This window comes from Lissotriton helveticus, chromosome 7 (genome assembly GCF_964261635.1).
Source record: "Lissotriton helveticus chromosome 7, aLisHel1.1, whole genome shotgun sequence".
Lineage (NCBI taxonomy): Eukaryota > Metazoa > Chordata > Amphibia > Caudata > Salamandridae > Lissotriton > Lissotriton helveticus.
The window spans coordinates 338,994,501-339,138,679 of record NC_136068.1 but is presented as its reverse complement, the minus strand read 5'-3'; the positions used below and the strand labels follow the sequence as shown (position 1 = coordinate 339,138,679).

General features: G+C 44.4%; 1 non-coding gene across 1 annotated transcript; it reads left to right on the top strand.

The window, feature by feature from the left end:
- Nucleotides 1–90,895: 90,895 nt before the first annotated feature.
- TRNAT-CGU (transfer RNA threonine (anticodon CGU)) lies at nucleotides 90,896–90,967 on the top strand. Its single transcript has one exon. It is a non-coding gene; the product is annotated as a tRNA-Thr (tRNA).
- Nucleotides 90,968–144,179: the final 53,212 nt, after the last annotated feature.

Below are 144,179 nucleotides of genomic sequence, written 5' to 3'. Positions count from 1 at the left end.
ATAATTGCTACTGCAAAGTGCTTAAATCATAATAGGTATGTATATTGACAGTTCAGGATACATTTTAAAGGTGACTATAGACAACAAGCAGTTCTGTTATTCAATGATAGAGACTGTCTCATGTGGATGTTCAGCAGATATGATTTTTAAACTGAATGAGTCTAAGTAACATGGAGTGAGCAGGGCCTTGTTTTGCAGTAGTCCTGTTTATTTCAGTTTTTTATAGAACCGTGCTTCTTCTCCCTGAGCCGCAGCCAGGTGAGGCGAGGTTTGTTCCTCCAGCTGGAAGGGTAAGTAGGAGTAATGGTTCATTATTGAATAATGCGGCATACCATAGTGAAATTCACTAGTGCCAGAATAGATAAACACTAAGGGGCAGATTTATGATAACTAGCGCATCCCCAGGGATGCGCCAGTTATTTTGCGCCGCTGCTCCGCCACCCATGGTGCGCCGCATTTACAATGCGGCGCACCATGGGGCAAAAACGGCACAGATGCGTGACGCATCTGTGCCGTAAAGGCGGCACATTGCTGGAGTTGCGTCGCAAGCGCAACGCAGCTCCAGCCAGGCTCGGGGGTGCCCCATCTATACAATGCTGCGTCAAGACCTACGCCTGCTTTAAGCAGGCTCAGGTTTTTGACGCAGCATTGGCCTGAAAGTGACTGAGTGGAATCTTATAGATTTCACTCAGCCACTTTTGCGAGGCGCACCTGCCCCGGAACGCCCACCCTGCGCCGGAACGCCCACAAGTGGCGCAGGGCTTTACAACGTGACACATCTGCCTAGATGTGTCACGTTGTAAATGGGTCGTAGGGATGCACCACGTTTACGCCGCAGTTGCGTGACGAAAACGTGGCGCATTCCCCTCATAAATCTGCCCCTAAGTTGTGACAGGATGTTGACTACTTTAAGCATCTATACATATTTACCTCACTGACAAGGGAAACCGGTTGAATGACATAATGTTTTATGTTACAGTGGTCAGTTGTACAACGACACCCGCAGAGGATTTGATGTACACCTAGGATCCCAGGTGGCATGGTTGTATTTGTTCCAACCAGTATTATTTACTGAATTCTATTATGATTTAAGCACGTTGCAGTAGCAATTATTAGAGGGCCTGAGGAAGGCAGAGGATCACATTTCTTCCTCATATGCTGAAACATGTCAACCCCTTTTACCACCATGACAGTTATTTGTTGAAAGCTGTCTTTTTTGCACTGTGTTTAATCTTGAGCACTGAGCGATACTAATAAATATTTTCTCTCTCATTGCCCAATTTTATTGCACTTTTTGAAATTTGACGTGCACTGCTAAATTTGTTTTTTCCCCCCATCACATTGAATAATCTCTCGCATCTGTGTATCACTCAGTTACTCGCAAGTCGGTTCAGGGCATTATCAACAGGTCCTAATTCTACCACTTACGAGTGACTATAGAAAAACTATAGAGGAGACCCAGATGATGATAAAGGATGGCACCTTTGGTGACTGATGGGAATCCACACCTTTAATGAGGGCCCCTGTTTATACTTAGGATATAGACAAGTTTCCACTTGTCAGTGAGGTAGATTCTAGATTTGATTAGACCCATGGATAGTCTTGAGTAGTATATGTAGTCTTTTAATCAGCATGTGGTGGTATACAGTGTCTAAGGCTGGGAAGGTATCGAGGAGGATCGGAGCTACGGTTTCTCTTTGGTCGAGGATGGTTTGGATGTCGTCATGGGTTGCAATCAGGGCGGTCTTCGTGCTGTGACTGCTGCAGAAGATGGATTTGAAGTTGTTGAGTTGCTGGTTTTTCTCCAGGTGTTTCATGACTTGTTTGATGATGAACTTTTCCAGCATCTTCACTGGGAATGGATGCAGGGAAATTGGCCAGAATTGTTTGAGTTTTCTTGACTCGGCAGAGGGTTTTTTGAGTAATTGTCTGACTTGGCATGTTTCCATGCATCGGGAAATGTTGTGGTGGTGATAGAGGTGTTGAGCAGGGTAGTGAGCTCCTGCCCGATCCTTTGGTTTCTGAGGTAGAAGATGTGGTGTGGGGGCGTGGGTCTGTGGGAGCTCCCAAGTGGATGGATTTCAAGGTCGAGGTGGTGTCCTGGGTGGAGTTAGGTTCCAAGTGGTCAATCATTGGTTCGTGTCCATTGTGGTGGTGGTGCATCTGTCGATGAAGGCCACAGGTGTGGGTAGGGGTTTGAAGTTTCTGTATATGGTTGTAATCTTGTTGTAGAAGAAGTTAGCGAGGTTGTTGCACAACTCCTGTGAAGGTGTGATGTAGTTTTTGCTGGCAGCCAGGTTGGCGAATTCCTTAACAATGTTGAAAAGTTCCTTGGAGTTGTTGGTGCTGGTTTTGATGCATGCAGCTAGGGCTGTCTTCTTTGTTGCCCTCAGCAGGTAGTGATAGAGGTTGAAGGAGGTTCTGAAGGCTGCCTTGTCGGAGGTGTCATTGCTGGTGCACCATCTCCTCTCCAGCCGTTTGCTGTCTTGTTTAGATGTTCTGAGTTCTTGGGTGTACCATCAGGCTTTTTTGAGGATTTTCTCTGGATGGTGCTCTTGATGGGGACACTCTGGTGTGTGCGCTGGTCATCTTGGGGGTGGCTGTGTGAGGGCTGGAGATACTGAAGTGGATGATGGAGTTATCAGTTCATGTGAGTTCAGTGACGTGGCTGTGTTTGAAGCGGTTGCTGGAGGTGAACATGGGTTCCAAAGTGTCCTGCAGTGTGCGTAGGGTTGTGAATGATCTGGGTCAATCCGAGGCTGCTCATACTGTCAAGGAGGTATGCAGTGTTGTTGTTATTGGGTCAGTCGGAGTGCAAATTTAGGTCACCTAGGAAGATGTAGTCCTTGGAGTCTAAGACTAGGGACTCAATGAGGTTTGCGATGTTGTTGCAAAAGTTAGAGTCCGGACCTGGAGGTTGGTATGCGAGGATGCCTCTGATGGTTGTCTTGTCATCCTTGTGGAGCTTGCAATTGAGATGTTCCATGGGGGTTGTGGTGTTGTCAGTGATGGTGGTCACTGTGTGTTCCCTTTGTGGATGATGGCTGTTCTTCATCCCAGCTTATTGGTGTGGCGCTGGTGAGTGATTTTATATCTATCGGACATTGCTGTGGCAATGTTTTGGGTGGATGTGTGGTTGAGCCAGGTATTGGCGAGGAAGACAATGCCGGGTGCGAAGGTGGTCATGAGGTCCATAACTTGGTGGAGTGCTTGCACATAGAGTGCTTGTTGAAGAGTAGGTAGTGAAGTTGGTGTGTTACCTTTGGAGTGGAGTGACGAGAGGTCAGCATGGTGCTTTGTGGTGCGACAGTGGTCATCCTGGTGTAGTAGAAGGTGCATCTGGTGCATGAGAATGGTCCTGGGAGGAGGGAGGGGTGCTGTGAAGTGGTGTGAGGCGCTAGGCAGGAGGCAGAAAAAACAATGCAGCAGGTGGGAGCGGGCAGCCAAGGACAGCGGCAAATGAGGAAAATGAGGGAAGAAAGGAGAAAAAGCACAAAGAAAACAAGAGAACAAGGAGAGAAAGCACAAATAAAACAAGGGAACAAGGAAAAAAGCAATGAGAAAACGGGGGAACAAGGGGCCTGATTCACAGAACTAAATTAAGACAAAATTGTAAACTTACTACCATTTGCTCATTTTGGTATTCACAGAAGGCACTTACTCATTAATGAGTTAATGCCTTCTGTGAATACCAAAATGAGTAGGTGCCTTCTGTGAATACCAAAATGGTAGTAAGTTTAGGATTTTGTCTTAAGTTAGTTCTGTGAATCAGGCCCAAGGAGAGAAAGCAATAAGAAATGTGAGAGAACCAAGGAGAAAGCATAAGCAGGAGCGATGCAGCAGCACAGGGAGAGCTTTGCCTGGCACCTGCTCAATAGGTTGCACTAGAGCTTCCATTAAGTAGGTCCTGTGAGGAGGGAGGGGCGCTGGGAGGTGGCGGGTGGGGCCAGGCAGGAGGTGGGAAAAAAGCGCAGACGAGAGCGGAAGGCCAAGGAGAGTAGCAGATGAGGAAAGTGAGGTAAATAAGGAGAAAAAGCACTAAGAAAATGAGGGAACAAAGAGAAGAAGCACTAAGAAAACAAGTCAGTAGGAGGAGGCGCTAGAGGGCGCACAGCAGCATGGCCGCACTGCCGTGAGGCTCCTGCAGCCCGGAGCTCTCATCCGGTCATTTATCCTTCCCAACGTCACTATTCGACACTCTGACCCTGGATTATTGGCTGGTGGGCTGTGGACTGCACTCGGTCCGCTTCCCGAACTGATCGGAGGTTCCTGTCCGTTTTTACAGGGTCCGGAAGATTCACCGCTGAGCGTCCTGGAAGTCTGGTGCTCTGCTGCCCGGCGTCTCGGTCCACTATAGACCGCTGCCTCACACGTGGGGTGGAGGCCTCATCCCATCCCCCCTCGGGGTCTCTTCGATGCTCTCCGCCTGGACTTGGCTGTCGGCCTTGTGTGTGGCTCTAACCCGGTGACGGGGACTGTGCAGCGTCGTCGTGGAGTTCGCCCTGAGCTGCAGTGGAGGAACTGCGGCGGGGGCGCCGATCCGCCTACGGCCTCAAGGCACAGCAATTACACGGTAGGGAGTGGCGGGGCATGCATGCCTGCTCGTGCCCCCGCCTGTGCTGACCTCCTGACCGACTGGCCCCTGCAGGATACGAGCGGGGATTGACTGTAGCTGGGGAGGCAGCTTGTGGAGGCACTGGCTGATCGCGCTGCTGGGGGGCCGCTTTCTCTACCGTCTGACGCCGTTATCCTTCAACAGTTACTGATCACTGGAGCTCGCCATGTTGGACTTGGCGGGGCCCGACTGGCTGCGCTGACTACTGGTGCCCCCCTACTGTGTTTATGTGTGCCACGCTGCTATGGACTGTACTGCTCTGCTCCTTGGGGGAAGGCATAGTAGCTGATACCTGCCTGTTGACTCGATAGCGCCTTGTGCGTGGCGCTCCATTCATTGATCTGTGGTGTGCTGTGGTGTGCCTCTGCTGTGCCCTTTCGGACTCCCCTTGCCTGCTGCCGCTGTGACTGCCCCCTACTTTCCCGGTGGAGGCTGCATGCTGTGATTCTTGTAGGGTGCTGGTGCTACTGCGTGGGTATAGTGCTACTGCGCCCTAATTCTGGATTTTGCTCTGCTGGGGGGCTACATTGGACGCATAACATCAGCTGGGGTCAGTGGACTTATACCCGGAGATCTCCCTACATCTCCTTGCGACTGGTAACTGCTACTGGCTCTGTGTGCTTGACCATGGGGAAGCCGGACAATAAGCAACCTAAACTTTCATTTGACTCTGCGGCTTCTAGGAGGGGCGCTCGCCTGATGCAGGAGGCTGGGAGCTCCCGCTCCCCCCCCCTGCCTGTCGCTGAAGCTAGTCCGCAGCCTACTGCCCCGGATTTCCAGCAGATGATGCAAGAAATGCGGCAGGGATTTGCTACCATTGTGGATAAAGTGGACAAACTATCCTCACGCATGGACGCGGTGGTGCAAAAACTTGATGTTCATGAGGAACGCCTGACCGCGGTGGAGCAACGCATCTCGGATCACGACGACACTGCGGCCACTCATACCACGCAGCTGGCAAGGATGGACAATATTCTGAGGTTAATAGCCGCTAAGAATGAGGAGTTGGAGGCGCGCAGTCGGCGAAACAACATACGCGTTGTAGGTGTGCCGGAGACGACAAATGTAGGGAAAATGGAGACGTATGTGGAGAGACTACTGGTTGGTGCGGTTGGAGCGGAAGCTTTCTCCACACAGTTCATTGTGGAGCGAGCACACAGATCCCTTGGGCCACGTCCGGCCACGGGTGCGGCGCCGCGCCCTATCATTGCGCGCCTCCTGAATTATCGGGATCGTGATGCGGCTCTGCGGGCGGCTCGCACTAATCGCTCCCTTTCCTTTGAGGGGGTCAATTTCACTGTGTATCCGGACTTCACCCCGATGGTGCAGGAGCAGCGACGCAAATTTTTGGCGGTCAAGAAAAAGCTTAGGGACCTACAGGTGGACTACGCCCTGCTCTACCCTGCGAAGCTGAGGGTGACTCATCAGGCGAGGCAGACTTTCTTCACGAATCCACAACAGGCGGAAGACTTTGTGAAGCGTCTCAGAAGGGAGCGTGCTGCTGCGGACCGGCAAGACGGGGCGGAACAGGATGGCCACCGCTCGGCAGGAGAGGAGGAGGACGCTTGATCAGGTTTCTAGCGGCGCACAGACTGGGCTACATATTTTGCAATGATGTCTCAGCGGCTGCCCTTGCCATCTGGAGCTTCGCATGCATACTATGGCTGCCCTTGGGGGCTAGGGTTTCACAGGCATGACTTATGGGAGCGGTTATGTGGATCGCCGGTACATTCTGGGATTCCACGTGTTGGATCTGTTGTTGAGACGATGGTCGTTATTAATACTCTTCTCCGGGCACCCTCTCTCGCACTGTGCCTGTGTCGTATCTTCAGCTTGTGGCTGGGGGGTCGGTGTGGTGCGAGAGGGTGGTTATGTGCACCTCTGGTGGGCACTCCAACGGGAATACCCCACCACTGTTAAGTTTTTTCCCACTATTGTTTTTTGGGATGGCTAATTGGATGCCTGGAGTCTGGGGAGGGGGGGTGGCAGGGGGTCCTGACGGGTTGGGGTTGGTCAGGTGGGTGGAGGGAGGAATGCCCTGGTAGGTTCTCTTTTGCCTGGCGTACGTACTTGGTGCGCGCGGTTCTTTGGTTGTGATGCGTGCTTGTTGCACAGCTGTTTATCTCTGTGTTGGGGAGGGAGGGGTTTGTTGCGATGTATGGAAGACGGCATGGTTGGATGTGGTGTGCGGCGCGCGAGATGTGTGATGTATGTAGCGGTGCAGGCTTGCTGCGTGGGATGGGAGCTGCGCCTAGTGCAGTGTTTTGGCGGTCATTGTCGTGCATTCTTTGGGGGTGATGTCTGATGTGCTGTTGGATAAGATATCGATTTTGTCTTGGAATGTACGTGGACTGAATGATGCCAGGAAATGTCGTAATGTGCTGCAATATCTTGATCGGCATTCCATACAGATAGCATTGCTGCAGGAGACTCATCTGCGCCAGGCACCTGCACATACGTTCGGTGGGAGGTGGGCATCAGTGAGGAAATTTTCATCGTACTCCTCTTACGCACGTGGGGTTGTTATACTGATCAGGAAATCACTTACGTTCCAGGAGCTGGGGTCACGAACGGACGCAGATGGGAGATATGTGATGTTGTGGGGGAGGATTGGACAAGTTACTGTGCTGTTTGTGAATTGTTATGCACCAAATGTTGATTCTCCTGCTTTTTTCCTTACACTGTGGGGCCACATTCTTGAGGTAGATGCCTCACATATTGTGTGGGGGGGGATTTTAATTTGGCATTGCGAGCTGTCGAGGACAGGTCAGAAGGCAGCTCTCAGTACAATATCCAGGCCAGGGATGTCTTACGGGGCATTGTTGAGGAGGCAGGCTTGCTTGATAGTTGGCGATATATACACCCCACGGGGAAGGAGGGCACGCATTTCACAGCACAGGCCCGTACCTGGGCGAGACTGGACTATGTCTTCCTCTCCAGGGGCCTTGTGGCGGGACTACGAGGTGCGGCGCACCTCCCCAGGACGTACTCAGACCACTGTCCAGTTAGGGTTGTGTTATCGGTGCCTGGCCTGCACAGGCCGCGACCCCTTGGAGACTATTTCCGTCTGCCCTGTTGGATCCCGTCTTTAAGGCGGAGCTTGGCGAGGAAGTGGAGGCCTTCTTCCCGAGGAATAGGGGGTCTGTGGACAGTGTGGAAGTGATATGGGAGGCATTTAAAGTTACCATCCGTGGGGTCACGATCTCCAAGAGCTGTGGGGTACTCAGGACTATTGTTCGTACACTTGCTAGCTTAGAGGATGATTTACGGCAATTGGAGCGTGAAATGCTGGATGGCCCTGCTCCTGACCTCATGCATCAGTTTCGGGGTAAACTCTCAGAATACGAGGAGGAGGCAGCACGGGAGGCGAAACATAGGGGGAAATACTGGACAGCGAGGAGGTACTGTGAAGGTGAGAGACCAGGGAAAGTGCTTGCCGCGCTCACGAGGCATCAGAGGCATAGTTCGGATGTGTTGGAATTGGTTTTACCTGATGGCACCCGCTGTAGTGACACGAACGACATACAAGAAGCGTTTGTACATCATTACACACACTTATACACCACGCAGCAATCAGGAGATGTGAGGTATGGTGGGTTTCTGGACGATTTGGCGCTCTGCTGGTTATCCGACGATCATAGAGCATTTCTGGGTAGGCCCCTTGAGGTGGATGAAATCAGAAGGGTCATTATGTCCCTTAATAATGGTAAGGCCACAGGACTGGATGGGCTACCCGCCGAATTTTATAAATGTTACGTGGATATTATGGCTCCGGTGCTACGGGAGGTCTTCGAGGAATCCCTTGAGGTGGGGAGATTACCAGGGTCTATGAGGGAGGTTGCCATCATGTCGTTGCTCAAGCCTGGGAAAGACCCCCTGGATGTAGGGTCCTATAGGCCTCTATCGTTGCTCAACTGCGATGTCAAAATATTGGCCAAGGTGTTGGCGACTCGGCTTTCTGAGCTCATGCCCGTTATAGTTTTACCTGACCAATCGGGTTTTGTGCCTGTGTGGTAAATAAATAATTAATTACCGGTTCTATTTTTGACAAGATATACAAATAACAGATAGCTCAATAAATAAGAGTCAGGATTCGAGGTATCGAGAGTCTTACAGGTTTTAATAAGGCATAAAGGACAGGAACAGGACAGCCTGCATGGGAATAGACGGATGGCAGCTGCCGGGGGCAGGAATGGCATGGACGCTGTAATGGGGTACATCACATTAACAGTACATAGTATATATATCAAAGCAATTGCATTACATTCAATACAGTAGGCGTAGCAGTAGGCGTAATTTGTAGCAGTCGCGAAAGATAAGGCATAAAGTAGGTGTAACAAGAGGCGTGTACAGGGCGTATACATAGACATGTGATATGAACGTCACAGAAATGTCATGAATGGGGCGGAAACATGGAGGGGGCTACCTGAGCAGCTGGGACCTCTAACCTAGTGGTGCGCGCAAACGGGCAATGACGTGTTACCAGGGAGAACTGGGGGCTATGACTTCTGCGCTAGAAGAGGAGACTACAGTCTACAGTGTCAGGACGACATGTACCTAAGGCATATCTGGTATCTGGTGTTTGGAGAACATGTTGATATAATCCAAAAGTTATCGGGGTAAAGGCTACTTGACACTAAGACTGGTGCATGCATTATTCTACATGTATTGCGTGTGCGAGGAATATTCTATGAATATTAATACAGTATTTCTCTTACATGGAGACAGGAAGGCTGGACCATGGCTGAAACTATTGATGCGATTCAGTAGCTTAGGAATGCAAAGAAGGAGGGCTGGACTGATAACTAGAAGCATAATATACTCTTGGCAGACTGGCAGGCAGAGCCAGGCCGGGCCGGGCACTGTTAGGCAGGAAGTAAGTGAAGGGTCAGGGATGCAGGTGGGGGCTGTATCGCTCCTCAGAGAGGTTTCAGGAGACAGGAGCTTGAATCTGGTGTCCGGGCCCTTTCGAGGCCTAGAAACGGGGACATTTTACTGAATTAACGTGCACACTGTAAAACGTGGCAACATAGGTTTACATAGGCCTAATACTCGTTACATTCACGAGAACTGGAAACTGGCATACTAGAGTTGGACACAACTATAATTGCGTCTTTAATTGACCATAAGGGGATACATATGCATATTGATCATGCACATATAGCATAGGATGAGGAACACGTAGGCACATATAACATGGCAAAATTTACTTTTCCACACCTGGCCGGGCAACATCTCATAATCTTCGGACGTTGTTCTCCCTGATTCCGACGATAGCGCCTGAGCTCCCGGTAGCTGCTGTTTTTCTGGACGCTACTAAGGCGTTTGACTCAGTTGAATGGGGTTACTTGGTAGAGGTTCTGTGCAGAATGGGCTTTCCTCGGATTTTTATCTCCTGGGTCAAGTTGCTGTATACCGATCCGGTGGCCAGGGTGGTTGTGAATGGTGTACTGTCCTCCACTTTTCCTATCACGAGAGGGACCCGGCAGGGCTGTCCCCTTTCTCCCCTCCTGTTTGCCATCGCAGTGGAGCCTCTTGCATGTAGGGTCCGCCAATTCCATCAGCGGAGTGCGTTTAATTGTGTCCAGCGTCAAATTGGGATATCTCTGTATGCGGACGATGTTACCCTTTATGTAAAAGATCCGCAGTTGAACCTTAACTCGATCCTGCGTGAGTTTGTTGCCTTTGGCGGTATCTCTGGGGTGCATATCAACTGGCAGAAATCCCAACTCTTTCCGCTCACTGCAGCGGTTCGCCGCTTCCCGCTTGACTACCCCCTGGAATGGTGTGACTCGGAGTTGCGATATCTTGGTATTGTTGTTGCATTGAACAAGGAAGAAACGATCAGGCTGAATTATGGTGTCGCTATAACTAAACTGGCAGATAGCATTACCAGATGGATGTCGTTGCCTCTTTCCATGGCGGGTAGAGCGTCCCTGATAAAAATGGTTGTGTTACCCCGCTTCCTTTACTTGTTTCAAAACATTCCGTACTACCCTGGGGCGTTTTTTTTCAAGCGTCTCCGTTCGGAGCTGATCCGATTGTTCTGGGGGGGCAAACAGGCACGAGTGGCATGGTCTACGTTGACGCGGCCGTATGTCGATGGGGGCTTTGACGTCCCAGAGTTTGAACTTTATTATGTTAGCGCTCAGGCGCACTATGCGTATCACTGGATGCGTCCCACGCCGTTTATGCCTCAGGTAGCTGCTGAACAATGGGTTGCTCATCCCCTTCCTTTGGAGGGCATGGTGCTGGGGCGTGTTGAGGAGGTGGACACCCACCAGACGACGGTGACGTGTACGGTGGATGCCTGGAGGCGAGTTGCGAAGACGCTGGTTCTTACATTTCTTTACTCCCCTGCACTGCCCTTGGTGCACCACCCTGACTTGTCCTTGTTACGAGAGACGGGATTCCAACGAATGTGCAAGCGTCTTGCGATCCTTACTTGGGGGGACCTTTTCAGTGGAGGTACTTTTCGTACCCCTGAGCAATTTTTTGGGGGAGGAGAATACTCCCCGCTGGAAATGTTCTATTATGTCCGACTGCGACAGGGCCTGCGGGCGCTGCTGCCTGAGTACCCCAGGGAGCCGGGCGTGGCGTTACCACTCCATGTGTTGTTGCTCTCGGATGGGCGGCATCTGGTGTCTAAGTTGTACGGAGCCATTAGGAAACAAAGGGTGGCGTTGCCCAGTCGGGCACGAGAGCAGTGGAATGTTGAGCTCGGAATCGTTATTTCTGGCGACCAGTGGGCATACTGTTGTGGTGTGACTGCCAATATCTCCTCTAGCTGCCGTTTAAAAATCATACACTATAAGTTCATACACCGATTCTATTACACTCCAGCTAGGAAACTCAGGTTCCGACTAGCGGAGGACGATAGGTGCGCTCGTTGTCATACAGCGGGGGCCGACTTCCTACATTTGGCGTGGGAGTGTGGGCCCATCTCAGAGTACTGGGTGCAGGTCCATGACGCCCTTCGGGTCATGACAGAGGATGGGGTGCTGTTCGATCCTGTGGTCCTATTGCTAGGTTATACCAAGGAGGTGCCGGCGACCTATCGCAGGTTTGTGGATGTGGCACTACTGTTAGCGAAACGGCGAGTAGCCTGCTGTTGGGGGCGGGGCAGGATACCGCGATTCGAAGACTGGCTGAAGGATATTGTCTATTGTCAGGACCAATTTAATGTTTACGCAGAAATGATGCCTGTGCGTTGTAGGCCTAGGGACTTTTGGAGCCCACTGCAGGTGTACCTACTTACCAGGGCTGTGCAAGATTCTGATTCGGACAGTGAGGATCGGGTTGGGGTGGGCTGATGGGGTCTCGTTTGATATGATCATCCCTTGGTATACGACACTCCATATGACACAGTGACCGGGAGGGGTTCTGTGTACTGATGCTCCGGACCGTGCATGGCTTACACTGTATTGTCATGGTGTGGGGGGAAGGGCCGCATTGCCTGCTCTTCTGTGACGGTGCTTGTGATGCCTCAGCTCAGGACCTAATGAACTCTGGATATGCACCCACTCGCCTGGTACTGTTCTTTCTGTAGGGATGTACGATTGCTATCCTCGTTATTAATGTACTTCTATGATCTGTATTGCTATGCTCCACCTCGTGTATTTACTGATATTGTGCTATCGCTCCTGCCCACACTGTTCCCCAGCTGGACTTGGCACCTGTACTTTCCATGTACAATACTGCACTGCACTGGTCTCTGAATCATAATATGCTTTGTATGTGCTGCACTACTGTCTCTTGCTTGTCTTCCAATAATAAAAAAAAAAAAAGGTTTAAAAAAAAAATAAAAAAAAAAATAAAACAAGTCAGTAAGGACAAAAAGCACTAAGAAAACAAGAGAACAAGGAGAAAAAGCAATGATAAAACAGGGGAACAAGGAGAGAAAGCGTTAGGAAAAATTAAGGAGCTAAGGAGAAAGCAGAGGCAGGAGCGATACAGCAGCACGGAGAGAGCTGGGCTTGGGACCTGCTGAATCTGTGTATCTGTGAGCAATATGGTACGTACATATCTCTGTACAGGAGCCAGGATTTACTAACATTTTCGTTGTGGTTTTACCACTTTTTTGGCACAGGCTTGACACAAAAAGCTAGTCGAGATTTATAAAGCCACACAAGTGCCAATTTGCATCGCCTTGCGTGTCTTAAAAAAAAAAAATTACTCAACATAGCGCCTTGCTCTGCATTGTGAGACACCGGTGACTACTGGCGTCCTTGCCTGAGGTAAAATCACCTACGAATGGAACAGCGACAGTTGTCACCAAAGCCATTCCATGTGTTCTACTTACAGTGCCACAGGCCTGCTTGGTAGGGAGCTGTTCGGAGAGTTAAAGAAAATGACACTTTCCAAATTTCCCTTAAGTTCCCTTTGAACACCATTTGGCCATGCAGTCACGGCTGGCATGGCTCATGGGTGGGGGGTGGACACGAGGGGTCACAGGGGGTGGGGGACACGGGGTAGGTCATGCGGGGAGGGGAGTCACGGGGTGGGTCACGCGGGGGTGAGGTAATTAAAAAAAATTATATCAATTTAAACTTACCTTGAGGCCAAGTCCTGCATCTTCTCAGCTCCTGCTATCTTGCAATCAATAGGAACAAGAAGCGGGTAGCCAGGCTCCCTCCCCTAAGCCAATCAACTTCCTGCACATAAACGATCATCCCGTTGAGGCAGGCATCCTTGCACCATGGTGCAAGGGTGCCTGTGTCAAAGCATTGCAGCTATTTGTGCTCCAGCGGATAGGAGAGCAAAATGTTCCGTCATATCCTTGTAGATATGATGCATCCCTGTACTTTGAAAGTGCTGTAGCATGGCACAGCCAAAGGGCTTGCAGTGCCATGCTGCGGCACTTTCTTGTAAATTAGTCCCAAGGTTCTTTCCGAGCAAAGAAAAACATTTTTTGGGCATCAGTGATACAGATACAAAGTCCTAAAATTACATTTATATGTTTACCAAACAAAGGAGTGCATTTATTTGAAGAGTTATTTGACTCCTAAAGGAAGGGTTATAAATAAACTATGTACTGACTGATGAATTTTGATAACATGCTTCCATGAGGTAACTTGGTTGACTATAAATGAAACTATAATAGAGGCAGTTATGACAAAACATCAAGGTCTTTAATATCTACTTACATTAACATTGTGTCCAACTACATTTTCTACCAAACATTTTTATGATAAGCACACACACAAACATGCGCATGTGCACCCACACACACATACACACACACACACACACACACACACACACAGCCACACACATAAACACACACGCAACATACACACAGATGCATGCTATATTGACCTTAAAATGCATCACATGCTATAGAGTAACTGTATACTATAAAGTATATAGCAAGGATTAGGGACATCCAGGGGCAAGTGTGACAGGCCCCTTATCTCTTTTGTGGTTCTATTTTCGAGGATAAAATTGCATCCAGACAAGCTGAGTTAATTAAGAATGCTAAGGTTTCATGGATTGAGCCCAATTTGAGTGAAACTGAGAAGTTGGAGTTTGTGTGCGACTGTAGAACATTGAAGATGAGCATGACTATTGGAGACGGATCTGACACTAATCAGGGCATTTTAGGCTGAGGATAGTCTTTTGTTTGGAGTTTGTTCATAGAACATTTGTCAAGGTTCAAGTGTGAGGTGCCCTGGTCTTTAACTGAAACCTGATTGAAAGTCTCTTGTTTTGGAGGGAATGTGTGAAATATTCATCTGGATGTTGCATCTGGAGGTACAGAAAGTGTGAAATTTGGGCTCAGTGGCAGCTCTAATTCTGACGTCCTTTACTGTCCTACGTCAAAGATCTGAATCACTTGCTGATGGAGTAAGTCCTGTTGTGCAAGAGTGAAAGCCTCAGTTCATGAGTGTGAGCAGGTCAGATCTGTGGTGTAGGTGAGTGCTCCTGTGGCTGTCTCTCTTGGAGAAGGCAATTTATGGAGACTTGCCATGGTAGGTCAATTGCTGCCATAACTGGAGATGAAGCCAGTTGTTGCCCTGATGTCTATTTATTTTTTGTCACAGCTTTTAATTGCACAAGCACAGACCTGCAAACTCACACAGTGCTACAGTGTGTCACACAATATCATCTCCCTTTTCGCAATCACCTGATGAGGAGCCGATATCAAACAGTGGCAGGGAAAGTCAGTTGGGAACCACTGCAGAAATGTATTTCCTGTTTATTTTTGGAGGCTTTGAACAGCTTATGTTCATTAAGTGGTGTCCTCATAATATTTGCACCTGCAACAGGAAGCTTTTTTTTTCTTTTTGAGGAGCAGGTTTGATCAGAGAGTTGAGGGGACAAAAATGCCTCTTATGTACCTCTCGGCATGAGGGCCCGCAACTTTCAAGGCCTCATCTCCTTCTCAAATGGTGAATTTTTTTTCAGCTGGCAGGTCTGCAAGCATGAACAGCCAGTGAATCTTACACTCTGCAAAATGTCCTCTGGATGTTCTTGCCCAAGAGCTGTTCCAACCAAAATGACAGCATATGATTTGTTGTACAACCAACTTTCTAAATGTAGTTACCATGCAAACATAGGTTTTACTTGTGAAATATTGAACTATTTCAGAGTTTTAGCCCACTACCCAATATCCTTGTTTATCTGCATCAGCAGCAAACCATTCCAGTGCTTTTAAGAAAATTGTGTGGTGATGAAAGTGTTACACAGACTGATAGTGAGACCTGCACTGCCCACCCCCCAGATAATGCCTGTTCTGCTTCCTCTTCATGCTTTGGCATGCACTGCTTTCATTTGGCAAGACAACCTGTGTGGTGACCTGTGCTGTTTCTTTCAAATGATGAGGTATGTACTGTTCTTTTTTCTTGCAGAGGTCAGTGATGTTTCCTCCTGATTTACAAGCCCTAATTAAAGCACTGCTATAGAATAACATAGAGCACATCCACTTCCTGTTACCTGGCAGACAAACTCAAGCTATCAAGTGACCCCAGACCCTCCCGAAATGCCAAAGCAATGCACCGTGAACCCCCTGTCCTTTAAAGGGGATAGACTGATGGCACAATCCTTCTCAGGAAGCACAAACACAATCTGGAATTGACTGCCTCTTATTCTATGTAAAACTACCTCACTGAAAACTTTCAAAACGTACTGGAAAGCCCTCCTCTTCCAATGGTATTTTAGCTAAAACACCCTAATCAAGTCTTAGCAAAGACCTCTACACTATCTCATCCTTTTTTATAATTGGATACTACCTCAACCTTTTTACGGCCATATCCACCTTTTGTACAGTCTTTATACTACCCCAACCTCTTTAAAGCTTTTGTACATACTGTTTTATATAATGATCTACCTTGTTGTACTTTCATTCTTTCTAATTACTTATAGCTATATTGTCTATCTTAACCCATCTGGAACTGCCATGTAACAAAATAATTCTCCTATGAAGTGCTCTAGTACCTTTGGGTAATGTCTGCGATATATACATATCAAACAACAACAAAAACCACAGGTTACAGGGATGTTATAGTTAGGCTCAGATTTCACTTGTATAAAACCAGTGCAATTCAGTAGTTATAGTTACCTGAGCTAACTATAACTTATGTCCCTGCAATGCACTGCTTATGATCTCACATATTACATCACTCATGACATGGTAAGTGAGATCACTGATGACATCACTGATGACATCTCACATTACATCACTGATGACATCATCAAGTGAGTGTAAGTGTTATTAAGTGTTGGTGAGTGAGATATGTTGTGAGTGGCTCTATTGGTGAGTGAGTAGGTGTGCCAGTGGCTGCATGGGTGAGTGAGTGAGTGGCAGTATGAGGCTCTATGGGTGATTAACTGGGTGTGTAGTGACTGTATGGGTGAATGAGTGGGTGTCTGAATGGATGTATGAGCGAGTGACTCGGTGTGTAAGTGGCTGTCTGGGTGAGTGACTGGTTGTTTGAGTGGGTGTTTGGTTAAGTGAGTTGGTGTGTGTGATTATTGGAGAGTAAGTGTGTGAATGGGTGTATGGGTGAGTAAGCAGATGTATGAGTGCATGTATGGATTTGTGAATGGGTATGTAAGTGGTTGTGTGGGTGTATGAGTGCTTGTATGGGTGAGTGAGTAACTGTTTTGAGAAGCTGTATGGGTGAGTGATTAGCTATGTGAGTGACTGTGTAGGTAAATAAGTGGGTGTGTGAGGAGCTGTGTGGGTGTGTATGCGGTTATGTGAGTGGCTGTATGGGTGAGTGATGGTATGAGTCTTTATGGATGAGTGAGTGGGTGTGAGTACTGGTATGGGTATGTGAGCAGTTGCATGGTAGTGGGTATATAAGAGGTTGTATGGTGGTGTGAGTGTGTGTGAGTGGTGCTGTGGATTATGTCATCACTGATGTCATTTGAGATGCCATCAGTGATGTCACTGATCATGTCATGAGTGATGTAAAATGTGTGGTCATAAACACTGCATTGCAGGGGCGTAAGTTATAGTTGGATCAGGTAACTACAACTGCTGATTTTCACTGGTTTTGTACGAGTGAAATCTCAGCCTAACTGGAACATCCTTGTAACGATTGTTTCTTTCAGTGACTTTCTAAGGTTTTTTAATTCTATTTCCTAACTTTAACGTCCCTGTAACCTTTGGTTTTTAAAGTGGAATTCTATGTTATTTATAACTAGAAGTCGCATTTGCAGACTGGTGGAGAAAGAGGCAGGGCCTCCGACCAGCTCTCAGGAACACTGCTGTGTTGGACTTACTGGAAGTAACAGTAGGACTTCTGGACCCCCAAGAACACTCAGCATTCAAAAGGACTTCATCCCCCAACAGCAGTGCACCAAGAGGCATGTTTCCAGAGTGTTGGATAAAGGGGGCATAGCCTCTGAAGTCATCTCAGCAATCCTGCTGTGTGGGACTTTCTGGAAGTTACAGGAGGGCTTGTTGGCCCCCAAGGACCCTCCGGAGCCAAAGGCACTTCATCCCCCAAGTAGCTGTGTGCCAGGAAGTGTGTTTCCAGAGTGGTACTCAAGGGGTGGTGCCTCCGGTTACTTGCCAATCCAGCTTTTTTTTGTTATTACGAGAGGGGAGCGCATTACTCCCTTCCCTGGGCCACTTTCGTCCCCAGGGACCCCTTGCCCTGAAACCAGGCCTTTTTTGAATGTGGGAGGGAGGCCGCATGGCCCCCCTCTCCAGGTTGATTTCTGTCCCAACCTCCAGGGCCAGGCATTTAAAAAAAGTCTTAAAAAATTAAAGGGAGAGGGCTAATCTTCCCCCCTCCCGGGTCGAATTCATCCCCAGGGACGCCATCCACCCGGTTCTGGTGTCTATTCTGTGTACCCTAACCCCACCCAGGGCACCCATTTACTTTTTTGGGGATGCAGGGGATACCTCAATGCCTCTGCAGTCCCTACTGGCGCCCTGCCTCCTGCGGGTGCCGGCATTACTTTCACAGAGAGAGAGAGCTGCTAATCATGCAACTGCCTCTCTGTGGAAGCAGTTCTGCTCCGCTTTCAGCAAGCGAAAGTTTGCTGTAGCTTGGCGGAAGTGGTAAAGCTCCTGCCAAGCCATAGCAAACAGCTTGTCCTGGGGTTGGTAACCAGGTACATAGGAGAAGCCGGCTCTGGGGGGTGTTGGACCCCAGGGTGCTGTGTGGCCCCTCTGCTTTCAAATTTGTCAGGCCTGCCCCAGGGAGGTGGCAGTCCTTGGGGTCTAGAACAGCCCAGGAGGGGGAGTCTGCGCAGCTCCTCTCCCATTGTTTTTGAAGTATTTGGTCATAGAGCTGGTGGACCCCGGGGCATGGGGGTCCAAGAGGCCCACCCGATTACTTTCTTGAATGTGGCGCCAGGGAGGTGGTGGTTCCCAGGGCCTGCGGGTGTCTGAGAGGCCCCCCATTGGAAAAACAATAAGCACCAGGGAGGTGGTGGGCCCCGGGGAAATAATCAGCCCCAGGAGGGGCACATGTGCCCTCCCTTAGAACAAAAATGCCCAAGGGCCTGGTCCACCTGGAGGCCGATAAATAAGGAAGCACATTTTAATTTTAAGTTTCAGGGACCCGTGGATCCCACTGAAAATTGTAATATATATATGTGCCCCGAAAAACGTAAGGTGAAGAAACTTATCGGAATGCAAACGCCGGTTTTCAAAATAAAGGCTGCGGAAGAGTCGTCTGTTTTGCCGAGTGCATCCTCAAGCTCAGGGTAATAACTTTGGTAACACAAAGTCACGGCAGTCCGGTCGTGGAGTGATTGCACCACCTCGGAACTGTTTGTGGGGCCGCAGGGACTTGGAATCATGCTGAGTTCAAAAGCGGGGCAGCAGATTTACAATTGGAAAACCGATTTGCATACTGAGACCCACTGGAGGGTTATGGACATTGAATTTTAATGATTTGGAGGTCACAGCACCCACTGGAGGGAATAATTAATATTATGACACAATACAAAGACCAGCATGCAGCAGAGCATTGTACTCACCTCGGAGGCCCACCGGAGGGGATTTATTTAAACTCTGCAGACGTGAAAGTTGTGTCAGTAGCGCTGTGCACCTTTAAGAACAACCTATGAATAAGGTGCCCCAAAAAGCGTAAGGTGAAGAACATTATCGGAATACAAATGTCGGCTTTCAAAATAATGGCTGCTGAAGAGTCGTCTGTTTTGCCGAGTGCATCCTCAAGCTCAGGGTAATAACTTTCGTTATATATATATAAATAAATAAATATATATATATATATTTTTTTTTCACTGAAAAAAACCATAGGTTTCAGGCCTTATATAGTTAGGAATTAGCATTTAAAAAAACCTTTGAAATTCACTGAAAAAACCATAGGTTTCAGGAGTTATATAGTTAGGAATTAGTTTTTAAAAAACCTTTGAAATTCACTCAAAAAACTATAAGTTTTAGTGGTGTTATAGTTAGCTGGACATTTTACTCATACAAAACCAATGAAATTGCTCCTATATAGTTAGTTGTACTAACTATATTTTGCGCACCCGCAATCCACTGCTGATGATGTCACATATTAGATCATTCATGACATGGTCAGTGACATCACTGATGACATCTCAAATGACATCACTGATGACATCATCCAGTGAATGTTGTTTGCTTCATTATTTAAATATGCATTATATATGTAGCAATTTACATTGAAGAATGAGTGGATATATATAAATAAATATTTGGATGGAGGATTTAGTAGCAGTGTAATTGACTGTTTACTTGACCAATTTATAATGTCTCACTAAATATAGTGTATAGTGACTAAACTGTGTGAATATCTGTATCACTTTGTCAGTTGTTGTGTAAACTGATTCTACAGTTGGTTACTAGCTATGTGAAAATCTATATTAGTTATTGATTAGTTAACTGAGTATTTGTATGGGAGTGTGAAAGTGTGTGTGGTTCGGTGGGGGGTGTGTGACTGTCCAAAGATGTGTGAATAGTTGATTCAGTAGATATATGAAGTTAAAACTACATGTTCTAACAGTTTGGGTGAGGGAATCTCTTTATGGGTGTGGTGATGAGCAAATATATTTCTCAAAGGTACAGGTCCAGCAAACTAGAAAAATAAAAGGCAGTGTATGTGTCAGTTGTTGTATATAAATAAGTATACATAAGACACAATGATTGTGTGAGTGACTGTATGGATAACTGTATACTTGTAATAATGATTTTATAGTTCACTAAGTATGACTTACTATCTAAATGAATAGAAGAAGTGGTGTTTGTATATGTTTTTTGGTAAGTAAATATGTAAGTATGATCCATTGTTTGCATAAGTGAGTAGGATGACTTCATATGTGAATAGGATGCGTGCTGTTGTTTAATGTCGATATAGATGTATAAGTATTTTTGATAGTGTTCTATTGTTCATTGACAGCATGCATGAGTGAATCCATAGGTAAGTGATTAGATGTGTGTATACATCTATGAATCCCTGAGTGGATTTTTAGATACTTGTATTGCTGTGACAATGGATTTAAATATGATACTCTGTATTTTACAAACAGTGATGAAAAATTGTAATAGTGTATGAAAAGGTGTATGTGATTGTCACGTGGATGATGTTATCAGTGATGTCATCAGTGATGTCATTTGAGATGTCATCAGTGATGTCACTGACCATGTCATGAATGATCTAATATGTGACATCATCAGCAGTGGATTGCGGGTGCGCAAAATATAGTTAGTACAACTAACTATATAGGAGCAATTTCATTGGTTTTGTATGAGTAAAATGTCCAGCTAACTATAACACCACTAAAACTTATAGTTTTTTGAGTGAATTTCAAAGGTTTTTTAAAAACGAATTCCTAACTATATAACTCCTGAAACATATGGTTTTTTCAGTGAATTTGAAAGGTTTTTTTAAATGCTAATTCCTAACTATATACGGCCTGAAACCTATGGTTTTTTCAGTGAATTTCAAAGGTTTTTTAAATGCTAATTCCTAACTATATAAGGCCTGAAACCTATGTTTTTTTCAGTGTTTTTAAAAAAAAAAATTGATTGGTTAACTGGCTTATTAAGTGTATCTTAGTGAATACATATATTAGCGAGTAATGTTTAAATATTTAAATATATGCATGAGTGATGTAATATGTGACGTCATCAGCAGTGCATTGCAGACGTGCAAGTTATAGTGAGTCCAACTAACTATAACGTGGGAATTTCAATGTTTTTATGCGAGTAAAATTTCCAGCTAACTATAACTGGTGTGAAACCTATGGTTTTTTCAGTGAATTTCAAAGGTTTTTTAAATGCTAATTCCTAACTATAACTGGTGTGTAACCTATGTTTTTTTCAGTGAATATATATATATATATACAATTTCTATGGCAAAATGAAACCCCTCATTTTGTTCCTTTTCAAATTAAATGTACTAAGTGTTAGCACTTTATTCCAATCAAGATGACTTCAGGTGTGCCATACTTTTGTCATAAGTAAGACTGTTAGCGTTCTAGTTGTTCTTTAGAACACTCTGGGACATTCTGTCATTGGGCTATAGTTGGGCTACATCTGGCTGATATTTGGGCTACATTTGGGCTCTTTTGTCTCTGGTGGCCATCTTGGGAGACTGCATATCAGAATTTTTTTAATGAAATATAAGAGGATTTGAAAAGTCACTCAAAATGTGCCCTAATTTTTCTTTCTTCAGCACTAATCATAATTTCTATAGCAAAATGAACCCCCTCATTTTGTTCCTTTGCAAATTAAATGTTTTAAGTGTTAACACTTTATTCCAATCAAGATGACTTTAGGTGTGCCATACTTTTGTCATAAGTAAGACTGTTAGCGCTCTAGTTGTTCTTTAGAACACTCTGGGACATTCTGTCATTGGGCTATAGTTGGGCTACATCTGGCTGATATTTGGGCTACATTTGTTTTCTTTTTTGTCTCTGGTGGCCATCTTTGGGCTACATTGGGCTACATTGGGCTACATTGGGCTACATTTGGGCTCTAACATATATATAGCCCAATGTAACCCAATATATATTTTTTCAAAGTTAATTTTCGTAAAAACCACTGGAGCATATATCTTGAGACATAGCAAAGGCACATCGGGGTACCAGTCCCTACAATTTTGCCAAGTTTGGTGGAAATCCATTCAGCCGTTCGGGCTAAAAGTGAGTCCAACCGCCCTATGGAAATTAACATGGGGAAAACACGTTTTGGGACCCCCCTTTTATCTCGGCCCCCGCTTGACGGATCCCGAAACCTTCAGGGAAGGAGCGCAGCGAGGCAAAGTTAAGGAAAATTACAGGCAGATCCCTCATTCAGCGCCAAAGTTATTCCCAATAGAATGTTGCGGATTTCCTATGGAAAACGATCCTAACTATAACTACCTACTGGCGACCGCCATTAGGTAATATATATATATATATATATATATATATATATATATATATATATATATATAGAGAGAGAGAGAGAGAGAGAGAGAGAGAGAGAGAGAGAGAGAGAGAGTGAGATACCTAGATTACCTACTGGCAGTCCCAGTAGGTAGTTATAGTAGGTCCATATTTCCATAGGAAAAGTGTTTTTGACTTGTCTATAACTTTTGCACCATTTGAGGAATCTTCACAACATTCCCACACTTGATGAACTAGAGAATTTACATGAGTTGCCAAGGAACGGTACTAGTACAGTTTTATGCTGGTGTTTCCCACTTGGACTTCTTGGATAGTTCTTACTTAATACATTGCCCTGAAGAAGCCCTTTCTAGGGAAAATGGGTTGGCTGTGCCTACTTGTCAAAGAGTTTTAAGAAATAAAGAATCTTTCTACGTACACAGGAACTCGCTGAAAGAACTATTATTGAACATTGAAGCATTCCATCTAATTTGTATTGCGTCTCATCGTTCTGTCTAAACTGTATTTCATTCCTGACCATGTGGCATCTGGTCGTTTGAGGTGGGCAATACGTGTGCTGTAATACAGGACTGACTAGACTGGGTGGTGAAGTGTCATTCTCTGCCATGAACAGAGATACACAGTTACACAGGCACTCACATAATCTATGTTTTAAAATGGAATCACTCATTAGTAGTACACAAAGTAAACTAGTTTAACTTTGTGATACCTTAGTGTATATGTTTAACACTCAGAAACGTTTAGAAAACACTCACAATCACCGGATGATGTTTTCAGTGATGTCATCAGTCATCAGTTATGTGATTTGAGGTGCCATCAGTAATGTCACTGACCATGTCATGAGTGATGTAATATGTGAGGTTATAAGCAGTTCATTGCAATGGCGTAAATGTCCGTGTGAGCTTTGGTTTCTTCAGTGAATATACATGTATCAATTTTGATAGATAGATATTTACATATATATAGATAGATAGATATAGATAGATGATAGATAGATAGATAGATAGATAGATAGAAAGATAGATAGCTAGATAGATAGATAGGTAGATAGATAGATAGATAGATAGATAGATAGATAGATAGATAGATAGATAGATAGATAGATAGATAGATAGATAGATAGATAGATAGATAGATAGATAGATAGATATGCTTGAATAAATAAATGCATGAATGCATTTGTAGTTTCTTGAACTAATTGGTTGAGTTCACTTGTTTCAGGGGACATAGCACTGCTAGCATAATGGGTTAAACATTAACTCATTAGGTATTTCTCCCATCGCACCATGACACATGCTGTACTTCAAGCTTCTCTACAGACTATTCTCAACAGCGAAATGACCTTCTTTTCCAAGTGAGTGAGAAGATGCGATCAGGATAAAGCCCCTATACTCAAAACAGAGAACAACCATTTTATAGGAATTGTAAAAACTGTTACAGTTGTTACCATTACAAGCATAACACTTTTTTTTCTCAGCCCCAACAAAGTTGTGAAAAGATAACTGTTATTTTGGCTGTCAAAGTCAGCATGATGAGCCTGCTAAAGTGCAGTGTTAACGTTGTCATTTGGCCAGTAGGTGTCTTCCTTCTACTTATCTACTTAAATGAATGCGGCTGATGCGGCTTAAGTTTTCTTTCTGAAAAACACAATACTTTTACTGGAGTTTTTACATGAAAGTAATGTGTGCACAACTCTAGTTATTGTTCTGTTTTGCTTATGTGTCTGACCCCTAGTGCATTTTTTGTGGGTCTTGGGTAACTTTGGTTATATACATAATTTTATCAAGTTTCACTTGATAGGTGGATATGATGGTGAGCCCCAAGATTCACAATGCCTAGAGTTATTTTATGAAGCTATTTTGTTTTGAAATGTTCATTAAGAAGAATTTTAGATTTTAAAATATTGTCCCTTCAAGTACTCTCAAATTGAGGGTAGGGGGCCTTATCTGACGATTATTGAAATGTTCCTGACATTGGTATTATTGAACATTCTGTTAGGAGTCTAGTTTTGTCTCTTTTTAGTCCTTTTATTCCTGGGCCTTATCCCAGACTGAAGGAATTTAGGACCAGATGTACAAAGAATCAATTCCCAAAAAGTGGTTGCAAGTTGTGCAATGACTTTTGTGAATATTTTCAAATTTTGCTAACTGGTTTATATGCTACTAGGAGGATCCCAAAATCACTATTCAGAGTGGGTTGCTATTTGACCTACAGCCTTACTATTCATGAGGTAGATCCCGAATTGCGACACACTCTGAATGGTAGCCATCACAGGGATGGTGTCATGCTGGGTCAGCAGACCACCATGCCAGGGATCTCATTTGAATAAAGTATTTAATTTTTAAATGAAGCCCATTTTCCTTAAAGGTAAAGGAATGGCATTAAAATAAATAAAAATATTTTTGAAACAAGTTGTTTAAGATTTGGCAGATGTCCCCTGCACCACATCCCACTTCCAAACAATTTTTATTTGCATTCACAAAAGGAAATGGATCTCAAGGAATGCCTCTCCCCTTTGTGAATGAGTGACCACCTCCTTTGAGGAGTTGGTATCTATCACTGGTTTGAGACCGAAAGTCGCAGTCACAAACCCTTGAGACATAGCATGCTGAATCACAATTTGGAAAGGACCCCCTGAGCACTCCCTTTCCAAACTACAATTCAATATGTATTGCTAAACCGGTCTTGTAATTCAGTAAGCACTTACAGAATCTCAAATTCGGTTAACTAGATAGTAAAAAGCCATTAAAGGTTGTAAAGCCTGTGATTTAACGAATTGCAGAGCTTGCAACTGCTAAACGTATGCCACCTATTTCTACCTTAAAGGCAAAGAGAAAAATCTTAAGCATGAACTGTTAATGTTTACTATCCATGTAGTACCTTTGGGTCATACATAGCTTTAATCCAGCATCCTTCCTCATGTGATTGACTGTTGAGTGTAAGTCTGTGGGCATGTGCACGGAGCACAAAGAAAAAATGAAGGTATTACAAGTAGTTTTTGCTTAGAGCATTCACCCTCAAATAAAAAGCTTTATTCTAAAAAGACCATTGGGTATATTTATAAGGGGATAGCGACACCAGACCATCGCCTTTATTGACGTTCTGGTGGCGATATGCCCTTCTCCATATTTACAAAGCTTCATTAAGCCACTTTCGTTGGCTTAACGCTGCCTTGTAAATATGGCCCCTTTACTTGCATCACTTAGTGTGAAAGGGGAGTCCAATGTGTGTTGCTGTGGACGTTCCACCGCAACACCCATCGCTTTTGACTCTGCCCCAGATTTACAAGGATGTGTAAATCTGAGGAAGCGCAAAAAGCAAACGCCATGGAAGAGCCGGCGTTAGAATGGCGAAACGAGGAGAAATACTTTTATTTTTCCCCATTTTTGGTTATTTTTTATGTGGTGCGTTCTGTCATTAATGATTGTTTATGTGCAGGAAGGTGTCCTTTCCTGCACTTAAACAATAATTAAATAATGAGTGGAAGGGCGAGATTTTGATCGATACCTTATCACTATTGATCTAAACCCCGATCTGGTCGACTGAACCTTTGTTGCCTGTCATTGAAGGAAGAAAGTGCCTCTCCTATCAAGTTAGTTCACCCAATAAAGGACCCCGCTCCAAAAGATCACAAACAACTTCTAGCTTTCAAAAGTTTATTGTAAAGATATGATAAGCTGCAAATACAGGCATCTCAGAATGAGATTCACGAGATACACAGGTCCAACTACATACATGTGCTCTCTGAAAGCCCTCAGACGAGCAACGGAAATTACTAACACAAGTTCTAAGAATAATAAAGCTATCAGCATTGACGCATATCTCTCCTTCATTTAAGTTGGAGGAAAACACACAGGTTAGGCTGTCCCTACCCTGCTCTAGATGGTATCCCTACTTAACCAAATCCCAACCTAACAAAGGTGTCAGCAGTAAATGACCCCCAAGGGAAGTCACTCACTCTAAGTCTCTTGGTGAAAACCTATAGTTCTCCAGTCATGACCCCTCTCTGCCTACCCATCCGCTCTCTAAAGGGTCCTCAGGTATCTGCTCTAACTCCACCCAGGGGTGCTGTCCCTAATACAAAACAGTCAACAACATTTGAGACGCCCCTCGTGAGACGCCCCTCACGTGGTGTAGCTTCTGGCTTTTTCCATGCTGCTTTGTATTGGGCCTCATACGTTGGAGTTGACCTTGCTTCTCAGACTCTTCTCCGGCCCGCTGATACCCCTTAAACATTCCAGAACCCTCCTCCATGTCTGGGCCGTCTACTGAACAGACCTCTATTCATTCATTTATAATTGGATTCCCCCTTTTCTCTTGCAGACAGACATCTGCAGCCAAGAACCCAACTCTCATAGACTTCCAAAAAGGTTTGCAACATTTCTCGGCCCAGACATGTACGTGTAAATCAATGTTAAAGCATTTCAGGCCTACAGCATTTCTCATAATGATTATAGCATTCAACTTCTTCATTAATTAAAGCATGTTAATACTCTTATTCTATTATTCAGTAAACACATCTATAAATCATGGCCCATTAATGCAATGGCCAAAACATTAGTTCATCTATGTCGTGAAAAGAAACACCTTCCCCTTCCCTTCTAGCTCTGGCCCTGAGGCCTACCACATTCTGCGTTTAACCACATGCCATCTTACATTTTAGCAGCTACACGACATGGATTCAGGAATAATCACATCTAATAAAATCATATAGTGTCACACATTTCTGTATTAGTTCCACTTCTACTTAATCTCTACATTAGCTATACATTCAGAATATAATTGCAGATACTACTAGCACTCATGGCATTTCTCCTCATGATTTGTGCTTACTACAGGTAAGTGTGATGTACTCATACATTTAGGTCAGTTTGCGCTCTCTCAGTTCCCCCCTTTGATGACCTCTCGGGGTCATCACTAACATTTAAACTGCAGTTATTGCTAGCATAACTTGTCTCTGCGCTTCCAGAGCCCTCAGACTCCTGTACTGATTATCTTGTATGGCAGCCAATCTCTGCAGCTGCTCTCTTTGGGCTCTTTCTGACCTTCTTGCTCTGTACCATTTGAATACCCTCACCAATCCCCACAATATGATCCCACAGATCAATATTATGATGATAGGTTTTAGTATATACCACACAAAGCTTTTGCCTAGGGTGGAGATCCACCCTCCAACTTCACTCATTCCGTGGCCCACCTTTTCCCAGACATTTTCTCTACTCAAGTCTTCGATCTCCTTGTGAATATCAGTTATGTTCCTAATAACTTTCTCAAGGGGCTTCGAATTGTCTGGAATGTAAGTACAACATTCCTGGACCTTCAAAGCCTTACAGACTCCGCCCTCTTTTGCTAGTAGGACGTCTAACGCAAGACGGTTCTGAAGAACCATAGCCCTTATCGATTGCATCTCTCCTTCTACCAGCATTAAGGACTGAGCAGTGCTGGCAGACAACCTGTCGACAACTGTTGCCAGTCGTCTAATTTTAACATCATTAAGGATTACTCCCAAAAGAGGGAACATAGCTCCAAAGACATCTCCAACCATTTCTGCATCTCCTACATCTCTCTTTCCCCTTGATGATGTCTTACCCTCGATGATCACTAAGTCTTGTGCATGATATATTTTGGGGAAGACAATTGCTAGGTAACATGATCCATACCAGTTGTCAGGTAGTCTCACGTAGGCATTTCTTCCACATACAAAATACACATTTGGAATCACTTGCATTCCCTTCAGGAAATCTTTAGTATAGTACTCTATATTGAAAGCATGTTCACAGTCGACTTCTCCCACGTATACATTTTCATAATACGTTTTGGCTCGGTGAAGACATAGCTTTCCTCTCTGCGTCTTATCTAAAGCTATTGGACCACTACTACCCTTTCTCTTGTGTGCCTTCTCTTCCTCGGTCCAATCTGTTTTCCATTGTCCTGATTTTTTCAAAATCTTTTGTCTCCTGTAACGATCATCCACCTGCCCTATGAACTTCTTCTCGACTTCTGACACCTTGCATGTCAGGTTATTTCTACGGGCATGTGAAGTATCTAAGGTAATCCAAGGAATGAAGAACTTAGCCAATCTGTCTTCACTCTTCCAGTAGTCCCATTTGTTCATCTGCTTATAATTTGGGACTTCTGGCAACACTGAATCATAGTTGGAAAAATAGTATTCAAAACTATCTCTCTCATAAAATATACTAAGCAATAAGCTACATGTAATGCCATATGTCAGCGGGAGGTGATGATATCTAATGCCTTCATCTACAGACGCCGGCAACTGCATGCAGACGTAACAGTCCTTAACCTCCATGGCATCCACGTATTCATATAAGAGTTTAGCATAAGCATTTGACCTAAAGTCTCCTTGGGACTCATCTACGTGTAACCTGCGGGCTTCTGCAGCTAATAACGCTTTCTCTTGAGTGTTTTCCCTTTTCTCACCAGCAACAGTGGGTGTAAGCGTTTCTACAGATTTCACATCAGTTACCTTCGCCTCTTCCTCATGTCCCTTTACATAAGAAATTGTTACCACTAAAGCTATTAATATTATCACTCCTACTATTAGTGTACCTATTATACATTTAGCTCTGCGGTTCTGGGTGCCGGCTTCCATTTCGTCAGACAATATGGCTCTCTCTTATCTTGGCACAAAGTTCTTTTCTTCTCGTTCCTTTACAGTCTCTTTTTACTCCTTTTGTCTTTAGAATCCACACAACTGGAAGCTGACAACCTTCTTCGCAAAAGTCCTTTAACAGTTCAATAAAGACAACCCTAGCCCTTCTCCATCAACTCAAGGGAAGTTCCCTAATACTCTCTGCTTCCTGGGCGCTAGGTAATCTTCTTTTTCTCTGCTCGCTTTATTTACAAAGTCCTTTAAGCATCTACTATCAAGTTTGTACCTGCAGCTTCGATAGCAAAGTTCAGTATTTCCAAACGAAGATTGTGCTCTTCATGGGCTGTTATCGTTGTACCAAAGTCGGGGAATTGCAATTCTGAGAGAAACATATGTTTTAACTTGCTGAGGCGGGGAGGTCTGGGAAGCATGAATGTTAGTGACCCTTCTTGTTCGACTCCGGGTACCAACAGTCGTATTTCCACGGTGACGATGGGCTCAGAACTGGACACCACCACCGCTCGAATCCTCCCTGTCTCCTGTTTCAAAGACATTTGTCGCCAGATATGTCCACTCAGGGGTGGAGTATCTTCTGTTAGGCACACGCACTCTTCTTGACCTTCTTCGGTCCGGTGCTTCAGCGCCCTGAGCACCTTCTTCCGGGTCTGAGTCTTCTGATATCGGAGGAAGGGTTACCTCTGGAGTTGACCTCAGGCTAGAGCTCCTTCTTTGCGGCCAATTAGCTTCTCCACGTGCCCTTCTACTCCTTCTCCTTCTTGTCTGTTCTCGCTCTCTGTCAGACCTGTCAGTGTCTGACTCGTACTCCCAGCTACTTTCTCCTTCTGTAGCGTCGTCTGTTTCGCTGTTGTACTGACCGTCCTCAGCTTGGTCAGACTCGTTCCCTGCTTCCGCTGGCACCTCTTCAGCTTGGCTAGCCCCCTCTATGGCTTCTCGGTCCTCTGCTGGACGTCTATCCGAGAGAGGAGCTGTTTCTTCCCGAGGTGCTGGAACCCTTCGCGTATGTGACGCGTGGATCCAATTGGGCAGGCCTCCCACCTTCACAGCCGTATTCGCAATCAAGATGATCTGGAAGGGCCCACGCCAACGAACATCCAAGCAGCTTCTTCTCACATGTTTTTTCACCAGGACCCAGTCCCCAGGGTACAGGTCATGGCACGGGCCCTGGCACGATGGAACCTCGGCAGCCTGCACCTGAAGGGACACAGAATGAATGGCGTCAGACAGCCCCTTACAGTAGTCCAGGATCATATCATCTGTGATATTTAACAGTGCAGTCGTTGGGACAGATGGCAGCCTCATTGCTCTCCCCATTAACACCTCATGTGGTGACAACCCCGTTCTTCTGTCTGGAGTACTACGAAGGCTCATGAGGACCAATGGCAGGGCGTCAGGCCAACTCAGGGTCGTTGAGGAGCACACCTTTGCAATTCGGGCTTTGATCGTGCCATTGATCTGCTCCACAATTCCTGAGGCTTCTGGTCGGTAACTACAATGCAACTTCTGATCGATATTCAGAGCTGCACAAATCATCTTCACAAGCTCGCTGTTGAAATGCGTTCCCCTATCTGATTCCAAAGAGGCCGGCACCCCGAAGCGCGGAATGAGTTCCCTAAGCAGTAACTTAGCCACTGTGAGGGTGTCGCACCTACGTGTAGGGTATGCCTCAACCCATCTGGAGAATACACAAACAACCACCAGGACATAGCGGAGGCGGTTGCACCTCGGCATTTCAATGAAATCTATCTGCATTCGATTGAATGGACCTCCAGACCTTCCTATGTGACTCAGTGCAACTGGTGTTCTTTTCCCTACGTTCAGCTGCTGACAGGTCACACAACGCTGGCACACTGCTTCTGCTGCTATTCTAAACTTAGGATTGTACCAAGTCTGTCTAAACACTCTCAGCATAGCGTCTCTCCCTAGGTGTACGGGACCATGTATGTGTCTGGCCATTGGGCTCACCATCTCATTGGGCAACACTGCTCTGCCATCTGCTGAGACCCAAAAATGGGACTCACCCACTACACATCCTGCCTTTTCCCATGTTTCTTTTTCAAAATCAGGAGCATTTTCTTGCATGTTTGACAGGTCATCCCAAGTATCAACAGTTTCCAATATCATGGCTAATTCAGTCCTTACATTTATTCCACCCACTTCCACCTCTGTGAAAGAGTACCCTTGTTCTGCGCAATACCGCGCGACTTCATCAGCATATCTATTGCCTTTCGAAACGAAGTCCTCATTTCTGGTATGTGCGGTGCACTTTACAACTGCGATACCTGCTGGGCATTGCAACGCCTCTAACAACAGGCGCACAAACTCTCCATTGCGAATGGGAGAGCCTGAAGAGGTCATGAACCCTCTTTGAGACCATAACTGCCCGTAATCATGAACCACCCCATAACCATATTGGCTGTCGGTGTATATGGTGACTCGAATTTGATTGCTTGCCAAGCAAGCACGTGTCAAGGCAATAATCTCGGCTACCTGAGCGGAGTGTACTCCTTCCAGGCACCCAGCTTCCACAACTCCAGTAATTGTACAAACAGCATAAGCTGCTCTCAACTGCCCAACTTCGTCTCTTACACATGAGCCATCGACAAAGAAAATTTCATCTGGGTCTGTCAGTGGCTCATCTACGATGTCGGGTCTGGGTTTGGTGCATAGTTCAGTCACATCGAGGCAGTCATGGTCTGTACATTCATCATCATCCTCGATATCATTTGGGAGTGGCATCAAGGTGGCAGGGTTCAAAACAGAGCATCTCTTGAGGGTCACATTCTCTGCAGCAAGAATAACTTGCTCATAGCGCGTGAGCCTGCTGTTGGTCAGATGCTGTGTTTTGGTCCTGGTCATCAACAGTTCAACAGAATGGGGCACGCACACCTCTAACGGGTGCCCCATGACGATATTTTCACATCTCTCAATGCTGACACCCGTTGCAGCAACGGATTTGAGACATCCGGGCAACGCTGCGGCTACTGGGTCTAAAGTAGCCGAGAAATAAGCAACTGGTCTACGGGCATTCCCATGGATTTGGACTAACACAGACAACGCGCAACCTTCTCTCTCACAACAGTAAAGCAAAAATGGTTTATTGTAATCAGGCATTCCCAATGCCGGAGCACGACACAGGTCCTCTCGCAGCTGTAGGAATGCCATCAAACAGTCTTTGTCCCATGGTACCGGATCGCTCACCTCCTTATGCGTCAGTTTTTGCAAGGGCTTTGCTTTCAGTGAAAAGTTCGCGATCCACTGTCGGCAATAACCCACCATCCCTAGGAACATCCTGACCTCTCTCTGTGTCTTAGGCGCATTCATTTTCATGATCGCCTCTATCCTGTCTGGTGACACCTTTCGTTTGCCTTTCTCTATTCTGTGTCCCAAGTACTGCACTTCTGTCAGGCAGTACTGCAATTTTCCCGGGGACACCTTGTGCCCATTGGCAGCTAGGTGATTTAACAAAGCAATGGAGTCCTCCCTGCAAGCTTCTTCTGTTTCTGACGCCACGAGGAGGTCGTCTATGTACTGGACCAGAACTGACTTCTGGGGCAGCACTAGACTTTCAAGATTTTTCTTCAAAAGCTGGTTAAAGATCGATGGGCTCTCTGTATACCCCTGAGGAATACGACACCATGTTAGGACGCGACCTTCCAGCTTAAATGCGAAAAGAAAATGGCTTTCTTCGTCCAGAGGGATCGAAAAGAAAGCCTGACAAAGATCAATCACAGTGAACCACTCAGCTTGGAATGGAATCTGAAACAGTATCACTGATGGATTCGGTACCACTGGACAACACGAAACGACTATGTTATTAATCTTTCGAAGGTCCTGTACTATCCGAAATTTCCCATTTGGTTTCTGCAGACCCATAATCGGGGAGTTGCATGGACTACCCACGATTTCTTTCAGTATTCCCTGTTTAATCATGGACTCGATCACGGGTTTTATGCCTGCAATCGTTTCTGGAGTCAATTTATATTGGGGTGTTCTTGGGAACTCAGCATGCGGTTTCACTACAATTTTCACTGGGTCCACCCCTTTGACCAATCCTATCTCTTCCCCAGTGAAATCCCATACTTCTGGTGCCACTGTCTCTCTCAAGTCCCAGGGGAGCTCATCTACTGTCAAAGTAGGGTACAGCTCCACGCATATTCTTGAGTTTGCAACTTTGAAGTCTGCGTCATCATCATTGGTCAATACCTCCACTCCCTGAGGTGTACAGTATATTGTACAATTCAATTTACACAACAGGTCTCTCCCTAGCAGACACACAGGACTTGAATCGCAAACCACAAACTGGTGCTCATCGCTGTACTTCCCTATTTTCACCTGTACTGGTTCTGTCAATTGGCTGGTTATTCTCCTGTTTGCGACCCCCACCACTTGTATGGTCTCTCCAGACATGGGCAGGTCTGGAACTGCAGCTGATCTGATCGTGGATCTAGTGGCTCCTGTGTCCACCAGAAATGTCGTGGGGCACCCTGCTACTTCCGCTTCGACATAGGGTCCCCTCTGGTCCACCTCCAAGGCTGCCCCGAGGGTGCAGTCTTCTCTTTCCACTCTCTGTCCGGTTAATGGGTCCACATAATAGCACTCTTCTCCTTCTACAAACAGGGGCATCTGTCTATAGGTCTTACCCATAGTCCCTACTCGAGGAGGTTGCGGGAACTGGGCTCGGGGAGGAGCCCCCCCCCCTTTGAGCACCTTTCCCTGGTATGGTGTCACCCCTCTTGTAGGCGCGCTCTGGACCTCTTCCTCCTCTATCTCTTGTTCTCCTATCTCTACATTGTAGGGACACTCGCGTTTCCAATGCCCCACCTCGTTACACTGGTGGCACCTAGTCGTTTTCTTCAAGGCAGCTATGTCTAATCTGGGTCTAAAGGTGGAACTCTCCTCATTGCCCTTGTTCTGACTGTACTGCTTCTTTCCTCCTGTACCTATTCCTTGCTGCTGTTGCTGCTGTCCCCCCTTTCCTGCTGCCTGCATCTGTACCACCATCAACTTTTCTTTTAGTTTCTTAGCCTTGGAGTCTATCTCATCACAGCAGTACCTGGCATACCTCAGTATTTCGTCTAGGGGTTTACTTTGCCAACAAATCGAGTGTTGCTGAATCATTAAACTAATATCCGGTCTCAGTCCCAGGACGAACTTGGACACGAATTGCCCTATGTCTTTTGGATCCATTACATCCAGGCCGCTATACTGTTTAAACGCCTTCAGCAATCTCTCGTAATATTCGTGGACGGTCTCTTTGGGTTCCTGTCTGGTTCGGTCTATTCTGACCCAATCTATGTCTTGCATTGGCACTTTCTCTTTCAGCCAAGTCATCACTCTCTCGAATTTTGCCATCACAATCTCGGACGGCCCATTAGTCTTAGCATCTCTCTCCGGCTCCGTTGTGGGCCACTCAGCGCTAACCTTGCATGCTGTCCACAGATCTCCTGGTACTACAATGTCGAACAGCGTGTTCAGATCTATCCATAGGACCTTTGAGATTTTTACAAATCTCTCGACTTGCTTGTACCACTCCACTGGGTTTTCCCGCAATTTGGGGAAGGAGGTGGTAAAAGCAGCTAAATCTCCCCTACTCCAAGGGACATGCACATAGTTCCCATTGGCGACTTCACGCAAAGGGTATGCTTCTATTCCCTGCAGCCTTCCTGGTGTCGTCCCAAGCGTGCTTCTCCTGACGGTCCCTTTCTTGGACCACCTCTCTTCCCACTTATCTAGTGCCCTCCATGTCCTTATTCCAGTGATCAGTTCCCTTATGTGCGTTTTCAGCCCAATCGTTCTCCTCTCATCTAGGTCTCGATCTGTGTAATGTAGCCTGTGGTTACCCTGTAATGCTTTGGTTCTTGACAGGTCCACCATATATTTGCCTGCTAGTTCGACTAACTTCTCATGGATTGCTCTCGCTTTTCGAGTGATGTCCTTTGCCATATACAGTATTTCATCCTGCTCATACATTTCCATTCTTTCTAAAGGCAGGGTACCGTCTACCATGTCATCCAGGTCTGACCTTAAGCTGGCGACATCGAGTCTCTTAGCTTTTATCTCAGCTCGCAATATGTCTTTCGAAGGGGGCTCACTGGTCTCCCTACCATCCCAACTCCGAGCTCTACGTTTGGGCTCGGGAGAGTTAATGAGTGCTCTCCCTTGCTCCCATCTCTCCAGGTCCCATGCTCGGCCATCCGATCTTGGAAGGTGATGGAACACGGGCCTGTTACCCCCACTCTTGCTCTGCCCACTCTCTTCTTCTTCTCTCCTTTCACCGTACGCCTCTCTGTTATTTTCCCTCTGGTCGCTACTCTCCCTTTGCCTAGTATCGCTCAGTATCCGATACGATCCTTCCTGGTTCCCCATATTCCCTGGGCTGCGCTCATTTCCGTCATCACAGGGACTATGGTGCGACCTCTCACAACTCCCATTCTGTTCTCTGGTGCCGGGCACACAGTGTGGACACTTAAAGCTGTTTCTGTACTCTTGCGCTCTCCTCTCCCCTTCACTGAGTATTGGGCACGCCACCCCTCCACTCCCGGGGCCCCCGTTTTCCAGGTCTGTTCTATCTCCACTCCGGGCCCAATGGGTGACTCCCCTACTATCTCTCTCTCTACAGTCCCACTCCGGGCTGCTCTCCCCAGCCCCGCAGTGAGTCCGAGCTCTGCTGTCCTGACTTTCCCTTTCAGCTTCTGCAGCTATGATGCTCTTGTGAGCCTCCACTGCCTCATCCCACTTCTTCATGTACTCATTTAGCTCTTGAAAGGATTTTCGTCCAGATCCCCTCAGATCCACTGGCCATCTAGGGCCCCCAGAGTCCCCTCCTGGATCCCCTGCTGTGTGCATCGGGGTGCTCCACTCTCTTGGTATCGGCATCTGACTTGGGGAATTAATCGTATCGTTCCTCCTTGCCGTCCCTGCTCTTTCTCCGTCCTTCCGTACCCGTTCTTCCCCTCTTGCTCTCTCTGGGTCATATATCGATACTATAGGACCTATGGTAACAGGTACCTGTAGTGCAGCTGGTAATCCGTAGGATGTGGCGCACTCCGTTTCCGGCGCTCTTTGTACCACAAACCTCCCGACTACCTGTTGCACCTGACTAGGCTGGGACAGCTCTTTCTTTGCCTCAGGATCCCACTCTGAACTGGGAAGCGGTCCATGCTCTCCTGCATTGCCCCCCTTTTCTCTTTCACTATGCTCGACCTCCCCCCCTGCTCTATTATACGGGGGTGGCCTGTCTGTCAATAATCTGTTTATCAGGCTGTCCTCTGTTTCGCTCTCATCATCTTCTTCTAGGGGGCTTTTATTACCGGGCACCTCTAACACTGGGTACAGTTTATTTACTTCCATGTTATGCACTCTCCATCTTTTAGCATCCGCATCCCACCTGGCATCCTGCACTGCCCTTACCGATCGTTTCACCCTTTCTTGTCGTCTGTTCATATTCTTTTCATGCGCTGCCCTAATCCATGCATCAAGAGCTTCAAACTGGGTCGGTCTAGGCAAGGGTCTCATTGAGGTCATGACTGATTTTAATCGATGTAACACCTCTAACCTGAACGTCCCGTACTTCGGGAACGTCAGTTCCTCATTTCCTTCCGTAATCTTACTCCACTCTGATATCCAAAGGATCGTATGCAACCCAACATTCACTGCCATGTAACGAGCCGGCGTACCCTCCGGCGGGGCTTCTTCCCCTTCATACGATCCCCGCTTCTCTTTTTTAAACACCGCTCTCAGCCATTTAAAACACTTCATAATTATACGCACAATATCCAGCCTCGCTACTCTGTTTACTTCCTGATGACAATCCACCAATCCTGTCGCGGCTTTGCTAACTTGGCCTATCGCAGCGCGGTCTTTCTCCGGTCGGCCAATCACGTCGCGACACTTTCTGACGTCTTTGCTAGCTGGCCTATCACAGCGCGGTCTTTCTCCTGTCGGCCAATCACGTCGCGACACTTCCTGACGTCACTTTTCTCCGCTTCGCAGCAGCACCCCTCCTTTCTCAACTCGTCTCCCGGTCATGCATGCGTCCCATTCATACACCGAAAAATGACTACTTCCGACCAAGCGGTCACTTCCCTCGACTGTACGTCCACAGTCTATATGTAATTGTCAACACAACTGACGAAATGTCTATCGTCTCTCTGATAGGTTGCTTACACACACAGTAACCTCCGACCAGCGTCCGTTACTCACGCACTCACTCTTACGTTCCCCCTATCTCGGTCTTTCGGGTGATCAATGGTACCTCATGACCCCCTTCACACTATTTGACAATTACTCTGGGTGTCCGATACACCCGAACCACTTAAGCTCTCCTTGAACTTAAGATTTCCACCGGTTGCGCGCGCTCACAACCTGTTCCACAGTCACTCTACAGACATTCCAACTGGAAGGGCGAGATTTTGATCGATACCTTATCACTATTGATCTAAACCCCGATCTGGTCGACTGAACCTTTGTTGCCTGTCATTGAAGGAAGAAAGTGCCTCTCCTATCAAGTTAGTTCACCCAATAAAGGACCCCGCTCCAAAAGATCACAAACAACTTCTAGCTTTCAAAAGTTTATTGTAAAGATATGATAAGCTGCAAATACAGGCATCTCAGAATGAGATTCACGAGATACACAGGTCCAACTACATACATGTGCTCTCTGAAAGCCCTCAGACGAGCAACGGAAATTACTAACACAAGTTCTAAGAATAATAAAGCTATCAGCATTGACGCATATCTCTCCTTCATTTAAGTTGGAGGAAAACACACAGGTTAGGCTGTCCCTACCCTGCTCTAGATGGTATCCCTACTTAACCAAATCCCAACCTAACAAAGGTGTCAGCAGTAAATGACCCCCAAGGGAAGTCACTCACTCTAAGTCTCTTGGTGAAAACCTATAGTTCTCCAGTCATGACCCCTCTCTGCCTACCCATCCGCTCTCTAAAGGGTCCTCAGGTATCTGCTCTAACTCCACCCAGGGGTGCTGTCCCTAATACAAAACAGTCAACAACATTTGAGACGCCCCTCGTGAGACGCCCCTCACGTGGTGTAGCTTCTGGCTTTTTCCATGCTGCTTTGTATTGGGCCTCATACGTTGGAGTTGACCTTGCTTCTCAGACTCTTCTCCGGCCCGCTGATACCCCTTAAACATTCCAGAACCCTCCTCCATGTCTGGGCCGTCTACTGAACAGACCTCTATTCATTCATTTATAATTGGATTCCCCCTTTTCTCTTGCAGACAGACATCTGCAGCCAAGAACCCAACTCTCATAGACTTCCAAAAAGGTTTGCAACATTTCTCGGCCCAGACATGTACGTGTAAATCAATGTTAAAGCATTTCAGGCCTACAGCATTTCTCATAATGATTATAGCATTCAACTTCTTCATTAATTAAAGCATGTTAATACTCTTATTCTATTATTCAGTAAACACATCTATAAATCATGGCCCATTAATGCAATGGCCAAAACATTAGTTCATCTATGTCGTGAAAAGAAACACCTTCCCCTTCCCTTCTAGCTCTGGCCCTGAGGCCTACCACATTCTGCGTTTAACCACATGCCATCTTACATTTTAGCAGCTACACGACATGGATTCAGGAATAATCACATCTAATAAAATCATATAGTGTCACACATTTCTGTATTAGTTCCACTTCTACTTAATCTCTACATTAGCTATACATTCAGAATATAATTGCAGATACTACTAGCACTCATGGCATTTCTCCTCATGATTTGTGCTTACTACAGGTAAGTGTGATGTACTCATACATTTAGGTCAGTTTGCGCTCTCTCATGAGGATATGCTACTTCTACGCGTGCTGCAGTTCATGTTAGTTTGGTGGTTTCACTGGTGTTTCCCACTAATGTTGGTGAAGAAGCCTCACCTCAACCTGGTATGTGGCTCAGGAAACCTCAGGATCCTTGATGGACGAATTCTGATAACCCTTTTTGGCCACAGCGGCATTAACGGGCACCACCAATAATTCCACCAAACTAAGACAAACTTGCAAGATCACTGGATGGTTTTGTATATTTGATATATCTTTTTCTACATTTATTTATTTATTTATTTATTTATATACATTGAGCAGCAGCACTAACAAGTTGGTCTTGAAGTAAGCCACTACACCTCTACGCGAGGGTTACTACGTTGAAACATCTTGACCAGATTCTGACACTAACTACGGGATATGTTTTTCCCACTAGAGTCCTATTTTTAATACTGGCCCAGTGACGCACAAATAATGGGCTCTAGCGTACCTCGGAGCTCGCTTTCTATCTGATCTTGTTATGTAACTACTTTTAACCAAATCACCTCACCGGTCGTCAGGATGTAAGCAATTGTATGTGTTAAGATCATTATATAATCTATACTCATATAATAAAGAGAGAGCCCAAACCTTTGAGGCGGGTAATCTCAGGAACCACTGCACCAATCACAACACCCAATACAGCGTTGGAAAGGGCAGTTGCAGCAGAAGAATATAGGCTATGCAGACGCCCACCATATTCATTTAAAAGGTAAAAGAACCGTGCCAGCAAAGTAGTCCCTTGTGGGCGTGTCTGCGTTGTGCTGTGGGCGTGTGCTGGGGGCGTGACAAACGCTGGGGGCGTGTGGTACGTTCCGCCCTTCATACCATGTCTCATATCGTGTGCTAATCTGACCCTGCTCCCTTTAAATACCCCTGCACCCCATAATCATAACCCACCCTTACTCCTTAAAATACCCCAACACCCTTAAACACTAACCCATCTTAACCCTATAAATATAACCCTGTACCCCAAAACCCAAACCTATCCCTAAACCCTAAAAATATCCCTGTACCCCAAAACCCAAACCTAGCCCTGCACCCTATAAATACCCCTATACCTCAAAACCCAAACCTACCCCTGAACCCTAAAAATACCCCTGTACCCCAAAACCCAAACCTAGCCCTGAACCCTAAAAATACCACTGTACCCCAAAACCCAAACCTACCCCTGAACCCTAAAATACCACTGTACCCCAAAACCCAAACCTAGCCCTGATCCCTTAAAATTCCCCTGTACCCCAAAACCCAAACCTACCCCTGAACCCTAAAAATACCCCTGTACCCCAAAACCCAAACCTAGCCCTGAACCCTAAAAATAACCCGGTACCCCAAAACCCAAACCTACCCCTGAACCCTAAAATACCCCATACCCCAAAACCCAAACCTAGCCCTGAACCCTAAAAATACGCCTGTACCCCAAAACTCAAACCTAGATCTGAACCCTTAAAATACCCCTGTACCCCAAAACCCAAACCTACCCCTAAACCCTAAAAATACCCCTATACCCCAAAATCCAAACCTAGCCCTGAACCCTAAAAATACCCCTGTACCCCAAAACCGATACCTATCCCTAAACCCTAAAACTACCCCTGTACCCCATAACCCAAATCTATATCTGAACCCTTAAAATACCCAAACACCCCAAAACATATACCTCAGTACCCCAAAACATATACCCCTATACCCATACTTACCTTATCCAAACATCAAAAAAAAACATGCTTTTACCATTCATGCATTTACAACGAATTTCGTTGTAAATGTATGCATGGTAAAAGCATATAAAATGTAATGCCATGTGTTATAATGGCATTGCGGAGTCATGGTACTTTCGTAATGAAAGTATACGGAGTGATGGTATGCGGAAAGAAAGTTGCGGAATAATGGGTGTTTACCCTCCCCCGGTAAGTACATTGGTCGCACGGCGGCCCATATTTCCAGCAACATACTCATATTTTTTCACCACCCATTTGAAAAATGCACAGGTCTCTCTCATTGATGGCCAGCACCGACATACACTTTTAGACACACCTCCCGCCACAAGTTCTAGAATTGCGAACTTTAGAGCTGGGGAGCTACGTTCGAATCTCGGCATCAGCTCAACATCCTGTGATTCCAGGCAAATCGCTTTGTCTCCCCGTGCCTACCACAAATGAATGTGTTCTTCTGTAATGTAAATTGTGCTCATGCAATGTTGTCGAGTTCGCGCTATATAATATTGCAAGGAAAAATAAAGTAGGGAAACTCGAGTTCACACACTACTGAACGCGCACTCTTAAGTGCATCAGCAGTGCACTGTGAATCGGAGCGTTTCACAGGCCTGTCACAGATAAGAAATGCTATCAAAACGAAATCCTACAAAACAATATACTACTGGCCGGCAGCAATTCATACCCGGACAACGTCGGGACGGGCTGCTAGTACTTAATAAAACAGTTAAACCTAAAAGAAAATTAACACTCACAGAGCTTTAGCTCATAAAGATGTTAAGTTTAAATAATTGCAGATAAACCTCACGCAAACATGAAAAGTAACCCAGCAAAAGTATCCCTCAGTGATAATTACCAATCACATACAACCATCTTTCATCAATGGTCAGTAATGGAAAAATGCTAGCCTCCAATGCTTAATTTGAGCCAGTGATTGACAGTGCTCAGCACTTTTTTCTAAACACTGGCACTTATTTATGAAAGAACACCAGAATGTTGTGTTCTTTGCCTGTTTTTGATTAGCGCACTTCATTACAATACTTAACAATCTAATCACTATCACATAAAAATATAGAGATTTTGCGCTTTCAGTGCATACTTAACAGTTTGGGATAACCTGATATTGTTCAAAAATTCATATTATTTCAGTGTGATGAGCAATAAGTAATGCTGACACTGGGATTCAGCAGCATTGATAGTAGGTGGGGATCCTATCAACTGTGGTGGAAGTCACTTAGGCCCTTGCACTTATATTTTCAGGAATTAAGCACTGCTAACCTTTCACTGGAAAGGGTAGTAATTAGAGGCGGCTCGCACAGGTAACATTGTGGGGCAGCGGGGGCAGGTTGGGGGGTAGTGGAGTTCGACATACAATGAGAAAGATTAAAGTAAAGAAATAAAACCGCTTGCAAGGTAAGTGGTTGATTTTCTTTCTTTACTTTCACCTTTCCCGTTGTATGTCGAACTCCACTACCCCCAACCAACCCGACGCCCGCCTCACTGCCCAACAACAAAACCTGTGCGAGCCGTCAGTGGTAGTAATGACTATCTGTAGACCCAAGTTTTTTATTGGAAGGAAGGGAACTGCAGGATAGGGAAATGTGATGTGATAAGAGAGAGCAGAAAGGAGAAGGAGAGGAGAGGAGGCAGAAGTCTAGATGAGTGGTGGTGATGGCAAGCATGGTGTGGCACAGCTGCTGAAGCCATACTATACTTTTTCAGGACTATCAGGGAAATGTGGAGGGAACCCATGGGAGGCAGGAGACAGTCTGCTCCACCCCATATTACAATCTTAGAAGGGACCCTGGTGAAGGACTAGGCTTTTTAAGGCCCAGCGGTGCCAGGGAACAACACTTATAACCTCCGTGGGATACCTGTTTCGGCGCACTAAAGACAGAGACACGGGAGACTTCCTTCGGCGTCAAAGATCAGAGTTTATTACTGCAGGGAGGCAAAAGTCACTAGAAGTACAACAGCGTGTAGGTTCTACGAGTCTGCTTCGAATTGCATATGTGAGTCGCTCTCTTTTATACAAGATTTTGCCATTGCACAACATGTGAACAAAAGGTTACAACCCAGTTCCCACAATAAATTTCAAGAAAGGGTCGCTTTCATGCTTTCAGAACCCCGGAACATAATCACAGTAACATTACCGGTTCCCAACTGTAAAAGCACATCTTCCCATCGTTAGGCACATTCCACTTGAGTTGTAAATGAGCAAGATAAAAGAGACAAGAACAGCTGCTAGGAAGTCAGGCACACCTAGAGAAAGAGTGTGGGGGTAATATTGGAAACATGATCATAGGATCAAAGAGCTTGATCCCAGCACATGCACGGCTGAAACAATAGGCCGGCACGGCAAGATTACCCTCAAGCTGAGCCATTTGCCTCTGCAGTGTCATTCCTCCGGTCATAAAGACGCATGAAAGGAATATGCGTCTTCCGTATGGCTTGGGAACAGAAAGGGGTCATGAGGCGAACAGTTGCCTGCTCGCTGACTACGTGAGGGTAAGAAACAAAATGGATGCCGTATCTAAAATGGAACCCGAGGGTTTAGGTAAGAAACACGTAATTTAGGCGAACCGTGTCAAGTAGTGTAGCGAAAACGCGTACACTTACCGAACTCGCCATTTACGGTTCATAGATACCAAACTCGTCCATATTCGGCAATGCACGAAACACCGTAACGATTTTCACGGAACCTCAGACGCTCCTTTTGCCCTCATGTAGGCAAGCACTAGTTGAAATCAGAGTCGATCTCGATATTCATCAGATCGTTCAGGTGTTGCTGGAACATTATTCTATCCATTAATGCCTCTCTGGAAACAGATGGCCTTCTTATACACGTTGTAGCACAAAGGCCACATAAGGCAGGACCACACTGTACACAAAGACAACACGTGAATAGGAACGTCACAACAAACCCTATAATCATCAGAATCTTCCAACCCCAGGTCGACATCAGGCCCCAAAACCATCCTAGAAGCGTCCAATCTCCCTCGTCCACGTGTATGGACTCCGAGATTTTGTGCAACTTGGAGATGGCTTGATAAACCGTTGGAGCGTTATCGGGTATGAATATGCAGCAGCTCGAATGGATGACCTTGCACACACCTCCTCTATCTGCTAGAACAATGTCTAGAACCATACGGTTCTGTAACGTCATAAGCCTATCCGCTTGAAGCTCTGCTGTCAAATTACCAAGGGCACTTGCGGTTATGTTAGCAGTTGACTCTACTACACGAGTTAACTGTCTCAGATTTCTGCTATTGACCATAGGGCCCCAAAACGGTAGGAAACCCTTAAAGAAGTCTCCTGCTTCTTGACCGGCAGTATCTCCTTTGCTAATAACACCTCTCTCAACTCTAGTTCTGTGATAATCTGAGGCAACAGTGAAAGTCGGAGGCAAGAGATTTGCAATATAGCAGGTACCCGAGAAGTCATGAGGTAACCACGTATATGCTCGATCATAACATACAAAATAGGTACCCTTGGCAGTTAGGAAGACAGGGGAAGAGAGCATCGGTAGAACGTAAGTATCCACACAAGCGCTCTTCCCAAGCTGGGCTCTTGGATTTCGGCCACGACCTTGCAGACAAAAGTGGCCTAGGTGAGGTACAATCCAGATTGGAGATGAGCTTTTAAGCTGCCTATCACCCACTGATATACTATACTCAGCCTCACTAAGGTACTTATAGGCCTGCACTTCCTCCTCTGGGATAAGTGAAGTATCGAAAATGTCTCTATCTAGATCAGCAATCGCTGTCGCCAGAGACTTATGGTATGGGCCAGGACCAAAGCTTGCTGAGTGTGGCTCTCGGTGGGGGTAGGAATCTAGTGCACTATGGAACATGATTTGGAATGCCCGAGCTGACCCTTGGGGGCTGTACGGAAGAACAAAATACGGGATACCCCTGTCCATGGTATGTGGCATTAGTCCACACACCCAACAATTTGTAGTATTTACCACCAACTGATGCTGATGCAAAAGTTGCACAAAAGAATTGTTTCTAAATTCCGCACGTCTGACTTGCTCATGTTGGGGCAGTATGTGAAAAGAATGTGGAGAAACAGTAGAGACGAAATTTAGATCAAGAGAAGGAGAGGTAGGTAAGGCAGAAGGCAGTAATGATTGAAAACCAAAATATACTCCACCCACCAGCAGCATAGAAAAAGTTAGGAACAACATGAAAACCTGTAGCAAGAAACATTTTGTACGCAACACCTTATCTAATGCAGATCTTTGCGCCGACATTTTCTCTCTTTTGGACAGCTTAGAAAATTCCATCCTCTAACGACCGTCCGCGACGTTCTTGACGCACTTCGTTCTGTGTAGCGATTATCAATTCCCAGGAGTTCCCAGAAATTGACAAACGAAACCGACCTAGTGTCGATAACTGCTAAACAGAAGAAAGTACCCGCACGGCCCTACGGCCAACCCGGATGATAGGTTCTAGATAAATTGAACATTCAATTTACTATAAGGTTCTTGGCTGCACGGAAAAGGGAAAAAGGTACACCATATAAAATGTCCACAATGTTCAGGGTAAATGTGGGATCCAGAGATAACAAAAAAATTATTTTATTAGTCTTTTGTGCGTGGGCGAAGAAAGTATCGGCTGCTCCCAGGGCGAGTCTGATCTTCAAATAGTGAATTGGATGGCAAATGAGTGTTCGATTGTTCAGACAATTGTTCAGCACTCGAATTTTTCAAGGTTAATGGAACGGAATTTGTTTGAGGGGAATCAACAAGGGTGTCAGATATGGGCTGAGCTTCGCTGAACGGGACAAAACGTTGTGGAGCGTCGGTCTCAGAAGAGGAAAAACCCTTTCTTATCCAAGTATCCGCCGGCAAGGGAAGCGGGACTTTCTTGGTGTGGGTGGCATGCACCCAATGCTTCCGTCCCTCCAGCCGAACCGCCGTCCTTGTTGCCAGTAGCACCTGGAAGGGTCCCACAAACCTCGGCTCAAGGTTTCGTTTTCGTCCGAAGTTACGGGTGAGGACCCAGTCCCCTGGTTGCAGCCGATGACCAGGACCCTCTGTTTGTGACGGCAGAGCCTCAAAGACCTGTTGATGAATCAAACTCAATTTAGCAGTCAGATCATGGAGATAATCAATCAGCATGGGAAATTCAATTCTATCAAATTCTTTAGGCCTCGGGACTCCCCAAATATTAGCAGGACGGCCGAACACAATCTCATATGGGCTAAGCCCTACTCGAGAGTGCACAGTTGCCCTGGTCGATAAGAGAGCTAGAGGCAAAGCATCTGGCCATGATAAACCAGTTGTTGCCTGAATTTTAGCAAGTTTCAGTTTCAGGGTGCCATTGTATCCTTCCACCAAACCCGCTGACTGTGGATGATTAGCACTATGAAATTTCTGTACTATACCTAAACCACGACACACACTCTTCATCACACTTCCCACAAACTCACTTCCGTTGTCCGACCATACAATCCGAGGGATGCCGTATCTGGGGAAATACTCTTTGAGCAGAATTTTTGCTGTGGATAGGGCAGTATTATCCTTAAGGGGGTAAGCCTCAATCCATCTGGAGAACGCACATACTACAACCAAAACATACTTCAAATTGTTGCATCTCTCCATATGGATGAAGTCCAACTGGATAACTTCGAAAGGGCATGTAGGAGGGGCAAAATGACCAGGTGGAGTGGGAGTGCCCTTACCGGGATTATACATCAAACACACCATACAATTCTTAACCACTCTCTCTGCACATTTAGTAATACCATCATTCTTCCATACAGGAGACAACAACTTGCATATGCCTTTTGCGCTTATGTGTGCTGTACCATGAGCCATTGTAACAACAGCGAGCACATATGCATCCGGTAACATCCATCTCTGTTTTTCTGACAAATCAACCCAACATCCATTCTCATCCAGCTTCCCCGTACTCTCTTTCCATTTAGTCTTCTCCGTCTTAGTGGCCTCATTCTGTATTCCCTTCACACTCTCAACTGTGTCTTCACACATACTAGTCTCCGTTGGCCATCTCACCGAGCTCGTAACATACATTCGATTTGTCAGATCTTTAGCTGTCTCCTTAGCAATCTCATCTGCAAACGCATTACCACGACCAACATCATCCGTCACTTTCCGATGCGCACTACATTTGATTATGGCCACCTGCTTAGGCAATGTAAGTGCATCTAGAAGGTCATTCACAAGCTGTCCATGCTGAATCTTCGTGCCATGCCACGTAAAGAATCCTCTTTCTCTCCACAATCGCCCAAAACTGTGCGCCACACCAAAAGCATACTGGCTGTCGGTAAACACATTCACCCGTTTTCCTCTGGACAACACACACGCTCTCGTCAAGGCGATCAGCTCAGCAGCCTGAGCCGAATTCTGATTCAATCTTGCAGTTTCTACAACCGTACTCAATGTCACTACAGCATACGCGGTCGTCACATCCCCATTCGGCAACTTAAAACAGGAACCATCCACATACAAAGTACCATCGGGATCTACCAATGGAGTATCTTTCAGGTCAATACGACCCTTTGTTTCCTCCTCAGTTCTCAGATAACAGTCATGTGGTGCTTCACCACTTGACTCCATGTTGATCGGTAACAATGTTGCTGGGTTCAACACATTACATCGTGTTATGCGTATGTGACTAGCCAGTAACGTCAACTCATACCCAGACAACCTTGCGCTCGTCAAATGTTGAGTTTTCGTTCGGTTCAAGAGAGTGTCAACTGCATGCGGAACCATCACTGTAAGCATATTATCCATGACCAGACCTGCGGACTGTCGAATGGACGCCGCGGCTGCCGCTGTTGCTCTTAAACAACTCAGCAAAGCTCTAGCTACTGGGTCTAAGGTCGAAGAAAAATATGCGCATGGGCGCTGTTTGTCACCGAATTGTTGCGCCAGAACACTCAACGCACAACCATCCCTCTCGTGAACGTACAGTGTAAACGGCTTACTGTAATCAGGAGTACCTAAGACAGGAGCCGAACACAACGCATCACGTAATTCAGAGAAACTTTTCTGACACTCTTCAGTCCATGGCAAAGGAGTCGGAACATCCTTGCACGTGAGAGCTAACAATGGTTTCGCCAATAGTGAAAAATTTGGGATCCATTGTCTGCAGTATGACGTAATACCTAGAAAGGCACGTACATCTCTCTGAGTTTTTGGCACAGTCATTCGAGAAGTCGCTGCAATTCTCTCTGGGGTCAACCTTCTTCCTTCTTTTGACAATAAGTGACCTAAGTAGGTTACTTCTTGGCAACAATATTGCAGCTTGGAAGGTGACACCTTGTGATGTAAGTCATGTAGATAGCGCAATAGTGATACTGTAGCCGTTTTGCAAATAGCCTTCGTATCAGCTGCCACTAATAGGTCGTCAACGTATTGAATCAAAGCCGCACCCGTCGGTAACACAAATGCATCCAGTTGACCTTTAAGTGCTTGGCTATAGATCGACGGACTTTCACAATAGCCTTGTGGTGCGCGTTTTAGTCTGAAACTGCGACCACCTAATGAAAATCCGAATAGGTCTCTGCTTTCCTCAGCGATCGGGATACTAAAGAAAGCATTCTTTAGGTCGATCACCGTGAAGCAGGAGGCAGAAGCTGGAATCAGGGTCAACAAAGCCGTTATATCAGGGACCACGGGAAACTGTGGGATCACGATTTTATTCACTTCTCTCAAATCAATTATGAAACGATACACAGGAGGTTTAGATGGGTCAGTGCGTTTTAAAATTGGTAGTACAGGACTATTACACACATTTCCTCGAGTTTCTTCAACGACATCCTTTTTGATCAGGTCGTGTACAATTGCTAATAGCGCCCGTTCTCCCTCAATGGAGATACGATACTGTGGTATACGTGGCAGTTGCACATTTGGTTTCAGCTTGATCATATAAGGTGGGATGTCCAAGAGACCCACGTCATTGGGACCTGTGGCCCATAGAGACGCAGGAAGGGAGCTCAATTCCGGTGGGAATTTATCGATCGACAAGTACATAGGAGAGATTACTCTCCGACCTAATGTAAGCTCCACTCCTTCAGGGGAGCAATACAAAGTCTGTAGCCGTTTTGCAAATAGCCTTCGTATCAGCTGCCACTAATAGGTCGTCAACGTATTGAATCAAAGCCGCACCCGTCGGTAACACAAATGCATCCAGTTGACCTTTAAGTGCTTGGCTATAGATCGACGGACTTTCACAATAGCCTTGTGGTGCGCGTTTTAGTCTGAAACTGCGACCACCTAATGAAAATCCGAATAGGTCTCTGCTTTCCTCAGCGATCGGGATACTAAAGAAAGCATTCTTTAGGTCGATCACCGTGAAGCAGGAGGCAGAAGCTGGAATCAGGGTCAACAAAGCCGTTATATCAGGGACCACGGGAAACTGTGGGATCACGATTTTATTCACTTCTCTCAAATCAATTATGAAACGATACACAGGAGGTTTAGATGGGTCAGTGCGTTTTAAAATTGGTAGTACAGGACTATTACACACATTTCCTCGAGTTTCTTCAACGACATCCTTTTTGATCAGGTCGTGTACAATTGCTAATAGCGCCCGTTCTCCCTCAATGGAGATACGATACTGTGGTATACGTGGCAGTCGCACATTTGGTTTCAGCTTGATCATATAAGGTGGGATGTCCAAGAGACCCACGTCATTGGGACCTGTGGCCCATAGAGACGCAGGAAGGGAGCTCAATTCCGGTGGGAATTTATCGATCGACAAGTACATAGGAGAGATTACTCTCCGACCTAATGTAAGCTCCACTCCTTCAGGGGAGCAATACAAAGTCGCATATAACCGTTTTAACAAATCCAAGCCCAAAAGATTCTCACCACAACCAGTAGATAGAATCAATGGAGCCTCCAGCTCACGAGGACCAATCGTAAGTGGCAAAGGGCTGGAAACAGGATTGCTAACAGGGGCGCCAGAGAATCCAACGGAAACATTTGTTAAGCCAGACAAAGGTGCGCCAGGGAGTTTCGAATGCATGATGGAACTTTTCGTCGCACCAGTGTCTAACAGAAAAGGCTCAACTACGCCAGATGTAGCAACTGCGACGTAAGGCCCACTCTGATCAACCGGAACTGATACTACCCCCTCTCTTTGTCGGTGGCTGTCCTAGTAATGATCGTTTGCAACAGTCTCATGTTCTGCGTAGTAATCGTCCACATGATACTGTGTAGATCTAACTGACCCTGTATTTCGCTGGTCAAAACAATTATTCGCATCTGCTGACGTATTAGAGCGCTCAGTTTGATTTTGGGAGGTACCGCGGCCTCTACCTCGAGATGCTTGTTGAGGACCACCACGACTTCCACGTGCCGATACACCATTAAGTCGATCACGCAAAGCCGGACAATCATATTTTATATGTCCCTCTCTTCTACAATATGCGCACTGATTATACCCAAGCATAGATCTATAGTCAGAGGAATCAGATCGTGACTGCGTTCTGGAGGACTGTGACTGCGGCCTATACTGCTGTTGCGAATCATTTTGATTCGAACGTGGAGGATACGCTTGTTGCAACAACACCTTCATTTTAAGCTCTTTCGTTTTCTTGTCTGAACGATCACTTTCTTCTCTCTCCCTATTCTCATAATATTGAGCCATTGCTAATATCTGTGCAGTGGTTGAAACAGCCCATGCACTTTCTGAATTTTTCAATTTGTTGCATAGTTCAGGCAACAAATTCGCTACAAATTTGTCAACAAATAACCGTTGACCTCCCTCAGTACCCATGTCCTGACCACTATGATCAACAAATGCCTCTTCGAACCTCGTAAAGAAATCGGAGACACTCTCATCCTTCTTTTGTTTACAAGCTGCTAATTTATCCCAGTTCACCTTCATCGCCGGCATGAGAGTTTTCATAAGCGTAATGATTTTCTGAGGTAAATCTAAAATTAACTGATCAGGCTTAGCCCCACCAACTTGTAATCCATCAGCCGCTAATAGTGCTGCCCAATCACCACCTAACTCGTTTGCATGATTTGCTTGGCGAATTTTCGCCCAAACCGGCTGCGGTACGACATTACCAAACAGCATGTCGATGTCGGCAAGGTTCATAACAGAAGCGTCCACCAATTGGGATAACTCCTTATAGTAACCAGCCGGGTTCTTACGCGGATCAGGCAAAGATTGCTTCACTTGCAACACTTCGGATCGTTTCCATGGGAGGTGTATCCAAACTCTTCGAAAATGCGGTAAAACCGGAGGGTGAGCTTGTGGATCACCTGGCACCCAAAGTGGCGGAACCTCTCGCATAGAATACTGACCAGCGTTCGTTTTCGTTTTGTCGGTGTCATCATTAAATAATACACGAGAAGGCACTGAGGATCTGTAGGCTAACAGTCGCTCTAGTGCACGCCGTACATCTCCACCCACAACCATACCGTTCGAGAATTGACTCTGAAGCTCAGTCACATCGGGCGGTACATTATCTAAATCATCATTATACCATTCTTCCCTCAAAAGGTTACACATTTCTTCAAACACGGATCTCTGCGTAGGCTCATTAAACTGAGAAAACGTCTCGAAAACCATGCGTGGAGGGTAGTTGGCAGGGTGTCTTATCCACCTACGTGCCATTGTCACTAACGTCTCTTTTTCCCTTCCACTAGGGATCTGACTCCGTCTCTGGGGAGTTTCAGAAAGATCAAGTGGAAATAACGGACCAGTAAGCGGTGAATAAAGGGTAGCAACAGCGTTAGGGATACTGTCGTGTATTTCTATAGGTTCTGAATCAGTCCCCCTATTCCTGACCCTATTCTGGTTAAACTAACTATCAAGTTAACTAACAGTCAGCCCATGAGGCATGAAAACCCCCATGATGCAGATACCGTTATCTGACGCAGTCACACTACGGCACAGGAACGTGTTATCTGATTAGGTCATAACGCTTGAGATCTAATTAGACAAGCGACATTCCTCCAGCCCCTGATAAGGCATACGACGTTCTCATAACAAATCAAACCTATGACAACCTGGATAATCCGTGCGGCCATTGTTTTGATTTCACAGAGAACTTTAGTAAAGAATGTGCTAACGAGCAAGTCGTATGACATCTTTATTGACGTATCTATGTCCATCCTTACGTCAATCTCGGCACCTTTAAGGTATAAATATTGCCGACCTTGCCCTATGCAAACACACGCGTGGTGATAAGACGGAGCAGCCATACTTGCCGAAGCCGAGAGCAGAAGCAGACCCCGCTGGCAGCAGCCCCGCCTTCCTGACGCGCTGAGAGACGCGCTGCTATCTCAAGCCGAGAGACCCAGCACCGGCGCTTCCGGGTAGCCCTCGCAGGCAGCCTGGAATATCGAGAGCAGAGAAAGAGATACCATTCCTCATCCATCCTAAATTCCAGGTACAGAACTGAATAACCCCTCACAGAGATATCTTTAGTTATTCACTTGGCAAAAACAAACTTAACTTAAACTGTAACTTTCTATTCCCGCCCACGCATTAGACTTAGGTCAGGTACACGGGGTAGGCGTATTTAGAAACACCAGTTGAGTACGTTTAGTCAAATGTATATGTGTATGTAAATATATTTTAATCATTTTAAACATCATATGGCTCAGAAACCATATCAATGTTTTTACAGTATTATTTTATACTATTGCTTCTAATGTATGCACTTTACTTAACTATAAGTATTGCAATAATATCGATCCATTTCTCTTGTACGAGAAAAGAGACTGATCAATAAATAACACCTTTTTATTGAACACGCCCGTCTCTTCCTTTTCTCTACATTCTGATGAGACTAAGAATGCACGTACTGACTGAGTAAAATAATTGCCTTGTGCTCACACGACTCTTGAGATTGACTCTTGATTAGGGGAGAGCAAAGTTGTCATGTTCTATGGTTGTCAGAAACTAAATCCCTTCTTGTCTAATCAGGGGAGGTAATTCTTTCCTGAACATTCGAGAAAGTTTCTAGCGAACTCTGAGCTTAGCTGGCAAACCCAAAAATTAAGTCTAGTATCGACAGTAGTAGACCTAGTTAACGTCTGGCCTAGACCTTTACTGCTGTAGGTACTATTCCAATGCGCAGAGCCTATTGGGAAAATAGGAGCTACACTACATGGCGCCCAACGCGTTTGGAAAGGGCGATAAAACTAACGTAAGACATTTAGAGTAACTCAGTCGTGCTTTCTCACTCAGACCCCTTTTCCCAAATACTCCAAAGACGTCTGGAGTGGGTGAAAGGTTATATCCTCCAAAACCTCGCAGGAGGGAACTCCTATGTATGGTTTTTGGTCAAGTCAACGTTGAAGGATAAAAACAGTTCCAAAATATTGTGCATCTAATCTTTGTTCCATAAGAAACCTGATCTGCAAATAAACATAATACCATCCTGTCAGTAAAATGGGAGACAGTGATGATGAAAGAGAGGCAGTTAGATTAGCAGCTGAAATAGCAGCAGCTGATAATGCTGCACTAGATGCAGACCCGAATATAACACTCATTCCGGTCATTAAAAGGAGATCTATAACCTTAAAACTTATAGAAAATGGACTGACACCTAGAGGTGGCACAGTCATATTCGTAATCGAGGCACACGAATATCGGCAGACAGAGGTATACTATACATGGATACATTTTCCAGCAGCAAATGCTGTAACAAAGTACTTCCACTATTACAAAGTAGAGGAACCTCCTGAAACATACACTCCTTTCGAGGAGGTGGAAGTACCACTCAAATTCCAAGAGCATTTGCTCTTATTTGATGGCGCCCTAAAACATAATAATCACATTACAAGGCTCGGTCCTTTAGGAAGACCAGGAGCAACGTGGCCGGTCTTAGCCGGATACACACCACATCCAGACATCGATAGAATGCCTGCAGCAGAGCTGTTAATACAGCTAAAACAACTACTAAAAATTCATAGACAATTAGTTCAGTATGTAATGCGGACTTCAACAATTCAGCCAGCGATTAAACTTCCACAGCTGACCCCTCACCAGGGGAACACAAATAAAATTACACCACAGAACATCCAATCCTGCCTAGGTAAAGTTCCAGCTAAACGGGAACAAATACCATTCTGGTTGGCACAGAAAATCACCCAAATAGAGGCGGTGTTTCCTGACACCACCCCATTAGAAAAACACAGGATTCTGACTATATGTCTCCCAATGGGAATCGCACCACACATTGAGGACTGTGACACTTGGGGTACAGTCTTTGCTTCCATCTATACAATAACGCACGGTGTCCCATCCATTTCGGTGATACCAGATGTGCTAAAACAAATTCAAGGTGAATACGGTCCAGAACCTGCTTTAACTCTTGGTATGAAATTACTGAAAGACTTCAAGCAGGTCTCGGCTATATTACTAGCCAATATAAAAGGTGAAGCAGCAAACGTGGCGATCCGCCAGAGGTTAAAAGAGACAGATATAGCAGACCAACCAGCTGAAATTGCCAGAATCATAGAAAAATCCTATGAAGAACTAGGCAGAGATAGTATAGGTGGAATACCAGTAAAACCGCAACTGACTACAAGTCCAGAAAAAACATTTTTTAATAATAATAATTCACCAAAAAAGAACTGGGATGGAAACAAACAATCCAATCCTAAAGAAAAGAAATTCCAGTCCAGAGGAAGGTCTCCGAGGCGAAGAGAGAAATCTCCAAACCAAAGACAGAGGTCACCGCAGAGTGACCCCTCTGGGAATAGATATAACCTTAGAAATAGGGATAATATTAAAAAACCTGATAGATATCAAGACATTGATACACGTCCCTTTCAATCTTTTCAGAATTCCTCGCAGAAATCGGAAAGAAGAGGACGATCAGAAGAGCACGCCAAGTCCAAAGACAAGGAACCTGCTCAACTAAAAAAGAAATTACAATTTCCAAAAAAGAAGGTAGCCAGTATCAAGGTAGTTAACAATGCCGAGAATACTGAGGACACAACTGAAAAACGGAGAGTGGGCTCAGACAATGCTAGACAGCGCAGCAGAGGTGAGCATAGCTCGCAAAGTCCTTATGAATCATCTGGAGACAGTGGACACGAATGAATACCTTCAAGTGGAAACTGCAGACACCAGAGTTAGCAAGCCCCACAAGATATACGAGATAACATTACGTATAGAGGGAGATAAGACTAGGAAAATAAGGGGACTATTTTGGGATAATCTATCCGAGGGCTATGATATCCTTCTAGCTGAAAAAGACTGGCCACCAGAGTTTGTCAGGGAGTGCCCTCATGGCGAAGAAGTAATTATGCCTGCCTTCTCGAATCAAATCCCGATTCATAAAAAATATACACTTGCTAGAAAGTGGGCAGTGGCCTTAGCACCTGCTTTATATAAAAATCATGTAGGATGGGATGAGGATTCTCCTCCTCACAAAATCCAGTTAAAATCACAACCTACTGCACAAAGGCAGTACCCAATTAAGCAAGAAGCTAAAAAACAAGTAAATGAAATACTAGATCAGCTAGAATACCAGGGGGTGATTGAAACTTGCACCTCACAAATGAACAATCCTTTGTTTCCGGTCTCCAAACCAGACAATTCATACCGTCTAGTTTTGGATTACCGACATCTTAACACATGTTGTAAAACTTTTGCAGTGCAAAACTCACACAGTGCTGCACTAATGAATAACATAGTGCGCAAAAAATACAAAACAACCTTGGACATCTCCAATGGATTCTTTTGTCAAAACATAGCACCAGAAAGCAGATATTTAACTGCATTCTCAGTAAATGGCACTCAAAAACAATTCTGTCGGTTAGCCCAGGGGTACAAGAACAGCCCGGGGGTATTCTCAGCGAGAGTAACAGAATTACTACAACTATATGATGATGAAGCATTATCTTATGTTGATGACATTTACTTAACAGATGATGACTTGGAGACTCACTTGAAAAGGGTGAACACCATAATACTTGGGTTCGCTGCAGAGGGTTACAAATTCAACTTTAAAAAATCCAGAATTGCCCATCTGACAGTCCTATTCGTAGGATATGAATTATCAAGTATAGCCTGGTTGACAATTTTCTAAGAAAAAGAAGAATTAAAAAATCTAAAATATGAAAAGACGTATCCTCTGCCAATCGACATTCTGCCTCTACGACATTACGCCTGTGTAATCTATACAGACGGACATGCTCAACCATCCGTTTGGGGAGAACAAGCATACAACCCCACATGTGAGATTACAAAAGAAGTGTGGCGCGGAGGTAAATTAAAACCTCTATTAACAAAATCACACTCAGTAGAAACTAATTCAGAAAAACAAACTGAAATAATCGCATTAAAAATGGCGCTAGATAATGCGGATCGCGAATTCCCGACACTTATAGTGTCAGATTCATATTACTGCGTCAAATCATATAACAGCGATTTGCAGACATGGATTCAAAACGGTTACAAAGATGACACAGATGCACCAATAAAGCAGAAACTGCTCTGGGAACAAATAGCTCTTTTACAAAAAGAACTACCAAAGACTCACGTGACTCACTCACTGAGTCATCAGCGTGATGGCGTTCACGTTGTAGGGAATTCATTGGCTGAAACAGCCGCAGCGGCAGCCACTAAATCGGCTCCCGTAGATCGAAAAAAGCGTACATTAAAATACATTGACGGTGAAACATTGCTGGCGGTGAAAACGTCATCAAAAGGCGACTGCTCAGCGTTACCGATCAGCTATCCACTCAATTATACATACATAATCGATGCAAACTCCGTCCCTTTTGCTCGAATCCCTGGAGTGGGGGATAGAGTGATTCCAAACATGGACAGGAGAAGCTTGTTAATCGCAGACGCACATATGGGTGAGGGTCTTGGACACCTCAAACTAAAAGATTCTCTGGAAGATTTACAATCACGGTACTGGTGGCCAGGCATGAGCCTACATCATACCATGTTTGTAAAAAACTGCCCAAACTGCAACAGTGGGGAGAGAAAAAATAAAATACGGTGGAATCTGACTGCAGATAACATCACCAGTAAAAAGAATGGCTTGCGATTAACATATACAGGCTAGTTTCCACTTATAATGTAGATCCTCAGCACTCGGCTGACGTCCGGACTGTTATACAAAGATTTGCGAGTCTAAATGGCATATACGCTAAGAGCATGTTACGTTTGACCATTGTTTTCACTCAAGCCCACCAGCCTGGGGGGAAACATGGCCAAATGAGCACAGCCCAGCGGGAATCTTCTCACTTCCTTCCTGAGGGTACGGGATGGTGTAAAGAAAAAACCAAGGCAGAAAGCAATCTATAATAGAAAGGATATTAGGTTCGGGAGCTGGGTGGGTCAAACATCTAATAAGTGTCCAACGTAGTCTAAATAACTTGCCAAGAAATTCTCTGAAGGGATTCAGTCCGTACGAATTATTATTCGGAACTAGGATGTTGATCTCTGACCTTGATAGTCAGACTTCAGTGGTAATAGAAAAAACCTTTGATGTCAAAGACCGTTTGGCTATTTTGCAGGACTTAAGCAAAACAAGAAAAGACCTGAGCAACATACAGTTGAAACAACAGCCAACAACCACTGAAGAATCACCACCTGTCCCAGCAAGACCTGTCTGGATTCCAAAAGTCGGGGATCTAGTCAGGGAGAAGATCGCGGTAAAGAAGGAATTTGGGCCTTCTTACAGGAAAGCAGTTCCTGTCTTGTCTGTCAACGGGACAAGATCAGTTGTACTACCGCCACTTGCTGGAAAAAAGGAGAACCGAGTTGTATCCATCGACCTGGTAAAACCACAACATGTGGCCGATAACAAACAGTAGGCCAAGTGGACTCCCAATAAGTAGCAGAACACCAAGGTTTGCTACCAGTACAGAGGTCCTAACAAAGAGGCTCATCACATTCGAAACGCCTACAGAAGAACAACAAGGACTATGCAACAATGCAATAGAACTAAGACCTCTGAAAACCCAAATAAAAACATTTAGCAGAGACACACCAATCTACAATGAAGTACCAAGTGACAATGCAAGAAACAAAAATCCTGAAGCAATTGGAACAATTGACAGAACTGCATCCGGGTACTTCATCAACTTCGATGATTCCTCTGAAGGCTTCAGTGAAGCAAAGACACAGCCATCATCTAAATCCTTTAAAGACAAAGCAAAGGAACTTTTGAAACAACTGAAAGAAACATATCTGATTTCTCCATGGATTGAATTTTGGGTGGGTTTTGGTGCATTTATCCTCATACTTTGGCTCATCATGGTATTTACTTTGGGACGCTTCATTGAGGGAAAATATGCTAAAATGGACACAGCAAGTCAGAACATCAACTTGGTCCTCAAACCACACACATCTTCACACGTCGAGAAAAGAGAACTTTCTTCAGAACTTTCTTCAGCCAACTTCACAGCAATTCCGATACCTGGTGGGGTAGCCTGGGACAACACTGACTATGAAATTTATGGTCCGGTCGAGATCCTGAAATATCCACACCAAATCAAGATCTCCTTGAGTGACTTTGCAAAACCAAACTCATTTGCTGATGATTGGGACTTCGAAAGTATTAACAACATGATGTCTGACTTAGTAATGTCTGCTAAATTTACAAAACATGATTATTTGCAAGGTTCTACAAATTATGATAGTATGTATTGCTATAACCATTATGGTAACCATTTCTTGCATAAATCTGCACAACCTAGAAATGTTTTAAATTATAATCAATGGGAACATTGTGCTACACCTCCAAAAGGGAGCTCTAGAACCGTTTATGACAAATATTCATATTTCTCAGGTTTTAACATAAGTAATGCTGAAACATTTTATTTTAAATTGTCAAACAAGACAGGGATGAAAACCATGATAACCAACACAAAATTGATATATTCAGATTCATTCTTTGAAAAAATGAATACTTTTGGATTTGATTATTGGGACAAAAATGTTGATTTGAAAAGTGTTTGGGGTACAAAAGAATGGCAAGTACAGGGTTTAGAAGCTTTGTTTAGAGCCTGCATGATCCCAGAACAAATGATATTTTTAAATGACACTGTTCAACAAACCACCTGTCTTGGCTTAGCAAAAATCAAAGATTTAAATAACGCGTCTATTCCAAAGCCAACAATGTTTAGCAATAGCTCTGATACAGATGAAGAGATAGACGTAAACCATATATTAAACCAAAACAGAACACATCCTGATTGGAAACAATGGTTGATCTGGCCCACAGATACAAATAACTGTCAAGATAGATTCCTGAATAAAACACAGGGTTTCAAAATGACCAGGCCAGACCCTAGATATCCCCAAAGACATCACCCAGGGATAATAACAACCTACAGTGTGGGCAAATAATGCCTTCAATGGCTACAAACTTCCACACTGCCTGAAATTAAGCAACACCTAACTTTACTTACTGATGGTGCTGACTTGCGTGATTTCATACTGGGACCACGCAAACAGCGTCAAAAGCGTTTCATGGCAGCCTCTGTATATGCAGCATACAATGAGGCCTGGAAGGTTACTCAAATTGAGACAGCAGAAAGAATACGGGAAATTGACCGTATTAATTTGGAAAAATCACTTTCTGTAGTGGACAATGGGTTAATGACTCTGTCCTCCAGAATTTTTTCATTGGACAGCATTGTGTCTTCAGCAATCGATATATTATCGCAAGACTTACTGTTATTACAACATGGTCAGTCACAATTGCGTTCCATTGTACAGCTTGGCTGGACGTTACAAAATCTGCGTTCAGGCTATGTGCCTTGGCGTTTAATCAACACAACGTCACTATTCCAAATCTTTAACCTTACTGATAGACAAATCGGTATGGCGCAAAAGGGTGCTGATTATACAATCTTGAGCATTGAAAAACTAGAAAGATTACCGTTGACAATGTCAGAACGACCTGTCAGTGAATGGATAATCCACGGAATCATAAATATTCCAATCTCAACCTTCAGGTTTCAATACTGCCAAAAATATATACAGGCTGGCATGTACGAGAAATTGGGAAAGGGGTACCTTAAAACAACTTGGAACCTGCCCTATTCACATGCATGTGTCAGTAATAAAGGACAGAAAGTGTTTCTTAGTGGCAACAATTGTGCTATGTCACTAAGCGGCACGCTTCTGTGTAACGGTATTAGTTTGCACGGAGCCTGTGAAGGGAATTCATACAACCTTTCATGTCACCAGCAAGGCGCACCTGCAACTGAAATAGAACCATTCTTTCAAAGACTCTATAATGGGAGTTACATTCTTATTGTAGACCGCAGATGTTGTAGTCTTATGCCCGGGACTCCTTATCTAGTAACTACAACGACGAAGGTCAAGTGCTGTGGACGTTCTTTGTTCCCCAGCTCCTTTCCCGGACAGGGAGGCAAGGGCATGGCCCAATTTGAAAATTACTTCTATTCGAATAGACACTTTAAGCAGAATGAAAACAGTGCTTCTTCAGACGCCTACAAGGCTCACGTCATCAAAAGAAACGTATGATCTACAAGTCGCAAGGACGACTGCAGAGATACATACATTATTATCAACTAATTCCCCCGTACATTTCGCGGAAATCCTGAGCGAAATCTTAAATATTTCTGATACCACTGGGGTCTCAAAGGTATTTAAGACAGTATTTTCGATGGCATTAACACCATTCAAAGCCATACTGGGTATTTTTCCAGATTTCGTCCATTCGATTTTTGGCGGACTTCCCCTGATCCTGGGACTAATTGCAGGAATCCTATTCCTAGTCCTTATTTTTCGTTATGGCAACCCATGTCACAGATCAAACTCTCGCGACAATGGAAGATACGATCCTAGCCATTGGATACCGGGACCGGATATCAAAAATCCTGGGACTCTCCCGGCTTAGAGACCTAAACATGACTTGGTTTCTATCATTTCGACCAATGTGGCAAAGGTGTGTTTTACCTGTACTAAGGTGTCTGCTATGCGGAGAAGAATGCGTGTTAGACACCTGTCTGACGCTACAATCGGATGCGCCAGTGGATGCAGATACACTGTTGGTTCCTACCAAGGTTCACGCTTTGTGCTGCCCTCAAAGGCTACCAATCCTGATGACGGCATTCCTGGAATCTTCACCACTACGATTGAAGGGTAGTGAAGTTCAAGATGAAAGCAGCATCGAACAGGTACGACCTTCTGTCAGCAATGCGAATCAGAATGTCAATGGAGACAATCATGCGCACGAATGCATGGTTACCCCTATTTCCGACTTAGTGGAACTTTCCCATGAAGCTGTTGACAGTTTTTTCGAAAGCCTGAATGATATGATGTTCTCGCCAGAACAGAAATAGAGACTTTTGAGTAAACTCGCACACGGCGTTCCCTGAATTCGGCCTTCAACTTTAAAAATAAAGTCACATGAACAATTTCCCTCCAGCACACGGACAGCAATTTTTTCAGCATGCCCCTTAAAATATTTTTCTACATATTTTTTTCCAGGACACTGATCTTCTGCTTAAAGTAAGAAACTATTCCTAGAGAACTAAAATTTCTATTTTTAGATACTTTATAGACTTTATAGACTTTAGCTGCCCGCTGGTATGTTCACAAATATATTTTATTATGTGATGAAATGGTCTCGAACTTCCTTTCTGTATAGCCATATTAAGAGCCATTTCATGTGTATTTCTCATATACCAATAAGCAATAATGCATAAAAATGCGTGTTCTTAAGTGCATACAATATATATGACTGCAATTTTTTCAGTATATTTGAAAATTTCGAAATGCATTTATGTATTTTGGGGTGGTAAGGTATACACTATACTCTATAGTATGTTGTACTATGTTATACTATGCATAGATTAGTAGATATGACCATAGTTAGCGTGGAGTGGGTGTCGTGTATTTCTATAGGTTCTGAATCAGTCCCCCTATTCCTGACCCTATTCTGGTTAAACTAACTATCAAGTTAACTAACAGTCAGCCCATGAGGCATGAAAACCCCCATGATGCAGATACCGTTATCTGACGCAGTCACACTACGGCACAGGAACGTGTTATCTGATTAGGTCATAACGCTTGAGATCTAATTAGACAAGCGACATTCCTCCAGCCCCTGATAAGGCATACGACGTTCTCATAACAAATTAAACCTATGACAACCTGGATAATCCGTGCGGCCATTGTTTTGATTTCACAGAGAACTTTAGTAAAGAATGTGCTAACGAGCAAGTCGTATGACATCTTTATTGACGTATCTATGTCCATCCTTACGTCAATCTCGGCACCTTTAAGGTATAAATATTGCCGACCTTGCCCTATGCAAACACACGCGTGGTGACAAGACGGAGCAGCCATACTTGCCGAAGCCGAGAGCAGAAGCAGACCCCGCTGGCAGCAGCCCCGCCTTCCTGACGCGCTGAGAGACGCGCTGCTATCTCAAGCCGAGAGACCCAGCACCGGCGCTTCCGGGTAGCCCTCGCAGGCAGCCTGGAATATCGAGAGCAGAGAAAGAGATACCATTCCTCATCCATCCTAAATTCCAGGTACAGAACTGAATAACCCCTCACAGAGAATTCTTTAGTTATTCACTTGGCAAAAACAAACTTAACTTAAACTGTAACTTTCTATTCCCGCCCACGCATTAGACTTAGGTCAGGTACACCGGGTAGGCGTATTTAGAAACACCAGTTGAGTACGTTTAGTCAAATGTATATGTGTATGTAAATATATTTTAATCATTTTAAACATCAAATGGCTCAGAAACCATATCAATGTTTTTACAGTATTATTTTATACTATTGCTTCTAATGTATGCACTTTACTTAACTATAAGTATTGCAATAATATCGATCCATTTCTCTTGTACGAGAAAAGAGACTGATCAATAAATAACACCTTTTTATTGAACACGCCCGTCTCTTCCTTTTCTCTACATTCTGATGAGACTAAGAATGCACGTACTGACTGAGTAAAATAATTGCCTTGTGCTCACACGACTCTTGAGATTGACTCTTGATTAGGGGAGAGCAAAGTTGTCATGTTCTATGGTTGTCAGAAACTAAATCCCTTCTTGTCTAATCAGGGGAGGTAATTCTTTCCTGAACATTCGAGAAAGTTTCTAGCGAACTCTGAGCTTAGCTGGCAAACCCAAAAATTAAGTCTAGTATCGACAGTAGTAGACCTCGTTAACGTCTGGCCTAGGCCTTTACTGCTGTAGGTACTATTCCAATGCGCAGAGCCTATTGGGAAAATAGGAGCTACACTACAATACGATTATGAACAGAAGGAGAAGAAGAAAGAAGAACAGGAGCAACAACGCTAGAAGTGAAGGTAGGCGTAGTAGAAACAGGCAAGGTAGTCGGGGTAGCAGGGATAAGAGGCTGAGGAGGTACAGGCACAGGAACAGTAGGAATAGGGACAGGTGGTGGGACAAACGTAGGACCAACAACGGGCTGACCCGCAGCCGCTGGAGTAACAGGAGGGACAACAGGAGGAATTACAGGCGGTACCACAGGAGGAACTACAGGGGCTGTAGCACCCTGTGCATAAGGAGGTGGCGAGTTCATGAAATACGTTAACAGGGGATCCTCCTTCGGATCCTCCTCTTTCTTATCAGGACTAGTTGGTAAAACCGGATAACATTTGTCTATCCTCATGTGATGTAATCTAGTGGAAACTTCTATTTGTTTTTCTTCTTTATCTCGCTGACATTGTTGTACAACTTGCATTATCGGAACGATACCTTCTCTTCGATCCTTTTTAAGCTGTTTGATTTCTTTCTGCTTGGCCTCTTTACGCCACAACCGAAAAGAATCAAACATAGCTGGCCTAGCTTTCTTTTTAAATAATTTAGCTTCTAGATTATCTAAAATCGTAAGTTCAAAACTTCCATGTGGTGGCCAACTAAGGACACCATCTTTTTTCGTGTAACGGACCCAATATTTATTATAAATAATAGGACCCACACCATGTCGACTATAGAGCTCATATATCGGAGTTCCAACTGGGGGTATCGGACACGAGTCCTCCAACCGGGAATCCTTGTTGCAACATTTAAAGAAACCAAGAAATCCACTATGGCTAGGCATCGTGCACACTAACCTAGTATCAAACTTCAAGGGTTACCGAAGCACCAATTCTTCGTGGAAGACAAAACCCTCGGTTTTTGGCAATTGCAATTGTCAAATAACAACTAAGGACCAACAACTAAGAACCACAAATGCAATGGAACCATGCATACAACAAAGCTTCAATAAGCTGCAACAACCACTAAGGACTGGGAGCGACCCACAAATACTTAACTGAGAGCTTCAATGGCGTCACCAGGAAGGCCCGTCTATCGTCTCGCTTGTACGAAAAGTCTACGCCAGGCGTCGAAAACAGGTCGACAGTCAGGGCATCGGTCCGTCGCAGCCGTCAGGAGGCGGGAATCTTCGCGGGAAAAATCTTCGGACCACTTATTTCGACAACAGGATCGATGAAGCGGGGTGCACCTTTTCCTCGGAGATTTCACACGAAGTTCCTCACAATCGTCAGGCTTTGGACCGGTACCGCCGATGTCGCCCCGAGTTGGGCGCCAACTGAAGGACTAGGCTTTTTAAGGCTCAGCGGTGCCAGGGAACAACACCTATAACCTCCGTGGGATACCTGTTTCGGCGCACTAAAGACAGAGACACGGGAGACTTCCTTTGGCGTCAAAGATCAGAGTTTATTACTGCAGGGAGGCAAAAGTCACTAGAAGTACAACAGCGTGTAGGTTCTACGAGTCTGCTTCGAATTGCATATGTGAGTCGCTCTCTTTTATACAAGATTTTGCCATTGCACAACATGTGAACAAAAGGTTACAACCCAGTTCCCACAATAAATTTCAAGAAAGGGTCGCTTTCATGCTTTCAGAACCCCGGAACATAATCACAGTAACATTACCGGTTCCCAACTGTAAAAGCACATCTTCCCATCGTTAGGCACATTCCACTTGAGTTGTAAATGAGCAAGAGAAAAGAGACAAGAACAGCTGCTAGGAAGTCAGGCACACCTAGAGAAAGAGTGTGGGGGTAATATTGGAAACATGATCATAGGATCAAAGAGCTTGATCCCAGCACATGCACGGCTGAAACAATAGGCCGGCACGGCAAGATTACCCTCAAGCTGAGCCATTTGCATCTGCAGTGTCATTCCTCCGGTCATAAAGACGCATGAAAGGAATATGCGTCTTCCGTATGGCTTGGGAACAGAAAGGGGTCATGAGGCGAACAGTTGCCTGCTCGCTGACTACGTGAGGGCAAGAAACAAAATGGATGCCGTATCTAAAATGGAACCCGAGGGTTTAGGTAAGAAACACGTAATTTAGGCGAACCGTGTCAAGTAGTGTAGCGAAAACGCGTACACTTACCGAACTCGCCATTTACGGTTCATAGATACCAAACTCGTCCATATTCGGCAATGCACGAAACACCGTAACGATTTTCATGGAACCTCACTGGAAGGCTAGACTCCAGGCTCCCATTCCATTACCATTCACTTAATCTTCTCCTCTGATAGCTACTTTTACCTATGAGACCATGAAACTTTGTCATTAATGTTCTCCTGTTCTTATCATTTCTCTAAATTCAAACTGTGTTACTTTTAAATAAATTTGGCATTTCCATCTACCTTTCATACTCATCAAAGGTAAGATAGCCCCCAGCCCCACCTGCTGATCTTTGAGATTTGCGAAAGCATTGACATATGCATATAGACGTTATTTTTATTTGAATTTGCCCTGGCCTAGAAGAGAAGATTTAGTATAAAAATAAAAATTTTCAATATGGTGGTAAAATATTGAAACTGCACTGAAATCACAGCTTTTGCTCTCACATGCAAAATCGTTTCAGTGCGTGCTGAGTAGAATTATGTGGCTGGGTCGAGTATATTATGTGGCAAAAAAGCAATTTATGTGGCATAATACTGTACATTTTTAGATAGTTTTATCTCATTATATTGACATGTTTACATATGTTAACACTATCACTTCCATAATAGACATGAGGGCTCATTTCACTTTGACAAAATACCTAAAAATGCTGCATCAACTTATTGCATAATAATTCAAAATTTCATATAATTTTGGGATATTTCCTTCAATTTCCACAAAAGGAAATTACTTTAGTTTCACCAAGGGTTGGTCAACACCCTAAAAGCTATGTATGCCTCTTGGTATTTCACACTGTCTGAACTTGTTATAAAGAGTGTGAAGAGCATTGGCCACATAACAAAAAATATAATAATTACATTGATTTAACATATGTGAGTCTAGGTGGTACTCCGAAGATGGTATGCGTAGTTTCCATATGACATATACTCATAATCAATGCCTCTATTTGTCACAATGGGTTGTTTGCTTGCAGCATTGATTCCTGCTCCTCAAATACCCGACCATCAGGCAGATCACTCTTGTGCATAGGACCATAACTGTCAATTCGTGTCAAGTACTTGTGGTAAATTCAGAGATTGACCTGACTGTCCATCAAAATAAGCATGTTGAGATCACTGGTGGAATATTTACATTGGGATGTTGAGTGGGATGGTGTAGGCAGTTCATTTACTACAGTTTGGCATGTTTGTGATGGTTACAATTTAGAAATGGGGGTTGGTGGCTTTGGTGTCCTAAGAGAAAGAGAAAAGAATAGGTTTAGTTTAGAGGTGAAGATCTTAACATGTGAGGGGGCAAACTTCAAGGTTCCATCATACCATGCTCCCAGATCATAACATTGACAATAACAATAATAATAGTAAAAACAACAGCAACAACAACACTAATAATAATAATAATGATAATAACACACCTCTTTAACCCCTTGACCGCGCTGAACCTTCCGCGCTAGTGAAGAACGTTGTATGGCGCAGGCAGGGCCGTGACGTTCAACGGACGTGCGCAGCTCTACCGAGGTAGTGCACGCGACGTCCGCTGAACGTCGGCAGCTACGATGGGGTTAATGTAGCGCTTCAGCTCAAACTTTTTCTTAATGAATTTTTTTATTGGGTTTAGATAAGTAAAAACCATATAAGACTGTCAGCAAACATAGGCTCAGTGAGGCGTGCCCAGGGTACAGTACCATGCAAGCCCCAGTTTTCCGCCTGCCTTTCAAAGTCTTCTATCGGACCGCTATGCAGACCATTTTTTGTCCCATTTCTTGAGGAATCTCCCGTCCTCGTATAGCACCCTCCTCTCCATCAACATACACCAGCCCATATCTTTCTCCCATATGGCCATTTCTGGCACAGCTTCCCCCCCTCAAATTCGGACGATGTTCACGACTATATACACAGCTTTGAAATGCGATGCAAATGCGTCAGCTATTTCGTGATTACCTTGCACTTTTGTTCCATTATTGTTCTTGACTCCCAGTTCTGTACCCGCTGTCTCCGTTCCAACCGGGCTAGAAGTTTCCCGAACTTGTTACCTACTTTGTAAAGTCTGGTGTTCCAAGGCTATGTGCGTGGCCCCAGCAATACGATCTACTAAATCTGTAAGTTTCTGTTGCTTCAGCTTTAGCCTGTGATGTTGCATCAGGTTTGTCTTGTCTTATGAGGTGGATCTTGTGGTCAAGGATCTTGGACTCTTGTTCTGTCACTCTGGCTACCTTTTTTTTTGCCTGCAACTATCCCTGTTATTTGCCCCCTCACCACAGTCTTATATACCTCCTATATGATGGATTCTGACCCCAATGACCTCAAATTCTCTTCAAAGTACGCCTGGTCTGTTTTGCCTGCCCCGTATCCTTGCTAGGTCGGTATGTAGTGGAGATTGGTCTGAAAAACTTCTAGCTAAGTGTTTGGTCACATTGAATTTCCCTACAGTGTGTTGCTGGATCAGCAGGTAGTCTATTTGGGAGAAGTTTCTGTGTGCTCCTGAGTAGCATGTATATTTTTTTGCGCAGTATTCTAAGCACACTATATATCTTCGAGGCCCAGTGCTGTAAGAAACTCCCCATTTTGTCCCCCTGACTCAATCCTCAGTGATGACTGCATTAAAGTTGCTAGTCTCCCAGGATGAGCCCCAGCTGTATCAGTAAAGAGCCCAGGTCCAGTTGTGCCTGTGCGTGATGATTTGGTGGAATTTAGGTTGAACATACTTTCAATATAATACCATCCCATTGACCTGATTGTATCACGTAACGCCCACCTTGGTCGCGCCACACCATCTGAGGGATTAACAGCGTCACTTTTATTTAAGGAGTATGCACACTTCTCTGGAGTCTGAGGTGTAGCCAGAATGGGCCACCATTTGGTAGCCATGTCTGTCAAAAGCTTTACAGTGGTATCCCCTTTCAGGTGTGTCTCTTCCAGCATGACTATGCTGGGGTATTGCTGCTTAAGGTGTTGTAGCACTACTCTTCTTTTAATTTGGTTTCCATGGCCGTTTACATTCCAGGAGAGTACTGTTAATGTCTCCCTATGGGTCATGGCTGGTGCTTGCATTTAGTATCATTAACAGCCTCAGAACTTGTATATACCATCTGTGGCTGCCTAGTGTGCAAAAGTTGGTTTGTTTGAGGGGTGACCAGTAAAAAGTGTGCAGCTAACGTTGCTGTTTCCCAATCGTAGAACTCCCCTCTGCCCGTCTATGCAGGCTTCAAACTGCCTCCTTCCTCAACTTTCAGGGTGCGTGTCGCCCATCCACTACAAATCACTTACAGACAGGTTAGTGGGGATGCCACTGCTCCGATCTTTCCACCCTCCCTCCCCTTGTCACTTTGGTATCTTGTGTTGTCCCCTGGCAACTTTACCGTTGTAAGGATTCAGTCTCGCAGAGTCACTGTTGCCAGTCTCTTTCTTCCGTCACTCTCAAGGTGTCTTTTTGTTGTCTGAGTCCTGATCATCCTTATCCAGCATCATCTGTGGCTGCAGCTGGGAGTCTCTGTGAGGCTGAGGGCTGCTATTTCCCACTTGTCGGCTGAGTTGCCTCAACATGTGTGCTGAAGTGCCACGTTTTCCTCTCTGACTCTACCCTCAATTTGGCAGGGAACAACATCACATGTTTCAGTTTCTGAGCCTGTAGGGCCTTTTTGACTCCCTCAAAGTTATGCCTATGTTGTTGGATTTTCATTGTGAAGTCCGGAAAGAACCTAATAGTCGAGTTTTCAAACTGGATATCTCTCCTAGTTCATGCTGCTTGAAGTAGTGAATTGAGGTCTCGGTAATTGAATACCACATCACTGCATATTTGGTCATATTATTGTGTTAAACCATTTAAGTCCTGTTAACTCCCACCATTGTGGGCTTCTCCAGGTGGGACTCTTTTCACTCGTGCCCTAGCCCCTCTCTCTTGTTCTGTCTGGGTCGCTAGGTGGGGATTCCCACCACTGACTCACCAGTGAGGGGGGCTAAGAGGTCCTCCCTCCCCGGGGTCCAGGTCTATCGGCTCCCCCATCACAGGTGGATCATTTGGTGTTGCCTTGAGTTCTTGGGGTAGCAGCGGACTTACTTGATCCTCCCTTTGTTCCTCCCACTTTGCTGCAGGCACTCCTGCAGTTTTGTGGCTACTTAGAGGGTCATTGTGTTTTTGCATTGGCCTTGTCGAGCAGATCGAGGATTGCTTAGCGATGCTGCTTTGTTTTTCTCCCCTCGGAAGGGGGGACTTCTTAGCCATACGGTGCTCCTTTGGTTCTTATGGTGAATCCACGTGGGAGCTTACTGGGGCTGCTGCCCTCCAGCCGTGGAGATTCCTGTCGCATCTTGGGCCCAATGGTTTTTGTGGGCCACTCTGCCGCTGTGGCTGACTTAACCCCTTGCCTGCGGGGCTGATTCCCTCGCTGTGCTGGGGGGTGAGTGGGCGCGCACAGCGCCCCTGTGCTCATGACAAGCTCAGATCGTCATGAGCCACGGTGGTCATGTGCTCATGACGAGCTGAGCTTGTCACGGCCACTCCCGTTTCTGTAGAACGCTCGCACAGCAGGGGAATTAGCCCCACGTGTGAGCGTTCTAACGGTCATGACGAGCTCTGCTCGTCATGAGCACACGGGAACCGTGGCACATGACGAGCTGAGCTCGTCATGAGCATGGGAGGGGTTAAGAGAACTTCCTCGAATCCGCCAAGGCCTGTTGTCGGCCCCCACCTGCTGTTGGCATTTTGCTGTCAACGGGAACCCTGCGTCAAGCTCCACGACTGCCACTCACTTTCTGCTCTATCTAGTGTGAGATTGCTGCCTTCCCTGTGCAGATTCATACAGATTTGAGGAGAATTATGCCAGGGGGCATCTTGAGACTCGATATCAGATGACCATCTTGCTTGGGGCCTAGCCGCGGCCCCCGTTTCAGCTTCAGCTCAAACGTATCCTGTTATTAGGCATTTTACTCTTGTTACTATTATCCAGTCTAACGGTTCTCAATGTGCTGACCTCAGAAGAATCGAATGCTTAATTGGCCTTGCTGGAATTAAATCTCGATTTGTTCATATTTTAGCTGATGTAAGTTGTGAACTGTACTTCGTTGGATATTCCCTAGTCATCAACATCCCAGAACCTTACCTACCCCCTCTGTAAGCGCCCCATAAAGACCTACACATATGGGGGGTAACACATGTCATGATTGGGATATGCCGCTGTAACTCTAGCCTGAGAACAAGCCGTCTGCAGGAAAATCTGCATGGAAATGGTAAAACACTGATCATTGCCTATCTCCTCTGTAAGCGCCCCAGAAAGACCTACACATATGGGGAGGTAACACACGTCATGATTGGGACATGCCGCTGTAACTCTAGCCTGAGAACAAGCCGTCTGCAGGAAAATCTGCATGGAAATGGTAAAACACTGATTCCTGCATGTCATTTCCAATTGTATTAAAAGACATTGATGCTAACATTATGCACACCCTTTCTTACTACCCACTCACACAATTAATGGGCAACATGTAATTGGCCCTATAATGGCATACTACTGATCTGCACTCAGCACTATCTTTGATTATAAAAGTGTGTGAGATGGTAATACACATTTATGATATGCATTGGAACAAAGAGCCCATAGATTGCTGGCTGGGATGGCTATTTATAATGGCGCCAGTGGTGCAAGAGAACAAGTACAGAAATACTGATTGGGTTTTAGAAAACAGCCATAATTAGAATGAAGTGGGAGCTTCACATTGCTGTGCCCTGTGTCCATGCACTTGCTGCACCAATGGCTGTATGTGTTATTTATATAGCGCTCAAGGTGAAATGATCCCTTGATGTATTGTTTAATCACAAGAAAAATACCCGAGCAACATTGTTGGACTTGGCCCCTTTTCCAGAATTTTTTTGCCCCCCCCCCCCCTCCCTCCATTAGAGGATATCACCCCCATGGTAGAGGAATGTAGAGGCCATGTGTGGTGTGAGATGCCATAATACATGCTGCACAATAGCGTGCACAGATTTATTTGTGCTGTGGTGAAGAAATGCTACTTTTAAAATGAATGCCATGGCTGTGTGTTTTGACGCCTGACTGAGGTGGGTTACCAGTCTAGTTGTTCGTTTCCCAGCCACTTCAGCTTTTAGAGGGAAACCTGGCACCCAGGGTGCTCTACTCCTCCCCCTGGGCCAGTCAGGACCGGTTTCCCCAGACGCTTCTAGAAGCTTCTGGCACTGTCTGGTAGGTGGGGTGAGTGGCGTATAAATAGGGGGGCTGTGCCACCATGTGCTCAGTCAGAGCGTGGACTTGAATGAGAAGGGACCTACTGCCAGGAGGTACCGCCACCTGGGCCTGTGTGCTGGCTCCTGTGCCCAACTGTCCCCCTCTGCTATCCACAGGGCTAGTGAGAGCCCCGCTGCTGGAGTAAAGGCTGCTGTATCAGGAGGAGTGCCACGTTGCAGAGGATGATGGTTCCTAGGACCTACAGCCCTGTTCTGATGAGTGCCCACTGACCGCTGATTTTGTCCAGTAGTGCCTGCTGCTCTCCTACCTAGAGCCTTGTGAGCGCTACTACTGTACCCTGCCTGCTGGCTAGCGCCTGGAGAGGAAGAGCGCTTTATCTGTGTTGCCCTGGAGAGGAAAGGAGCACTATAATCAAAGTGCCAGTGAAGAGGAGCGCTATCTTTTGTCCCTATCTTGCCTGCTGACTAGCGCTTGGTGAGTGTAGCGCTATATTCCAATTGCCAGAGGTGAGGAGCTGACTCCTGCATTGCTGTCCCCCCTGCACCTGCCAAGGAAGAAGGGGCGTGGGTCCCTGCCGCGCTGTGCTGCCTGGCAGGGCTACTCATTTCATACAGTGGGAGTGCTACCCCTTTAGTGTGTGGGACTTAGCGCTTGGTGAGCGCTATATTGCAACCCCCTTCCAAGAGAAGAGGAAGGAGCCAGTGACTGCAGCGCTATATTGTAATTTTGCCCAGCCTGTGCTGCTTCCTAGCGCCTAACTCAAATTCCCCCAAGAAGAAGAAGCGGGGATCCAGCAGCGCTGTGTGGCCAGGAAGAACTGTTTTATTTAAAAGCGCAGCTGGAGCCAAGCCCGCATGATTGCCGCTTTTTGTGCTGTTTTTGAAAGCGAGTGCCCACCCCGCATGCCAGCACCTCAAAGAGTGGATGTGGGAGTCTACCCCCCCACTTCAAAACTGCCCCGGATCACCGCCGCAACCCGGGTTGCTGAGAAGAGCAGGGCCGCTGTGCTGCCTGTGGCGACCCGGAAGAAGTCGGGACCTTGCCCGCACCGGCCGAAACTGGGTGGGGGCTCTCCGTGAGCAGAGGAGAGCCCCGAGAAGAAGCGGGATCTTCAGTGAAGCCCCGGGTCCAAGGAGGGGGCCCGGGTGAAGACCGAGTGAGGTTCTGCAGGTGGCAGGGTGCTCATGCGCTGAGGAGAGCCCCGCATGTGCAGCCTGAGAAGTAGGGGCCCGATTGAAGCCTCGCGGGCCCCCGTGCTGCCTACCTTGATCCAAGGAGCAGAGACCGTGCCCTGGGAGAAAGTCCGGTGAGGGTCTGCTGCTGCTGACGGGGCTCTCATGCACTGAGGAGAACCCTGCGACCTCAGCAGGGAAGAAGATTGAGCCCGGAGCAGAATGAGGAGAGTCCCGGTGAGTGTGGGGCTCTAGCGGCGATGTGGGTGCCAAAGGGGCCCAGGCCTACCGTGGTGGGGGGGTGTCGGAGTACATTGCCGGTGCCCACCCCCGGTGACCGTGCTGACTTTACCTCTGCCCCTTCTGTCAGCTGGCACCTGCGACGTTGGGCACACTTTGCTTCCGAGTTCCAGACTTTACCAACTTTACCAGAACTTTGTGTGGGGCTCCTAATTGCACAGCACCGCCGCAGTTGGGGGATCGCTGCAACGTCATAACTTTGGGTGCTCAGGAGGCATGGGTAGAGCCACTGCTGATCCAATGCCAGGATGTATGTATAGCGTCATTGTTTGGCCTACCCTATGGTTAATGTTCCACAGCATGAGGTGCTAGGTCCATGCCCGATTATGTTTCATGTCTATGGAGATGCATCCTGATTCATGCACTGAGTTCTAGTACTAATGACATGCAGTGATGTTCTGTTCTATGCCTCCGGCAACCATGCATTTATGCCAATGGGGTTCATGCCTATTTTGATGACACATGCAAATGTGGAGGTCTAATGAGAGCACCTAATATGATTATGCCAATGTGCCTTCTGCTAATGCGATGCCCCACTATCCTTCAGGTACCCTACATTGGTGCCCATGTGTTTATGACAATGGGAGAGGTGCCTATGTTCCCAGGTTTGCAGTATTGATGTTTCTATGCCCTATGTTATGCCTATCAACACTGCATTTATGTAAATGGGTGGATGCTTAATGATAATGTTTCATACGTTAAGCCCCATTTAATAGGTCTATGCCTGATGCCCTTACCCTGAGGGTTTTGGTGTATAACACGACCCTATGCTCACATGTTCATGCTGTTGTGTGATTTATGCTTATGCTTATGCCCACAGGATTGTGCCTGAAGATAATGTTTCTGGGTTTATGGCAATGTCGCCAATGCTAACCTGTTTAGGCTTAATGCTCTAGGTTAATGATAACGATTTTTCCCAAAGGCCTGACGACGTCTTTATGCCTACGGTGAGGCCTCCTGGCCTGGAAGCTTGTTTTTCTTTTCCGGTCTGATGACGACTGTGTCCATGCCTACTGTGATGGGAAGGGGGTATGCCTAATGTTCACATGTTGAAGCCCACTCTGATCAAGGCTAATGTGATAATTGTGAGTGGAGAAGTGTGGCTCACTGGTTAGAGGAGGCAGACCTGGAAGCAGAGGTCAGCCCGGGACCAGGGTTCAATTCCCGGCTCGGCGGGGTCTTGAGTCCTAAAATGTCCACGGACTCGACAATTCTCGCTCCGGTGCCTACTCGATTCATGGGTTCACACTCTGTGACTCTGGGCAATAGCTTGCTTAATCTCCACAACGGCCCCTCGCGGCGGGATGCCTGGCTTTCACCTTGCGAATACCCTGCCGGGGTTATCTCACTGGGGAATACCAGGACGGGTTCCCTAAGCAAGCGCTTAGAAACCGTTTGGTGATTTGCGCTATATAAATTCCTGTACATTACATTACATTACATTACGCTGAGTTCATTATTCTGTCCGTAGGTACAGACTGATTACATTTATTAATGCTTATGAACTTTCATTCATCCTTGAACTTGTGATGGTTCTGGCAGTGGCCCGATTGGCCCTGCCCTGTAAATAGTCCCCTCTGTACATGATTACCGGTTGCCAGTTGGCACCGTGTTCACCCCTGTGATTACCTCTTGCTGTGTTGTGCATAATACATATGCTGTTTTTCACCTAAACTGGTGTGGTCTCTTTTTGTAGTGTGCCTTGTGTGTCGCCTGTGTGTGCTGCGCGAATGCTTTACATAATGCCCTGGAGTTTGGCCTACCCGCTCCGCACCACGCTACCCCATTTCTAACTAACATGTTTACACCTCAGGGCTTATTTATGAGAGGGTTGCATCACATTTGCACCACACAAAATGGTACATGTGTGAAACAAACCTCTAAGTCAGATTTGATTTTTGAAGCCATGAGAAGCCACTTTTCCTGTCTCTGAGTTGCTTCAAATCGCTGTGTTGCATTACTCTACCCTGGGAAGGCATTCCATGGGCATTGCATGGTTGTTCCCACGCAACTCCCTTGGATTTTGATGCATTCCCAGACCTGTACACCTGGTGATGTGCCAAAATCTTACATCCTCCCAGGAGAGGCGCAACGAGGAGAAATATCATTTTTCTCCTCGTTTCTTGCTCTTTCTATGCGTGCTGCATTTTGCAGCACACTTAGAAAGAGGAATATGCCTCCCAGGTTTGTTTTTGTGCAGGAAGGTGCGCCATCCTGCACAAAATCAATCCAGCATGCAATACATTCTCCCTTGCACCATGGTGCAAGGGTGCCAGGGTTGGCGCTAGGCTTCTAAAAGGGCACCAGTCCAAAAGAAAGGACAGAAATGCATCATATTGCCTTAAATACGGTGCATTCCTGCCCTTTCCTTGTCACAGGGGCAGCACAGCAAGGTGACTTGCTGCAATACACAGTGTCACAAGTTCATAATTGAGCCCACTTGTTTATTTTTTTTTAAGTGTCCGTTAGTTCACCTTGTTAATGTACTGAAACCATTTTAGAGCTGCACAGCTGCTTAAGAAAATTGTGATAGTCACTACGCAAGTTACTATCATCAAAAAATGATGACCTCATTTATGGATAATTGGCGTAGGGCAGCACCACAAGTCTTCCTGCAGGAAGAGTCACCTTCCTGCACAAAAACAATCCCAAGAGGTGTTTTCCTCTTTCCAGAATGCAGAAAACATGGAAAGAGGAAAAAACAGGGAGAAATAAAAATATTTCTCCTCATTACGCCTGCTCTGGGGAGACGTAAGGATTTGGTGCTGCCCCAGGTTTAGGTGATTAAGTAAATCTGGGGCAGCGTCAAAATCCATGGATGATGAATGGGAAAACCCACAGCAACGCCCATGCAACACCTCCCTAGTGCAGAGTAAGACAATGTCGACTTGCACTACTTTGTCTTACTCTAAATCTATAAGGCCACTGAAAGCCACACAAAGTGTCTTTACGTCGCCACATAGATATAGTCGTAAGGTATGCATCACCAGAGCGTCATAAAAAACTGACGCCCTGGCGGCGCAAGCCTCCCATAAATAATCCCCGATGTTTTTATGCTAGAATTTCAGGCAAAACATAGACCAATATCTGGTGTGTAAACCAAATCGATTTTCTTTCCTCTCAAGTTTTTCTTGTCCACCATTTGTTACTTTCTGTAAATGTAGGAAGGCCTCAATCATGTCACATGACAAAGATAAACATTTGTTTCAGGTTCAACTGATAATATGAATATTTGAGGTGGAAGAGTGGCTTTGAGTAGTCTACTATTACACAGGGGTCAACTAGGCCAAGTGCAGCTGCATATCAGAAGACTTGAGTCTCTTGCTTTCAAAAACATGTTATGGCGTGGCACCCACAAAAACATGTTTCTTGATCTCTTCAAAATTTAACACACAAGTTTGACTTTGCACATTTTTTACGGGTACTCCTTTTCTTTACCCGCATCCCTTTGGTATCCATGGTACAAGTTCCAGTTTTTTATTTTTACACAGTTTATGGGATTTTTTTTTATTATCTACTTAATGGTGATGGAATCATTTTTGGCTCGCTATCACAAGAATTTGCATCACAAATGTTGCCAAGAAAACAAAAGATTCGATCAAGCCAATAAAGATGTTTTAAAGCAATACAGATTAGCAGGAACAACCAACCCTAATCTTTAAAATGAAACCTATATAAAATCATCCTGGGTCTTCACTACTAGCAGAGCAGTGAAGAAAGTATGAAAGCACCAGCCTGCCTATAAAACACAGCTTTTACAGCTCTTTCATAGAGTGCAATTGTGACATACATTGTGGGATTCCTGCTCTAAATGATATTCTTGGAGTTAATATATATCAAAGAGGAAGCCACGTTGTTCACAAGGGAACTATTACCAATCAAGAAGGCTTTTCAATCAAGTCACCTCCAAAACACCAACCACAGCACTTATTGAGTCATCTAAACATGATAGAAACCTGTGTCAGTGATGTATTTTTTTATCTGACCTCTGAACAGATTGAGGTATTTTGCCAACCCCATCTTCTCAATCAAGGTACGTACAAATATACAGGGGCTTTTAGTCAGCTCTCTTCATCCACTGGTCTGTTCAAGAGCAATTCCCATTTTTTCATCCCAGTCCAGGGGTGGACTGTTACCATGAGGAGCCGAGCTGGTACTGATTTTCAAGAGGAAGACCCTTGTCTAGAGTGGCATGGTATGGAGGGCAAAAAACAAAGGACTGGAATGTGGCCCGAATGATGGCCAGTGACTGAGAATAATTCAAGCATTCCATCCATCACCTTGTAGTTGTTTCAGTTTACGATATGCCCAGACGTGGGTCCCTTTTTCACTTTGCATTAGGACTCAAGCTGTACCTCACTGATGAGACAAAGTAGGTTAAAACCATACCGGGGTTGCTTGCGGTCTCTTCTGGGTGGGATCCTTGCCTGGGAGTTTGGGGTGGACTGTTCCCATGAGGAGCAGGGTCAGTACTGATTTGTATAAGGTGGACCTTTTCCGAGAGTGTCATGGTGGGCAAAAAATGATGGACTGGAATGTGGCCACAAGTGGCTGGGCTTCATTCAAACATTTCATCCTTTGCCTCGTTGTTAATGTAGTCCAGCATAGACAATGGGGAATGAGTCAGACCTCTTCATCCATTGACCGTTCTTGCACTGAGTGATGCCATTTGCCTGATCACATCTGGACAGCTGCTTGAAAAGTAGGACAGGCTTGTGACATGCTGGTGTCTATAGGCTGCTGGGCCGCTCCTATATTTTTACATTTTATAAGTTTGGCATGTTTTTATACAGATTGCAAATGTTTGCTATTTTTCTTTTTAAATTGCACACTTCATACCTATTGGTTTTGACAATCCCTGTTTAAGATTGTAATGTTGTTTGATATTTCTCCGATCGCATTTGATTCCATTTTTGAAAGAGGAAGTCGGAGTCATATAAAATAAACTTTTCAGGGTTTCAAAGAAAATAGTGCAAATCCGTGGTGCGCCATTTTTGCTGCATGCACAAGGAGGAATATAGCAAATTGAAATATGTTTCATGTCTTTTAAAATAAGTGGAAAAAATACAGTTACTCCACTTTTGAGATGTTAAAAATGCTCCATGCGACAAAATCCGTTGGTTTTGTTTTCATTCAATAAGTAGCTGCAAAGTCGTTTTTCTTGAGTTTTTGGATTAAGAATGTTTTGCTGCGCTCTCTTTGACTGCCTTAAAATGATTTGCAACATTTCATTTGCTTCATATGGTTTCACGGACCATTTTCTTAATGTTTACCCAGGTGCAAGAATCTCTCAGTGATGTTAACTGGAACATAATGTGTTTGCTCCTTCCCGAATTACCAAACCACCAAAAGCGATGCACATGGATATATATGGTGGATTCGCCCAATTTTTGCAGCACTGCAAACTTCATTTACGTGTCTGTCTGTCCTCGTGACCAGTCTGACGCGGACAATGCTGTATTCTTCGCAGTCTGCATCTGGTGTCTGGTGTGAAGGCCGCGCCGAGCAACTAAGCCAGCAAGGGAGACATCTTTGTGGTACACACTGCCCTTTTAGCTGTGTCTACGTACTTTTGCCAAGGAGGACACTCTAACTGCCCATTCATTGGGCGAGGTGTTGAGTTTTGAAAACCCCAAGCGGCCACGCCTTTGGCGCGTTCTGACTGCGCCCGTCCCTCCTCACTGGGCTTGCACTGGCTTTATTTAAGTGTTTCTAGCTGTACCATGACAGATTTTGCAGGCGAGTTGCTTCCAAGCACTACGGCATGGCGTTCTGCAACCCACCGCGGCATTGAGCTCTGAATTGTGAGTTCGCTCAACCAGGGAGACGTGGAGCCTTTTGCGGCCACCCACCGGGCCCTGGTGGCAGACATCCAGGACCGAACCGAGTGTGGGTGGGCAACACGTTGGGCACTTGTAGGAGGTGGAAAACGCAACTTCAAAGTCATGGGCACCGTTCAACCTCCACTCCTGTGGCAAAAAGAGAGCCGCTAACTTTTTTAATGATGTTTTACATATTCCCTTCAATAATATTTTTCTATCAAGTGAACCTATTTCAATTCATAGGGGACACATTGAACGAAAAATCTAATAATAAAAAATGAAAACAAGAAAATGTCTTCTTTTTCAAGACAGGCGAATTAATACTCAATTCATATTTCTAGGCCCCAAGAGAGTACTCACTTGACTGGTCAAGTAGTGAAATTTGCCATGCGAGGCTTGCTCATGATGCAAGGACTGTTGTGTGCCTTTGCTTCTCTTCAAAACGTACGCATTTTGTTTATGTTATGCTATGGCGTGTTATGATGTGCTAGATATTATGTCATTTTACATTATATGTCATGTCATTTTAAGTTATGTCATGTTATATGTGATGTTATTTCATGTTATTTTATATGTTATATTTTGTTATGTTATTTTATGGCACGCTCTCCGCTTTCATGTGTTATGCTATTTCATGCTGTTATGTTATCTTATGTAATATTATGCAATGTTAGGTTATTTTACATGTTAGGTTATATGTTATGATATGTAATGATACGAACAAGCACATTGATGCGACTAATATTGCGTAGTGTCTAGACGGTGTCTATATTGGGATGTTGAAAAGTGATCTATTTATGAATTTATGGGGCATATTATCAAGGACGGCCTTAAAAATTATCACAGGTTTAGCGGCAGAAAACTGCTGCTAAATCGGTGATAATGTGCTTGATAATATGCCCTTGAGATTTCCAATAGAAGTCCTTGTTCTGGTGTGAACATGGGCTTCTATTGGAATTCTCCAGGGCATATTATCTAGCCCATTATCGCCACTTTATCGTCAGTTTTCTGCCGCTAAACCGGTGATAATTTTAACGCCGTCCTTGATATTATGTTCCAAAGTTCTTTTCTCAAGTGGCCCTGTACCAGTGTCACCGTTCTTCAACGGGCTTCCAGCAAGGGGTTTCCTCCTATCTGAGCCCAACAGTTCAAAACCTAGAGTACATTTTTGACTCATACCTCAAAAGCACCCCACAAATCATATCAGCAGTCAATAGAAGTTACTGCCAACATTTTTGTCTATAGAAAACCTTTGTAATTCTGCAAACTGAGCACCACATAGAACCTAAATGTGCTATAGTCATGGCCCGTTTGAAGTAATGAGCTGTAGATACACTGGCATCTCAAAAACCACTCCAGGTATGAAAAAAAGTTCCAATTCAGACAGCCATACTGTTCCTTCATGGACGGAAACGTGACCAAATTGAGACAGTCATGTAGGCTCTCCACTGGCTCCACGTTAAATTCCAGGTTAAGTCTTAAACTTTACACATTACACATAAATCACACAGCAACAAAGTTTCTGGTTAAATTCTGCATCTGGTTCACCACTATACCCCAGCCTAAAACCTACAGTCGTCATCAGATAACCTGTTCTAACAATGTTACTTTAAGGGAATAAAGGGGCATATTACCAAGCAATAGCGATAATTATCGCTATTGCTTGGTTAGAGAGAAAATGTTACCGCTAATCTGCGGCGATTTTTACCGCAGATAAACCTTGGTATTACCAAGGTTTATCGCAAATGCGATAAAAAACGGCCGCAATGCATGAATATCGCTGAAAAGTCAGCGATATTCATGCATTACCGAGCTAATGCTCTTAGCCATGTTATCCACCTCCCATTGGATAACATGGCTAAGAACTGCTCAGGGGCAGGTGTTAGTTTTTGGAGATATTCGTGCTTAGCGCGAATATCTCCAAAAGTTGGTAATAGGAGATAGCGATGTTAGCGACTGTTTCCAGTCGCTAACATCTTGGCACGCCCACTTTGCATGTCATTAGTGATAAATATCACTGACATGCAAAGTGGGGCCCAAGATGGTCGCTATCTCCTACTAGCTGTCGCTAACTGGTGTTAACAACAGCTAGGTAATCGGGAGATAATTTTATCTCCGCTTTCTTGGCTTTTAAAGCCCAAAAAGCGGAGATAAACCACCTTGATAATATGCCCCAAAGTTTGGAGTGAGATGTTAGTGGTTACGGGTTGGAATCTTTGGAACATCCTCAGCCCTGGAATCCTCAAGGAAGTTTTTAACCTTCATTTCAGGTAAGTCCTAAAGTCTAACTCTTGAAACAGGCCTTCAATTAGTCGAAAATCTTCTGGGGAGCAAATGAAGGATGTCAGATCTATCTACACATAGAATCTAAATTCAGGTTTTCGGTGTGGTGTGCCTTTCTGTTAGGTCGTTCATAAGTGGAGTAATTAATGTGACATGGTCTATAAATCTTTGATATATTTATGTTATGTTATATTATGTTATTTTATGTTATGTTGCTATGGGATAAGTAAGTAAAAGACACACAATTGATGGACGGAATGCAGAACAAATCAAAACATTCACCCCCAGTCAAGAGATCTGGGTTAAATCCATCATTCTTTTGCTCACCATGCCACCCCAATTTAGACCCGGCCATATGCAAATCAGTCTATGGGATAAGTGATCTTGCATCAGCTGTGGGGCCATATTTACTAAGGCTTTGCACCATCGTAAAGTGACACAAAGGTGTCTTTTTCTCGCCACAAATGTTGCATTGCTCTGGTTTAAACCAAGGAGGTGTTACTGGGATGCATCATCGCACAGACCCATGGGCTTTGATTCAAAACCCAATCTACTAGGATAGCCAGACTGGGCTTTGCACAAAAATCTAATGCCCCCTTGAAGCAGGTGTTAACAAGGTGACATGTTTTCGTTTCTAAAAAAAAATAATTATTGTGCATGGGTGCTGATGTGAACAGTACTCATCCAGCTCATATAATCCTTCCAGCTTTGTCTGGACAAAGACATTTGTACTGGAAGTATAAGCTTCTTATAACATTCCTATGCTAGACAGATCAATTTCACTTCCGTTAAGCTGTGTGTCATGCAAGGCAACCTTTTAGAGTAAAAGCAGAGGATGACATGAGCAGAAGACCAATCTTATTAGCTATGTTTTTATGCCAAGTTTCACACTTTGCACAATACAGCCCCGTGCAGCAAATGTGATGATTAAATCTGGACCATAGTGTTAAAGTTTTTGGTGGTGTTTGCTTGAGCCTAGAGTGGATGCTTCAAAGAGCTGTAGTGTGACTGGAATAGATGTCTGGGTTGCAGGGAGTGGGCAATCTGTGGCGGTCAAGGCATTTTCAGCATGTGTGGTGAGTGGGATCGAATGAAAGGTTAGTGGTGAGTGTTTTGAGTATTTTGGGGCATATTACCAACGTTAAGCGATATTTATCGCTAACGATGCTTAGCAACAAATTTTTTAACGCTAAGCATCGTCAGAAATTATCGCAGATAAACCTTGCTATTATCAAGGTTTATCGCAAATGCGATAAAAAACGGCCGCAATGCATGAATATCGCTGAAAAGTCAGCGATATTCATGCATTCCCGAGCTAATGCTCTTAGTCATGTATCCACCTCCCATTGGATAACATGGCTAAGAACTGCTCAGGGCAGGTGTTAGTTTTTGGAGATATTCGTGCTTAGCGCGAATATCTCCAAAGGTTGGCAATAGGAGATAGCGATGTTAGCGACTGTTTCCAGTCTCTAACATCTTGGCACGCCCACTTTGCATGTCATTAGTGATAAATATCACTGACATGCAAAGTGGGGCCCAAGATGGTCGCTATCTCCTACTAGCTGTCGCTAACTGGTGTTAGCGACAGCTAGGTAATAGGGAGATAATTTTATCTCCGCTTTCAAAGCCAAAAAAGCGGAGATAAACCCCCTTGATAACATGCCCCTTTGTTTTTAGTGTGACAGGACGTGTTTGGTATCTGAAGGTGCTGCACATGTATGTGGAGTGGATAAGCAGAGTGTATGAGCAGCTAGTGCTTCAACGCTATATGCACTTCTCAGACAGATGAATTTGTTGGTGAGATGATCTGAGCAAGGGAGACTTGTTTGCTCTTCGTGACATTCTGTAAATAGATGGGCTAATACATTTGATATCTTTGTCAAGCACTCTGATGCCTTCCGGTCTAGTTAGTGCTATATAAAACTCGATAAATAAATAAATGAGAGTTGGCTGGACCAGCAGGTATAGTGAGGAATCCTGTGTGTAAAACTGGAGAAGTCTAATCAAAGGTGTTATGAAGAGTTCCATAATTCAACTTGTCAGCCTATGCCCTACCAAATATTTGCTGTATTAAGGATGTCAAGAACAAAAGCCTCTGACAGATGCTGTGACGACTCGGTCATGTGTTAAAAATGTAGCTGCGGTGACCCAGATGTTTCCTTGGGAGCCTGACGCATGCAAGACCGAATGTCGGGATTGTGAAAGAGGACGGCTGCCTAGCCTTGAATCCACCTTTTGTCTCTTTCTTCCACCACCCCGAAGTCTCCTTATCTCACCCTTGCAGGTGTCCCTTTTTTCCTATTTTTCTCTTTCTCCTTCTTTCTTCCTTTTCTGCCTTTCTCTCCCTTATTATGCTTTGGCTCAAAGACTGATAACGAAACATAAGTTCTCCTCCCAAAAAATTGTGCTGGTGCCCATGAAATGTAACTGCTGGCACAAATGTATAAAAGCCTGTTTTATGGTTATGTGTCTTCATGGGAGAGAACCAGCACTTGGGCTCTCGTGATTCGTTCTAAAACATGATTGGTCCAAACTCTGCATTGTTTACCCCTCATTCATGGATGCCACCAATTCCTGTACCCAGCGGTGTTCCAAGCTCACAGCGGTGGGTGCCGTTTCCCAGATATGTGCTTCTTTTATTTTCCGAGATGAGTTTGAACTCATTATTGATCAGGGATTTTTTTGTCCCAAAAAAATCAATTTTAATTAAATAGGAGATTTATATGGGGATTCTTATGAGTGCTAAATTGGCCTATATAGGGTGAGGTCAGGCAGGTCATGTGGAAACTCTGATCACATGCACACGCATATCTGTGTCGAAGGCATGTTTTATATTCCTCATTTTAATTATGAATAATGTTCCCTTGGAAAATGAACTCCTCACTTTATTCACACAAGGCAGGTCCTGAATGGAAGAACAGAAGCAGGGCGGGTGTTTTAGCTACGCTGCTCTTCTTTTGTGTATGGGGAGGTGACAGTTGAGTCGTTTATTTTCTTGCATCTCAAGAGTAATTCTTGCAAGATCTTCTGTTCCTGTTAGGTGAGAGGAATGATGTAGGGGAACATTTTAACTTTAGCAAAAGTTTTCATTAATAGACCCCCCGTTTCACAATCTGGTGTTGAGAATAGATTTCTCTTGCAAGTGTTTGCTGTGGTAACTTACATGGTGTATCTACTTATACCAGTGCTTCCATGTAGGCGAGCTGAGCTACCGGCATAAGGGTAAGGGTAACAGGATATTACGCGACCTGTGGTTAGCCCAAAAAATCTGTATCTTTAGAAGATTATATTAATCATGCAGGGCTTAATTTGAGACGATGGTTACCAGTGGGGACCACTGCCACTTATTGTTGAGGACCAGCACTTTTCACCAACAGATATTTACCAAGAACAATAGTGGGAAAAACACACAAGGCCATGTTCACAAAGAGCCTCCACACTCATGGAGGAGATTCCACAGTTGTGATGGGATCACCGCACTCATGGGGGAGGCTCCACAACTGTGGTGGGATCTCTGCACTTGTGACGGATGCTCCACAGTCATGGAGGGATCTCCGCACTCGTGGCGGAGGCTCTACAAGCGTGGTGGGATCTCAGCACTCGTGATGGAGACTCCACAATCATGTTGGGGGATCTCCGCACTACTGGCGGAGGTTCCACAGTCGAGGTGGGATTGTCACACTCATCACATGATCTCCACAATGAGAAACTGTAGTGCGGGGATCCCGCCACAAGTGTGGAGATCCCACCATGACTGTAGAGCCTCCACCATGAGTGCAGAGGTTGTTTGTGAATCGGACCCTCAGATTGGAAATAGGAAGAAGGGAAAGACAGAAAAGCAAACGGAGAAAGCAGGAACCAGCAAGAGTAAGATAAAGGGCCAGGGAGTGTCTGTGAGGTGATTAAAGAGACACGAAGTGATGTTGAGACTACCAACTCTTTCTTCTACAAATTAAGCATAGTTAAATGTAATACAACTATACACAGGTTTGTTCCTTGTCAGAATTAGTGTGCCTCTGTGTTTATTTTCTTTGTTGATATTCATAAAATGCCAGATGGCTGCCAACAGGCCACTTATGGGAAAGTATTAAGAGCTGATATGGGGAAGTGTAATCTTCCAAAAACTGTGACTATATAATTTGCTAGATAAGGTTAATTTCCAGTGGCAGATTCTCTGATGGAGGAAAAGTTTTACCAGTAGACAGCCGTGGTATTTCCCTCTGGAGAGTACCCTCTGCAGAAAATGATACTTATAGAGGAAATTACGATAGTGTTGCTTTTTGTAGGGTTATATGCTCCCAGGCTCATACATTATGTTGCTATTGTTTTTTGTAGGTTTATATATTACTGATCTCCTCTAACGCAGGCTCTTCTGAAAATGCCAGATTTAGAGCTTGGAGGAAAATGCTAAATCCAGAGGATAATCCAAGGGCTGTATTTGTCCTTTAGTGGATTCTCCTCCAACTCTAATATTTACGCCCTGAAGATTTCCAATTACGACCAAACTTTAAGTGGGGTCCATGGTTTTTGTTCCCTTGGCACTACACTGAGTTTGAGGGCTGGTGTCCCAACTTAGTGGCTTTTTCGTGTAGTGCAATGTTGGCCCTCTTTGTATGAAGGAGACAAATTGGTTTAGGAGTAAATGACAAATAATCTATTTTTCTCTGCTTAGGTACTTTCTGCACAGTCATAGCCTTTATTATAAATGTTATTTAAAGCTTCACACGAAACACACTTTGATTTACTACAGACAGTGGTTAACTAGCAGCAGTAAAAGGGTGATTCCTAATTTGGGCTTGTAAACTCCTGCTCCCAACCATGAGATGCACTGCTAAATAACGTGAAAGGTGAGGGAGGCGGCAGTTATTACCATCAACTTCAAGTTGATGGTAATCATGTGTAAACTTTGAAAAATGCACAAAACTCCATTTTTCAAAGTGCCATGTAGCTATGGCCATGTGTGTGCTTTACATGTGCACAGGTTCATTTTTTGGGGTGCTTCAGGGGGGCCTTAGGCCCTTGGGCACCCTTGGCTTTGTGTTAGCTAAGTTGCGATTACCAATTCGGTAATAGCAAATAAGCTAATTCAAAACCATTTGACCCATAAGAATGAATGGAGTAATATTACCTAATAGCAATTCACTATTTACCGAATCGCTATTAGGTAATATTAAGGAATCATAAAATCTTTGGTGATTCCTACATACATGGCATTTTATGATTACCAAATAGCGATGTGGTAAAAAATCGCTATTTGAGAATCGCAAAATGCTTTTGTGATACATCTGGCCCCATGTCACATTCCAGCAATTTAAACAAATTGGGATTTTAAACTGATGATGTGGAAATGTAAACTGAATTTGAAGATGGGCATGCATCAATATTCATGCTCAATCATCAGATTCAGCAACTTTGGAGAAAATAGAAGGATGCTCTGAACTATCTTGAGGACATCCAGGAAGCAACCTCAAGCAGGGGACTTTTTGATGACGTTAAAAAGATGCATCAGATGACGTTAAAAAGATGCATCCGTGCCTCACCAAAGATTTTCTCCACCATAATAAATGGATAACATCTTCATGCTGAAGGAATCGTGCAATATTGTCATTGAAAAGAGGGTTAAAAATAGACCGCTTCGATCATTTGGAAAGTTATCAATCGAGGTACATTTCTACTGAGTTGGAAGATCCAGTGCACTGCATACAGTGTGAACACTTTGAAGAGTGCTCTTTTTCTGGTGATAGTCCGGTGATGATCTGCTTGCCAATTGTTGCTGGCCTTGTTGTATATCTGTTTGCCACCCTTCAATCTCCTGGCATTTGATAGCTTATTTGTTGTTGATTCTTACTTGGCTGTACTGTAATGCAGAGGGTTTGGCATACATGAAGTAGAGCTGAGTGCAACGTGGGCATTAATATCAACAGAAGGGCTTAGTTAAATAAACAGTGCAGTCTCCATGTCAGTTTTTGGTTCAGAGGTGATACAAGGGGTGTCAGATTGTTACGTACAGGATACGTCTAAATACCTGTTTAACGGGTCACCGTGTTTAATGGCTTTGACTCCAGTTACAAGTTACACGTATTTTATTTCAAAATTTGGAACTCATTTGAGGGACACGAGACCAAAAAGATGCAATTATCAGAGATGAAACTGTTGTTTACAACATTATTAAAAAAAAACATAGGAAGGATTAAAAAAATTGGGCAGTTCACCCATTTCATTAGAAGAAGCAACATCAGAACATTAATAAATAGCTTGAACATCTTATTCTATGCAAGTGTAAAAAATATTTTAAAAGGTGGAGAGAATAATACATATAAAAGTTCATCAGATGTTTGGGCCTGATATTTCATGAACAGGGGTCTCAATAATTTACGGCGATAGAGAAGCGGTCCGGGGCAATTTAATATTACATGTTTTAGATCTTGGCTTTGACTCACCTTGATGTGAGATGTGTGTAGGAGTTCCCAGGTAATCACAACAAGGTACGTCCAGTGTACGAAATGTTGGTTTCAGGTGAAGTTGTTCTTGGAACTGCATAGGAAGCCCAGGGTGTCACATTCACTATAGGTAGGTCTTCTGAAAAGAGCGATGTCGTCAGCGCTAATCAGGTCGAAGAGAGTATTTTTCATGGTATTGGTGGATGAATTCACAGAAACCCTGTAGTAGCCAAGGGAGATTTTGTTCACGAAGCTGACTATGGTGAAGAAGAAATCTCTGGTTAAGACAGGGTTTGAGCACAATAGATTAACTGGATTGTGTTAGTGCGTGTGGCGGATAGAGGTAGATGACAGGAGAAGAGTTTAGAGGCGTTGAAGATTCGTTGTTGCAAAAGGTTGCATTTCATCCATGACCAATGGAGAACTACAAAGCTCTGTACTATTTGGCATTGATTGACGACATTCAGAACGCAACCTTTGGGGCTAGGACTTGCAAGGTGTGCATGGTGCATATCGCGAACAAGTACCCGTAAGAAAAGTGCCGCCAATGGTGTTTGTGATGATGAGATTGCCTGTGGCGTACATGGCTGCAAAAGAGCTTTAATGAGCATGAAGGGCAAAAAGCATGTAAATGTAATGGTCCAGTATTAGTAAAGTGCGAACAATGACCCGAAGGTGTCAAGGCGCTGGGGGCCGTCGGGAAGATTAAGCGAGCTGTTGCCCAGAGTCATATGGTGCTGGGCAGACCCCTGCCACCGGAGCCAGGGATTGAACCGTGATCCCCAGCTTCCAGTGTCAGTAGCCCTGCCCGCTGCGCTACACCTCTTCCACTTCCGCGTTAATTAGGTTTCTTTGTAGGGTGGTCAGTAGGGTATTGATGAGGTGGAGTGGGTTAAATGTGTAAGGGTTGATGCTCAGGGATGACACATTTGTAAGTGCATGAGTCAGTTGAGATGGTGCATTGATACAATGAATGGGGGCAAATAACAGTCTGGAGGAGAAGTGCAGTGCATTATGGTTAAGGAATGAACATGTTCCCTCCTAACTATTGGCCTGAAGGTGTCATGAAAAGCTGCCCCCTGAATTCCTTACCGATTGGTAGAGGGATGACTTTCTGGTAGCAATTAAGGCTTCTGGTTTAGGTGTTAAATTGTTAATTAGTTGTGATACCTGAGGGTACTTAGATGTTGATTTCTTGTAAATGGATTCCAGTTTAAATGAGAGAATGTCTCTTATTTGCGATTGGATACGATCCGAGTACCCAGAAGAAGGAAGAAGTGACCTGCTCCATCCTGAGCTGCGACCAACCAATGCCACTTCCCAGAATACCACCTATATAAAGCACCATTGCCAATGCATCACCACCGTGTTCGCTCCCAAGTGATTCCTTTCCCATACTAAGCATGTGGGACTGCTGCTGCCTGGAGTCTCAGTGAGGACAGAGACAGCACTGATGTCCTGAAGCCATTGAGACTTCAAGGATAGCAAAGCAGACACTGCAGCCCCATAGATCTGGCCTTGCAAGCATCTTCTAGCAAATAACTTTTGTGGCTGCCTACACATTACCCCTTATTCCTCTCATGCCCCAAATAAAGAAAACCACACACGCTGGCAAATACACACTTGCACAGTAGTAGGTATTACACATTTTAACAGATAGCTTATTATTTGAGATTGGAATATATCAAGACTTTTTTCAGTGCGGATTTTATTTCTGATGGGCTAATAGAATAGTGAGCAATTTGTACTGAGGTCGTAAGTAGAGTATGCCGCTAAAACGGCCAATTTATTGCTAGATCATACAACCCCGAAAGTCGAAGCTATACCACTGTTTATGATGAGAAACCCTCTATGCCTAGCTTCCCAGGCTGACTATGATGGCTCATCTGTGATATGAGACTCTGACAAAATGGTGTAGCTGTTAGGACATGGCTGTCACAGGCAGAATGAGAGACATATGGACTTTTTTAGCGTTTGAAGGATCAAGAGAAAGGCGAGAAGGTGAAGCCCTTCCACCCTCCAAAACAGGGGTGGAAACCTACTAGGTTACTGTCAGGATAGCCTCAACGGGTTCCACCAATTGTAACCCCTGACTCCTACTGGTGATAGTGATGGTTGCTGCACCCTAATCTGGACGAGGAGGCTCTCATTGATTGTTCCTGCCCATGTCTACCATGTGTGGCACCCATGCAGGGAAAATGTAACAAGCATTGGAAATGCAATAGGTCTCGCAGCATTAGAGTTAGTGCTTTTAGAATTGTTTATGGGTTTTTTTTTTTTAAATCTTTAGCATTTTTGTTTCCTGTAGGCAATGCTAAAGAATTACAAAGAAAAAAAGCCATAAACAAATCTAAAAGCTCTAACTCAAATGCTCCGAGACCTATTGCACTGTGTGAGGGTGAGGGGTTGAGGGTGAGTGAGGGTGAGGGTGAGTGAGGGTGAGTGAGAGTGAGGGTGAGTGAGGGTGAGGGTGGGTGAGGGTGGGTGAGGGTGAGTGAGGGTGAGTGAGTGAGGGTGAGTGAGGGGTTGAGGGTGAGTGAGAGTGAGGGTGAGTGAGGGTGAGTGAGAGTGAGGGTGAGTGAGGGTGAGTGAGGGTGAGGGTGAGTGAGGGTGAGTGTGAGTTAGGGCAATGCAATAGGTCTCGCAATGGCCATGCCTTGCAAAATGAGAACTGACAAGGACCCAAAGGATGAATACACCACCACAGCTGAGAAGGATTTGGTGGGAGGTCACCACTGCAACAAGGTCTGACAAGGCCCCAAAAGATGGACTACACCACCACAGCTGAACCTATTGATTTTGACGATGTTTTTGTTTCAATTCGCCACTTCAAAAGGCGTGTTTGCATAATCATTATTCAAACACGTGCCATCAATGAGACTTTGAAGTAGCGCTTTCAGTCGACCTTCAGACCCTTTTGAAAGAGGTGACAAACACTGGCAGAAGACTTTTCCGTTTGGATTTCTTTGCTAAAAACAGTACATTCTAGTGAGGGGATTTGAAAATCCAATCTGATTACTCTAGTGGCGAAAGAAACTTGCCCCTCCCTACAAAATACATTGAGCCACACCCCCACCCCCCATGCTCTGGAACAAGTCACGAGCTCTCAGGCCCTTCCGTGCACAGTTCAGGCCCCCCTGGAGTTCGCCCCCGCATCATGGGGGCCATTGTTAGGCAACTGGATTACTCAAAAACGAACTACTGTGTTCCTTTACGAACCAGATCAAAATACAGCTAACGATTTTTGTTTCCAATTTTTTGACGTTAGAGAAAGGACACCGGTGAATACATGCCAACATTTTAAATGGGTAAAGTGGGAGCTTTAAAAAAGTTATCGGGGAAATGTATTTCCATCATTGGATTCTAATTGGAGACGACGCAATTTCAGGCGGGAGACAGACAAAACTAATCAATTTTTGGCGACAGACAAAACTAATCAATTGTTGGCTTTAAAAATGGAGAGTCTCCCTCCTGAATCCATGTAGTAGTTACGCAAGAAGTCTCAATGTAATCGTGAATCGGCTGAAATCAAACACTCTCGCGAAATACAGAGTGAAACGGAGAAGTTTGAGGCAAATGACCTCTGGCAAGAAGTTAAGAACGACTGCAAATGACCCTGAACCAACCCCAAAAAAATAAACAGTATGAACATATGCACATGAAGCACCAAAGCTACTATACGTCACACAGCTAGTCATGCTTTGAAATAACTGCGGCGCGGTGGCCAAGTGGTAAGGCGTCGGTCTCGTAAACCGAAGATCACGGGTTCGAACCCCGTCCGGGCCTCAAAAGGTTATGTTTTAAAAGGTTCACGTTGTGCCTGCCTCCTAATCTCTGCCCTCGAATCAGAAGGATGGCAGCCAAAACACATATATACGGTTTGTACAATTCGAACAAATACAATTGAGCACCGTGAACGAAACAAGTACAGTCTGAGAGCGTGTGTTCACCCGGAAGCTGCGTCCTGAAGAAAGCCAGTCATAAACCGTGTCTAGCGGAGAATGTGTGAACGAAACAAGTACAGTCTGAGAGCGTGTGTTCACCCGGAAGCTGCGTCCTGAAGAAAGCCAGTCATAAACCGTGTCTAGCGGAGAATGTTATTCACCTCGACTTAAAGGCGAACCATATCTGAGCCTGTTTTTATGAACATACCCAGGCGTTAAAAAAAGGGCAAATTAATTTGGACTATTTGGGTTGTATAACAATGGACAACAAGAACATCGACAAAAGAACCAAGACGGAGGGAAGAGAGGGGAGGGGGGAGGAGAAATGCGACACGGCGGGAAGGGGCAGGCAGGATGACTCAGGGGAGGGGGCGGAGCGGGGCAGAGCGGCATGTGGGTGTGAAGAAGCCGGGCCTTTGAAGTGAAGCTAAGCTTCACTTCAAAGGTGTCGGAGGAATGCGGGCGGCTGTGCACGCGCTTTTAAGCTCAATGCACATGCGCATTGAGCTTAAAAGTCACGGGCACTGCAAGGAATCGCCACGATTCCTTGCAAGTTAGATAAAGAGTAGATGAGCCCCTATAGTCTCGCTTGCTCGATGCGCATGCGCATCGACAGGCGAGACCTAAAAAGTGAGTCGGGTCATTTATTTTTGTGGATAAAAACATCTCACTTTGGGAGGTTGTTTTCTCTAAGTAAAGAAGTTTGCAGACTTTTTAATCATAGTTCCCACTCAATTTCAATGTCAAAAGTACTTTATTCGTTTTTTTTCCCACAAAACCATAAAAGTGCATAATACATTATATGTTTATGGTTGGTTAAAAAGAACGACAAGTTAAAATCTATATTGATTAAAACAGGTATAGCCTGACGTTAAAAGGAAAATCCATCTATTTCACATTATAAAAGGCAACATTCAGTTCTATACAGCCAGACATTTTCTGTAATTCATTGCACTTTTTAAAAAAACGATCACATGGGGTATACAATCTAATTGTAACAGTTGTAAGTAAAGGAGTGCGGGGCGTGCTTGTACAAAGAGCGTTCCTTTTAAAATAGGCTTAAGGAAAAAAGCTCTGGGGAATTCATAATATTTATAAAAAAACATAAAATGCAGCAAATCCTGCGGAGACAACCTCTCGCAGCCGCAGGGTTCTAGTACTGTTCCTCTATGACTTCCCCTTGGCACTGCTATTAAAATATGAAACAAGTTGAACCTAAACCTAGTTAATAAGAAGCGCTCATACGCTGTTAATGGCAATAGGAGGTAAGGTTCCTCCACGGGCTGGGTTTTAAGCATCATATGTAGACGCGCATTGTACTTTGTCATGTCCTTTTCCTGCCTTTCCATTACTTTTCGTGTGGTGAAAGACTTTTTGATGTACACAACGTCACTTATGGTAATACCTTCCGTGTTTAAAAACAAGTCCAGACGCCCCTCATTCCCAAATCTGTTTTTTAAATACTTCAGCCAGGGGATCTTGGTCATACGGTCTAGGCTCATTGTCTCTTTTAGAAGACTGTGCGTTAAACTAAGCTGCTTGTTGAGCCAACATTGTAGCCAAAAGATGAGAGGTCGCAAAGACAAGGTGTCGCTGATAAAAGGCTGACCAGTCTCTTCGTGCACAGACATGTTCGAAGTCCCCTGTGGGACACACAGGAGCTGTTTTAAAATTTTATTTTCAACCACCTGTAGTCCCTCAAGGTTACAGTAACCCCATAACTCGCTTCCGTAGGAGGCAATCGCAATGCTTTTTGCACGGTAAACCTTCAGCATGGCTCCCACAGGTCTATTGCCCATTTTCGCGGCAAAGTCGAATAGTGCAGCGTTAGCCCTTATAACTTCTCCCCTCTTTTTGTTCAGGAGTGGGGCCCAATTCAACTGGTGATCAAAAAAGACACCGAGATAGGAGAAAGTGGTACACCTAGGCACCGTGGTGCCGTTAACTCTAAAATTGTGCTTTTTTCCCCTAGTTTCCCCATCTGCATCACATAAGATTTTGTATTGTTTATGGATAGGTCGCGGCTGGCCATAAACCCGTGGAATGTGTCAAGTAAAGTTTGTAACCCTTTCGGGGTGCGGGCCAGGAGGACGGCGTCGTCAGCATAAAGCTGGATGGGCTGTCCCCGACGGCCCACATAAGGATAATCCGCCCCTGTGTCTACCAATGTCTCTTCAAGGTCATTTATGTATAGGTTAAAAAGAAAGGGTGCTAGGATGCACCCCTGCCTGACACCCCTACTTGTTCTAAAATTCTTTGTTACCTTGAGGTCCATTGTTTATCTTACGTTTGCCCTTGTGTCTCTGTGAAGATCTTTTAAAAAGTTCACCAGTTTTTGCTCTACCCCCATGGCCTCCATGGACTGCCACAGCTTTCCCCGGTTGACACAGTCAAAAGCAGAGGAAAGGTCCATGAAGGCCATGTAGATAGTCCCGGTACGTGCAAGGATGTATTTGCCCAATATCAAATAAAGGTTTAGGCATTGTGCCACGGTCGAATGCCCAGTCCGGAACCCGTACTGGGCGTCTGAAATTATCTGCTTCTCCTCTGCCCACGAGGTCAGCCTCTTGAGTATAACACCCCCTAGGACTTTTACGATAGAGCCAATCAAGGAGATGGGCCTATAATTTAGGGTGCTGTTTCGATCTCCCTTCTTAACCACTGGTACAATTGTTGATAGACCCCATGAGGATGGGCAACCCTTTTCCGCTGCGGCGTTTCCCACTGCTGTTAAAATTGGGGCCCAGAATTGGGGACTGAATTTAAAAAGATCAGGGGGGATACCATCTGGGTCAGGGGCCTTCTTGTTCGAGAGATTATTGATTCCCTCTATCGTTTCCGCAACTGAAAATGTCGTAGAGGCCACTACCATCTCCACTGTTGGTAGATCAGGGCATAGCACAGTGTCTTTGAAGATTGTAGCAAAATGGGACACCCACTCGTCCTCTGTGATATTTGATCCCACCTCATTCGTCCCTGTCATTAATAAGGGTGAGCGATTAATTGTGGACCAGAATCTAGAGGAGCTACCCAGGGTGGCAGGATCCAGAAGTTCCTTCCAGAGATCATTTTTCAGTTCCTTTTTCCTATTAGCCAGTACACTTTTATAGGTAAAACGGAGTGAGCGGATCCTACATCTATCCCGGGGATTTATTTTGAGGGCCTTTTTTAGTTCTCTGGATGCCTTGGAGCAATTATGACAGAACCATTTGGGGTCTCCGGATGCGGGTTTCCTTTTAGGGGCCTGTAGTTTCTTTCCTACATGTATGGCTATGCTGTCAAAGGCTTTAAGGACTCCTTCACCCACTGGTTCTGTGCTGGTGCAGATTGACAACTCAATGGCACATTTTTTTTTGAGGCTCTCAAGGAAATCAGGCGGAGTGACCTGGTTCCACTTGATACGTCGTCCTCCATTTACCGGTTGCAGCGTGTTATTTCCCACGATTTTTTCCCTTTTCTTCATGATATTTCCTCCTAATAGGATGCAGACTGGGTTGTGGTCACTATGTGCGCTGGGTGTTATACAGAAGGCCAGGAGGAGGCTCATAATAGCTCTAGAAACTAAGATAAAATCTATGAAACTCCCTGAGCTTCTACCCTTGAACGTAGGATCCTTTTGTGTCGATAAAGGTGGTGCATTGCTCATAGTGAACAGAAGATCTTGCTCCTCTAAGATATGGTTCAACTCCTTTCCCTGTTTTGTATGTTCAAAATGTAACCCCGTTGACTGCTGGCAACCCATGGTCGCTAAGGTATTTAGCAGTGGGTCGCCGCAAGGGTGTACATTGAAGTCACCTGCTAATAGCAGATTCCTTCTAGTTGGGCCGCGACATTGTGTGATAAAATTGTGTGGTTCTGTGATCCTACAGCCCTCACCCTGATTGGTTGCATTATAAAAATTTATCACGCACAGGCTGCTTTCTTTTTTCCCCAGGATGATGGCCTGGATGTTTCCATAGCCTGAGAAAAAAGCCCTGATACTACATCCTAGTGCCAGGGAGGTAAAGATAACTAGTCCACCCGATGCACGGCCACTGTTTGAGCTTTTCGCGGGAACAGAGAATGATTTGTACCCCACCAGTGACAGGTTACTGTTAGTGGACCATGTCTCTTGAAGGCAGATGATGGAGTATGAGCTTACAAACTGCACCCATATGGGGTCTTGAACTTTACCTGTCAACCCGGCAATATTCCAGGAAAGAATGTTAAATTCTTTGTTAGCCTCTCCAGTCACCCTGCCAAACTGTCTAGATAGATCGAGTTGGGTTGGTGTATGGTGGGTTACCCCACTGGGTCCTTTAACTGCTAACAGTGCGGTATCAGTGGGGATGTGAGGGGTAACGTTATTAAGATCGCTCTCTGGACTATCCGGTGTTGGAGGGTATACAGGATAGGCGTTAGAGATAACTTGTGATGGGAAACTAGAGGGGGTGCCGGGGGTAAAATTGTCAGAAACACTCTCTGAAAGTACCGGTACGAAAGTGTATACAGGGAAGGTGTAAGAGCCAGCTTGACGGGGGTAACTAGAAGAGTTTCCCCCCAGTCAGTCGCAGTCGTTGAGACCCGATAGGGCATTGAATCTGTTTGTGACCTCTATGTCTGATAGATAACCTGACCCCCCCCCCCCTCATCTGGGCTGCATTGAATCTCAAGGGATTTTTTCCCACCCTTCTGTCCTTCTGGGAAATATCCGATTGTTAGTGGTCATCCTATTTCTGTTGATATAGTGACTTGAGGCACCCTGCTGCTCTGGTCTATAAAAAAATCCTAGAGGCAATATTTCTAGTCCCTGCCCTCCCTGCAGGGGGCCGCCCTCCGCCTCCCTGAGTATCATCTCAACTGGGATTGGGCTGTTAAAATTTACCACAATGCAATCTCTTTTTCTAGTTTTTCTGGATTGACCCACCCAGGTAACTCGACGAGCCATGATTATGTTATGTGCTGCCCTATTGCCTCCTACGATGTTTCGAGAGAGCCAGTATGTGACCTTGTTTTTAATCTGGGAGAAGTCCTCTCTTTCTCCTTGGCGGAGAGGGGGGACATTCCCCAGAACGATCACTAGGGGAGTGCTTTGCGGGGGAAGATCTAAAAATGTGCAATTACCCATCCCCTGGACTGGTATTTTAATCTGTGTCTGTCCATTAGACATTTTGGCTGGTTGTTAACCCTTGTCCCGATGTGTTTGGGAAATCCTCGTAGTGCTGCTACTGCCCTCCGTACTCTGGCAGCTGTCCTTTATGATAGGTGGACTTTTATCATTATAAATGGAAATTCTTTTTTCTAGTGGTATTGCAGATTGAGTGGGGATGGGTGCGGGGGTTGGTTTAAAATGGGCCGTTTGCCTGGATGTGAAACATATCTGATGAATCCAGGTAAGGAAGAAGATCTCCACACGATACAATGTTATGAAAGATGGTTTATTAAGTTGGTCAGTTAGAGATCACAGGAACCCACGCCAACCGCTGCAAAGGAAAGGACGGAATCCCCGACCAGAGATTCCAAGTTCCAATGCATGCGGCGGGTGCGCTCGAGATAATGCACGAGGATACAACACATCCTCCTTACTAGAAAAGAAAAAGAAAACATAACGACACAAAATGCATACAACTAATGTAAGGACTAAAACAACATTACAGTTCGATATGGAGAAAACTTATTTTCCAACATTGTAATCTTTGTGCCACACGGGAGGTTTCTTTAGGCGGGGAGTATTCAATTTGCGGGAGGAAATGGGAACAGGTATTTGCAGGTGAGGAGTTGAAGGTAGGTGGCATTTGTTATAGGAGTGAGAGGTTCCAGACAAATTGGGAGAAGAAGAACCACTAGAAGGGGACGGTCTCATACACAAAGACGGAACCTTAACAACTTTGGAGAGACTCCAAATATTACCGTCTGACAGTTCTACAACTTGCCTGCCCACTCTAACAACCAGCATAGGGTCGGAGAAATGTGATATGTCTGATCTAATAAAACCAGACTTCCTCACACGTACCCAATCACCAACCATGCAGGGATTGTTGGAATTATTAAACTTCACAGGAGAATCATGTTTCCTGAACTTACCATCGACAAGATCCCTCATCAAGGGCTGACTCATGTTACACACACCCTTTCTTCCTCGCATTTTTTCGAAAGGAGATAAATCACCCACGGATTTTGGAGTATTCCTATAACTCCACAAGAGTTTCCTAACTGCATCATAGCAACTCTCACCATTGCATACAGCAAGTTGCAAACCTTCTTTGAGCACTCTAATCCACCTTTCAACCATCCTGTTACCCTGAGGATAATACACGGAGGAGCGCTTGTGTAAAATGCCATGGTTACAACAAAAGGATTTCACAAAGTTTCTCCCTGGACAGAAAGCTCTTGTGCAACATGAAAGTAGGGCAAAATGCTAGAAGATAAACTGTTCTTTGAAGGCCAACCATTTTTGACAAAAGACAACACATCTAAGTAATCCCGATCATCACGACAAGCCAGTGTCCAATCATTTTCTCGGATGCAACCATTGGAAACTTCACAGATTGACACAACCTTATCAGGGTCATCATCAGGGGCAACACAATTATCATCTTCAATGGGTAACCTTGAGAGGAAGTCGGCAAGGACATTTTTGGCACCAGGAATATATTCGACTGACAAATGAAAATCTTGTAATTTATACTGCCATCTCGCAATCCTGGAGGTGGCTTTGCCACATCCTTTGGTCGTAAAAAGATCAACAAGGGGTCGATGATCAGAGCGCACAATAAAATCAGTACCATATACATATCTGCGAAAATATTCAATTCCCCACCAACAAGCCAATGTTTCTTTTTCTAAAGTGGAATATTTTGTTTCTGCGCCGCGTAACGGTCTCGATGCAAAAGCAACGGTGACAAAACCAGTGTTTTGCTTCTGCATCAGCACCGCACCAAGGCCAACGTTGCTTGCGTCAGTGACGATAAATGATTTACAATTGGTGTCAAAAGGTGATAAGGCAGGAGCGGAAACAATACCTTTCTTTACAAAATTAAATTGAGTTTTGCAATTGTCATCCCAAATGAATTGTTGTTGGTTTTTCATTAACTTTCGTAAGTGCGAAGTTTTATCTGAGAAGGAAGGAATGAATTTCGCATAATACTCGGCTAAACCGAGAAAGGATCTGAGCTGATCCTTGTTGGTTGGTTCGGGAGCATTCTCAATGGCTTTGACTAAACTCAACTTGGGGGAAATACCCTCTTTACTGATGGAATGACCTAGATAGTCTACTGAAGCTTTTTCAAATTTACACTTTTCCTTGGTGAGGGTAAGACCATTGTCTTGAAGAATGGACAAAACCTTAAATAGAATTTCAGAGTGTTCACATTCATCTTTGCCGAAAACTAATATGTCGTCCTGAAAATATAATACATTAGGAACATTTTTGAACATTTTGTGCATGACCCGCTGAAACACTGAGGATGCAGACACTAAGCCAAAAGGCATTCTCTTGTACCTGTAAGCACCCTCAGTGGTAATAAACGATGTCAGATGTTTACTGTCTTCATGAAGGGCTATCTGGTGATATGCGTTAGACAAATCCAATGTGGTGAAGATAGATGCATCCTTCAGCTTAGAGAACATCTCTCCGATGTTAGGTAGAGGATGTCTATCAACCCACACATTGGAGTTCAGATCGCGCATATCCACACAAAGACGAATTTTCCCATTGGGTTTATGGGCGACAACTACAGGTGAAAGCCACTCAGAGGATTCAATTTCCTCAATTACATCCAAGTCACATAATTTTTGAAGCTCTTTTTTAACGGATTCTCTTAAGGCCAAAGGGATGTTGCGTACTTTGTGTACCTTGGGAACAGCGTTGTGTTTAAGAATGATTTTGTGACTAAAATTTTTAAGTAAACCCAAATTAGGGGAAAAGACCTGCGGAAAAACAGTTTCCCATTTGTTGTCTGAAGGCACATCAACACAATTGATAAAATCAGAATATCCCAGAACCTGATCAGGATGATTTGGATCAAGTTTCATCATTAACTCTCTTTGTTGTGGCCAACCTAATAAGCATGACCCATCTTTGGCAACATATACTTTAGCAGGAATTGATTTGCCCTTAAATGATAAAGTGGAATGAAAGTATCCAAATACCTCAATGGGTTTTTTACCATAACCCCTTAGTTTTATGTCAGAGGGAAATAAAGACATAACCTCTGGAAATTCTTTTAACAAAACATCGTCACCAATCAATGTGTACTTTGCACCAGAATCTGCCATAACTTTTATGGACTTGGACCCTATTTGAAGCATACAGTACGGAGAGTCTTTTTTCTCTTCTCCGACTTCATAAACGGTGCAAATATCATCATAAACGTCGTCATCACTGTCCACAGCTTGAACCTGAGAGAATCTGGGACGTCTGGAATCAGAAGAGAAGTTCTTTGATCTGTTGCGACTTTTGCACATTCTGGCAAAGTGACCTCTGGATTTGCAATAATTGCAAAATTGTCCGATGGCGGGACATCTCTTGTCAGTTGCAACGTGGCCAGGAAAACCGCATTTGAAACAAACCACATCTTTTTTGAGACCTTGATATGATGTAGAAGGAAAGGTAGGTTTGTTGGAAAAAGATTCAGTTGGATTCTTCTTGACGGTTTGAACCACTGAGACATTGGTTTTTTCTAAAGAAGATTCTTTTGGTTTTTTGTCGGATAGCTCCTTGATGCCTAACTTCATATCTTCAAATCGGTGTGCAATATCAAGGGCTTTTGAAAGGGACAAATCTTTTGCATCTAGTAGTTTCTCTTGAAGTTTCACATCGGAGACATTGTGCACCAGCTGGTCTCTGATCATTTGATCTTGAAACTGTTGATAATTACACTTGGCAGCGAGAATTCTCAAATCTTTGACAAAGGAATCAATGGGTTCAATGGGAAGTTGTTGTCTGCTCAGAAACTTGTGACGAGCTACAACTTCGTTGACTTTCTTGATGAATTGTTTATCTAATTGCATGATAGCATTTTCGTAAACATCAGTTTCTTCTTCAGAAGAATTATCCAAGGTTAGAGGAGGAAGATGAGACAGAACTTGTCTCCCCTCCGCAGCAAGCGAATGCTTGAGAATAGCGAGTTTGCGTTTGTCAGTGTAATTCTCTCCACCAATGGCTTCTAAATAAGCTTCGAAACCTTCGCGCCACTGTTTCCACTCCAGAGGGGGTTCACCAGGAGTAGCTAGAAAAGGTGGTGGTGCATTAAAACTTTCCATTGTTGATAATATGGAATTATTAATAGAGGCAAAATGATGTCATAAATAATCTTGAAGATTGGTATGAATAGTAATGGACACCTTCAATGAAAGACAATTGCTGTTCTTTTCTTTGCAAAGAAAATGAATTTATATGAAAAGTATTGTGATGTCACAAAGGCAAGTGATCTGAAAAAGTAAAGTCCTCATGTGCTGAGACTGTCTTTGTGATGCTGACTCTGTCTTTGTGATGTAGACAGAACGTGGAACAGGGAGTTTGCTTGTGCTGGCGCTGCCTCTGCCTCTGCGCTGCCTTTGTGACGAAATAAAGAAAGTCGGGCACACGCACGCACGCGCATGCACTAGATTGCTGGAGACGTAGTGTGATGTGCGAGATGGTCACTGCGCACGAGCTGTAGTGTTATTAGCGCGAGGAGGGGCGCATGCGTCAATTCAAATGGCAAACGAATGAGGCAAAACGCTGCAAAAAGGATAAAAGTCTCACCATAGTCGAAGAGAATGCGGGATTTTCGGGATGATGTTAATAATAGGATGTGGAAGCTTCGGCAAAGTGCGTGGTGGAGATAGCGCGTTCAAGATTGGCAACGGTAATCTTATCCGGGAGTACCGGGGCTGTGGGCTCCAAAAATCGCTGAGTTCGTTTCCTCGTCGTCGCCAGTGATGAATCCAGGTAAGGAAGAAGATCTCCACACGATACAATGTTATGAAAGATGGTTTATTAAGTTGGTCAGTTAGAGATCACAGGAACCCACGCCAACCGCTGCAAAGGACAGGACGGAATCCCCGACCAGAGATTCCAAGTTCCAATGCATGCGGCGGGTGCGCTCGAGATAATGCACGAGGATACAACACAATCCTCCCGCCTTGTTAATGTCCACTAAATGATGTAATAGTTGAGTGTTCTCAGCTGTGTCCTGTTGCAGTTTGGCGACACTTGTGCTAATTATTTTCAATCTCTCGATGAGAGGTAACATTAGGGACTTTACAAGCTGTTCCACCCATCCAATCAGCCCTTCCTCTCCCTGTACCATGGGTGGTAAATGTTTCGTCTGTTGCGGTTGGCCATTTTTCTGGAGAGGGGGTGCACTCCTATTCTTGTCAGAAAATACCAGCTCTTTCTGTTTGTGTATGCCTACCCATTTACCAGTCTTAGATGTCAGTTTGGGGACCTTTGCCCGTTTGCCTTTTTGTTCTCCCCCTCCCCGCTTACGTTTCCCATTTTTTGTGGTGCGTGAAGGCGTTTGGGAACTAGGGCATGCCGGTGTATTTGTTGGGGGTGTCTTACAAGGCACATTTTCCTCAGTAAGGTTAACATTCTGTGTGTCCTGTATACTATTCCCCAGGATGATATCACTTTGTGTGTCCGACCCTATGCTTATGTCCGGTAAACCCAAGTCACTAAGGCGTTGGCGTAAACGGTTCTCAGGGGTTATACAGCTCTTGATGTGACCCAGAGAGGATCGTTTTAGGAATATTTCTAATGAGAGCCGTTTTTCCGCATCTACTATCTCTCGATCTAATGCGGCTGTTGCCTGGGTAAAGTAATTATCTAGAGTCCCCATAAGGCTCCCACCTGTATGTTTAGGAAGTACATTTCCCCCTTTGTCTGCTTGGGTAGGCATGGTATGTGAGACAGCACTTAATTGTGATTTATCACGTAACAATTACTCTTGACATATATGTGCTCAAACCTTAGGGATCCAGAAACGTCTTATACGCCTATAGTCCAGACACTGCGATAGAGATCAGGATCTTAGGGGGTGGCCCATCCCGGCCTCCTTCGGCCCCGGACGGCCACAGACGGTCCCGCCCTTGTCCCGGGCTTAGCCCGCCGCGTCCAGCGCGCGTCCTTGCGGGATGAAGGAGCAGGCGAGTCTTTATGCACCTCCTGGCGCGTGGGAAGTGCGCGTTCTGCCCCTGAGGCTCCTGGGGCGTGTAGGCGATGTTGTCAGGAGCGGTGGACCGGCGGAGCCAAGCCCGGCCGGTCGATGAAGGCGGGGGGCAGAGCTAAGCCCGGCCGCGAAGAGGGGAAACAGCAAAGTCCAATGCCCAGCACAGCCACTCACAAACCTGCGCAGATACCTACACAGTACACATATTCTAAGCATGCATCAGTGATCTCTCAATAGAGTAACAGTCCTCCACCTTGATGGCAGAGGCTTACACTCCACTGGCATATTCGTGGACAATCTGCCTGGGTCTAAAATGACCCACTCATGGTCTCACTTAGCGTTTGGAGGCAATTCAAATTCCTCCAATTTTTGAAAGAAACTCTAAAAACGGAATGATAACCACTGGCTGAAAATCCTTCCCCACAGGGATGTTATTGTGAAGGAAATTCAGTCGATGTATTCAACTCCATATTAGAGTTTATTCCAGAAATTTTAGAATTTTGAATATACCTTCAAAATCTAAACGTGGTTCATAAAAGTGAATGCATTTAGGATTTGGCCATGTCAAGTTGGCCACTGTATATGTTTTAGACAATGCGAGAGAGTCAGTGAACGGTTTTATAGGATGACATTAAAACATGTTCTGTGTTTCTGTGCAAAGCAAAACCATTTATTGCTCTGACATCATCATTATACATCTGAATGCACAATTTCCGATTAGGAAATCGAAATTTTGTGATTCCCTAATTTGTGATTTCCTAATAGAGAATACACAGGAATTGCTCTTAGGACATTGGAGTTTATACATTCTATTTTGTGATTTCCAAATAGCAATTTCTACCGATTTGCTATTTGGGCGAATCACAAATTCGGAATATCGCACAAAAGGGCCCAAGTAATTAGTGTGTACCTCATTCCCAGATTCGCAGTACTGAGTGGGACTCAATTGCAACACATAACTTTATAAACTCCTGTCACAAATGACACAATCCACATACAGTGCAAGTGCCAATTTAGATCCCTCACCAGACAATTTGGTACCAGAAGGGATAATAGTCAAAAAAATTCGAAACCTGCTGATCTAAGACCAAAGCAATCGGAATTTGAAATAATTTGCCTGCCCAGTCTTTTCAAGCATAAACCTTTAGAAGCACTTTGTGAGAAGACACTTGTAGGAAGGCGCTCTCTGGCTGAAAGGACCACGGGGCATATTACCAACAACTAGCGATAATTATCGCTATGTTGGCTTAGCGGCAATATTTTTATTGCCGTGCTGCGGCGATTTTTATCGCTTAGGAACCTTGCTATTATCAATGTTTATCTCCTAAGCGATAAAAATCGGCCGAAATGCATGAATATCGCTGAAAAGTCAGCGATATTCATGCATTACCGAGCTAATGCTCTTAGCCATGTTATCCACCTACCATTGGATAACATGGCTAAGAACTGCTCAGGGGCAGGTGTTAGCTTTTGGAGATATTTGCGCTTAGCGCGAATATCTCCAAAAGTTGGTAATAGGAGATAGCGATGTTAGCGACTGTTTCCAGTCGCTAACATCTTGGCACGCCCACTTTGCATGTCATTAGTGATAAATTTCACTGAAATGCAAAGTGGGGCCCAAGATGGTCGCTATCTCCTACTAACTGTCGCTAACTGGTGTTAGCGATAGCTAGGTAATAGGGAGATCATTTTATCTCCGCTTTCTTGGCTTTTAAAGCCAAAAAAGCGGAGATAAACCCCCTTGATAATATGCCCCCACATTTTGTTAAATTGAGCGATCTTGAGAATATGAAAAGACATGACCTGCCAAATGAATCTTAGTTGAATGTTTGCAGACAGAAGTCTCCCAGTAACTATGTAGTAATGAGAATTTAGGAACAACTTAAAGGACACTGAAGTCTTCACCGAAGAGAACAGAATTGAAGAACAAAAGTATACCTCATTTAAACTGGACGACCTCTGAAGCCAGCTCATAAAAAACAGGCTAAATCTAAAATAGATTTTGGTCAGTCTATCTAAGATTCCTAGCTTCTCGTTCTCTGCCAACCAAGATTGGCTACTCGTCAGTCTCTTCTTAATCCTTGTTGATCTGATTTATTTTCATTTTCTTCAATGCATTCTAGAAACTTGACTTACACCTTTTTGCCTGCTCACTTTTTTCATTTTGGTGTTTTCTACTATTATTTTTTTAAATACACGACTTTCTCCCCCTTTTTCTATTATTCCAATTAAAACCCTTGTCAATAATCCACATAAGCAATTACCTTACAAGGGAGCAGCCAGAAAAATAAAATACTTCCCACTTTCAACCAAAGCCCATGTTGCAGTAAGTGAGAGAGTCGAGTGCGTCTGGCACTTTTGCAGTTGCTTCCCTGAAGACATTCTGAAAACAAAGTGGCCAAATGATGACTTTCAGCATTCAGTTCCCAATGAAGTTGGTCATCCATCTATCAATCCTCCCTCCCTCCCTCCCTCCCTTGTTACACTTGTCTGTAAATTGTATTTATCAAATTGTTCAGGTTTCTTTATTCTTCTCTTTTCCCAAGCATTCATTACCATTCACTCAGTTTGTTATTTCTATTAGGCCCTGATTGCATACTTGTTTCATTTAGTTGCTTTCGGTTGATATTTTATTCACCAATCCCCCTTCCCTTATTTGCTTGCAATGCCTTTTTTCTACATCATATTGACTTCACCAAACCATTGGAATCATCACCTTCACAACTGAAGTTGCTTTCTTGACGTTTTATTTACTTATATCTATATATTTTCCTATTTCAAGTTTTTGTCTATTGATAGTTAACTAATGGCGCATTACAGAGTCAGTAGTAGGGACTCTGTAGTTTTGGTTCAGCTGCTTTACCACTGTGTCCATTGTATGGTTTGCTAAAAAATGTTTTTGGTATTTGATGAGTCTTCACAAAATGTGGTACTCGCATGGCATATCTACCTATGTGTAAGGATTTCAAGATCCATGCAGATCTAATAAGGTAAAAAAATTGAGGAGGGGCAAAAAAGATTCAGGGAAAGATGCGCAAAGGCTTTTTGCATTTGCAAACAGCCCGATTCTCACAACTGGGCCGTTTGTGACTGCAAAAAGATATTGGGAATTTAAGAAACCCAAATTGTAATTCTGTAACATGTTACTAAATTGATATTTGTGTTCACGAGAAAATACCAGATCAGTATTTGTAAGGAGCATGTTTAGATAGTCCTTTTTAAATATCGATTCTGTTTGGGATATATTAAGGATTTGCAACCAAAATCTGGTTGCAAGACATTAATGTTTTCCCAAGGACCACTGCTTACTCTTAAATAATGTTACAAAAACTTTACATCTTTTCAACAATTTGTTTTTTAAACTTCATTTAAAAGCAAGCATAGACATGATAGTCTTCTGGCCTCCATCTCTGTGATGGCTTTGATTAATAGTTGACCAGAATTTGTGACTTACCTGATTAAAATTCATGAGATAGGGTGAATTCTGACCCATCACCCAAATCAGATTTTTGTGAACTGACCTATTAGCAAAAAAAGAATGGATTCAATAAAACTTAATGGGTGATTTACAGCACTTTAACCAAATCAATTCTGTGAACATCTGGCCCCAATTTCCCATTTAGCTCCCATAAGAAATGTTGGTCTTTTCTACAGCAAACACCACTGACTGTAGGACTCCGCTGAGAGAGGGAGTTTTTTCAATTTGTGGAAAACTGTTGTGTAGTTTTTAAAATATTAGTGTCCCAGAAATGTGTTGAGAGGATTTTAAAGAGTTGAGATTTGGAAGTAGGTTGGCTGTTAAACTCGCAAGCATGAAATTCACAGGTACAGTCAATCACATTAGAAATTTAAGAGAAAAGTGATTTTGAATTTGTTTTTGTTGCCACTATCTTGAAATTTGCATAGTCATTTCAATTTATGAATTCTGCACTGTGAAAAATAATTTCCAGGTAGAAAGGCAGACTTGAAGACCAGTTCTGTTAAGAGGACCTTAAACTCACCAATTTCTACCAAAGAAACAGCTTGTTGCTGCCATTTTGTATGCAGAAATGGGTGCTATTTTCTAGGATTTCAATGTGTATGAAATTTGCACATTTTACAACTTATACAGCAAAAAAGAATGTACATATGGGGTAGCGTTGAATCACGAACATAAAAGGTAGAGAGATTAAGCAAATATGATGAAAAACAATGGACAATTGTTATAGAAATTTCAGAAAACGGTTTAATTTTAAATAAAGTAGTGAATAAATGAAAAATTGATGAATATTAAAATATGTTAAAAAAATTAGTGTTTTTTTTAATTTTATTTTTTATTTCAAGTGAATTTTATTGAGAAAGAGTTTTATATACAAGGTACAGTACACAGGTCAGTATAGGTCGCCCGAGGGGGGAGAAAGCTTGACAACATTATGGGCCGGTTGGGTTACATACGGCCTTTTGTAAGAGCATGCGTGCTGCAATCGTATACTCGGTATTTGGCGTTATCAGCGGTCTGTGTCACATTTCACCCCTTGTGCAGGTTTTTGATGTGTGGTATGAGCTTATGGTGTCTGCCCCGCGTAGGAAGGGGATCCAGTTGAACCAAACCTTGAAGGATGCTTTCCCCGTGTTCTTCCAGTTGTTTAGGACCGTCTTGACCGCTGCTGTGAGTAGGAGGTCAATCAGCTCTCTGTCCTCTTTGGATTGGATTGACGGTGCCATGAAGGTCGTGGCCAACCCGTGGAAGTCTAGTTGTATAAGTCATCAGACCTGTGGTCAGAACCTGGTAGAAATGTGCAAAACACTGATGCCAGACCTTAATCGAACTGCTGGAAATAAAAGGCAAATAAATCTAGGCCGTCGCAAAAAGCTAGGCACTGAATCCTACTACTGGACTCCATGAGAATGTGGGCACAGACCCTACATCTAACCTCTACTGGACTTTGACAGAATCGCTATTCATTCAACTGGGAGAGAATGTAGTCTTATGACTACAGCGGACGACCTTGAAGCTGGCGAACCGGGTTCGAGTCTCAGCAACGATGCTCAACATCCTGTGATTCTGGGCAAGTCACTTAATCTCCCTATGCCTAACAAAAAATGAATGTGTCCTTGTGTAATGAAACTGGTGCTCGTATAAAGCGCTCTCATACCCGATATCTTCGGATCTAGTTCGAGCTATATAAAACTCTACCAAAAACTGAAGAATCCACTTCTCTACTGTTGGGTGGTTGCCAGACTGATCCTTGAAACCAGGGAACATTGGGTATAATGGCTGGTAAATGTGTGCAATTGCAGAATTGTTTTGCAAAATTTCATGAAACTTCATAATAATTTAACAACTTTATGTAAGAGTGTGCTTTTGGAATGTCATGGCGTTTGCCGATGTCTTGCATGACTTTTTTTCAGGTGCGAACACACCTTCCATAAAAAAGTCACATGAGATATTGACTAGGGACAGGGTTGATCAGATAATGTGTAAAAGTTCCCAAAATTTCCTGAATTTCATGTAAGATGACATTTTGGAATTTTGCCAGCATGATGAAATTGTTATCCAGGCCTACTTAATTTGGCCTTGGTATGTACAAAATATAATTGGAAGTGGAAGCACGCCCACAGTATCACTTTGGCATCCTTCTTAACATGGGAGAGTGCATTGCTATGTTGGGATGAGTGCCTAGTTGTCATATGGAATCGGTGCCCTCTAGGGGAAGTCCTGCATCAGAGGTATGTAAGCTCTGACAATTATGTGTTCGGCCAACAGTCAACTTAACTGCTTTTTGCAGGTCATAATACTTCACGTGGTATCAGCAGAGTAAATTCATTATGACCTGAACTATTGGAGGTGTTTTTTGGTATAATCACAGGAGGACATGGTCTTTTGAATTTTGAAGTGGCCCTATGAGTGATGCAAGGTTATTGATGAAGTGTCCACTGTATGTCAGAATGCCCACCAAGCATATTTTTGGACATAGACTAGAACACGGCAGTGAAAATTACCTAATCCACTTACTTTGGGCCTGAAACCTCTCAATTAGATGAGAGTAGCCATGCAAAAAATCCTCCTCAGAATATAGACATTTTTACTTGTTCAGGATGAGATTGAGCCCGCTTACTTTTATTGGTTTTATTTTTGCTTGGAGGCTGTGGTAGTTTTGCTCAGTGGTCGATTCGTGTTCCAAGATGTCACTGACATTGATCAGACCAACTTGACTCACTGGCACTAACGCGGTGCTGTTTGGGAACTCCTCTACTGCACCAGAGTGGCTAATAATTAGGAGCTTGCATTGCCATAGATGAAGATGTGTCCAGAACAATGTGATATACCTAAACTCTGTGGCCCAGATTTACTAAGTTCTCAGTGCAGCAGCCAAAAATGTTCTGCTGTGCTGCATAAAAAGGACAGAGCAGGAGAGTGCCATACTTACAGCTATATGGCACTCTCCTCCACTATTACTACAAATGTTTCGGGGCTTCTCTTTGCCACAAAGACAGTGGCGACAGCCTCTTTTCAATGCACATTTGTTCAGTATTTATAAATTGAAACTTCCGTTTCTTCCTTTTTAAATCCATACTTCTTTCTGTTATTCAATGTTCACTTAATGTTCACTTTCTCCTCTCGAGATGTCAATCACATCACCATGCAAGTTCAATGCCATTTTCCATAGTTTCTCATATTCCAGTCGGCCTTCCGAACCTTTCTTCCAAGAACACGCACAAGAAGCACCATTCATAAAAAGCAGTTTATTTGTAGTCCAATGCATTTCGGACCTCCAGGGGTCCTTCGTCAGGGAAAACTGTAATAACAACATCAAGAACATCCTATTAGACTTACATCCCACCTCGCTCATGTTTGCAGAACTTATTTTAAAAAAAACGTTTGTTGCACATGTTTAACTGCACTAATTTGCTCGGTGACTCTCCTCCACTATACCTAGCATTGGTGCTCAATCAGGCAGCTCTGCACCAGGCACACATCTTTGCACTTGAAATCCAGCTTAGGGTTTGTACTAGAAGGATAGACTTCTAATACAAAATACTATGTTTAGACTAACTTTAAAACTTTTCCCACTTTGTATGTATGCTGTTCAGTGCAGCACACATGCTAAGTTGGAAAAGAAAGAAGAAATAAAAGCATTTCTTCTTGATAGCTCCTATTTGAAATGGCAGGAAGGCACCAAATTTGCAAGATATGGTGCATCCCTGTTCATTCAGCCACAGCCGGTGCATAACTAGCAGCCGTGCGCCAACACAGGCAGCCTAGCGCCATGTGCACCATAGTGCAAAGGTGTCTGAGTTGTTGGCAGGAGGGACACCCTCTGGCATAAAAACAATAATTTAAAGTGTTTTCCTCTTTCTATGCAGCACGCATGGAATAAGAAAAAAATGAGGAGAAATAACGTAATTTCTCCTTGTTACCCCACCCCTAGGGAGGTGCACTGTTTTAATGCATTCCCAGATTTATTCCATGTTGTAAATCTGGGAATGTGTCAAAACCTATGGGTGTTGTGTAGGAACACCCAGAGCAATGCATGGCATGACTCCAGGAGGCAGTGTGAGGCAATGCAGCAACTTGGACTGTGTTGCCTCACTCCATATCTAGAAGGCCGTGAAAACCCACACAGATTCGTGGCCTTGCAGAAATTGTTAAGCCCTGTGTGACACCAGCAGGTTACAAAAAGTGACTTTTTGGCGGTGCACAGGGCTTGTAAATAAGCCCCTTTGTATATTATACAGATGGCCTTAAAGCTGTCACTCTGATTTACAGGAAATCGTTATAGTGCTTTATGAGACTCAAAGATGATACTAGGGTTGGAGGAAACATGGCGGCCGTAGGCTAACGCGGCTCGCACGTCGGCAGTCTCCTGAGACCTTTGCTGCTACCGGGCGATGTCTGTAATTGACTGAAACTGAGCGTGGTTTATGATTTTCTTTCCCATTGTTTTGGAAACCGTGTTTTTGCACTGAATTCACCGTAGCGTTGAGAACGCATACACCAGATCACAGGCTGACGTGGCTTGCCTCCTGAAGACCCTCGTTGTTACCTGCTGTTCGGAAGCTGCTGCTTCCTTGCATTAACTTACCGAGCGGCGGTTGAAGCGCTGAGAACGCCGAGAACGCTGCACTCCCGTGCACTCCCGTGAATGTGCCCACCATCCGCGAAATCAATCTCCACCTCTCTCCCACTTTGGGGGCGGGCAGCCGTGGAGATCAGGCGCGGCCGGGCGGCCGCTGCTCGGAGCACGCACACGGCGGCTGCTGCAGTGACCAGCGGGCGGAGAGGGGAAAACTCCTTGAGGGCGCTGTTGGTTGCTGAAGGAGAGCGAGATGAATCAAAGGCTGTAGCAGAAAGCGCTGCAACGGAGAAGGAGAAGGAGAGCTACGAGCTAAGTATACAAAGCTTGGAGGGCCACGAAACAAGTAAGGTCTTTACTTTATTTAAAAAAGGTGCAGAGGTAGAGGCGAACAGTTTGTTGTGCAATTCCCCACCACACCCGCAAATAAGAGTAACTAGAAGCAAAACCAAAAATAAAGGGAAAGTGGCAGGTTTGGAGGGGGATAAACTACCATACCCAGAAGGCACTTGGGGTGAGCTTCAATAGAAGGTGCGTACAAAAAAGAAAATAGACACAACAAAGGAAATACATACCACCCAAAGCAAATCCCAAAGTAAGAGTAAGAACAAAAAAGCAAAAGCCCCTGGGGATATAACCCCCTCCTTGAGAACATACTTTAAGGCCCTACCACAAGTGCTGCGGATTACGCAGGACATGGCTGCAGCTCTGGAAAACACTAGTTTAATGCAGGAAGATCAACAAACTGAACCTGCTCCAGGATTAAGTGCACCTTTTGGTATTTCACCAGAAGTGGTGACATTGGAAACATTTGATACAGCTATTAGGCCCGAAGTGAACGATGCGCTGTTAATAGGAACACACACAGTGAGTCCTAGCGATAATCCTCTCCCTGACCAATTAAAGAAAACCGCAGGAAAAGAGGTCCTGGGAGTTGTAGCAAGGAAGGAGAAAATAGTAACTCCCCACAATTCAGACCCGGCTTTTGGCAACGCACTTGAGGCAATAGTATCCTCTATTGCAGCAATGAGGGAAGAGATAAGGCAAGACTTTGTGGTCTCTAAAACTAACCAAGCTGAGATAAGGGTAACATGTGAGGAGTTGAGTCAAAAGGTTGACAGTCTTGGCGGAAGAACGGAAATGCTGGAATACTCGGTAAGCGTTTTGACTGCAAACCTGGAGTCAGTAAGCTCTAAAGTACGTACTCTCCAAGGGGAAGGTGAAAATATGAGAGAAAGGATCGAAGTCTTGGAAAATTATTCCAGACGTAACAACATTCGTCTCCTAAAAATTCCAGAGGGGAAAGAAGGAAGCGATCTGAAATCTTTCATAGTACAGCTACTGAAAAGTTCGTTCACATTGGAAGAATCAGCCGAGGTGCTTGATAGAGATATCCAGCGAATCCACAGAGATCCGTTTCGTCTAAACCCAGCAAGAACTAAACCAAGGAACATTTTAATTAACTTTTTGACCTATACCCTTAAAGAAAAAATGTTGAACCTTGCCTTGAAAGCAGGCACTATGAAAAGCCCTGATTTCTCGTTTGAAATACGATCGGACTTATCCAAAACCACACTGGATAGGCAGTGGGAGCTTGGAAGACGCATGGACTCCTTTAGATCACTTGGAGCAACAGTACAAATGAGATTTCCTGCATTCCTCAAAGTCATGTATAATAATAAGATGCACAATGTTAGGTCTGTACATGACGCTGACGATCTGTTAAATTCCATTAAAGACCACGCTCAAGCTCAGGCTCTGGTTCATAAATAAATAAGCCAATATAGCTAATCTCTGGAAAAAAAAAAAAAAAAGGAAGTGGGAAATCAAAATAACTAAAAGCAATAAATGACTAAAACAAATTAAATTGGATGTTTTTCTTCTAATAGGGTATTTAGAGGATTTCAGAGGGTGAAATTCATAAAAAAAAATAAAAAAAAATAAATAAATAAATAAAAAATAATAATATATATATATATATATATATATATATATATGTGTGTGATATTGAAGTAATCTATAGATCATACTTTGATTTAAACCTTATTGATCCAAACCACACTTTACCTCTAATAAAACCACAGCCTCTTATTTTTCCTGTCTCTTTTCGTTTATTCAAGAGAGGCAGCAGCGAAGAGTTAAGGGAGACCGCGGAGCGGCGTACATCTGGCTCAACACCAAGCCAGAAGAAATAAGGGAGGGTTTCCAAGGGGGTGGGGGGAAGGGTTGAGGGCAAAAAAAATGAAAAGTCCTTATTTGAAAAATTATGTTGATATTCCAACCATAACTTATATTTTCAATCAAATATTTGACACGCTTAAAACAAAAATAATAAATACAAAAAACTTAAAGAAAATAATGGAAGAAAGATGCCATAAAAGAAACAAAATAAAATATGACAACAGTTAATCATATCTCCTGGAACGTAAATGGCCTGCGCGTGAGAGGGAGAAGAGAGCGTTTTTTTCAATATTTAAGGGACTCACAGGCGCAGGTCATCGCGTTGCAGGAAACACACCTTCTTAAGTCAGAGGCGGATAATATAATGAAAAAACAAAGGTGGATAGATAAATTCTGTTCCACAGACCATAATGCAAGTATAAGAGGGGTAATATTTATATTTAAAAAATCAGCAAAAGCGCAAATACAAGAATATAAAGAAGATAATACAGGGAGGTGGCTAATAGTTAGAGTCTCCCTTGATGGTCAAATGAAGACACTGATAGGTTATTATGGCCCTAACTCAGATGATCCATCACACTTGGACGCTGTAAGAGAGCAATTAATATCAGTCCAGGAACCAATAATTTGGATGGGAGACTTTAATATTGTTTTAGATCCTAAACTAGACAAATCAACTAAATCCAGAATCTCTAGTTCTGTCAGATCTAGAGACACTCTTAAAAACATCATGACACACCTGGGTCTGGCGGATTTATGGAGCGAACGCGCCGGCAATAAACCAGGTGTGTCTCTGAGAAACAGCCGATTCAAACATAAATCTAGAATCGACTATGTCTTTTTTAGTTATTGTCTAAACGACATAGTAGAGTCGATTGATTATATACCATCACACCTCTCAGATCATTCTGCAATAAAATTCACTTTAAAATCTAGCATTTTGGTTAACCACCCGTCTTGGTCTTTTGACCGGACATTGTTGCTTGAGGATGAAGAAGTCAATTTTCTGTCAATCGAATCTTTAGTCTTCTTTGATATAAATAAAGACTCCCCAGGTCCAACAGCTGTCTGGGAAACTTTTAAAGCCTTTCTAAGGGGGCAGATCACTAACAGAGCCTCTTATAGGCGGAAAATATATATTCAGAAAATAAAAAACCTAGAACAGGAAATGAAACTTTTGGAATCTAAGATCGATCCGTCTCTAGCAACATCGGATGATCATGAAAAAATGGCTGAATTGAAATCTCAATTAGAAAACATCCTACAGGAAAGAATAAATCAAAGATGGGAAGTGAGTAAATCCTCTCAATTTGAATTTGGAGAAGCTGCAGGGAAGGTACTAGCGTGGAAAATAAGAGCGGAAAAAAACCTCAATTACATCAGAGAAATTAAGGTACCTGGAGAAGCAGAAACAAGATCCACTAGCTCAGAGATAGGGAGAGCTTTCTTTGATTTTTTTCAGGAGATTTATAAAGAGAATCTCCCTAATGATCAGCAAGCAAGGGATAGTTGGCTAGAAGCCATAAATCTTCCAGCTTTATCAATAAGCCAGAGCAACCTTTTGGAGGTTGAAATCACTGAAGACGAGGTCAAGAAAGCAATTCGCCACTCTAAAAAGGAAAGGCGGCTGGTCCGGATGGTCTGCCTGGAGAAATCTATAGAACTCTTGAAGATATAGTAGCCCCAGTGCTTACGACACTTTTTAATGGCATATTGATACAAGGGAAGCAGCCCCCAAAAACTTGGGGAGAAGCCACAATCGTGCTCATCCCGAAACCAGGGAAATCAACACTGGACTGTGGGTCATACAGACCAATATCATTACTTAATAACGATTATAAACTTTTCACAACTATAATATCTACAAGACTGGCTAGTGTCATTGGAAAGATCGTTCATTCTGACCAAAAAGGTTTTATCAAAGGCAGACAACTAGCGGAGCTTACATATGAAGCTGTGGGAGCTATAGATATTGCTACGGCTTTCTCTCTACCACTGGCCACATTAACCCTGGACGCAACTAAAGCGTTTGATAGGGTTAACTGGCTATATCTTAGCGATGTATTGAAAAAATTCAACTTTGGGGAGAATTTTTGCAGGATAATTAAACAGCTATATAGCACTGCTTCTGCCAGGTTATTGGTTAATGGATGTTTAACCAAACCATTTACTATAACTAGAGGCACAAGACAGGGCTGCCTGCTTTCCCCTCTCTTATTTAATCTATACATTGAGCCGTTCGCTCAGCTTTTAAGGGACGAGGCTAATATTCCATCTTTTAGCTTTGGAGAGTGGGAAAGACGGGTAGCAATGTATGCAGATGACATTATGATTTTCACATCAGACCCAGCTAAAGCATACCCAGTAGTCATCCATCGGGCAGAAGAATTTGGACGAATATCGGGATATGACATCAATTCTAGTAAAAGTGAGATAATGGTTTGGAACATACCTAATATCCAGCTGGGGGCAAAAATATCCACATCGATGCGCTATTTGGGAATTAGAATAACTCAAGAAGTGGCAAGTATTGGGCAAACTAATTTGGAAAGGATACACACTGAGACCAAAAAACTTTTAAAATCTTGGTCACATTTACCACTTTCAACTATAGGCAGGGTGAACCTGGTTAAAATGTGTATCCTCCCAAAATTCACCTTTATTTTCAATTCTATTCCTATTACCTTTGACTCAAAAATGATTGAAAAATCACAAAGAGAAATAAACTCTTTCATATGGAACTACAAAACCACAAGAATTGCGTGGAAAAAGCTAAGGAGAAGGAGAGAGAAAGGAGGCCTTGCATTGCCAGATCTATTGTATTATTCATGAGCATTCCAGCTATCACACTCAAGAATGCTTTTGAAGATGCCATCTAATCTTGCAACTGACTCCATGTATAAGGCTATGTTAATCGGGGCTAATCTAACATCGGATAGTTTCATGTTTAAATTTGGATGTCAGAAATATTTCAAAAACATCAAATTAAAAATCGTACAATCATGGGCAAAAAATTGGTACAACATCAGAAAGAAACTGGGTCTCTCATATTATTCCAACTACGCCCCCATTTGGGATTCACCAGGACTGCCACTTTGTCTGAGGGATAGTCTTTCCACCATAATAGAACAAACAGGCATTATAAGATGGGGTCAACTACTTAAAGAAGGCAACCTTATAGATTGGGATGAGTTACACGAACTGGTTGGTGCAGGGTTGTCAAGACTTAAATATATTCAACTAAATAGTTGGGTGAGATCTCAGACTCGTACCGATGCGAACCTAGGGAAAACAAGCTTAACAGAACAAAAATTGGTGGAAAGAGCTATGGGGGGAAAGGAGGTAACTACCTGGTATTGGCAGCTGTTGAAGGAAATTGATGGGGAATTCCAACTCCCAGATGATCTATGGGGAACGGCAATTGGCACCCCATGTGAGGAAAGATGGCAAAACTATTTTTCTTTACTATACAAAACAGTAAAGCCTTCATGGCTAAGACGAAACCATCTATTCTCTGCACATCGTGCATATATAACCCCACTGAAACTATCTAAATTTTTTACCAAATAAAAAATGTAACAAATGCAACTGGCCAGGGGCCTGTGACATACATATGTTTTTTGAATGTCCAGACATCCAAAAATTCTGGATTGATGTGAAGGAAACGTTAAATTCTATCCTAAACACATCTCTAGAAATAACCCTTTCTATCGTCATTTTTGGATTGGAAGATAACATCAAAGGACTGGCAAGGTCCTTTCTCTTCTACGCAATTTTACTGGCGAGAAGACAAATATGTATAAATTGGGTAGAGAAAACACCCCCATTACACTCTCGGTGGCTTTCCTCCTTATATGAAACATCTAAAATGGACCTAAAAATAACAACTAGTAAGAGGCACATGGCTTTTTGGAACCTTTTAATTAATTGGAGATAAACCCGGGTTTTTTTTTTTTTTTCCCCGGGTCCAATGATTATGCCTCTTATACTCCTGGACCAGGGCCAGTCAAGTCGTGTTAAAGGTCCTAGAGGTTGAAATATACCTAGATCGAGTAAAAAGTAACTATAATTCTTCTTATGGGACATCTCTACTACCAAGATATCAAATCACGTCTACAAGCCGTGCAAGGTGGTTGGTATGCTCCTTACTGAAGAAAAGGCAAATGAGGACAAAAAAATAAATAAAAAAAAAATAAAAAATGAGACTCAAAGATATATTAAATCTTCTTCAGCTGTGTCACTTCCCAGACTGCAATATTTTGAGTATTTGGAAGCTTTAGTAAGGGAGCTTTGGGATGACCCACTTACAGGACGTTGAAACAAAGGAGCACATAGGCCAAGACCACTTTGGCATGGAGCTCAGGAATCAGATAGGGTAATGTTTTCCACCAGACGTTTCAGAAAGCAGAAACCGGAATATCAAACTGCATCAATTTGTGCCCTAAGTGAGATTTCCGCATTCATGACAACCTCCAAGGATTTTACTTCTGCAGCTGCCTTGGAGGACACACTAATAGGCTGTGTCAGCGTTTCTTTTTTTAACAAGAAGACCCGTTGTGTTCATACTTATATTTAAATATAGTTCTCACTCTGCAAGAGCTGACCCTCTACACACTTTTTAACAACAAGGGACCCCAATTCAGTCAAGCAGGGACCTCGGGGAACAATTTTATGGAAACAACAGTGGTCCCATGCATATATAATAAAAAACAACCAATAAATATAGACAAAATCGATTCTATATTTTCAGAAGGACATGTCCAGCCGGACAGAGGTCATTCAGGTTTACTTAATAAACAAGATTTCTCAGAAATAGAAAATAGGAATACCTTCCACAGTGCCCCTATGTGGTACACAAGCCTGTGCCCAACACTTACGGGGTGATTACAGTTGGTGAAAACAGGAAAGGTTCAAGGCAAAACAAACGTTTTTCTGTTTACATACACATTACACAGAAAATATCAAGCTGCACCATTACAGAAAATCAATCAATCAGATTTGTATTGGGTGCATGAGCAAGTCGACGGCGTTTCGGTTCCATTAAGGAATCATAGGAACCATCATCAGGACAATTAAATACTTTTGCCTTTACACTAAACCTCAATTTTGCCGAGGCAGTGCGCGTTAGGGCACAGATAGATCAATACTTCGTGTTGCCCGGACCAACCGCCCGAAGTAGGGCGTCAGGTTAACCAGTTTACACGATCGTAACTGGACGACGCCAGGGCAAGCCGATTGCTTCGGTCATGGAGTGTTTCCCTGGCGTCAGGAATCAGATAGGGTAATGTTTTCCACCAGACGTTTCAGAAAGCAGAAACCGGAATATCAAACTGCATCAATTTGTGCCCTAAGTGAGATTTCCGCATTCATGACAACCTCCAAGGATTTTACTTCTGCAGCTGCCTTGGAGGACACACTAATAGGCTGTGTCAGCGTTTCTTTTTTTAACAAGAAGACCCGTTGTGTTCATACTTATATTTAAATATAGTTCTCACTCTGCAAGAACTGACCCTCTACACACAATCACTGATAATATTTGAATTTCCACACAATGTTGGATCCCTTCAGGTTTCTGGCAACAACTATAGGAGAGAACCAAGCGATGGCTACCTTGAACTTTTTTATGTGTGACTGAGGTTCACTACCTGGAATTCCGTTTTTTTTCCTTCACATGTAGAATGCTGTATCGGTGGCACACTTGTGGCCAATATGGAATTAGGTGCTTTTCATGGCAAACCTCTTGGGCCTCATTTATGAAAACTTAGGAGCATATTATCACGACAGGCTATAAAATTATCGCAGTTTTAGCGGCAGAAAACTGCAGCTAAAACGGCGATAATGAGCTTGATAATATGCTCTTTGGAATTCCAATAGAAGCCCATGTTAAATGTGAAGGACATCTAACATGGGCTTCAATTGGAATTCCATAGAGCATATTATCAAGCCCATTATCGCCGTTTTACCGGCAGTTTTCTGCCGCTAAAACGGCGATAATTGTATTGCCTGTCTTGATAATATGCCCCTAAGTTTTCACTGTGCCCTCCTTGCGACAAGATGGATGCGGGTATTTAATGTACAGCGCTCCATATTGCAAGGAGTTACAGATTCGTCAGTATTTCTTGCGTATCTGTAGGTGCAAAAGTGGCGCATTGCTGGGGTGTGTCTGAAAACAGACGTAACTCCAGCAATGTGTTCTTTCACAGGGGGCAAGGCCCCTGTGAAAGGGCCTGCATCAGTCTTACGCCTACTGTGAAACAGGCGTAAGATATTGACTTTGTAGCGCCCTAGTAGTGGGGCACTGAAATGTTATAGATTTCAATGCACCACTTCTATGAAGCTTTTGCAGCTTAACGCCCACCCTGCATACATTATACTTGGCGCAGGTATAATGTGGCGGAGGGGATTACAAAGTGACACATCTGCCTAGATATGTAACTTTGTAAATAGGGTGCAACATGGCACATTTTTTAGGGTGCCGGTCCATCACAAAAAGTGACGCAACTGCGGCGCAAAAGTGTTGCAAGGCCTCATAAAGAAGGGCCCTTATTTCTAGACACATGGGGTTCTTATTTACCAGTTTTTGACACAGGGCAGTTCAGCAAGACAGCAAGTCAATTTGCTGAGCTGTCCTACGTCAAAAGAAAAGGGCAGGAATGCTCCGTATCTATGAGATACAGCACATTCCTGTCCTCTTCCACTGCGCTGGTGCACAATTGGCTGCCTTGCGCCAATGCAGTCATCCTTACACCATGGTGCAGAAATGATTGTTTTTGTGCAGGAAGCGAAAGCTTGCTGCAAAAAAAAGAATCAATCGCGGCGTTTTCCTCCTTCTTTGCGTGCTGCGGAATGCATAAGCCCATAAAGAAAAAGGAAAAAAACTAACTTTTAATGCATTCCCAGGCTTGCAAGTCCTTGTAAATCTGGGAATGCATCAAAATCCATTGTTACTTGGGAACACCCACCTCAATGCCCTTGGAACGCCTCTTTGATACAGAGTAAGGCAACACAGCGACTTACGCTGCTTTGCCTTACTCCATATCTACGAGGCCATGAAAAGTCACACAAAGTTTCTTTGCGTGGCCTCGTAGATATGAGTCTACACTCTGTGCTACAGGTGTGCCCCAAAAAAATTATGCACCAGTAGCGCAATGAGCTTGTAAATAAGCCCCCCTTTCTGGAATTCTACAAGCTTCTCAGTTCACAGGTCTGAATGCACAGTGTGAATGTAATGAGGTGTAGAACTTCTGTCTTTTGGCAGTTGATCAGAGGTCTCATACCTTTCTTTGTTATTAATATGTGGGCATGGGCAGTGGTCATCATGTGTAACATGTCAAGAATACTCGACTGGGAGGGTTGGGGGATGTACCACTGTACAATTAGGTGCACACCAGCGTAGGGGCCAGGGGCAATTAGTCAAACATCAGGACCTCTTAATGTGGCAGAACATTCACAGAGGTGTATGTGCCAATGAGGGCAGCAATGGTTTGGCGCTTTAATATGACCTGAGATTTGAGGGTGTAAATTTCACTTCAACATGTGGTCATTCAACATCTGCATGAGGCAGATCATCTCGTTGGAATTGCCTATTTGCGAGTCACCAAATGTAGCAGGTGTGAGTCTTTTCATTGTAAGCTTAAAATAATTATCTATTGCTAAATAGAAAAGGTGGAGGCTGCATTAAGAGAGGATCTACTTTGATGATATAGAAAGGGGTATCTGAACTTGCTTGTTTTTTTCTCTAACTATTTCGAATATTATCCAAAATCGTGTGACTGGCACACAGAGTAGTTTGCCCATGTCTTGCCCACGAGCATAAATACATTTTCACCCAGTTCAAGGTACAGTTTAATGTGAAACGCTTTTCAAACATAAAAACCCACCTGCTCCAAAGATTGTCTAGTTTTTCTTGTTACATCTTCCAATACTTTAAAAGCTCTCTCTCTCAATCCTTACCGTTTCCTGGCTCACCATTTTACTTCGCTGAATATTTAGGCACACCCTTTACTTTCCTCCTCTCTCTGCCTTTTTCAGCCTGTCTTCCGTTCAACATCTGTCTCGATTTCTCCGTTTTCACTCCTCTGGAAAATTCCTCGACAGCTGTCTTTCCCGTCATCCTCTGTCTGAACAGAGTGTAACCGTATATCACGTATACCCTTGGTGTAGAGCGGGCAGTGGAGTGAAAGTCTCGGAAAAATGGGAGCATAGCTGTTCAATTTAGTTTTTAATTGACGGTTTGCTTGCTTCTGCGCTGGCAAAGAGCTACTCATGTGGCAGCCACATCACAGGCCTGGCACTTTGGCAGAGACAGTAACATGGCTGGTCTGCAGTGGTTTCCTCGGCTGGCATGTGTGGTACACCGAGAACACGTTCTCCAATGGCCTTGTCTGTGGGCACTGTGTCTGTGAATGTCAAGTCTGTTAATATTCTTACTTAATTTACAAAGTGTTCCTGTGGCTCTCTTCACTGCTCCTGAAATATTACGGTAATCTTGGTAGGCGAGGAGGGGCTTGGCTTATCCACAGAAGCAGGGGAGAAACTAACTCTGAGAAACTGTTGGTAAGAAACAAAATGGGCCCCAGGGCAGAGGTGAAACAGAGGAAAGAGTACGGATACAGTGGTGTCAGGTAAAGATATTAGGACGCAATGGCATTTCAAGTTGTACTTATACAAAGTATATTTCCTGTGCACCATGCCCCACATGATAGGATATTTGTCTCAAAAGGGTATTCCTATAAAGTTCACTAAATGTAGTGAAAGGGAACATATGCATCGAGTGTAAGTGGATAGTAAAAAAAACATCAGTTTGAGGATTTCATTGGTTCAACATGAAATAATGTGTTTTATTTTATAGCACTGACTGCATGCAAACGATATCACCTTTAACCACTCCAGCATTTTTTTCAGCGAAGGGAACTGAGCAGCTGTGACACTGAGTAGTACATTGCCAAGGATCACACAATTTTAAAATATCGTGGAAGCTGGGACTGGAGGTTCTGAAGTTAGTTGCTGTGACACAACACTAAAAGCCTGAGGCACTCAAACTATCCATTTGTAAACCGGGACGTACAATTTGCACTCCTGATCTGCAAATGCGCTCCATCGGATCTGTAAATGGTTGTGCAGTTTGCGAAGTGACCATGTAGTGTTGAGTGCAATCCTAAATTTATGATGCTAATCCAGGCCTCAGGAGGCGATATTATGTACTAGAAAAGAGGTTTATTGCTGATGACCCCTCAAGGCAACTAGCAGGTAACAGTTCAGGGACTTCATAGTCCAACCATAGCAATCTAGCCCCCAAGGATGGTTGCATGACAACACAACGCAGGGAAATACTTTGCATGCCTTTACAAGGCATTCTTTTTTAGAACGCATATGTTTTTGCAACGCATGTCATCACCACGCACTATTTGTTTATAAAAAACAATGTATTTGTGACGGAAGACCCCCAATTTATCTTAAATGTGTGGTAAAGGCATGTGTTGTAAATGCATGTACGTGATGAAAACATTTGTGGTAAAAAAATGCATAGAAAGGCACAACGTGGTAAAAACTTTGTTGTAAAGACTGTTTCCCCCAAGCATGACATATGAACACCTAAATCAGACATTGACATACACATATTCTAATTCCACCTCATGTAAGCAACATGTATACAGCATGTACTGATAAGGCTCATCACAAACTGTCTATTTGCAGGGACTTGCAATATGGCCTGTCTATTGAATATTAAATAGGCAAGCTATGACTTGGGACACCTTGTGAATGAAAATGCAGGAACAGAGACCTGCACAGGCCAGCAGACCTCCATCACTACATTTGCGTTCATAAAAAGGAAACATTATCTTTTTAGCTGCCAGGGTTCATGAAAGGGACAGGTGCTGCATTAAAAATAATGTTTCTCTTTTGAGGAGGACTTTGTGGTGCAGTAAGCAGGCGTCTTCTAGATCTGTCTGCTCCCACCATGTCCACCACCACTATTGAATGGGGGCAGCTTCCACTTTCTGAATAAAAATTACCACCCAACTCAGGTGTCAGTAACCAATCAATGGTTTGAGATCGCAATTGCAGTCATAAACATTAATACATGCCTTTGTGACTCATAAATAAAAGGTGGATGATGATTTCTTGCCCCCCCCTTCAATCTGCAGTTTGGAAAGGATCCCAAATTTAGCACGGGGATGCCCCAGGTAACCATGCGCTCTAAAAATGCTCTTTCATTCAAATGCCATATTACCAGTCAGGAAGATTTTTTGCAAAGTGAAACAAACACACCATTTCAATGCCATCATGGCCCCATACAGAGATACCAATGGAAGATTCAGCAAATTCAAAAGCATGCTAGTATAAAAGCTGCAGACTCCCACATTGTCATATGATCCACCTCCAAACAATCACACCAAGTACCCTGCACACAACAAACATGCCACCACTTGACCTGTACAACAAGTCACCTTAATACCCTCAGATAAAAACATACAGGGTTCCACTTTGCACCTCACCGAGGTCTAATAGAGAGGCATAGAGAACATCTTCGTTCTAAAGAAAAAATATCAAATTTCCATTTTCAGGTCACTGGTTAACCAAACAAAATCAAATACAATACAGAGCTTAAGTCTTGTATGGAGAGCGCTCAATAAGAAAGTATTCAAATACCCATCATACCACTTCACATTCCATAAAACATTGCCTCTCTCGCATTCCAAATTAGAGTTATCATCCCAAATTGCAGGCTAGCAGAGTTAGAAGAAAAACCTTAAAAGTTTTAGGAGGATACATTTAAAAAAATCTTCCTAAGGAAGTCAGGTATTTGAACAACTACCCTGAACATCCCCTACTGATAAGACAAAATTAATCAGCCAGAATTGTCTACAAAGAGCATCAAACCATGTTTATACTCAAGGTCTTCAAGAGCTCCTCAACCCCTCTCCCACACGAGAGACAATCACAATCTTAGATCTTTTTCATCTTCTCCAATCTCTCACTGTAAGATTAATTGGTAAGCATGGACGTCTTCCCTGTCATCCTCTCTCAGCACTCTTCTCCCAGTACTTCAGGCTTCCCTTCCTCTCACCCCTTTCACTCTTTTCTAGTTTTCTTCTCTCCCTCCCTTTAGATTACATTACCTGCCTTTGATATACACTCAATTGAATATCATCTGCATAAGCATGAACACTTATGGCAAAAGAGTAGGGCTGCTACAAAGCAGGCAGGGCCACATAGATACTTCCCATGCAAGACACGCATGTTCCACATATTGATTGTCCTTCAGGCATGACACTAAGAAACAGGCACTATTTCTTGCAATACTAAAGCTAAATATATACAGTGCTCGCACACAAATGAATTCAGCACCATACAATGAACCACCAACAACATCCAAGAACTGCTACCTTACAAAGCAGGGCCTCCAGGTACATCCTCCACATACTTGATTAAAAGTATATTCAGTGCAAGACATCACAAATGCCACTCATTAACATCACCAACACAAAATAATAGACATGAATACATCCTATCCTTGTGCAAGCAAAACAGGTCATACAATATGTCGCTTTTCATGGATGTCGGTTTAAAGAAACATATTACACTTAGGACCACTGCAGCGGATGCATGTAAAACCAGGTCAGGTAATTTGAATGTGGTGTGTCAGCCCTGAACACCAAAAACACAACTTACCAAACCCTTGACACTCCAGTCATTTGTAGTTAGACCTTGATTTGTGTGATGAACATTGTTTTGCAAAAAACACAAACAGACATCCAAAATCAAAGCTGCAAAGGGAATGTGTAGACCTGGTGAGATCTGTGCGAGAGCACAGAAAAGAACACCAACAAGCTCACAGCTGTGTGTGAAGCACAATCCCAACAGTTCCCAGAAATTGCAGCCCATTCCATTAAGATATACATGCTAAAAAGACAGACAGGTAGAAGTAACTTCCTAGCTACAGCCAGAATATTTATTCACTCATATTCATGTAGGTTGGCAGTTCTGTTGTTTCAAATTTCCCTTAGTTTAAACCTCAGTAATGCTGGGAGATGAAGATTTGTTTTTGTGTTCTGATGCAAGGACAGACAGTTTAAAACGTTCACATAAGTTGTTAAGAAATGGTGTTTGAGAGTTCTAAGGTCAGTAGGACTCGCATTCTGGACTGGATGCCACTCCTTTCAGTACTTTATGTTTCATCACAAAGTTTTGAAGGGTGATGGGTGCTACGTGTTTTTTTTATCATGGACTAATCATGTGCTTTAACCATTAGGCACCAGGAAATGGTTTAGGAGCTCTCTTAAAATATGGATCACATATCTGCCCTCATATAAACAGCTACCAGCTAAGATCAAAATAAATAACTCCACTGGAAAGTCAAGTGTGCATTGTTGGAACTTGCACAAGAAGAACTGAGATTATATTAGCAGCCTAGATCTCGCGTGACACGTGCAAACTCTTGTGAGAACTTAAACTCGCACAAAATCTTGTTGATATTTAAACCAACTTCGTTCCATCTAACACATAAGGCAATCAAACTTCAGAGGTATGGGGAAAGCATTAAAAAACTACTGTGGTGCAGAGTTTGCTTTCAAGATATGTACATTAATAAGCAATTACTCAGGCACACTTCCCAGAGAATCATTTTTTGCTCAAACTGCTACTAAAGACAGTGGCCAACCATATGCAAATCAGCCCTGTTATTGTACCTACAAATATATTCCAGTCAGAACTGTTAGGCCATGCTCCCTCCGAACAGAAACACAAGCAACTACAGAACAGGGTTTGCCTTCTTAGGTATCATCAGTGAGGTGCAGCTTGAGTCCTTTGGCACAGTGAGATATGGGAAACCTCTTTGTGTATTCCCATCATATTTCGGGTATCTCATTGAGAAAAACAACAATCGTTGGGTGAGCTAGCTCTCTCACCAGGCGCAGTGGTACAGTGCTGCAATGCTCATTACTTTCTTGTGCCTGAGTTTCTAAGATGTCTTTAGAATGTCTTTAAAATGACCCCATAGAGCCATCATTTGAGTAAAAGGATAAATATCATAAACTATCCTAAACCAGGAGTGTCAATGTCCAATTGCTATATTGCATGAAACCTACCTCATTCCAGATAAGACTTACAATTTAAGGCACACGGTAGCAGATGTGATGTTTGCCTCTCAAATAGAGCGATTGATTCACATGGTCATTCATCTGCAAATTATATTGGATTTGAAATTATTCAGTATCATGCGTGAGTAGACACCAGTATGTGGTGAGTCCGAGATTTGAAAGAAAATGACTTCCCAAAGTAGGTAGGGTAGAGAGAATCACATGGCAACATAACTAAACCCTACTTAAGGACTGAAACGAGGTTAGCAGAAATCCTGAAAGGATTTTTTTTTGTATTAAAAAGAATTATGCACATAAAAGTTCACTGCTTCTGATCTTGATTTCAGTAAATATATCTTACCTGAGGATGCCTCTGATCTTAATTTCTGAAAGAATGGATTTACCCTAGGAATTGCATAGTTACAATGGAGGGAATCACAAAATCCCAATGCATTATGTGTATGGTTTTACAGAACCTTCTGGGAGATGATGATCACAAAATTGACTGAAAGGTTTTGCTTACCTTTAAATGTCATTGAGAACGCTGATTCAGGCCACATGGAGACTAAACGTTTTTGGCCTACTTCCCTTTATAAATGTTGAATGTAAAATTATTGCAAACACCCTAACTAAAAGAACTGTGACCTGTCTTCATTGATCCAGATAAGGTTGGTAAAATGCGTTATGTTGTTTCTTAAATAATCAAATTGTACACTTCAGAGAATAGTACCAAAGAAGAACAAAGGCGTGCTTTTTGAAACACATGTGCACACAAATATGTTGGCATGAAATTTGTGAAGATGGAATTTGTCTCGTTTCTGCTTCCAAATGTTACTGTATACTCATAACAAACAACTGGCAAATACAATGATACAGTAGAACAACCTGAGGTGTGTTTCCTCTCATTTTTGTGCTGTCACACTTAGAAATTACAGATCAGACCATCGGTTGCAAAATGGAACATAAACATATTCTTCCATCTTTGGAGATGAAATTGTATATTTTGATATCGAAATCACTTATTTGAGGAAGACCCCTATGGCAATCTATGATCATATATTTCACCCAATGAGCTATTTTCAACTTATGAAATTAACTACGGATGCCTGATTTTTTATCAGTATGTTTCAGAAATTTAATACAGTGCTGGATGCAAACTTTCTGTCAGTATAAAGTGCTGTGTTGTTGGACAAGAATTTGTGTGAAGAAAGGAATGGGGACACTAGAGCCCAGTCAGTTGTGGACAGGAACCCACAACTAACATTCTCCAATTGCAATCATTGCTGTGCAAGGGAACCAGTTAAAGGCAACTTCCAGATTTTCAGGCATTTCCAGGAATATATTTAATCATCAACCCTCAGTCCAAAGTTCAATATGTTCTATAGCTTAGGGATCCCGGCCTGCTTCTGTGCTTCAGGCATGTGAAAATTTGCTGACTGATGAAATGTGCTACACAAAAAAGTTGGAGATTGCAGCTGCCCGTGTCCTCCGCAGGGGGACATCAGCAGGGCAGCCCTCTAGTGCCAACTAGTCGGAGCCCCCCCCCCTTTGGTCCCCTAGGAGGGGGAGGCTCTGGCGACCTCACCAGCCCCTCCCCGGGGCGGGTGCACCAGTGACGTGAGTCCAGGGGAGGGGACGCCTGGGGGCGGGCCGGGTACTTAAGCCCCTGCCGCCTCCAGGTCGACCTCTTTTCCGGTCGTTCTGCTGCTGCCTGCCTCGCTGCACCCACCCTATCCTCTTACCCAGCAGCTGGGCAGGCGGCGTGCAATTTGGATGTTCTAATGTTTTCTTTTGTGCTGCAGGCGGAGTTACAGGGCGATCTGGAGGCAGATGGGTACAGTAAGGGTACCTCTGCGGCAAACTGGTACAGTAAGGGTACCTCTGCCTGGCACAGTAAGGGTACCTCAGCCAAAGACCTGGAGCCGCAGGGAGGTTCCGTGAAAACCGCGATGGCGCCCTATTAGGCCTTTGGGCGGTTGGGGGGCCGGACCAACCGGGGGTGTGCCATACCACGCTCCATCCTGAAAGGGGCGGGAGTATGAGACATGGTCACGTGATCCAGAAGCGGATCTACAATGGTGCTGCACTGTCCGGGCGTCAACCCACCGTGACGGCGGGCTCATTAGGCAGGCGGGGCAGCGAGGGGCTGCCTGCCCTGGATCGCCCGTAAGATAACCCACAAAACGGCATACTTTTGTTGTATGAAAATAAACCTGCAGCAGTTCTTTTCCCATAAAAAATGTGTCCGGTGTAATCATTATATGGGCAAATGTAAAATATGGAGGGGGGAGTGGATGACGGTGTAGGCACTAAGGGAAATGTACTGGTATAAACCGCTCCTATCTAACTATATCACAGCAGTGTGGTAAACTGCATCCTATAGGGACTCTCATGGTCCCAGATGATCCAAAGATTGTGGATAATAAATGATCACTCACTCCTTTGTCCCATGTGTCATCATAGATAACCATACTCTATCCTAGCAAAATGATATTGCCAACTTGGGTTCAACCGCCAAAGGAGTTCTTAATGAAGCTACACTAAATAATCATAGGGATCCATATATCTAAAATTACCTCGAAGGTGCTGGGTAAGAATTAAAAAATACAAGTCAGGACGCACAGCGAGTAAAACTAGCATCCCTGGTGTGGCAACATGCTTTGGCCTATGTTATGTAAGCAAATCATGGGCTATATCATAAGAAGCATGCGATACCTAAAGCAAAGGTGTAACATAATATGATCTAATGCGTGTTAGGGTCATAACTAGTAACAAATTAGTTAGGTAACAGTCGAAAGGGCAAACGTTGGAAATTAGCACTAATGAAAAATCTCTATGTGTGTGGTTCTCCCTACTTCCCTTACCCTTGTCCATCTGGTCTTATGCCAGGCTGCTAACACGCTCAGCATACCATTATTAATCGCCAGAATTAATAATTTGTTCCAAAGTCCAGCCTAGGTTTTCTCTGGCGACCGCAGCTCCAAACAAAGCAGCAGAATAGTTGAACTCTGAGTTCTTCTGCAGACTTCTAAGACAATAAAGCAGAATTAAGCAATGTTAAATTGAACTACAGCCATATCAAAAACTAGCTTGGTGAAAGGGCAATGCTTCATAACGCATATTTGTAGGTTTTCTATTACAGTATCAACTACAAAAAGAATGACCTGCTAAAATTGCCACATCACAGTATTGGCTATCACTATATTGTAAATGTAACTATATATAGGGATGTGTTATTTACACATTCTAACTCCACATCTACTTACTTTGATGATCTGTTGATAATCAATGTTGTTACTGGACAGTCTATATTATTAAAGGTGGATATTAAAACATCGATATTGTGACTCCACATATCCTAGAGCATTTAAAAAAATATTTTTGAAATTATTTTTCAGCAGGAGTCTAAGAGCAATGAAGTGATATAATAATAAATCTGTTTCTTCTACCCCTTTCATATTTCAACACAATATGTGAGCTCTTACAGGAGGAAGGGATGCCATAACTGGCAGTAGTGTCAATAAATTGACCTGCAAAAATGTACAAGAGTATTTCGAATTTCACCTGATTCTAGGTTGTGACTTAAGTGTGAATTTATCAATTTTAGTATTCATTTTTCAATTCTCATACTCTAATATTGACTGGTCTATTTAGGTCTTTATTTGGGGTGCTTTTCTAGCAACATGTATAAATAAAAGTCCAACATACCGAGTTTCCAATCTGGAAACTCATAGGACTTCTATTGTATGAGTATTTGAGCCAGATCACAGGCCCCATGGGCCAACATAGGCCCTTATTTATGAAGGCCTTGCGCCGCCGGTGCGCCACTTTTAAAATGGGGAAAAGTGACGCGGCGCAAGGCCTTCATAAATAAGGCCCATAGTTCGCAAAATTAAAATTTTTAATTTATGGTTTTTGTAACTAATAGCCAGTCGTTTTCCCTCACATTTCTTTTAAATTCTAAAACAAGTTTGTAGCTCTTTGATTTTTCATGTTCGTTATTGAGTTATGCAATTTTGTAAGATGGCCCATTGCTTATACCTTAACCCCTTCCACACTCATGACGAGCTGGGCTCGTCATGAGGTAGCCTCCTGCTACGCTCATGACGAGCCCAGCTCGTCATGTAACATGTGTTTTTGTTGCTTCCAGCACACAGCGGGAAAATGCATAGTATCGATGTGGTTAAGGTCATTGAGTATTTCAGTTCAGCAGACTCAAACCAATGAGAGGAGTTACACTATGCCTATGAGAGGTTTACCAACCATAATTTCGAAAGCTGAAGAACAAAAAACAAATTTACACCAGCCATGTTCACAATGTAAATAGAGGGTAGTGGGTAAATAAATGTGCAGGCAGTCATATCCTGTATCGGACCAATCTAATCCAATTCTGTAAAGTGAATTTCATAAATCTTCGATTTCATGAATTCACACTACTGTGTTGACCCTTAACACTGTGGTTCATGTCAAAAGTGTTATTTATAATTAGGGAAAGATGGGAGAAAACCATCTAAAGCAAAAAATAAATGAAGAACTTTCAGGATATATGATTTGACATTGTGTTCAAAATGAAGCGTGTTCTTATGAGTAATGGGGACATGGTATAGATAGGTTCTAGAGAGAACCGGCACCAGACATCGCCATCCCGGACGGCTACAAGATCACCAGCAGAAACCGCACCAACGGAGTAGAAGGTGGAATCGCCATCATCCACAAGAACAACCTCAAGGTCTTGACCAACTCCGACGACACCCTCAGCACCGCCGAACACCTGCACTTCCAGATCCACACTGATCCCAACCCCACCCTCAGAGGAACTCTGATCTACAGACCCAACGGACCCCGGCCTCAGTTCAGCGACTCCTTCGCCGACTTCGTCAGCACGCACGCCCTCGCCTCCATGGACTACATCCTCCTTGGAAACCTGAACTTCCACCTCGAGAACAACAACGACACCAACTCCACCACCCTGATTGACAACCTTGCCAACCTCAGTCTCAGACAGCTCGTTACAACACCCACCCACTCCGCCGGCCACACGTTCGACCCCATCTTCTCCGCAAGCTCCCACGTCTCCTTCAGCCACATCACCGAACTCCACTGGACCGACCACCGCTGCATCCACTTCACCTTCCGGAAACCCAACACGCACCACTGCACCCAACAGATCCCCTGCCGCAGCTGGAGCAAAATCACCGAAGACCAGCTAAACACCACCGTCGCCCGAAGCCCACCCGCAGACCCCAACACCGCTGCCAGCAACCTCAGACATTGGATCGACAACTGCGCCAAGACTCTCGCCCCGATCAAGAAACCCTCCAACAGACGCACCAACAAGAATGCCAGCTGGTTCACCGCGGACCTCCAGAGCTCCAAGCAAACCTGCTGAAAGCTAGAGAAGAAATGGCAATGGAAATGGCAAAGCGAACAGACACCGGAGACCCACGCAGCCCACAAGAACGACATTCGCCAACACCATCACCTCATCAGATCTGCCAAAAGGACCTCCTTCAAAGACTGCTTCGACAACAACGCACAGCAACAGCAAAGAGCTCTTCAACATCGTGAAAGAACTCTCCAACCCCAGCTCCAACACCAATGACATCCCACCATCGCAAGACCTGTGAGTAACACCATCCACTTCAGCGCTTCGTCAGACCCGTGCCCACACCACATCTTCAACAAAGCCAGCGCCACCATCACACCCCATGTCGGCAAGGCCATCAACATCTCCTATGAGACCTCAACCTTCCCAGAGAGTTGGAAGCACGCCAAGATCATCGCCTTGCTCAAGAAACCCAAGGCGGATCCAAGGGACCTCAAGAACTTCCGGCCCATCTCCCTGCTCCCGTTCTCGGCAAAGGTCATCGAGAAAACCATCAACAAACAGCTGACCCAATACCTCGAGGAGAACAACATCCTTGACCCATCCCAATCCGGCTTCCGCAGCAAGCTACCGCACTGAAAATGCCCTCATCGCCGCCACTGATGACATTAGGGCCCTGATGGACAACGGCGAAACCGCGGCCCTCAACCTCCTGGACCTATCAGCTGCCTTCGACACTGTCTGCCACCACACCCTTCACACATGCTTCCACAGTGCAGGAATCCGAGACAAGGATCTGGAATGGACCACCTTCCTCTCCGGCAGAACCCAAAGAGTCCGTTCCGAAGCCTCCAAAATCATCTGCGGCGTGCCCCAAGGATCATCCCTCAGCCTGACACTGTTCAATGTCTACATGGCCCCGCTCGCCCACGTCGCCAGACTGCACAACCTCAACATCATCTCCTACGACGACAACACACAACTGATCCTCTCCCTCACCAAGGCCCCCCTCACCGCCAAAGCCAACCTCCACGAAGGAAAGAAAGCCGTCACCGAATGGATGAAGAAGAGCCATCTGAAACTGAAGTCAGACAAGATGGAGGTCCTCATCCTCGGCTCCACCCCCTCAGCATGGGATGACTCCTGGTGGCTGACCGCCCTGGGAGGAGCACCAACCCCCACCGACCACGCACGCAACCTGGGGTTCATCCTCGACTCAACGCTCACCATGGCCAAGCAAGTCAACACCGTCTCATCCTCCTGCTTCAAGACCCTCCGCATGCTACACAAGATCTACAGGTGGATCCCCACCGAAACAAGAAGAACGGTCCCCCAGGCCCTCGTCAGCAGCAGGCTGGACTATGGAAACGCCCTCTATGCAGGAGCCCCGGCCAAACTCCTGAAACGGCTGCAACGCATAGAGAACGCCTCTGCCAGCCTGATCCTCGACATCCCTTAACGCAGCCACATCACACTCCACCTGAGAGAACTGCACTGGCTCCCCGTCAACAAGAGGATCACCTTCAAGCTCCTCACCCACGCACACAAGGCACTCCACGACACCAGACCAGCATACCTCAACAGACGACTCACCTTCTACTACACCCCGAACCGCCAGCTCTGCTCGGCCGACCTTGCCCTCGCTACCTTCCCCCGCATCCAAAGAGCAACCTCCGGCAGCAGATCGTTCTTCCACCTCACAGCCAAGACCTGGAACACCCTCCCCATCCTCCTACGGCAGACCCAGGACCTACTAACCTTCAGGAGACTACTCAAGACCTGGCTATTCGAGCAGTAGCCCCCTCCCCCTAGCGCCTTGAGACTGAAAACTGATATGCAGTGATTGAACCTCAGCTTAATTTGATACTCTATTTTGGATCTTATTTTATCGATACACAAACTCTCTTTTAGATAAAATTAAGCTGATAATGGTTTAAATTTGTATTGAACAATAAAAGCAGTATCACGTGTAAAGTACACTTGCCTACTACTTGTTTCGCACAAAACGTTCAACAAAAAATTACTTAGAGTCCTAATAGGTATCATTAAAAGCACATATTTACAACTCATTACCTACAGGATTTTAGATAACAAAAAAAATCATGTATTGAGTTTGTTTTGACAGAAAAAGTAACAAGCCATCTTAATAATTGCTACCAACTTAAAATGCAAATACATAACTCAATAATAGAAAGGCCATACATGTGTCCTTGATTTAAAAAACTGCTGGGACAAAAATAGGGAACCAGTAGACCCCTACCAATTTGATAAATTCTAAAAAAGAACCAATTTGTTTAAACATTTTTATAATAATTCCCCTAAAATGCTTAAATTGGTTGTTTAATATTGATGTTTAAAAATATGTATTAGATAACTTTCATGATATGAAACTCCTCTTACTTTCATTCCTGAAACAAAGATACAACATAATTTCATCTTTTCTCTATTACAATTCGCCCTGTTTAAAAACAGGAAAACCATCATGTCATATTTCTCTCAACTTTTTCAAGTCTAAGATGTAATCATTAAAACAATTAAGTGTTGGCCCTGCCAAAACTGTAGCTAGTAATAGTCATTTGGATAAAGTTTTTCCAATGTAAACGTTTGGGAGTTCTGATGATTCAACGCTGAAAGTAGTTGTCAGGGAGGAAGGATAGGTGAAGGATGGATGGGTACCAAGATGCTGACCTGAGAATATTCAGTAATTGTGCATTTAAGCTGGGTAGTTGGACGTTGTGTATCTATGTCAAATCTGAGATGTTGATATCAATTCAGGCTTTGTTTTTTTTTTTGTTCTTATGCTACACCCATCTGCATTTCTCATGAGCACTGTATACTCACTTATGTTTTTGTAGTGTGTGGTGGTTGGAGCTTCATGCTTAGTGTATTGACTCCATCATTTTCGACGTGATTTGCCACAGGGCATGCGCACGCCTAAACACACACACCCACACACTCACGCACACACACACACACCAGAATTGTCTGAGGCAATGGCTGATCCTAGCTAGATGTGTATTTGATGTAGCTGTTTACTTGCATGTTGTTCACCGTTCACTCGTTCGCCGTTCATTTTCGGTTAGTTGTACTCTGTGTTCTTTTTAAAATGTATTTGTAGGTCACCGAACAAATACAGAAAAAGCGAGGGATAAAATCTTCGACGACAAAACGTGACGTTTTGGTTTGCTCCATTATTCCACTTGACTCTCATCATTTTGGGAGAAAATTTAGATTTTTCACAGCCTGCTGGGCATAAAATCTGGATTTTATTAAGGACACGGAGGCTAATATTATGCAAAACTTCTTTATTGCCACATGCTTAGTAGCAACAATAGAAGAGAACATAGAATACAGTGAACATTCTAGAGAAGTAAAAAGTCCCTTCGTGACTAGCCATCTTCCTTTTTGTTAGTACTGCGAGGAAAGATCACCATGCAGAAAACAGGAATACAACTGAAGATAGCTCTCTGAAAGTGGTCCGAAGGAAAAGAAGCTTTTCATTCTGAAATAAAAGAAACAACATAACGTAATATCTCATGCACAAAGGGAGGGATACAGCATAAATAGTGGTGGGATAATATTAGCCTCCGTGTCCTTAATAAAATCCAGATTTTCTTCCCAGCAGGCTGTGAAAAATCTAAATTTGATGGCACGACACGGAGGCCACACTATGCAAGTTCAAAGTGCATTAAGAACATTATCAATCGCATAAGAGATTGGTCTGAAATAACATGTCTTAACATACTATCACTTGACCATCCTGCCGCCCTAAGGATATCTTGCAGACTTCCACCCATAAAAAAGGCCTTAGAAGCTGAAGCACCTCTGAGAGAATGAGCACCAAAAATAGATACATCCACTCCGCTTTCATGCATAACATCTTTTACCCATCTAGCTAGGGTTGGAGAAGAGACTCCTTTATGAGGAGATCTATAGGAAATAAGCAATTGACATTTGTTCCGTCTCAAATATTTAGTTCTTTTCTCGTACTCTTTCAGACATTTAACAACACAGAGTCTTTCATTCTAGGGAAAAAGGGATAAAAAATTAGAAGAAGACATTGTCTTGGTTCTTTTCTTCAGGTAGAAGCAAACGCCTTCAGGTTGGAAAGCCCTGCTAGAGATATCTAAAGCCTTAACATCAGAAGTTCTTCTAAAAGATACTAGACATAGTAGAACAGTAAGTTTGTAAGAGATACGTTTAAGAGAGAGAGAAGAATTATCTTCCCAAGAGGATAGAGTTCTAAGAACAAGAGAAACATCCCAAAGGGCAGTATATTTAGCAGAAGGAGGGTTGAGAACTCTCATGCTTCTCATTATCTTTTTAGTCAATAAGCTCTGTCCAACAGAGATTCCGTTAATCAAAGAATGACCAGCAGAAGTCGCAGATCTGTAAACATTAACAGTTCTGTAAGATAGACCGGAAGTAAAGAGTTCTGAAAGGTAATTGACAACGTGAACTAAATCACTTGAAATGGGATCATAACATCGTTGAAAGCACCAGCGAACCCATTTGTTCCATGCCAGTTGATAAGCTTTCCTTGTACCGGGCGCCCATGATTTAGAAATGAGTGTGAAAGCATTTGACGAAAGCCCTGGTATTCGCCACTGTCTCCTGAAATCTTCCATGCCGTCAGTACCAGAAGACCCTGTTCTACAAGGGGATGAATGTCTCCCTCTGGGCCTAGGAGTATCTCTCTGAAAGAATGGATTAGAATGGGAAACTCTATGCTCATTTCTAGAATTATCGGGAACCAGGCCTGGGATCTCCATAGTGGAGAAGTGTGGCTCACTGGTTAGAGCGGCAGACTCTGAAGCAGAGATCAGGCCCGGGACCAGGGTTCAAGTCCTGACGCGGCAGGCTCTTGAGCTCAATGTCCGCGGACTTGATAATTCTCGCCTCAGCGCCTACTCTAATCATGGGTCCCACGCTGCAACTCTGGGCAATAGCTTGCTTAATCTCCACAATGGCCCCTACAACACTGGGATGCCTGGCTTCACCTTGGGGGTGCCCAGGAGGGTCTTCTCACAGGGAGAGCCAGGAAGGGTTCCAGAGCATTATACAGCGCCGGGACGCCCCGTTGGGGCAGCTGTGTGCATTACCCAATACACTACATACATAGTGGAGTTATCACGACCATGCTCTCTCTGTAACGTCGAGCATGAAGAACAAGACGGGGAAGCATTGCAAATGGCGGGAAGGCGTAAGGGGCCAAACCCCTCCAATCCTGGAGGAAAGCATCCACCTTTAGAGCCTGAGGGTCTGGTCTCCAACTAAAAAAATTCTTCAATTGTGTATTCAGACGGTTTGCAAAGAGATCTGTCCGGAAGGGACCTAATGGGATTGGATGGTTAAGAAAATCTGTCTGTCTAGTCTCCAGTTGCTGGAGTCCTTGAAATTCCTTGAGAACCAGTTTGCTACACCATTGTTCAACCCAGGAACATGCTCCGCCACGACTGAAATTCCTTTGTTCAAACAGTAATCCCAGAAACCTTTCGCTAGCTCCGATAAACCCTTGGAGTGAGGACCCCCTAGTTTGCTGACGTATCGAACGGCGGAGACGTTGTCCATCCATAACGTTACACAACATTTTGCTGAATTCTGAGTGAAACAACGAATCGCAAATGAACCTGCTAGTAATTCTAAGCAGTTGATATGCAAGCTCTTCTCTTGAGGAGTCCTGTTGATGAGTTCCCACATCTGGCTCCCCATCCTTCCAAACTTGTGTCTGACTCTATTATTAGGTCCGGTTCTTCCCCAAAAATGGCTCTGCCATTCCATGCCTCTACATTCTTCAGCCACCAGAGGAGTTCGGTCCTCGATTCCTGGTCTAGAGAGATCAGATGGGCGTAAGAATGAGACGATTTCAGGGACCTGGCCTTCAGTCTCTGAAGTGCTCGATAGTAATGGACCTGGAAAGATTGCTTGAATTGTCAATGAAAGTAGGCCCAGGATCCTTGCTAGGATCCTTAAAGGGAAAGAGTCTAGGAGGAGTAACTTTCTGAGTTCCTTCCTCATTTTCCTTACTTTGTCCGACGGTAGTCTTAACTCTGTCTTCATGGTGTCTACCAAGAAGCCCAGAAACTGTGTCAGTTGACTTGGAATTACGCAAGATTTCTTTGTGTTTATAATAAAGCCCAAGTGTTGTAAGAGGCGTATTGTAAGGTCCGTGTGAAGTGACACGGTGTCTTTTGATTGGGCCATTATGAGGATCTCGTCGAGGTATGTGATCAGTCTCACTCCCCTCTGTCTGAACCAGGCGGTGACGGGTCGGAGTACCTTGATGAAGCACCAAGGGGCAGATGACAGACAGGGAAGGAAGGCTGCAAAACTGGAACAGTTTCCCTTCCCAGGTGAATTGGAGGAACTTCTGATGAGGTTCCCAGATAGGGATTGTTAGATATGCGTCTTTTAGATCCAGTCTGGTTAACCAGTCCCCTTTCTGTAAAATGTCCCTCAGGAGGTGTATCCCATCCATTTTGAAGTGTTGGTATACTACCCACTGATTTAAGTCTTTTAAGTTTATGACCGGTCTCTGTTCTTTGTTTTTCTTTTCCACTAAAAAGATATTGCTGAGAAAACCCAAGTAATTGCCTTCGACAATGGCACCCTTCTTTAACAAGTCTTGCCCCTCTTGTGAGATGAGAAGTTTGTCCTTGTGGGAAAGGATAATGTCCTGCGGCTGTCTTGTCTGAAAAGGGGTGTCGGTGAAATCTATTTTGTAACCTTTCACTGTGTCTAGAACCCAAGGGTCTTTGGTTATTATGTTCCAATTCCCTGCGAATTGACGTGATCTCCCTCCCACTTTTGGAGGGGTAACAGAAAGGCCTTTCCAGATTCCTACCTGATGAGAAGGAGCATTGTCTTCGTTCACCTCTGAAGGGGTGGCTGCGGCTCCTCTGCCTCTGGGGATAAAATTGTTGACTTCCACAGTTGGAGTTATATCTGCCTCCACGGGCCATGATGGGTCTTGAGTGTGAATTTCCTCGGCTGGGGAAACTACCCCGTATTCTCCCGGCCCGGATGAAAATCCGATCTTGAAATACCTTCTTTATATCTTTTTGAGATTTCTGAATGGAATTAAAAGCACCAACGTACTTAGCCATGTCTTTGATAAAGTCTTCACAAAGAGGAGGCCTTGTGATTTAGGCCCTGCATCATTTCTGGCCAGTTCAATAAGTTTAGGGTCAATCTTAAATAGCACTCCTTTCCTTCTCTCTGTGGAGAGAGCAGTGTTTGCATTTCCAAAAAGGCATATTGCTCGCTGGACCCATTCCCTCAGTTCTTTGGGATCTACTGGGGAATCCCCCACGTCGGCCGATTCGGCCATTTCAAATAAGTTTGTTAGGGGTCCAACGATGTCAAGAAGACGGTCTTGACACGATTTCAAGCCCTTATCTATGCCCTTCCTGGGATCCTTGGATGTTTTGGCTATGAAAGCCACAACGTTTGGGTCTAGCTCTGGTGTTGCAGCTATTTTGTTGGGGAGAGAGGATCTTGGGCATTCAGAACATAGTCTAGACCTGACTTCTTGAGGGATTTCTTTCCGTAACCAGAAATTGAGATAATCAGCCACGTGTTGAGAAGGAGTCCATGCGGGGGATAAAGGGTGCTTTATTAGTAAGGGATCGAACATCAGGTCACCAAATGGGTCCATGAGTCCCATGTTTGGTTGTGAGTCCTTGGATGCCTCTTTGGAGCTTCCTGTCTCCCTAGGTGCCTCTTCCGCGTCAGTGTTAAAACCAGAAGAACAAGAGAGGTCGATTTCAAGGTCCAAATCGCCCTCGCTATCAATATTGATGGGAAGCTCAGGGCCTGTTTCATGCCCACATGGGGTGCCCGAGGCACCAATCTTGTCACCGCCTTGAAAGCGTGAAGGAGGAGCAGAGGTTCTAGCCTTTTTGGGGTCTTTGTGTTGCTTGCCTCCAAGCGTCCTCTTTTTAGGAGCCTGAACTGCTCCTTCTTTTTGAGTACTAGTGGAAGGGCGGGGGTTCATGATAGAGAAGGACTCTAATTTTTCATGAATTTTATCATCAATTGAGCCGAGCACCTTCTCAACAGCTTTGTTGACTAGTTCTTCTGGTCTCTCATCAATATTCAATTGGGGGGTAGACATTATGATGATTAATGATAGGTAATATGGCAAAAGGAATTGAAATAATTTAGTAAGAATCCAAGTTGTGTTAGGTAGAGTTATAGTAAAGTTCCTTTTTTTTTTAAGGAATATTTAGTCAAGGAAAAATTATTAGAGAAGTCCTACCGAGGTTAGGCGTGTCGCGATATCAGATTGGTAAAACCGGCAGTTTATTTAACTGCCGGTCGAAGGATAGCCTATATGAGCCCAAGGCATCAAAATGGATGTTGTATAGAATAAAATACAGGTTTCCCAAAACATTAAAGTGGCCGCCACGCACGTAGAAGCGTGTGTGGCCGCCTGCTAAGGTATTTTCCTCTAGTCCCCCGGCATGTCTCAGGCGTGAGCAGAAGCGTCGAGGCAACCGGTGGGGAAAGAAGTTGTGATGCCTATATATTTTGGTTTTCTCCGCTTGAGGAGGCAGTTAACACGAATGTCCTCCGCTATGAGAGCGGCGGGAGTGCAGAAACATTAAGGGTGCGAGCGGTATGCGCGCGATGCGTAGTTCGCGAGCGAGTCTGTGCAGTGCGTGTGAGCGTGTGTATTTGAAAGATGCATGCCAGCGTGTCCATCTCAAACGTACACGCTAGTGAGTTGGCTTAACAAGTCAGCCTAAAAATGTAATGCCCAGAAAATGTAATTTGTCCACGAGCATGTCGCGTGACGATTCAAAGATATCTAGGCATACGAGTTAGTGAGAGGGAGAGATCCTGTCCAGAATTGGACCGGAGGGAGAAAGGGAAAGATTTGGAGATAAAGAAGAGTAGAAGTTGTGGTGAAACACGCAAGAGAAAAACAAGGGGTGAAATAAATACCAGCTCAAAAAAATATATATAATAAGGGGTATCACGCACCAAGGTTAATCACACAATAATGAGATAAAATACCAGTTAATAAATAAGTACTACAAGCACACTAAAAGTACAGTCTATAGGCGACAAGGTGAGAGCAGTACTTATCTTTCTGAGCAGCAGCAACAAAGAAGGAAGATGGCTAGTCACGAAGGGACTTTTTACTTCTCTAGAATGTTCACTGTATTCTATGTTCTCTTCTATTGTTGCTACTGAGCATGTGGCAATAAAGGAGTTTTGCATAATATGGCCTCTGTGTCGTGCCATAAAATCACATTTGAGGGGTAATACTTGTTGCAAGTGAATATAAACAGCAACATTAAAGGTGATTCAAAAGACTGCAGAAACACTTTTGAAGACGGGTGAAGAAAAATGTAAAGCACGATTTAGATGGTTAGTCTTTTTTCTGTATCTGGAAATATTCACGACTTTATAGGTACTATACCTATATCGTGCAGTAAATACAGCCTGCCATGTATGGGAAATGCATCAGATTACAAAAAGCAGCAATTACAAAATGCATTTCAAAATTTTCCTATGAGGACATTACATAGTGGCCCACGTCACTTATTATCATGATGAGCACTGGTGCAGAAATTCTAGCATTATTTAAAATGATAGTTCAAGTTCAAGTTCAAGAATTTGTAGAGTGCACTACTCACCCAGAGGGTCTCAAGGCGCTTGAGAGGGGGTAGGTAAATTACTTATCGAATAGCCAGGTTTTTAACTGCTTTCTGAAGGAGAGGTGGTTCTGTGTAAGGTGGAGGTGAGTGGGGAGAGAATTCCAGGTCTTGGCCGCTAAGAAGGAGAAGGATCTTCCTCCCATGGTGGACCTATGGATGCGCGGGATTGCGGCGAGGGATTGATTGGATGATCGTAGTTGTCGGTTGGGTGTGTAGAAGGACAGTCGCGTGTTGAGGCATTCAGGTCCTAGGTCGTAGAGGGCCTTGTGCGCGTGGGTAAGGAGCCGGAAAGTTATTCTTTTGTTGACGGGAAGCCAATGGAGGTCTTTCAGGTGGCCGGAGATGTGAGCTTGACGGGGGATGTCCAGTATGAGTCTGGCGGAGGCGTTTTGGATGCGTTGGAGTTTTTTTTGCAGTTTGGCTGTGGTTCCGGCGTAGAGGGTATTTCCATAATCCAGTCGGCTAGTGATCAGTGCATGGGTGACTGTCTTTCTTGTATCGGTGGGGATCCAGCGGAAGATTTTTTTGAGCATGCGTAGTATGTTGAAGCATGAAGATGAGACGGCGTTGACTTGTTTGGTCATCGAGAGGGAGGAGTCTAGGATGAAGCCCAGGTTATGTGCGTGATCTGTGGGTATGGGTGCTGTACCCAGGGCCGGTGGCCACCATGAGTCATCCCAGGCAGAGGGGGATGATCCTAGGATGAGGACTTTCGTTTTGTCCGAGTTTAGTTTTAGACGGCTGTTTTTCATCCACTCGGCTACTTCTTTCATCACTTCGTGTAGATTGGTTTTGGCGATACTTGGGTCTTTGGTGAGGGAGAGGATTAGCTGGGTGTCATCTGCGTAGGAGATGATGTTGAGATTGTGTTGTCGTGCGATGGATGCGAGGGGACTCATGTAAACGTTGAAAAGGGTGGGACTGAGAGATGATCCTTGTGGTACGCCGCAGATGACTTCGGTGGCCTCTGATTTGAATGGGGGGAGGCGGACTCTCTGGGTTCCTCCGGTGAGGAACGAGATGATCCAGTCCAGAGCTTGTCCTTGTATTCCGATGTTGCTGAGGCGTTGAATGAGGGTGCTATGACAGACTGTGTTGAAGGCGGCGGAGAGGTCAAGTAGGATGAGGGCAACTGTTTCTCCGTTGTCCAGTAGCGTTCGGATGTCGTCTGTAGCAGCGATGAGGGCAGTTTCGGTGCTGTGTTTGGCTCGGAATCCAGATTGCGAGGGGTCGAGGGAGTTGTTGGATTCCAGGAAGGCGGCGAGCTGTTTATTGACGGCTTTCTCAATGACTTTGGCAGGGAATGGGAGGAGTGAGATGGGGCGGTAGTTCTTAAGTTCAGAGGGGTCTGCTGTGGGTTTCTTCAGAAGGGCGCTGAGTTCGGCATGTTTCCAGCTTTCCGGGAAGGTAGCGGAGTTGAAGGAGCAGTTGATGACATCTCGGAGGTAGGGTGCGATGATGGAGTCTGCTTTGTTGAAGATGTGGTGGGGGCATGGGTCGGTTGGTGAACCTGAGTGGATGGAGTTCATCAGGCGGATGGTGTCTTCAGTAGTGATTGGGTTCCAGGCGTGAAGGTTGTGAAAGTGCAGTTTTGGTTCGGGGGTGGGTGGAGTGAACTGATCTTCGGCCTGGTTTTCAAAGCTGTTATGTATGTCGGCGATTTTGTTGTGGAAGAAAGAGGATAAAGAGTCGCAGAGGTCTTGGGAGGGAGTGATGTCGTTGGTGCCGGTGGAGGGGTTGGTAAATTCTTTGACGATGTTGAATAGTTCCTTGCTGTTGTGGGCGTTGTTGTCGAGTCGATCCTTGAATGCTGATTTCTTGGTTGATCGGATCAGTTGGTGGTGTTTGCGGGTGGCGTCCTTGAAGGTGGTCAGGTTGTCAGTGGTTGGGTTTTTTCTCCAGGTTTTCTCGAGGGTATGACATACCTTCTTGGATTTCTTAAGGTCATCGTTGAACCAGGGAGCCTTTTTGCTACCTAGTTTGATCTGGTGGTTTTTCAAGGGTGCTAATTTGTCAGCGCTGTGGGAGATCCAATGTGTGAGTTTGGTGGCAGCTTGGTTTGGGTCCGATGATATGGCAGGGGGGTTTTGATTAAGCGATGTGAAGAGTTGGTCGGTGGTGATTTTGCTCCAGTTTCTTCGAGGGATAGGATGTGGGGGGATGTGGGTCGTGGTTTTTTTGTAGTTGAAGTGAACGCAGCTGTGGTCTGTCCAGTGGAGAGCTGTGGTGTGATTGAAGGAGATGTGTTTTCTGGAGGTAAAGATAGGGTCGAGCGTGTGTCCGGCTAGGTGGGTGGGGGTGTCAACAATTTGTTTGAGTCCGAGATTGGCCAGGTTGTCCAGAAGGGTGGTGGTGTTGCTGTCGTGTTTCTTTTCCAGGTGGAAGTTGAGATCTCCCAGTAGAATGTAGTTCTCGGAGGTGAGGGTATGTGGGCTGATGAAGTCAGTGATGTCTTCGTTGAATTGTGTGCGGGTTCCTGTTGGTCTGTAGATGAGGGTGCCTCTAAGTGTGGTCCTGGGGTCGGTGTGGATCTGGAAGTGGAGGCGTTCGGCGGTCGTGAGGTTATCGTCGGAGCTGGTCGTGATTCGGATGGTGTTCTTATGGACGATGGCGATGCCTCCTCCTGTTTGGTTGGTGCGGTCCTTTCGGATGATCTTGTAATTGTCCGGGATGGCTATGGCGATGTCGGGCGCTGAGGAGGCGTTCATCCAGGTTTCTGTAAGGAAGGCGACGTCCGGTGATGTAGTTTCGAGTAGGTCCCAGAGTTCAGTGGCGTGTCTGTGGACCGAGCGGGTGTTCAGTAGGATGCACTTCAGATGGTTAGACTCGGAGCTGTGTTTGGAGGGATTGGATTTGGTGTAGGTCCTGATGCAGGTGAACTTGCAGGAGCGGCAGACGAATGGTCCATGGGTGTGTCCTGGGGCGGCTTTGCAGCATTGAGGTGTGCGGCCGGGGTTAAGGGCTGAGAGGGTAGCGGCGTCATACGATATGCGGGAGGAGTGGGTTTTGCGAGGACCAGGGGGTCTGGCGCTGGGCGCGGTCCAGGCGCGGACGGGCGTAGACGGGCGTAGACGGGCTTACCTTTGGCGCGCCTTCGGCGCGCATGGGGCGCGTTCGCTGCGCGTGAATGCTGCGCGTCAGCTGTTCTGATATATGTCGATAGTGGAGGGGGGCGGAGCGAGGGAGGGTTAGCTGGGAGGCGGGAGCGGGGGGGAGCTGCGGGCTGGGATGGCACAACAACAAGATGGCAGCAAAAACGAAGGTTAACAGGACGAGGTTGGGGTGGGCAGAGGCGCAGGCCCAATCAGGCAGAAAATAATTTATAAACAAAGCGACCTGCAAGCTATACAAATATAGCGTAACGCTAAGATCTGGCAAAGCTGCAATTATTGAAATTGGGGCACACTTAGTAATCGGAGCCAATTACAAAGCACAAGCACAAGCAATAGCTGCGAGGCGCTACGATACCAGCTGGAGCCAGGGAGCGTGGGGGAGCGACCGCTTCAGACGGAGTCAGGCTGTGAAATCTCAGCCAACATTCCCTGAAATGAACCAGAACCGAAAGAAGCCTGTCTAATAGAGGTCCAGCAGTTGGAAAATTATTA